This window comes from Haliotis cracherodii, unplaced genomic scaffold (assembly GCF_022045235.1).
Source record: "Haliotis cracherodii isolate W230 unplaced genomic scaffold, xgHalCrac1.p SCAF_1, whole genome shotgun sequence".
In the NCBI taxonomy this organism is placed as follows: Eukaryota; Metazoa; Mollusca; class Gastropoda; order Lepetellida; family Haliotidae; genus Haliotis; species Haliotis cracherodii.
In genome coordinates, this window is record NW_027266264.1 from 69,922,477 (window position 1) to 70,066,655 (window position 144,179).

The 144,179-nt window shown below is 42.6% G+C and overlaps 3 protein-coding genes across 4 annotated transcripts; 2 read left to right on the plus strand and 1 right to left on the minus strand.

The window, feature by feature from the left end:
• Window positions 1-5,432: 5,432 nt before the first annotated feature.
• On the minus strand, window positions 5,433-62,655 carry LOC139468048 (uncharacterized). The gene is made up of 2 exons (XM_071249745.1): window positions 62,541-62,655; window positions 5,433-6,087 (listed from the first exon to the last, which is right to left on the minus strand). Exon 2 carries the CDS (start codon window positions 6,078-6,080, stop codon window positions 5,487-5,489), a length of 594 nt encoding a protein of 197 aa, XP_071105846.1. The 5' UTR covers window positions 6,081-6,087; window positions 62,541-62,655; the 3' UTR covers window positions 5,433-5,486.
• LOC139468033 (protein odd-skipped-related 1-like) lies at window positions 40,874-68,906 on the plus strand. Of its 2 annotated transcripts, none has more exons than XM_071249723.1 (7): window positions 40,874-40,999; window positions 62,851-63,258; window positions 64,600-64,768; window positions 65,053-65,142; window positions 66,838-66,993; window positions 67,389-67,488; window positions 67,987-68,906. In XM_071249723.1, the coding sequence occupies exons 1-7, from the start codon at window positions 40,927-40,929 to the stop codon at window positions 67,990-67,992; spliced, it is 1,002 nt and encodes a 333-aa protein (XP_071105824.1). In that variant the 5' UTR covers window positions 40,874-40,926; the 3' UTR covers window positions 67,993-68,906. The 2 variants fall into 2 exon arrangements, with proteins under 2 accessions (XP_071105824.1, XP_071105834.1); XM_071249733.1 differs by lacking the exon at window positions 40,874-40,999 and adding an exon at window positions 62,098-62,186.
• A 14,829-nt stretch (window positions 68,907-83,735) lies between these two features.
• On the plus strand, window positions 83,736-93,110 carry LOC139468055 (U11/U12 small nuclear ribonucleoprotein 25 kDa protein-like). The gene is made up of 6 exons (XM_071249758.1): window positions 83,736-83,847; window positions 85,246-85,422; window positions 86,683-86,806; window positions 89,627-89,732; window positions 92,018-92,092; window positions 92,884-93,110. Exons 1-6 carry the CDS (start codon window positions 83,761-83,763, stop codon window positions 92,939-92,941), a joined length of 627 nt encoding a protein of 208 aa, XP_071105859.1. The 5' UTR covers window positions 83,736-83,760; the 3' UTR covers window positions 92,942-93,110.
• The last annotated feature ends 51,069 nt before the right edge of the window (window positions 93,111-144,179 follow it).

Here is a 144,179-nt window from a genome sequence, read left to right on the forward strand (position 1 = left end):
TGTGTGTTGTTGTCCCCTCCCTCTTGTGTGTTGTTGCTCCCCCCCCCCTCCCTCTTGTGTGTTGTTCCCCCCCCCCCCCCCTCTTGTGTGTTGTTGTCCCCTCCCTCTTGTGTGTTGTTGTCCCCTCCCCTCTCTCTTGTGTGTTGTTGTCCCCTCTCTCTTGTGTATTGTTGTCCCCTCCCTATTGTGTATTGTTGTCCCCTCCCTCTTGTGTATTGTTGTCCCCTCCCTCTTGTGTGTTGTTGTCCCTTCCCTCTTGTGTGTTGTTGTCCCCTCTCTCTTGTGTGTTGTTGTCCCCTCCCTCTTGTGTGTTGTTGTCCCTTCCCTCTTGTGTATTGTTGTCCCCTCCCTCTTGTGTGTTGTTGTCCCCTCCCTCTTGTGTGTTGTTGTCCCTTCCCTCTTGTGTATTGTTGTCCCCTCCCTCTTGTGTGTTGTTGTCCCCTCCCTCTTGTGTATTGTTGTCCCCTCCCTCTTGTGTGTTGTTGTCCCTTCCCTCTTGTGTATTGTTGTCCCCTCCCTCTTGTGTGTTGTTGTCCCCTCCCTCTTGTGTGTTGTTGCCCCCCTCCCTCTTGTGTATTGTTGTCCCCTCCCTCTTGTGTGTTGTTGTCCCCTCCCTCTTGTGTGTTGCCCCCCCCCCTTCCCTCTTGCGTATTGTTGTTCCCCCCTCCCCTCCCTCTTGTGTGTTGTTGTTCCCCCCCTCCCTCTTGTGTGTTGTTCCCCCCCCTCCCTCTTGTGTGTTGTTCCCCCCCCCCTCCCTCTTGTGCGTTGTTGTCCCCTCCCTCTTGTGTATTCTTGTCCCCTCCCTCTTGTGTATTGTTGTCCCCTCCCTCTTGTGTGTTGCCCCCCTCCCTCTTGTGTGTTGTTGTCCCCTCCCTCTTGTGTGTTGTTGTCCCCTCCTTCTTGTGTGTTGTTGTCCCCTCCCTCTTGTGTGTTGTTGTCCCCTCCCCTTCCTCTTGTGTGATGTTGTCCCCTCCCTCTTGTGTGTTGTTGTCCCCTCCCTCTTGTGTATTGTTGTCCCCTCCCTCTTGTGTGTTGTTGTCCCCTCCCTCTTGTGTGTTGTTGCCCCCCTCCCTCTTGTGTATTGTTGTCCCCTCCCTCTTGTGTATTGTTGTCCCCTCCCTCTTGTGTGTTGCCCCCCTCCCTCTTGTGTGTTGTTGTCCCCTCCCTCTTGTGTGTTGTTGTCCCCTCCCTCTTGTGTGTTGTTGTTCCCCTCTCTCTTGTGTGTTGTTGTCCCCTCCCTCTTGTGTGTTGTTGTCCCCTCCCTCTTGTGTGTTGTTGTCCCCTCCCTCTTGTGTGTTGTTGTCCCCTCCCTCTTGTGTGTTGTTGTCCCCTCCCTCTTGTGTGTTGTTGTCCCCTCCCCTCCCTCTTGTGTGATGTTGTCCCCTCCCTCTTGTGTGTTGTTGTCCCTTCCCCTCCCTCTTGTGTGTTGTTGTCCCCTCTCTCTTGTGTATTGTTGTCCCCTGCCTCTTGTGTATTGTTGTTCCCTCCCTCTTGTGTGTTGTTGTCCCTTCCCCTCCCTCTTGTGTGTTGTTGTCCCCTCTCTCTTGTGTATTGTTGTCCCCTCCCTCTTGTGTGTTGTTGTTCCCTCCCTCTTGTGTGTTGTTGTCCCCTCTCCCTCTTGTGTGTTGTTGTCCCCTGCCTCTTGTGTGTTGTTGTCCCCTCCCTCTTGTGTGTTGTTGTCCCTCCCTCTTGTGTATTGTTGTCCCCTCCCTCTTGTGTGTTGCCCCCCTCCCTCTTGTGTGTTGTTGTCCCCTCCCTCTTGTGTGTTGTTGTCCCTCCCTCTTGTGTGTTGTTGTTCCCTCCCTCTTGTGTGTTGTTGTCCCCTCCCTCTTGTGTGTTGTTGTCCCCTCCCTCTTGTGTGTTGTTGTCCTCTCCCTCTTGTGTGTTGTTGTCCCCTCCCTCTTGTGTGTTGTTGTCCCCTCCCTCTTGTGTGTTGTTGTTCCCCTCCATGAGTTGCTGAAGACCTATTCCTCCACGGATCTTTGCGGGTCCAATTAAATGTAGTGATGCTTACATATAATGGTTATGTTTATTATTACAACTATAAACTTTCCATGTTGGGCAACCACACTTTGGATGGCTCCTGGGTGGGACAGAAAGAGTTTATTTCAATTCCGTTCCCCCTTTTTAAGTTTTACCGTGACAACATCACGCACTGACTTAACCCACTCTGAAAGACATTGAACAGGTTAATACTAGGCACACTCACTAAATCATAAATATTTAACCTTTTCGCTAATTTATGCACATTTGTTCCCACGGGTGGCCTCTAGGACAAGACCAAGAATGAATACAGTTGGGGAGTCTGTGTCGTGGCACAGTTCTTAAACGTTGGAAACATCTGAAGACTTCGAGTCTTTGTTTTGTCACACTGGATCTAAATTATTAAATGGTTTCCCTCTATCTCTCTAAATTGTAAAGAACTTGTATACATTTCCCATTACAGACTCCATAACGTGTACCATGGTTAAGTGTAATGTAACATGCATCGTGGGAGAAATGTTAACAAAACAAACGCATCGTCATTTTGTCATTTTAGAAGATGCACATCTAGAATTTTCTCAAAATGATTTTTGTGTGTGGATTAGATGTTTTATGAAGACTACATTATTATCATTATAACGGAGTCACGTGCGATACTTCTATAGTCCGTTTCAGACTGCCATCATTGGACTTAAATAAATGTAGACTTCCTGTTTTCTTTCGAATTTGTCTCCTGTAAACTTGTCGATAGGACTCCTTGTGACTGAAATACTTCAAACCACAGGTGGGTCGATCGGTAGTTACTCGATATTTAAATAACAACAGTCTGTGAAAAAATATATCCCTTTTTAACAGGCAAAAAACATTTTTCTAGCATTTCCGACAGTACTTTATTGCTACTATTTTGCACACAAGAGGTAGTCTCAATATCCCCCTTTCCTATTGAACTGTGGTCAGTTTTCAGCTAAATAAATAGGAGAAACACAAGCCATAGCATCTTTGACAGTGCATGTAGCAGAATTTTCAAAACCATCAATCAGCTGTGGCCAGTTGCTTGTATCTGGTTTCCACTCATTGACATTGTGCTAAAAGTCCCTGTCAGATTTAGACACGGGTTACCTCTCTTATTACACAATGTCCATACATGTATTAATACTGATGTCCACAGCACTGGCTCTGCCTGATGGCACACGAACAGTTTGTTGAAGAAACCCTGATTTCAGATCTTTTGTCTGAAACATCTGAAAATACAATGAAGTTGTAAAGAATTACATATGATATATCAATTGTATGAATGCAATTTAAAGTGATCTGCTATTAACCACTTGAAAACATTGTGCCCATGCACTTTGATTTCATTTAAAATAAATACCTTTTATATAATTCACATTAGCAGGATCAACTGCATGGTCAGTTGCCCAGAATTATTGTTGCAGTTTAATGCAACTTTCATGCCCATTGATTTAAATTAATGTGACTAATTTAACATCCATACGAAATGTTTCTTACATAGACTGCCTCCGTGGTCTAGTGGTAGAGCGTCCGCCCGGAGAGCAGAAGGTCCGGGGTTCGATCCCCGGCCGCGTCATACCAAAAGACGTGAAAAGATTATACTTGTTGTTACCCTGTCTGGCGCTCGGCATTAACGGGCTAAAACAAGGACTGGTCGGCTCGGAGTCAGTATACTGTGTCTGAGTGGGGTATTCATGTTTAACTGCGGCATGGTATCTTAGTGAGCTAGCACTATAAATCGGCATCAGTCCGGACTAGTACAAGCAGCCACACAAACACACACACGTACATGCACGTCGCTATATAAGTGCAATAATATTAGACGCAACGTTAAATCCCATTTCACCTCTCCTCACCTCTTTCATAGTCCCAGCCTCTGAGTTATGTGGGGTTTCATTCTTCCCACACAGAAACCTTTCGCACAATGCTGGAAATATAATTATTTCCATATACACATTTAACTGTGATATTAAACTGAATTGGTGTTTCATGAAAGGTTTGCACATGATGATGGTTTATATATATATATAAACAGTCTTTTTGTTTTGCTTATTTAAATATAAATTGTTTATATATATATTTAAATAAGCAAAACAAAAAGACTGAAACCCAAATAATCATATTCAACTTTTGACTTCTGTAATATCCCCCAAAACACTAAAAGTAAAGGAAATAAAACATAGGTCCTTCACATATTTGATAGACTGAATCTCAGTCATTATGTCTGTCTTAGCCAAGTCATGTAAATCGAAATCATTTTGGGTGATGCCCAAACAGCATGACATGAAAGGTGACCTTTCAAACTGGTCATTGTTATTGAGTGTAAAATCACAACATACCTATTTTAAGACTGTTGATGAACCCATGCTGTTGTACTGGAATCCCTTGTTCAACTGGGAACTCTCCGCGCTCTTAGAGTCACTTTGAACAAAATCCTTGACATACAAGACGAGCGATAAATCACTTCCGGGTCTTTCTTTGCCACCATGCGGGTGAGACCTTGTTTGTTGCTTCCTTGTCTCTGCCTAGGTTCCGTCATGAGTGTCTTCAATCGTGGCCACCCGATTATGTTTCTAGGTTTGTCAGCACCATACCCGTGCTCGTGGGTTTCACCAAAGTGATAACGTCAGACACCTGCAGCACTTCGGGCTTACCTCCCACATTAAGCTGCTGACACGCCATGATATAGCTAGAATACTGTTCAAAGCGGCGTTAAACCCCACTCACTCACTCATTCGTAGCCAGCCCGTGTCATTCCTGGATAAGCCGAATAGCAGTTACGGAGTGAGGTCAGTGGTAGCAAAAGGCGTATCTTAAGAAGCGGGGGCGGTCGGGTAGCCTAGTGGTTAAAGCGTTCGCTCGTCACGCCGAAGACCCGGGTTCGATTCCCGACATGGGTACAATGTGTGAAGCCCATTTCTGGTGTCCCCCGCCGTGATATTGCTGGAATATTGCTAAACGCGTCGTAAAACCATACTCACTCAATCACTTAAGAAGCGATAAAATCGGAGCAGGTGGCCAGGCTCGGTGACAACAAAAATAAATATCAGCAGAATGCCTGTCTGGCCAATTTTCCGTTACACTAAGTACCAGTACTTTCGGGATGTACATGCAATTAGTTGTGCAGAGTTGCGTCCCTTTCTCGTGCCAGGATCCACTGGTCTTAGGTTCGAATCACAGATCCGCTCCCCTAATCAAGTTAGTTGGTTAACCCCAGACCCTCGTGATATAACACGCTATGTCAGTACTCTGTGCTGCTGTTAAGAGCAAACCATTGACATTGCTCCATTCTACCAGCATCCATTACTAGCTGCTAATCAATTACACTTTCACTATATATTATTTGGACATAAATAAAACAAATAAAGGTGCAGAACATCAAAAGCCTAGTTGTTATGTTTTTATTCATACAGTTGTAAAAGATTGCCTTTGGTCCACAGCAATTAAAATCAGATAGACAAATATCGACTCCGCCAACAGCTTCCTCTCCGTTAATCTGACTCGGTCCCCCTGCTTTCTCTTGGACTGTTGTACTGCGCATGCGTTGGTGCTGCCTTGAGAGGCGGAAGTGGATGTGGAATGTAGCTATACATATCCTCCACCTGACCGGAAGTAGACAGCGGAGGGTATTCGGGCTCAGTCGGCACCTGCAAGGTGTGTGTGACGGTGTTTAGGTACCTGGGCACTGGGACGGGGACGGCAATGGTGTTGGGATGTCCCGTGACAGTCAGATCAGAAACATTTCCGAGAGTACCACGAGGTTCAACTGCCTCATCTACAACAAACACAGGTGATTCGTCCGTGACCTGTTCAACATGGTCAGAAACATCGTTGTTGTCATTGTTGTTGCCATTGTTGTTTTTGTTGTTGTTTGGGGTCGTTTTTGTTTCACCAAAGGGGTTGAAGTACCGGTGAGAGAAAGCCCGACCTATCATGCGAGAATTCCGTCTTTGCTGTCGTCTGCTTGTGGCCAGCTTGACTTCTGCTTGCGCCTTAGACTGCTGGCATATCACCACTACCATGACGACAGCGAGTACGACGACCGCAACAACAATAACGACTGCAATAGTTGTATTGTCATCCATTTTCTATCTGAAATGAGACACCACCGTGTCATACATGTACAACTCTACAGTCACATCGGTTAAAAATTAAAAAAACGATTACAACTAATTCGTACATAACATCTTAGCAACAACATCGATCTCTCCTGGTATTGAATAATTCATCCATACAATACTCATTCAGACAATGTATTCACAGTAATACGACTGTGAAAACACTGAACCCCTTTGTAAGTACCGGGGGCACGGGTGGCCCAGTCGTAGGCGATGGGTTGTGTCAAGCTACCTTCCGGGACGCATGCCAGTAGATTATGATCGTGGGTTCGAATCACAAAAATCGCCCTGATTACGTTTCAAAGTTCGTCACCGAGGTTTCCCCAATTAGGTGGTCTACGTGTACGAACTGCATCACTTCGGGCGTTCCTCCCACATCTGGATGATACGCCGTGATATAACTTAAATACAGTCAAGTCCCATTAATCCGACACTGTTGGTTGCATATGATTATGTCGGATTAACGAGTATGTCGGATAAACGAAATTAGATATTATCAACGTTCGTGATCGAAAATTGGACAACTACACGATAGATAACGATTAAAAAATGTTGTAATAAAAAAAGGAAAAAGGAAATATTCATATTGTTGTGTTACATTGTTCGCGGAATATGTTTTCTAATCATGCAACCTCTAAAGTTTAACACAAAACACAAAGTTTATCTCTGCAGCCGTTTAAATATGCAGCTACTCGCCGACTGGTCTCGCATCAAAACACGGGGCTGTGTACTCGCGGGCAGATGACCATGGAGTACGCTGATCACCGTGTCGGATTAACGAGACTGATTAATGAGTGATTTCAGCAAATCGTTGCAATTTAGGTGTGTCGGAGTCGGAGTGCGAGACTGTCGGATTAACGGGTCTAAACAGCACTGATTTAATCGGTTCCCATCATTTGTGTCGGATAAAGCCGATTGTCGGATTAACGAGTGTCGGATAAATGAGACTTGACTGTACTGTTCAATCGGCGTTAGACCAGACTCGTTCACTCACTTTGAAATGATCGCCTATCAGTGCTTCGTGCTCGTTGAGGAACTACGCCATTTCATATATACGTAGTCAATGACGAAGGTGGTCTTCAAGGCTTATACTGTGTGCACTGAGAGAACTCGGATCTGACGGATTATCAGTTAACAAGTTTGATACCCGGAAATCAATGAATTATTTACCCCAGTATTTTGTCAGTAGACCTCTCATGAAAGGTTTCTGATCCTTATACCAATTGATTATGCTAATCCCCTAGCTATTTTCATTATAGTAGAATGTGTTTGGCTAAAGAACAATCAATCAATCAAGTTTATTTCGTAATTCGGGCCACATTTTAGGTCACGTGTCCAGAGTATTACATCTCTGTCGATCTTTGAATAATTTACATAAATATAAAGCTATCAAGCGTACTACACTAATATCTCATGATTTAAATAAATTTGCAAAAGTAATATTACCTTTATAATATTTCTGTAATGATGTAAAAAATGTATTTCTCAAGTGAATATATTTCTTACATACAAAAAAAGACACGGTTTTCATTCTCTACTAGATGAAGGTCACATTCTTTACATATAGATTCAACAGTTCGTGTGTGAACAGATATTATGGTTTTGCTACAACATTTATAAAGGTAAGCTCATTGGAACATTCCGCCGTAATTTGTACATGATGTACAATTGGCCTGTATCACACTGTGTCACTCTGGTTAAGATAGTAGTTAATGTTTACCCTAACAAAACAATCACAACGGTTTGATCTAAACTACCTGGCAAAAGAAAGTATAAACTTAAAATTGGATTTTACCAAAACACTGGATTTTACAAACGTTATAAATATGTCACAAGGCTGAAGCCTGTCGCCGAAACACTGCAAACTTGAAGTCAAAAACACAACTTTGATACCCATATCAAATACATCACTATCGAATAACCTTTCCTTGTTTCATTTTTAACAACCATCAAACATGGGCGTATTCCTTATATTGCATGACTGAAAGTTGACTCTTAATGGAACAGGTATCTTCTTAGCACAGACCATCCAGTCTCATTGTCTTGTATTACTGGTATCCTATATACAGAGATGAACAGACAAAAGAAACACTGACTAACAACACTGTGTACCTACCTACCCGTGGTGCAACCTTTACCCGACTGGGCAGTAGACTGACCTTGAGCGGTAGCGACCGTTCGACATCCAGCCACGTAATCCTTCACTGTGGCCAACAGGGTTTATCCTGTTACTACTTAGTTCCTAAGCATTGTTCCTCTACAAAGAGGTATAATCTTTTTTTCCGCTCTGTGTAACTAGGAACTACCAACCTCAGGGCATTGAATCTGTACAGCTAACATGTTTTCTTACTTTCAAGGCGCGGTGGGGTAGCCTAGTGGTAAAAGCGTTCGCTGGTGACGCCGATGGCCCGGGTTTGAATCTCCACATGGGTACAATGTGTGAAGCCCTTATCTGAGTGTCCAACGCCGTGCTATTGATGGGATGTTGCAGGAATATCGCTGGAATATTGCTAAAGGCGGCGTAAAACCATACTCACACTCAACTGACTCACTCACTTGAGACTCACATGATGATGATTCGCGTTTTAATCAACATTCGTCATCATTAATGTGTCGGTTAGGCGGAGGTAAGTCGAAATGAAACAAGAAAAATAGTTCCTTAATGTTTCCGTATTGAAGAAAGAAAGTCCGTCCGTTAATGGTATTTTCAACTCTGAATTTTGAAGATGACACACTACTACTACTACTACTACTACTACTACTACTTCTACTACTACTAGTAGTACTACAAATGCTACTGCTATTGCTGCTACCACTGCTACTACTTCTGCTACTGCTGCTGCTACTGCTACTGCTGCTACTACTACTGCTAATACTGCTACTGCTGCTGCTGCTACTTCTACCGCTTCTACCACTGCTACTATTACTACTTCTACTTCTGCTACTGCTCCTACTACTGCTACTACCACTGCTACTACTACTATTACTACTACTGCTACTGCTGCTACTGCTACTGCAAATGCTACTACTGCTGCTGCTACTGCTACTGCTTCTGCTCCTACTACTACTACTGCTATTACTACCACTACTGCTACTGATAATACTACTGCTACTACTACTGCTACTGCTACTACTACTGCTACTGCTAATACTACGGCTACTACTACTCCTGCTACTACTATTACTACTACTACTACTGCCACTACTACTATTACTACCTCTACTACTACTACAACCACTACTTCTTCCACAACAACAACAACTACTACTACTACTACTACTAGTACTACTACTACTGCTGCTGTCATGTGTGTCATGCTGAGCTCCCTGTGGAAAAGACAACTGAAGCTTCCTTTTAGACTCCGGAAAGTGGCACATGGTATTTCATTAATTATAAGGTTGTTTAAAAAAGAAGAAATGTCGGCAAATCATTTCAAATCAAATCCATTCCTATGTTTACTCTTCACGTTAGTCCATGTCACTGAAGGTCGGTTGAGGAGCATCGACAATGTCTGCAGGCCGAAAACAACTTGGGTGACATGTAAGCAACACGTATTAGTTAAAGCTTTCTAAACCGATTATTTCGTCAATGAAAGCTTTACGTGTCCAGCCATTGCGTACAGACACGACACCATATACCCAACACAGTAAGTACGTTTGACTAAATGAGGGAAGCGGCAGTAAAATGACTATGCAAGTGGGTATTGGTTTCAACAAGGCAGTAACGCGTGTAAGGGGAGATCACCGTAGCTTCGTGGTTTCTTATGTCTGCAGTGAGCGGATTTTGACCTCCGTCTACATTATCCCAGTTCTGCGTTTAATTGTATTCAGTGCCGTAGCCAGGCCCACGCGCGCGCGCGCGCGCGTGTGTGTGTGTGTGTGTGTGTGTGTGTGTGTGCGTGCGTGCGTGCGTGCGTGCGTGCGTGCGTGTTATAGAAAATAGTTTTATTTGAATCAAGTTGGGGACAAGTGATACCTGTACAAAGACTTGGATTCTCAACATGACTACAATATGTTGAATCCCCCATGGCGCCCGTCTACAATGACGACGTTGTATTCCATTTGGTTCCTTATGCTTGTCATGTCTATTTCCTTAATTATATACTATACTGAGGCAAGGAAACTTGACTTTTACAGTCAGTCAACTACCTTGTCTCGGGAAGATCGGCAAAAGAAAGTATACACCCATGTTTAAAGGTGGCTAAAAATTAAACAAACAAGAAATGGCTATTCGATGGTGATGTATTTGATTGTTGAGTTTTGGGCGACTGTTCAGCCTAGTAACGTTTTAATAACTATCGTAATGTTTTGGTCGAATCTTGTTTTCAAGTGTATACTGTCGTTTGCAGTGTATAGGCTTGTTAATGATGCTAACAAATATATAAGTGGTGTTCACACAGCGATTGGCAAGTTTCTTCTTTTATTCTTGTAACGTTTGTTTTTAGAAAACAACCAATACATGTGAGCTTGTGTGTGGGTACACTGCAGTAACTGCAGAAACGTTTCCACAGATTGATTATACAAGATATGTGTGGGAAAAACACTTTCCTCATGTGTTCGTTCAAGATGCTCCCCCTCTACATGTACATGTATATGAAAATATTATAATTTTGTTATGCCTACCTGTTTCCACAGACAATATAAAGTTACATCTGAATTTAGCAATTACATATTTTAAGACAGTGGAATATGTGATGAAAGGTATCTTTCACCATCAATAATGATTTAATTGGTGCATTATTTTAACATTTTGAGACCCGTGAAGATCCGGGGTAGAATAGGTCTTCAGCAAACCATGCTTGCCGTAAAAGGCGATTATGCTTGAAGTGAAAGTGGATTCACGGGATCGGGTGGGCAGGCTCGCTGACTTGGTTGATGCATGTCATCATATCCCAATTGCGTGGATCGATGCTCATGATGTCAATCATTTGATTGTCTGTTCCCGACTCGATTATTTACAGAGCGCCGTCATTCCTAGGTGCGGCTTTAAACAACAAACAAACAAACACACAAACAAACAAAATAACATTTTGAAGATATGAAATGTTACAATGCCAATCCTTGCTGAAGCAGTCATAAAATCACTATTTAATGGGAGAAATGAACACGTCCACATCACCAACGGCCTGACTTATGGTGTGTGAGTGAGTATGGTTTTACGCCGCTTTTAACAATATCCCAGCAATATCACGGCGGGGGACACCAGAAATGGGCTTTACACATTGTACCCATGTGGGGAGTCGAATCCAAAACCTTCGGTGTGACGAGCGAACACTTTAACCACTAGGCTACCCCACCGTCCCTGATGTTACAGAAACAAAGTTAACTCTGACCATCTTAATTACACATCACAGGACACGGCTTGGTGAACACCCTTGTATTCTAGGTCCTAAAGTTCCGAAGTCCCGTAACCAATTTGGTCAAAAGAAGATTAAAAAGGATACTTCCACAAAGTGAAAACATGTATCGTGTTATATGCCCATTTCCCCCGTTTTATCATGTATTGTTACGTATATACTTCAACAAAGTGAAAACATGTAGCGTGTTATATGCCCATTTCCCCCGTTTTATCATGTATTGTTACGTATATACTTCAACAAAGTGAAAACATGTATCGTAATATATACCCATTTCCCCCGTTTTATCATGTATTGTAACGTATATACTTCAACAAAGTAAAAAAAAAACATGTATCGTGTTATATGCCGTTTTCCCCCGTTTTATCATGTATTGTTACGTATATACTTCAACAAAGTGAAAACATGTATCGTGTTATATGCCGTTTTCCCCCATTTTATCATGTATTGTTACGTATATACTTCAACAAAGTGAAAACATGTATCGTGTTTATATTCATATGAATGAAATACTGGAATTTATCAGAGACGATAGATCAAGTTATCAGTCACTAGTGACTGATATAAAAAAATTTGATATAACTGATATAAACAAGGTGACGGAACTACTTTCTCCTGAATCAAAACATTACGTTTACGTCAGATGCCGACTGTCTAAACCGCAGGTGCATAGCTTCTCTTCAACTGACCACAGGAGCTTTTTGATGAGTCTGATGTCTGGAAATAACATCTATGGCAATGTTAATATCACTCTTGCGCCGGCTATGCTTCGCCAGACACTAGGCACAACTGGCAACAGCGAGACGTACCGCCGAGGCGAGAAGCGCCCGCTTGAATTTTCCGAGAATTGAATTTTCCTAATTTAATTCATGACAGCAAGCAACAATGTTTCAGTTAAAATGTTCGGGGTTCTATAAATGTGTTTATGTCAACTTTCATACTTATCTGTGAGAAAATGTGATCAAATTTGGCGGATTTTGTAAGCCTGGAGAGCGCTCAGCTGATCGTTCGACATGGTCACAGTACTAACTGTTTATGTATTCCTACGCCAATAACATAATCGCTGTTTGAAAATGATTTCTGTTTTCATTTTAACAGGAATGTTTAATTATGACAAACAAAAATGTCCACGCAACTTAATACTCGATATGAAATAATATATTTCGCATAACATATATTAACAGCTAGGGCTAGTTTTATTCACGAACTATATTCTTTTCGAAAACCCCCTTTATACGGCGGTGGTTAAGGTGCGACAGGGAGAACTTAGTAATTTATCAGACACTGTTTTCGAAAAAATATAAATTGCAAGTAATAAAAATAAAACATGTATATAATAAATAGAAATTTCGTGAAGTGGGGACAGTCTAATATTTTCACTCGTGACTGCGTCACTCGTGAAAATATTAGACTCTCCTCACTTCACTCGATGAGATAAAAGTGGTATTTGAGAAAACACATTAAATATCCTCTATATATTCCCATTTCCTCCGTTTTATCATGTATTGTTACGTATATTCTTCAACAAAGTGAAAACATGTAGCGTGTTATATGCCAATTTCCCCCGTTTTATAATGTATTGTTACGTATATATTTCAACAAAGTGAAAACATGAAGCTTGTTATATGACCATTTCCCCCGTTTTATCATGTATTGTAACGTATATACTTCAAAAAAGTGAAAACTTGTATCGTGTTATATATGCCCATTTCCCCCGTTTTATCATGTATTGTTACGTATAGTCAAATTATTCACATGCTAGTTTTTCACAGAAATTTGTATTGATTTAGTTTTTTAATTTCCTTTATCAACAGGTAGTGTATAGTTTAAATGTATATATTATAATTTTTTAACTTGTACTAATCACTGTATGACTGAAATACTGTCAGAGTGACTTTAAATGTTAACTCACTGTGATATGTTATGGAAGGATTCGTTCACGATGGACTGTGAAATAGATGATACACATCATTCATGAAAGGCGCATTTGCGTGCGTGCGTGTGCGTGTGTGTTTGTGCGCGCGTGTTAATGTGTGTAGGTTGGGATAGGGACACATGCATGCTAAATGTGTTGCACTGTGTTAAAGTGTTTTTGAATTTTCCACTTCAGGGGGATTGTAAAAAAATGGCCAAAATTAAGACAAACAATTATTAGACGAGTAGTAGGCGAAACAGTACTTGTCTTATAATGATGTGTTAATAACCTTTAGGGGGATAGATAACTAACTGTTCGCCTGCTACATATACTCAAGGAGTTCAGACATACAATGCATCTATGTTTCCTATAGTTCTATAATGATCTGACAAAAGATAAACCGATTACATTGTGTACAATTTCCCGTCGAAACGGAAAGTAGTGAAAAATGTTTCTTGCGTGACCGCGGGTGTGAAAGTATAATGGATGCTTCCGTCCTTGAAGTCTGTCGCTCACGTACATCGCTGTGTCCACAGCGGGATCTCGCCATTCTTGGCGCAGACATATTGCATCGAGTCGAGACGTAGTTAATAATCGAAATACAGACAGTTTAGAAGTTTGGTGAAGACATAGATTGCGAAATTCTACACTCATTATGAATATACATTACAATCGGGGAGCCAAAATTTTATACCCTGGACGAAGGGTGCTGATACTTTGTGCTCGGTGCATATTGCATATAGCCAGGCTAGGATTCTGACAGCATATACTCAAGGAGCATATTGCATATACCCAGGCTAGGATTCTGACAGCATACACTCAAGGTGCATATTGCATATACCCAGGCTAGGATTCTGACAGCATATACTCAAGGAGCATATTGCATATACCCAGGCTAGGATTCTGACAGCATATACTCAAGGTGCATATTGCATATACCCAGGCTAGGATTCTGACAGCATATACTCAAGGTGCATATTGCATATACCCAGGCTAGGATTCTGACAGCATATACTCAAGGTGCATATTGCATATACCCAGGCTAGGATTCTGACAGCATATACTCAAGAGGCATATTGCATATACCCAGGCTAGGATTCTGACAGCATATACTCAAGGAGCATATTGCATATACCCAGGCTAGGATTTTGACAGCATATACCCAAGAGGCATATTGCATATACCCAGGCTACAATGCTGACAGCATATACTCAGGTGCATATTGCATATACCCAGGCTAGGATTCTGACAGCATATACTCAAGAGGCATATTGCATATACCCAGGCTACAATGCTGACAGCATATACTCGTGATGTATATTTTATTTATTCAGGCTAAAATAATGATAGCATATACTCGAGATGTATATTTTATATATCAAGGCGAAGTTATTCATCCAAGTTTAGAAGTATGTTGTTTGTTGTTTAACGCCGCACTCAGCAATATTACAGTTATATGAAGGCAGTCTGGTCCAGACAATCCGGTGATTGACATCATGAGCATCGATTCACGCAACTGGAATACGATGACATGCATCAACCAAGTCAGCGAGCCTGACAAACCGATCCCGTCAGTCGCCTCTTACGACAAGCACAGTCGCCTCTTACGGCAAGCATTGGTTGCTGGAGACCTATTCCGACCCGGATCTTCAGAAGTATATGATCTTGTTAACTTAATATTTGCATCGCCATTTGATGACAGTTCTACTTCTGTCGGAGGCACGACTGTCAGTATAAGTAAAGAGTATGCAAAGTGATATCTGAATAAGATTGAATGGCCTGCCAATAGACAATCATCCGTATGAAGCCCATGCAATGTCTGTACATTATGATAGCATGAGTGAAAGATCAACAAACGTCCATCTGGTCAAGGTTGCTAGTTGCCCCCCTTCCACACCGTCCTGCCTGCTGTTTACGGGTGGTAATTGCCATATTTAAACTTCCCCCACACTCACGAGCCCTTCTCCCCACCCCTCCCACTCGGTTACCCGACGTCCCCATGCCCGTATTACCTGGGCGTCTCCCGGTGACGCGATGTGATGCGGGGTGTTTGTTTACCCGTCATCTAAACAACGGTGTACAGAGTGTCAAGTGAGTGTGAGATCTCCGCCCTGGCTACTAATAGCCGCTAATAACGCCACTTAAACAACCGGACACTCGGACGTGAGGAGACAAGTGGCCAGCTGAGAGGGGATGAATGCATGTTGGTCAGCGTCGATGGCTTTCTGAGTGGGATAACGTGGTTATGCGAGGGGGCATTGTGTGGACCACCAAATCAATGTCTTGGTGCGTTTTCACGGGTAGCGTGCAGTTTCGATATCAAGAGGCACCTGTGTCCACAGTAGGCAGCAAGTGCCCCCTTACACAATGAAACCTCGTTGGTAGGGACCCTGGTATAGTGGAAGCATACTTTCTGACTGATTCCCGTACTAACACCGCCTCCGTGGTCTAGTGGTAGAGCGTCCACCCGGAGTGCGGAAGGTACGGGGTTCGATCCCCGGCCGCGTCATACTAAAAGACGTTAAAAGATGGTACTTGTTGTTGCCCTGTCTAGCGCTCGGCATTAAGGGGCTAAAACAAGGACTGGTCGGCTCGGAGTCAGTATACTGTGTCTGAGTGGGGTATTCATGTTAAACTGTGGCATGGTATCTCAGTGAGCTAGCACTATAAATCGGCATCAGTCCGGACTAGTACAAGCAGCCACACAAACACACACACGTGCATGCACGTCGCTATGTAAGTGCAATAATCTTGGACGCGACGTTAAACCCAATTTCACCTCACCTCACCGTTGGTAACGTGTACATATATACAAAGGGACATTACTCCGTACCAATGATACCGTTTATCCAGACATTTGTTTATCCGGTCGGAATATAAGCAATCGACACCGACCGGATAATCGGGTTTCATTGCGATTGATAAGTTAATGGTTTGGGTCATCATTTGAAAGGCGTTGTGTGTAACCATATATAAAGGGAATATATTTTAAGGTGTAGGCCACAGGATATGTGACTTTCTCATTGAACGAGAGGTCGGTCACGTGACCGTGAAACTGTCGCTGATCGTGTGAAATTCGTATAATCGTGTGACGTTTCTCACGAGACTGTATTTTGGAAATGACTAAACTCTACCGGAGTACTTCCACATTCCTGGTAATCCATAAAAAGTCCCTTGCGCGACAAAATACATTGTCATTGTCAATGGTCGGTTTGACCCTATAATCTTGCATGCATAGGCAACAGTCGTTGATGCGATCAATCGTTGTGATCTAAATGAAAGAATGCGCACTGCAACGACGAATTTGTGCGGGGACGCACACATTCAGTCCACAGTAATTGTGCAGTGATCTATGAATTTAACACAACATTTAACCGAGACAGCTGTATAAGCATCTTAAATTGATTACTGACTAATTAACGATGTAAAATCCGCTTGCAACGCGTAGGAAACCTCTCTTGTGTGCATCATATCCGTCATTTTGACATGTGCACTTACACAAATGGACGACCACACTCTGTAGCCCTCTTGTTAATCCTCACGCAGTCGTGTGATACTAGTTTACAAACTACAAGATGCCAAGGTAGGCTATTGTAAGCACACCTATCTGACATGCACCTCTCTGTGGCTGATATGTTGTATATTTTCTACTGCGACACAGTTGATTGTTTTGTGACTGCCTCCGCGATACAGCTAATTGTTTAGTTCTCTCTCCGCGACACAGCTGAGTGTTTAGTGACTCTCTCCGCGATACAGCTGAGTGTTTAGTGACTCTCTCCGCGATACAGCTGAGTGTTTAGTAATTCTCTCCGCGATACAACTGATTGTTTAGTGACTCTCTCCGTGACACAGCTGATTGTTTAGTTCTCCCTCCGCGATACAGCTGATTGTTTAGTTCTCGCTCCACGATACAGCTGAGTGTTTAGTAATTCTCTCGACGATACCGCTGATGGTTAAGTTCTCTCTCCGCGACACAGCTGATTGTTTGGTGACTCTATCCGCGATACAGCTGATTGTTTAGTTCTCTCTCCACGATACAGCTGAGTGATTAGTAATTCTCTCCACGATACCGCTGATTGTTTAGTGACTCTCTCCGTGACACAGCTGACTGTATAGTTCTCCCTCCGCGATACAGCTGATTGTTTAGTTCTCTCTATACGATACAGCTGATTGTTTAGTGACTCTCTCCGTGACAGCCGATTGTATAGTTCTCCCTCCGTGATACAGCTAATTATTTTGTGATCGCCTCCCCTATACAGCTGATTGTTTAGTTCTCCCTCCGCGATACAGCTGATTGTTTAGTTCTCCCTCCACGATACAGCTGATTGTTTAGTTCTCCCTCCACGATACATCTGATTGTTTAGTTCTCTCTCCACGATACAGCTGAGTGTTTAGTTCTCTCCGCGATACCGCTGATTGTTTAGTAATTCTCTCCATGATACCACTGAGTGTTTGGTGACTCTATCCGCGATACAGCTAATTGTTTAGTGACTCTCTCCGCGATACAGCTGATTGTTCAGTTCTCTCTCCACGATACAGCTGATTGTTTAGTGACTCTCTCCATTGTACAGCTGATCGTTTAGTGACTCTCTCCAAGATACAGGTGAATGTTAAGTGACTCTCTCCATGGCACTGTTGATTGTTTAGTGACTCTCTCCGCGATGCAGCTGATTGGTAAGTGACTCTCTCGGCGATACAGCTGATTGTTTAGTGACTCTCTCCGTTGTACAACTGATTGTTTAGTGATTCTCTCTGCGAAACAGCTGATTGTTTAATGATTATCTCCACGATACAGCTGATTGTTAAGTAACTCTCTCCGCAATACAGCTGAATGTTAAGTGACTCTCTCAGCGGTACAGCTGAATGTTAAGTGACTCTCTCCACGACACTGTTGATTGTTTAGTGTCTCTCTCTCCGCGATACAGCAGATTGTTTAGTGATTCTCTCCGCGATACAGCTGATTGTTTAATGATTCCCTCCACGATACCGCTGATCGCTTTTTGATTCTCTCGGCGATACAGCTGATCGTTTAGTGACTCTCAACACGATACAGCTGATTGTTTAGTTCTCTATCCGTGATACCGCTGATTGTATAGGGACTCTCTCCATTGTACAGCTAATTTTGTTTAGTGACTCTCCTCGACACAGCTGAATTGTTTAGTGACTCTCCACATGATACAGCTAATTGTTTAGTTCTCTCTCCGCGATACAGCTGATTGTTTAGGTCTCTCTCCGTTGTACAGCTGATTAATTAGTGATTCTCCCCGCGACACAGCTGATTATTTAGCGATTATCTCCACGATACAGCTGTTTGTTAAGTAACTCTCTCCGTGATACAGCTGATTGTAATGACTCTTCGCGACACAGCTGATTGTTTAGTTGTTCTCCCCGTGGTACATCTGTTTTTGTGATGTGAAAAAGTGACTCTCTCCAGGATGTAACTGATGGTATTATAGCTCTCATCCTACACTCTGAGGTTACATGTATCGACTGAAACAGTGTGAAGATCCAATGACATGGCATGTAGTTCCATGAATAACGTTCCACGTTCACTTTATGAACGTTCAGACAACGAGAGAGGACACAGCTTGGAAAAGTAGTGGCGCATTATAGGATCATATCTTAACAAAGATGTATTTTGGTAAAAGCCAATAGTCCGCGTTTTGCAGGCGTTTTAATTTTGTGAGACAATGAGTATGACCATATGTACAGGACTCCGATAGCTTTCCATCCACTGTAAGGCATCAAGAATAACCATATGTACAGGACTCCGGTAGCTTTCCATCCACTGTAAGGCATCAAGTATGACCATGTGTACAGGACTCAGGGTAGCTTTCCATCCACTGTAAGGCATCAAGTATGACCATATGTACAGGACTCAGGGTAGCTTTCCATCTCCTGTAAGGCATCAAGTATGACCATATGTACAGGACTCAGGGAAGCTTTCCATCTCCTGTAGGGCATCAAGTATGACCATATGCACAGGAATCAGGGTAGCTTTCCATCCACTGTAAGGCATCGTGTATGACCATATGTACAGGACACAGGGTAGCTTTCCATCCACTGTAAGGCATCAAGTATGACCATATGTACAGGACTCAAGGAAGCTTTCCATCCACTGTAAGGCATCGTGTATGACCATATGTACAGGACACAGGGTAGCTTTCCATCTCCTGTAGGGCATCGTGTATGACCATATGTACAGGACTCAAGGTAGCTTTCCATCCACTGTAAGGCATCAAGTATGACCATATGTACAGGACTCAAGGAAGCTTTCCATCTCCTGTAAGGCATCAAGTATGACCATATGTACAGGACTCAAGGTAGCTTTCCATCCACTGTAAGGCATCAAGTATGACCATATGTACAGGACTCAAGGAAGCTTTCCATCTCCTGTAAGGCATCAAGTATGACCATATGTACAGGACTCAATGAAGCTTTCCATCTCCTGTAAGGCATCAAGTAAGACCATATGTACAGGACACAGGGTAGCTTTCCATCCACTGTAAGGCATCGTGTATGACTATATGTACAGGACTCAGGGTAGCTTTCCATCTCCTGTAAGGCATCGTGTATGACCATATGTACAGGACTCAAGGTAGCTTTCTATCTCCTGTAAGGCATCAAGTATGACCATATGTACAGGACTCAATGAAGCTTTCCATCTCCTGTAAGGCGTCAAGTATGACCATATGTACAGGACTCAGGGTAGCTTTCCCTCTCCTGTAAGGCATCAAATATGACCATATGTACAGGACTCAAGGAAGCTTTCCATCTCCTGTAAGGCATCGTGTATGACCATATGTACAGGACACAGGGTAGCTTTCCATCTCCTGTAAGGCATCGTGTATGACCATATGTACAGGACTCAAGGTAGCTTTCCATCTCCTGTAGGGCATCAAGTATGACCATATGTACAGGACTCAGGGTAGCTTTCCATCTCCTGTAAGGTATCGTGTAGGACCATATGTACAGGACTCAGGGTAGCTTTCTATCTCCTGTAAGGCATCAAGAATGACCATATGTACAGGACTCAGGGTAGCCTTCCATCTCCTGTAAGGCATCAAATATGTACAGGACTCAAGGAAGCTTTCCATCTCCTGTAAGGCATCAAGCATGACCATATGCACAGGCATCAGCGTAGCTTTCCATCCACTGTAAGGCATCAAGTATGACCATATGTACAGGACTCCGATAGCTTTCCATCCACTGTAAGGCATCAAGTAAGACCATATGTACAGGACACAGGGTAGCTTTCCATCTCCTGTAAGGCATCAAATATGACCATATGTACAGGACTCAAGGTAGCTTTCCATCCACTGTAAGGCATCGTGTATGACCATATGTACAGGACTCAGGGTAGCTTTCCATCCACTGTAAGGCACCAAGTATGACCATATGTACAGGACTCAAGGAAGCTTTCCATCTCCTGTAGGGCATCAAGTATGACCATATGTACAGGACTCAGGGTAGCTTTCCATCCACTGTAAGGCATCAAGTATGACCATATGTACAGGACTCAAGGAAGCTTTCCATCTCCTGTAGGGCATCAAGTATGACCATATGTACAGGACACAGGGTAGCTTTCCATCTCCTATAAGGCATCAAATATGACCATATGTACAGGACACAGGGTAGCTTTCCATCTCCTATAAGGCATCAAGTACGACAATATGTACAGGACACAGGGTAGCTTTCCATCTCCTGTAAGGCATGAAATATGACCATATGTACAGGACTCAAGGAAGCTTTCCATCTCCTGTAAGGCATCAAGTATGACCATATGAACAGGACACAGGGTAGCTTTCCATCCGCTGTAAGGCATCAAGTAAGACCATATGTACAGGACTCAAGGAAGCTTTCTATCTCCTGTAAGGCATCAAGTATGACCATATGAACAGGACACAGGGTAGCTTTCCATCCACTGTAAGGCATCAAGTAAGACCATATGTACAGGACTCAGGGTAGCTTTCTATCTCCTGTAAGGCATCAAGTATGACCATATGTACAGGACTCAGGGTAGCTTTCCATCTCCTGTAAGGCATCAAGTATGACTATATGTACAGGACTCAGGGTAGCTTTCCATCCACTGTAAGGCATCAAGTAAGACCATATGTACAGGACTCTGGGTAGCTTTCTATCTCCTGTAGGGCATCGTGTAGGACCATGTACATTATGAAAAAGTAATAATCGACATAACTTATTCAGTTATTGGAGATAATTAGATCATTACGTTTTGCCAGTCATTAAAGAGCGAATAAAGAATAATACGGTGCTCGAAGATTCCGTCATATTTTGGTGTGACTAGTTTGGGCATTGTAGTGAGGGGGTGCTGCAATGGCCCCCATCGACGTGGAGAGAGTGTCAGGGCAGAGAGCTGGACATACATTACTTGTAATACGATCTGGAAAATGATACCCAGAATAGTATTACTGGGAACGGCTGTTGATAGATCGGCGTTGCTTCAGCTGATAACAAACGCTACGTTCTCCTCGGTTCCTGAAACTTACTTACATCTGTGGGGACTGTCGAATCGACATCTCTCTCGATCTGCAACTCATTGTAAATTCAACGATGGGATCGTTGTTTGTTTTCAATATTGCCACTGACCTTGACTTGACCCACATTGACCTCTCATTTCCTCGTCACGTGATGTCCACAAGTCATTTTGTAGGAGAGCAGAAGAATAGAGATAGGACACGTTAACCTTCACGAGAGAGTGATTATCACACGATGTCGGCTCCAGCGATGCCCATTACAAGAAATATGCAGTACAAGATAACATGAGAAGTGATGTTTGACGATACTTTTATCAACAGTGAACATAAACTCCGACAAACACGATGCATGTGATTGGGTTCGAACCCCGGGTATAAATTCGACGTGGTGAGCAAACCACTGCGCTACTCAACTGAAGTCAAATGAGATGAGATGAGCCAGGTGAGATGGGGTTTAACGTCGCGTTCAAGATTATTCCATTTAAGCACGTGTGTGTGTTTGTGTGCCACTTGTGTTTGTGTGCGTGAATGTTCATTCGTGTGTGTTAGTTAGTGTGCGTGTGTGTGCATTTACGTGTTTGTGTGCGTGCGTGTGCATTCACGTGTGTGTATGTGTGTGCGTTTGCATGTGCGTGAGATTGCTTTTACTAGTTCGCACTAATGCCGATTTTTATAATGCCAGCTAGCAAACTGAGATACCGTTCCGCAGACTAACATTGATGCCCCAATCAGGTGCAGCTGGTACACCAACTCCGTGTCGACCAGTCCTTGTTTTATCCCCTTAATGCCGAGTGCCAGGAAGGACGCCATCTTTAAACGTATGTTGGTATGACGCAGCAGGGGGATGGAACCACCGACCTTCCGCTCTCCCCATGTGAACAAAATTGATTTGAAAACGGAAGAAAAAATAACAAAACAGCTGTGCTACGAGTAATTACGGATTGTCTGGTGCTCACTACTACATATTTCCCATGTTTAAATAAAGAAACTTATAAACAATGCCGATTAAAAAAGAAGAGCCTAAGGTCCAACTATTGTTGACGTCACATAAAATATTCTATGACGTCATAAACAAGTTTTTCAATTTTTTGCGACAAAGCGCTGAAATAATATCACGTAGCTTGTGGCTTTTCATAAACAATTAAAACAATATGCGTGAACGAGACACTCTTACAGTAACTGATAGCCCCAGTGAAACTAAAACATGATAATAATATGCGTGCCCCCATTGGCAATACAATAGAGAGCCTGTGGGGTACCATGTATATTATTTGTCCAGATTGTAGTAATTAAGTCCCGAACCTGAGTGACCTTTCTTTCAGTGTTATTTCAAGAGGGGCAGATAATCCACAATTCCGAATACATATTCTGTATATTACCAATGATATTACCTGGCCATCTTCAATTATTTGCGACATGGTGTTGACATGATGTCACGTTGCTGTCGACCGCTTCTCGGAAAAATAGCGTCCGCTTACCAATCAGCAAAAATGTAATTCTCTGTGAGAAGTACTCCACAAAAAATCGCCCTTTGCCCTTAATACCAGATTAAATACAACAGATTTACAATTAATAACATGTATAAATAAAACTCTTTGTTTTGTTTCACCAGTTTCTATGAGAATCTTTTTACTCCCATCTGATGTTGGCTTGATAAATTCGCATCAGTTTGACAGCTTAATATTTATTTAAATATCATTACTTTATCGCGAACTTAAACACAAATTGTTCCCAGTTCAGTGAAAGGGGTGTACATAGTCGAGAAATGCGATCCCATATATAGATACAAATAGAAATGTTTAGACGTAAGGGCCACGATAGAATCTCGGCGACCCCAGACAGTGTTAAATGTTTGATGTCTGGTGTATAGTAGGATAATTTGTCAGTCGCTTCATTGCGAATACAAACACACTTTCAGAAGATAAAGCGGTTGTGAAGTCGTGGAATCTGGGGCATGTCGGTGTTCAACACTTCACTAATGTTTTCACAACAGAAAGGATTGAGAAAAAAACCATTTCAAAGTACTTGTGGACTGATGTCAAAGGCATCTACAATGATATTGTCGGAAGATATCACAAGCTATTTTCATACTGGACTTTGATGTGGCGGAGGCTGTATGAATGTATGTCACCGGTTGTACGACGCCGACGTTTTTCATCAGAGAGAGGAAACAGAGCCTCGGGAATAGTTCCTTATACCCAACGAACAGCATCACCACGTACATCCAACACGGGTGGGCGGCTTGTTTGCGAAGGCGTCAAATCTTGCTGAGCAGAGGTTCAAACTTAGAAACGACGGAAGTTGGTTCGAATCCCAGATCCAACATATAATAGTTCTCAGTTAGTGAATATCTACGACCTGTATCATTTCGGGCTTTCATGCCACATCAAGCTGACATCAAGATATGCTAAGATAATATTTATTGCAGGAAACATTCCTTTACGGAATAGATGCAATATTTAGATGACAAAACAGTGAAAGAAGAACTGTTACAACGAAAGACTCATGTTCAAATGTGTCCGGTCAGAGTCCGCAGCATGCCTCTGATTCAAGTCGAGACACAAAAGTAAAATACCATTCATATTATTAAATCTAAACACACACAGACACACACACAGACACACACACAGACACACACACACACACACAGACACACACACACACACACACACACACACACACACACACACACACACACATACAGAGCTTAGTCTCTGGTGAAGTTGGGTGGGTGGCTGTATAATTTTTTCCAGATTCTGTCGTTAATTTATGGTAACTTAGTCTTAGTTATGAAAAGTGCACTCCTTATTCCTTATTTCACAGTGTGTGAGGGTTGTAATTATATTTCATTTTTACCTATCCTGTATGACCTAAGCTTGTTCCCTGTGCCTTTAGCTGCATTACCATCTGGGAGAGATTCCATGACGAGGGAGCCATCCAGATTCTCGGGGATGAATGAGTTGTTCAGCACGATTGATTCTATTCCCCAGATTTCACTGTATGATTTTATGTATGATTACAGACTCGGTTAATGTTTCGAATAATTTGCAAGCAAGAGGTACAGGTAAATCGTGGTTAATGTGGTAGAATGGAGCTTGTGGTGGACCTCTAGTCCCTTTTTCAAGTGCGGTCAATAGTAACTTAGTCATCGGTAAACAACAAAAGACAAATGTTTAAACCATTAACTATTACATTATTACTATCAGATTTGATATAATGTTGAAGACCATTGGGGAATATATTGAATAATGCGGGAGACAAAATGCATCCTTGTCTTACCCCGACGTTGGATTTTGGGGATTGTGAAATTCACTGATTATATTATTTTCACTACATTTCCTGAGATTGTATTTGATTATAGCTTTGTTAGAGTAGTGATCTGTCAACTGAATCGAAAGCCTTTTGAAAGTCTACAAAACAAGCGCATACTTTTTTTCTGATTGGAATGACCGTACTGTTTGTATAACGCGGTCAGGAGAGCAGTACGAAAAAACTCTTCAAATCATTCCACTTATAAATCATTCAAAAGGTAAAAAGAGCCGTCCAATAAAATCCCTGTCATACGAGAGCGATGTTCCGTGGAAAGTTAGAGCCAGGAGAGATGGAGAATTGCGGCATAAGGAAGATGTGCTGGCGTTCCAGGATATTTATCATAATCCAATGGAGAAATAATATACCCTGGATAATGGAACATGACCCCAAAGGATTTCTTCGTGACATTCATCGCTTGGCCATTTGAATCACATGCCTTTTATTGTATCTATATTTTCCTCTCTGTTTTTTTTTTGGTAAGTCTGAACATCGTAATCCTTACCTTGTATCTTTACACTGTCAATATTTGGTTTTGTCCCAGTTTGACTTTTGAAAAGATACCTGCATCTACACTAAAAAGCGTGTTAACACCAAACGCTTTAAGAGATGCTGAGTTCAGCAAGACAAACTTCAGCGTCATATATATTTTGCAAATCATTAATTCTTAAACGACAGTTAACAAATCTATATCAGTTCCTGGTGTAAATAAAAAAAATCGGTTTAAAATCAAGTGGTCAGCTATAAAAGCCATCTGTGTCAAATAAATCAAACATCTGGGTTGTCAGCTTTACAGAGAGACATCCATCCACGCTCTTTGCCAATCTGGCATGTTATCAGATATCGCTGGAACAGATCGTCAGGAATCAGTCCGATTAGCAACATTTATGGATATGTCCACAACCCGTCGATAACCTGACAATTCACAACCATCCATGAGTGTTTATGCCATTACAGTAGATGAGTATCACCTCAAGAAGACTCACGATTTGTTTGAAATGATAACCCGGGCGCTGACCCATGGGAGACCCACGCCCCAGCAACTCATGTTCAGTGACGGGTCCGGCAGGTATAAAAACAACAAACTGTGTTTACATCAACCGATCATATCTTGGGTATGCTTATATTTTTCAAAGGCAAACTTCTCCCCCAAATATAGAGATATAAATCAAACGAACATACATCATGGGCGACTGTGGCCTGCCCGTGTGTGTTACATGGTGGAGGATGACGTTCTCCCTGCAGGTGGTCAACCCATCCAGCGGAGTATTTCAGACTGTTTTTTTTTGCTTGTGTTATAAATCACTGAGGTGTAGGAGAGGAGAAGCAGTGAAAGAAGAGTGAGTGAGTGAGTGAATTTGGTTTTACGCCGCTTTTAGCAATATTCCAGCAATATCACGGCGGGGGACACCAGAAATGGGCTTCACACATTGTACCCATGTCGGGATTCGAACCCGGGTCTTCGGCGTGACGAGCGAACGCTTTAACCACTAGGCTACCCGACCGCCCCAGTGAAAGAAGAACTGTTACAACGAAAGACTCATGTTCAAATGTGTCCGGTCAGAGTCCACAGCTTGCCTCTGATTCAAGTCGAGACACACAAGTAAAATACCATTCATATTATTAAATCTAAACACACACAGACACACACAGATAGACAGACACACACACACACACACACAGAGACAAACACACAGACAGACATACACACACACAAAAAAAACAACAACAAAAAAACCAAACAAACACAAAAACACACAAAAAACAAAACAAAACAAAAACACATCAGATACTCATTTAAGTCAGCTCTCACGACAAGCATGATGTGATGGGTACAATGCTGCCGCGGAATCCCTACAGGGTCGTGCTACAGGAACCTAAAGACTGACATATAGATGGAACATTGCTGAGTGCGGCGTTAAACAACCAACCAACCAACCAACATGCTGCTCATGCATGTCGAGCCATCTAGGTCGGCGTCACCCCGAGCTTGCCCATAAAGTGAATGATGGAGTAAGTGAATCGAGTTTTACGCCGCGTTTAGCACTATCCTATGTTGGTCTGACTGTAAGTATGCGTGTGTGTTCACACTATCGACTATTGCCAAGTTTGGTTCGAATTAACTTTAAAAGCCGACATAGACCGGTGATATTGTTCGATCAAAATTAAGTTTTTATGTTTCATTAATTACGAACAATTTTTTTTCAGCGACCATTAGTGACATACATATGTCATTCATGATCAAAATAAATAAATTATTCAAAATACTAAACTACCGAGCAAAAGAAAGTAAATGTATACACCCATGTTTGATGGTGGCTAAAAACGAAACAAACAATAAACGGTTATTCCATTGTGATGTATTTGATACGGGTATCATTATGATGTTTTGGACCTTAAGTTTGCAGTATTTCGGGAACTGTTTTCAGTCTACTAACGTTTCGGTCAAATCTTTTTTTCAAGTGTATGCTTTCTTTTGTCCGGCATTTTATATTAATTATCACAGCGATGGTGTTCTTGTTACAGGACATGCCGGTGGAATTAAGATAATTCAGCCAAGAAGTGATATTTGAGCTAGCTCACTCCGCTGATAGATGATAACATATTCCAACCAATATAGTGTGTTCCCTCAGTGAATAACAATGACCTTGACCCATGGACTGCGGTGCATCAGTCCACACAGTGACTGTATTACACTGATAAGGAAACCACACTGCCTTGAAATAGCGACATTAAAATACTCCCAGAACAGTCGAATTAACGTCTTTCGCGGAATCAAGTGAACCAAGTTAAAATAAGTGGCAGCGTTCCGACTGAAATCGTTTGCTTATAAATTTTCGGAAACTCATTGTTTACAAGTGTAAGCGTTTCTTACAGACACGACTACTTCAGGACTAGCGGAGTAAACAGGTGCCATGACACATCATAATTAGTCAGTAAAAGAGTTTCCCTGGTATTCCTTTATCTCCGCATCGAATTGGCAAGATCGCAGTTTGTTGGAACACGCGTATGTTCTATTTCGGCGCATGATTGAAGCTGACGAGTGTGTAGGTACTTGAGTCATCCGCCGTAAACAGGAGGCCGTTTTATATGTCCGTCCCGTGACAAATTCACAATTATATCGCTATTCTTTTAAATCTCAAATTTTAATTTACAATTTGGATTATAACTTTAACGTATCAACACATTTCAGATACGTGTAATATAAAACTAGAGTTTACTTTAAGAAAAGACAATACGTAGTAGGTAGGGAAAACTATCAACTTGGGATTACCGAGCATGTATGTACATTATGCAAATGTGGTTTTCCCAAATTCATATGACATACGGGGAAATGACAGGGCTGGTCTGGAGGTTCTAAACTGTTCGCCACACCATGCACCTACTTGGAAAGTCCGTGGTTTGATTACAAGTAAAACCGGAAGCTGTCATTAAATGTCGCGTGTGTGTCCCATGACGAGTCTCATGACAACTATTTCTTCCGTTATTCTCGTCTTACGTGAGATTCCCGCAGCTTGGCGAACAGTGATCCGCGAAGCATACAGGGCCCCACTACTGAATCGCCTCCGTCAGCGTTAGCCTGCGACTGAATGGGACACTTATAAAGGAAGACACACTAACAATGGCAGGTCAAAGGTCGCCATGGGCACCTGTTAAGCAATGGGGTGTCACTGGACTCTAAAGTGGAAGATTTAATGAAAACAACTTGACAACTCTTCCTGAACGGAAATGGCATACTGTCAATAAACCTGATGTTGCACATTTTTCCAAATCGTTTATTTTACTGTATCTCTTTATGATTCACAGCTAGGTCTTCATGACAATGAGCTGCATCAGAAATATACAGATATGGAGACGAAAACATGTTTGCATCACGATAAAAAAGTCTAACATAAACAAATATTTCAGCTGAAGTAAACGGAAAGATAACAGCTATTTCAGTTGGTTGGTTGAGAACGGAGTTGGTTGTATCGTCTTGCTGGATCGTGACCCAAGACAGCAGGATCCGCTAGTTATGGGTTCGATTCCAAGATTCTGATCAGCGCCGGTTTATCAAAGATGTAAACTTCTGTAGACCTCGCAACTTGACATAGAATCACGTAATATTTGGATTAATATTTAAGAAGATCGCTGTCTGTGTGTTGATCTTTATAAAGTGAAAATAAGCAATTTCGGCGATAAGGAATATTGCATACAATAATGACAAAAAATGCAAACCACATTTAGTGGTTACATTTCGAACAAGGTCCAGAAAGCTTCTAATACAACATCTGCACTTTTTGTTTCTTTCAAGATCATTTCGAGTTGGGTACCTAGCTACTGCACACGTTACTTAATATATCTGCTCTCAGTCCTTACCTGGATTGTTACCATGTGATCGACATACAATCATGATGCATTTCCCTAGCAAAATAGACGTCTTGATAAGCGCTCTTTTCAATGTTTGTCATGACTGTATGCAAAATTCCTTATCACCGGAATGCATTGTTTTCACTTTTTACGTACCAGCACCTATCTTCGTTAATAATTAATCATGATACTTCGTGATTCTAGCGAGGACTATACGACCTTACGCCCCTTTGAGTGTTTTACCCACTTGGAAACTGACCCACATGTGGTGAAATTGCGTTGAGGGTGCACGTTTGAAAACATGTGTCAAGAGCACCCCAACCGGCACTGAAACAGAATAGAACCTGGGAAGCCAGCTCGAAGCTGACAAACAAGCTATCACCATTGACCTCATCACGTGATTAGGTCGTCTCCAGCTGCGTGACCGGCCACTGTGCGGTGGCGCATCCGCCTTGCCACAGCGTTCTCGATTGTCTGTTTTTAATAATGACATATATATATATATATATATATATATATATATATATATATAGAGAGAGAGAGAGAGAGAGAGAGAGAGAACTGACTTTTCTTTCGACGTTATGTGTCGATGGATAACTCTAGATAAATAATAAAAATATGAGTTGCCAAAGTATAATGACAGTCCACTATAATTTGAGAGACCGAGGAGGAACGTTGACAGTGAGAGCATATTTACAGTCCAACACTTGATCTCTGAACTTGTTCACTAACAACTCACTCAAGTGATTCGACATTCAGTGGGCGACAAATGCTTCAGTGTTTGGTTGCATGTACCCACTAATGACAGCGAAGCTTTTCAGATGAATTACACGCGAGGCTAACACTTGCTGGGGAAACATTCAGGAAGTATAAAAAGTTTTAAAATTTAATGAGATAAATTATCGATCCTGTTTGATATAGAGCAATAAAACATTATTATAAGGATCACAACTTATATTGTTATATGATAGTCGACCCGTGAGGATCCGGGGTAGAATAGATCTTCAGCAACCCATGTTTGCCGTAAAATGCGACTATGCTTAATTGCTTATCGTAAGAGGCGACTAACGGGATCGGGTTGTCAGGCTCGCTGACTTGGTTGGTGCATGTCATCGTATGCCAAGTGCATAGCTCGATGCTCATGATGTCAATATCTGGATTGTCTGGTCAAGACTCGATGATCTACAGACCGACGTTATACAGCTGGAATACTGATGGTATTATGCAGGTGACGGAACACGCCGAGTGGACCTGTATTATGATCTTACACACCATGTTCAATCAGTAGTGTACCAATATTCGTTCTGTTGTCAACTTGTGTTCATCCGATCCAATGTCTTAACCTGGTGGCTTCGTGGATCCAGGGGCCTATGATATGGTCTCTGGCGGATCATACACACATGAGTCAGTGTCGCCCCCCCCACCCACCCACCCCACCCACACACACATGGGTCAGTGTCGACCCACACACACCCCACACCCCCACCCATCCCCCAGCCCTCTTCCCAGTTTACATGGATATACATTCGTCGTCTATACGCGACTGGCTATCCCGGCAGTATACATCGGGTGAAACACAGGAACACGGAGTCATGAGTTTGTTTGTTTGTTCCGAGATGTCCGTCAGTGGGACATGCTCTAATCCTCAGTGAATCCACTCAAGCCGTGGGTGTCCGCAGCGCTGTGTCCACTGTTCGTGTCACATTCCACGTGGCGGAGACGGTGCCCTGGCAGCACGTGGCCACCGGTTGGCAAGACAATAACGGGGTAGAAGTGGACTGGTCATAGCTGGCCGGGTATACACTGGGAGTAATCACCCCCCATGTCACATCAGACCACCTGTCCATACATCAGGCGATGTTAAGCAACGTTGGTCTCAGTGTGTTGCTGACCGTGTTTGTTAGGGGTACCCTTTAGGATGAGTAGGTTGAATGTAAAACCTTCCAGCGCCTCACAGGTAGTTGTATAATTCCCAGGGAGCTGAGAATGAAAATCGTGTGCACACTGATCCATTGACCGAGGTAATACTGGTTTCGCTAGCACCTAAAAATTCACTTGGTGATGGAATCATATTAAATGAAGGAAGCGCTGCCTCGTCAAAAACATCTAGTACTTTCCGGAGAATGTGAAGACTCCCCAACACTGCAGCCTTCTGCATTACTCAGATTGTAGGAAGGTCTGTATTCCTGGTAGCAAATCCGGGGACTGTCTCATTATCTTATCGCTTATTATTATTAAGAGGTGACTAAAGGGAACGAATTGCGTGGATCGATAATCATGATGTCAGACCGCCATCATAGAGCTGAAATATTGCTGGGTGCGGCGTCAGACAACATGAAACAAAGGGCTAAGCGTCCCACAATACACCTGTGACGTCAGAGAACAGAATACAAATATATACGAATATATATACACGCGACACACTTTCACGGGATATTCTTTAAGCCAGTTTCAATATAACTGGACGAATAACGATTTATAAGGACATGGTGTAGTATGCTATGGGCGGCAGGTATCGCCTGCTCTTCCCCAAACCGGGCTAAAATTGTCCATCCTTGGGTTGTCGATATTGAACACGATAAAACAGAACTGACGAAATAAATCGCCAATCGGTGACTTTGAACTACACCGTATAAAGCTGCCCCTCTCTCCACCCGACAAAATGAAATTCCAACAGGTGACATTTTACATCAATTACCACATCGGTAGATTCCTCATACCTATAAACATAAAAACAAGCTAATATTCCCCCGTGTTATCGGCAACTGTGTCTCCACAAACAGCATGACAAGCATATTGTGTAGTCTGTCCCCAACAAATGCTTTCATCTTACCACCCTCGTCATTACAGATTAGCAAATCTAATTCAAACGCTCTGTAAACTTTGAACAAGGATAAGATATCATAGTTTGAACGTGCCGCTTAAAACTTGATTGCTTTGCCTCCATGAGTTATATCCCTTTGAAAAGCGAAGACGCTACAATAAGAGACGGTGTTTCGACGGAAACATCTTCGGGCCACATTTAGCGCGTTCTATGATACTTCGCTGACGGAGTAACGCATTAGCAATGATCGATGCTTCGCCAACTAATTCTGGTAGCCAATTCGGAAGGGCGGTCAACAGAAATGAAGGAAAATATGAGGTAAAGGGTTAATTTATGTCCCCCAGATGTCATAATGCCCAGTAGGAAGAGACTCTCAAAGATTCGACGCTTGTTGTTTCTTTAACTCACGTTTAACTATCAAAGACATGGCATAGCGCAACAGTATCATCCTACTGACTGGCTTTGATCCTGTGTGTAGATGAAGAAGATTTGAACAGACAAATACCATTAAAACAACCAAATGGTAACTGTGGGGTGAAATATGTTCAAATGTTGAAGGTGGTGTGGTGAGTTGAAATGGGGTTTAACGCCCATTAAAAATTATTGCACTTCTGTAGAGAAACTAAGTCGTTTTCGAGGCCACCCGTATTTTATGCACATCGGAGATATTATCAATAGTGTTTGTTATTCAATTAACTTTATCTGTGTCCGGATGATAGAACATTGGCAGGCTTTTTATTGTAAAAGTTCAAATGTCAGGAAAAGTGTACTCAAAGATCATATTTAATAATTTCACAACTGTGGCAATTAGGTTAAGCAATTTTCGTAATATCTTACTGAAAACATGTCTCAGTAAATTTATAACTAAACATATATTGGTTAAAGGATTTCTTAATCGCGAGCAACATACCTTTGAGATTCACATTCCTCACTCAATGAGTGAGTGAGTGAGTATGGTTTTACGCCGCTTTTAGCAATATTCCAGCAATATCACGGCGGGGGACACCAGAAATGGGCTTCACACATTGTACCCATGTCGGGAATCGAACCCGGGTCTTCGGCGTGACGAGCGAACGCTTGAACCACTAGGCTACCCGACCGCCCCCCTCACTCAATGAAATGACTGGGGACGATCGAGTAACCAAGTGGTTAAAGCGTTCGCTCGTCACGCCGAAGACTCTGGTTCGATTCCCGACATGGGTGCAATGTGTGAAGCCCATTTCTGGTGTCCACCGCCGTGATATTGCTATAATTTTGCTAAAAGCGGCGTAAAACAATACTCACTCACACTGACTCAGGGAAATATATGTCTCATGATTAAGTTCATGTTACAAACATAAATGCACGCTTCAGACAACAATGGCGAATACTCTGTCAAACCTTAGAACATGAGAAATTTTACATACATATTTGATAATGATACTGTCGTAGGTTTCTCCAATGTTATTTCCGAACAAACGTCTCTCGTCATCCTTTAAAGAAAGGCAGGACTGACTTGTGGATTTCTGTCGATGAGATGTCCTCACAAAATATCCTTTAGAAGTTGTTAAATCATTGAAGACATAGTTGGCCTTCGGTGAGACGTTTCAGCCCCTGATCATGCTCGTTGCCTGGTTGAACTGTAAGACCTGCATTACCTTGGACTTTCAACACACGTTGAAATTCTGTATTCAACCCATCTCACTCACTAACTATGAACTAAACGTTGTTAGCGGCCCATGTCTAGTGGCGTAAGGTGCAAACTCTGCCTCTAGGCTAACATTTAGTCCCAGAAATAAAGCTATCTTATTTAAAAATATATGTCCTCAAAATAAAAATTCAAATGGAGCCCGGAACAATGCTTCATTTCTAGACTTGAGTTGGATTCATACTTAATGTATTCTCAAGGGTCTGGGACACAGACTAATTTCCCTCTTAGGTCGTTCTCTAGAAGGATCAGAACAGATCATCGTTGGAATTTTGTTTGAGAAAATACGTATTTGTTCATTTTGAGCCAAACAAGTTTCTTTGACTCCAGAGTACAACAAAGATGATGTTTGTAAAACCTGCGGCAAGGTTACTTATGTTCAGTAGTTTCTGGAACAAGTTATTTCTTTACAAAGCTCCCACGCCCCACACAAATATCAAATGTTCGATCCCCATGTAATCTTTCTCGAACAGACCCCACAGCATATATCTAAAAAAAACCACCATTCTCATTACATTCTCATAATCCCCTTCTCAGCTCTAGCTGCCTATACTCACCCCCTTATCAGCTCTAGCTGCCTATATCCATCCCCTTCTCAGCTCTAGCTGCCTATACCCATCCCATTCTCAGCTCTAGCTGCCTATACCCATCCTATTCTCAGCTCTAGCTGCCTATACCCATCCCATTCTCAGCTCTAGCTGCCTATACCCATCCCATTCTCAGCTCTAGCTGCCTATACCCATCCCATTCTCAGCTCTAACAGTCTATACTCATCCCATTCTCAGCTCTAGCTGCCTATACCCATCCCATTCTCAGCTCTAGCTGCCTATACCCATCCCATTCTCAGCTCTAGCTGCCTATACCCATCCCATTCTCAGCTCTAGCTGCCTATACCCATCCCATTCTCAGCTCTAACAGTCTATACTCATCCCATTCTCAGCTCTAGCTGCCTATACTCACCCCCTTCTCAGCTCTAGCTGCCTATATCCATCCCCTTCTCAGCTCTAGCTGCCTATACCCATCCCATTCTCAGCTCTAGCTGCCTATACCCATCCCATTCTCAGCTCTAGCTGCCTATACCCATCCCATTCTCAGCTCTAGCTGCCTATACCCATCCCATTCTCAGTTCTAGCTGCCTATACCCATCCCATTCTCAGCTCTAGCTGCCTATACCCATCCCATTCTCAGCTCTAGCTGCCTATACCCATCCCATTCTCAGCTCTAACAGTCTATACTCATCCCATTCTCAGCTCTAGATGCCTATACCCATCCCCTTCTCAGCTCTAGCTGCCTATACTCATCCCATTCTCAGCCCTAGCTGCCTATACCAATCCCATTCTCAGCTCTAGCTGCCTATACCCATCCCATTCTCAGCTCTAGCTGCCTATACCCATCCCCTTCTCAGCTCTAACAGTCTATACCCACCCCTTCTCAGCTCTAGCTGCCTATACCAATCCCCTTCTCAGCTCTAACAGTCTATACCCACCCCTTCTCAGCTCTAGCTGCCTATACCCATCCCATTCTAGCTCTAGCTGCCTATACCATCCCATTCTCAGCTCTAGCTGCCTATACCCACCCCCTTCTCAGTTCTAGCAGTCTATACCAATCCCATTCTAGCTCTAGCTGCCTATACTCATCCCATTCTCAGCTCTAACAGTCTATACCAATCCCATTCTCAGCTCTAGCTGCCTATACCATCCCATTCTCAGCTCTAGCTGCCTATACCCACCCCCTTCTCAGTTCTAGCAGTCTATACCCATCCCATTCTCAGCTCTAGCTGCCTATACTCATCCCAGTCTCAGCTCTAACAGTCTATACCCATCCCATTCTCAGCTCTAACAGTCTATACCCATCCCATTCTCAGCTCTAGCTATCTATACCATCCCATTCTCAGCTCTAACAGTCTATACTCATCACAATTCTCAGCTCTAACAGTCTATACTCATCACAATTCTCAGCTCTAACAGCCTATACCCATCCCATTCTCAGCTCTAGCTATCTATACCATCCCATTCTCAGCTCTAACAGTCTATACTCATCACAATTCTCAGCTCTAACAGTCTATACTCATCACAATTCTCAGCTCTTACAGTCTATACTCATCACAATTCTCAGCTCTAACAGCCTATACTCATCACAATTCTCAGCTCTTACAGTCTTTACTCATCACAATTCTCAGCTCTAACAGTCTATACTCATCACAATTCTCAGCTCTTACAGTCTATAACCATTACCTTTGCAGCTTTTGAAATTGGCACACTTGAGGTTACATAATACCCGATGGTTTTCTGAAGGAATTATTTTCATTTAACTTTATAGAAAACTTTATTTCGAGGACTATATGTCAGTCTAGGTCCCTGGGTAGTCATATTGACAGTGACAGTGACAAGACTTTATCACCCGCAAGGGAATTCTGTTTACAAGTAAAAGTGCATAAGTAAATATATATAAGATATATTATATATTAAGATACACCTAAAAACACATGCAGAGGTACATACAATACACACAGAAACAACACTGATAACAACAAAATTATAAAATATTAAATGAAAAAGTATTTCAGCAACCATTTAAAAGCCGAATACTTGTGCGGATACAAAACTTTTTTTTCAAATCTGATTGTTCTGATAAGATGTGGCATGAGATATCGCCTCCCGGAAGATAAAAGAAAATACTATTCACAGCCACTGTAAGCCTTCATTGTCTCTGGGATGATTCTCATGACAGCTGAAAAGATATTTCACATTGAAAAATGGTCAATAATCACAACTACGTTCCCATCACAACATTCGCAAATCATAAATCATTGTGAAGCCTTGTGACCAAAGTGGTCGCCGTCACACCAAAAGCCCGGCTCGATTCCATATGGGTACTCCTCTCTGACATCGTTTGGTTTTTGCCAAAATGGCGTAAAACCCACTCACTCATGGTTCATTGAAGTAAATATTCACCGCATATCCAGTTTGTATTTCTATGGCTAATCCAGCCTAGGACATCTGGTATTCTTTTGCATATAAACAATATTGGATCCCTGCTCATATGCAACCCAACAAAATGTTTTGCCGGGCAAAATGAAGTATACTTTTGCAAATTGAATTTGACCAAACAGTTACAAACGATATCAATTCGTAACTAGGAGGGTAAAAACAGTAGCCGAAACGCTGTATATTTAAGGTCCAAAAACGTAACTATGATACCCGCATGAAATAAATCACCAATCAAATAACCATTTATCTTGTTTTGGCTTGATTTGTTGCCATCATCAAACATGGGTGTACACGTTCTTCTTTCCGGACGTGTATTACGGTAATACTAAATGGCTCTATCTGTATGAACCAGGAACCAAAAAGCATTTTAATTTATTTAGTCATTAACCAGGAATTGTGGTCATGAGGGATATCCTGAATTTGCAATATAAAGAAATAAAAAGAAATAACGAAAATAATTCATCATCCATCACATGTCTACTTCCATAGGAAGCGTGCAGCCGGAACTTTGTCGCATTTGTCTGTGACCAAATGTGCGTGAGGGAAACTGCAGTCTGTGAGTCTGGCAGTATGATGGGATGCGATGACACATCAGCGAGCCTGACAACCAGATCCCGTTAGTCGCCTCTTACCACAAGCATAGTCGCCTTTTACGGCAAGCATAGATTGCAGGAGACCTATTCTACCCCGAAATCTTCACAGGTCCCATCAAGGCAGACAGTGACTGAAGAATGGGTCTGTGAAGGCAGACAGTGACTGAAGAATGGGTCTGTGAAGGCAGACAGTGACTGAAGAATGGGTCTGTGAAGGCAGACAGTGACTGAAGAATGGGTCTGTGAAGGCAGACAGTGACTGAAGAATGGGTCTGTGAAGGCAGACAGTGACTGCAGAATGGGTCTGTGAAGACAGACAGTGACTGAAGAATGGGTCTGTGAAGGCAGACAGTGACTGAAGAATGGGTCCGCGAAGGCAGACAGTGATTGAAGAATGGGTCTGTGAAGGCAGACAGTAACTGAAGAATGGGGGGGGGGGGGGGATGCTATAAATCTGATTATAGAAAAATACTGGAAACTAATGTTAACTGTTCACGACAAGGAACATGGGTCATAGGTCATGTCATAGTCAGCCAGGGATGTGCCCTCGTCGTTAGCTAACGTTTGGCAACCTATCCTCTCAAGTGTCTCCCGAAATACGAAAAGTGGCGAATTCCGTTTTGATTTCAAAGCAATTATGTACGGATTTCAGTAACGGTACTTTAGAATTTTGAAGAAACAAAAGCATGGAACAGGTAATGGAAAATATGTGGAAAGAATGCAATCATCGAGAACTGATAACAAATAGGGAGATTGACAGATTTAATGAAAACAATTAACCCCGTAAACGCTACACCCTTCACACATGGTACACGTGTACAGAAATGGGACATCATGAAAACATCGCCATGGATAAGATTTCTATGACTGTAAACAGGACATGTCGTAGATAGTAATGGGTGGTGAGGACATTTGTAGCCGATCACCAGGCTATCTTGCACTATCATCAAGCCATTATACTGTCGTTTCACACCGACACAGCCCCCGACATGTGGTGACGAAGGAGTGACGCCGAGAGACGCGCAAGTGGTTGGATCGGAGCTGTAGTTGGGAGAGGGGCGCGTGTGGGGGTGGGTGAGGGGGGGGGGGGGGGGGGGGGGGGGGGCGTGGTGGTAGTAAATTACAGCTGTTGATCTATCCCATGTGTTCTCGTTAGTAAGGCGTAAGCCTAAATAACTGACTTTTAACATCAATAATATTTTAATTGATGTGTGTGGAGTTATCATCATGATTATCCTATTTTTCTTTTCGAGATTAACGATTGAACAATGTTTCTATTCTTCGAAAGTCCGGAAGTCCGGAAACAGCACTTACATAAACACACGTTCCATACCAGGATATAAGAGATTTGTTGGGACATGGAACATTACAAACGCAGCCCTTTCACTGAGTAGATTACGTAAATGGTTTCATTTTTTAGTGGATGGGAGGGCGTGCCACCACCGGACCACTTGTTTCCCGGGGCAATTTTAACCCTTTATTCTACTATTTACGCAAAGATAAACCCACTTCTACCTGACGTTACATTCTACCCGTTGCTTATAATATCGATCACTACTTGTCCAGACGTGAGTATACACAGGTCCCCGACATACAGTTGGACCTGGACTGAGCGCGGCGTTATACCAACAAGAAACAAGCGGTGGTCCTACCCGGCGATTACCCCACCACATTACGCTACCCGAAGATAAACGTCACTCTATCCGGTATCCGGGAAAGCCATGTCTTCTACCCGGCGACAAAACCTCCAATCTTCATGACCACGACCACTATCACCTCCACTGACCAATCTATACAAGACTCCAAGAAGCCACTTAGAAGTGCCCTGTGGAGATCACAGGGCGTAATTTGTCTCAAGTGCGTTCTTGTTGTCTCTCTATGTGACGATACATAGCCGTACTATCGATTACCAGTTTGAGTGCAGGGTAAGTGGGATAACTGTATTACCCGTTTGTAGGCAGGGTTAGTGGGATAACTGTATTACCCGTTTGTAGGCAGGGTAAGTGGGATAACTGTATTACCCCTTTGGGTGCAGGGTTAGTGAGATAACTGTATTACTCGTTTGTAGGCAGGGTTAGTGGGATAACTGTATTACCCGTTTGTAGGTAGGGTAAGTGGGATAACTGTATTACCTGTTTGTAGGCAGGGTTAGTGGGATAACTGTATTACCTGTTTGTAGGCAGGGTAAGTGGGATAACTGTATTACCCCTTTGGGTGCAGGGTTAGTGAGATAACTGTATTACTCGTTTGTAGGCAGGGTTAGTGGGATAACTGTATTACCCGTTTGTAGGCAGGGTTAGTGGGATAACTGTATTACCCGTTTGTAGGCAGGGTTAGTGGAATAACTGTATTACCCCTTTGGGTGCAGGGTTAGTGAGATAACTGTATTACTCGTTTGTATGCAGGGTAAGTGGGATAACTGTATTGCCCGTTTGTATGCAGGGTTATTGGGATAACTGTATTACCCGTTTGTATGCAGGGTAAGTGGGATAACTGTATTACTCGTTTGTATGCAGGGTTAGTGGGATAACTGTATTACCTGTTTGTATGCAGGGTTAGTGGGATAACTGTATTACCCGTTTGTATGCAGGGTTAGTGGGATAACTATTACCCGTTTGTATGCAGGGTTAGTGGGATAACTGTATTACTCGTTTGTATGCAGGGTTAGTGGGATAACTGTATTACCCGTTTGTATGCAGGGTTAGTGGGATAACTGTATTACCCGTTTGTATGCAGGGTTAGTGGGATAACTGTATTACTCGTTTGTATGCAGGGTAAGTGGGATAACTCACTCATTCTTCATACGCCACGGTCACGAAATATATTTATAATCCTCTCAGCGTAGGTGTAACATGATTATATTTAAAGTTGCCATACATATACGTCGTAAACACACACAATTTACATGTGGCATCTTATCGTTAAATTTATATTTTCCGCTCAAGAAATTATGTGTACTAAAAGTCAATACCTGTCACTATTTACACGACCTACTATCTTGTTAAGGGATAACCGCATATTTTTAACAAACATTTAATCGGGTCATTGTCTTTACGAGCCGTTCGTGCCAAGTGGCCCAAACTATAAAAATAACTGTCCTACCCATGGATGGTGTTTACAACTTTGATGCGTCGCTGTTTTGACTCGATCAAATCTGGCGACATGTGCGCATGCGCTGGTGTGAGTATATCCCAGACGAAGGCCTGAAGTGTTATCATTATCGAAAGTGATATTTCATTTTGCACGTGTCTTCTCGAGTGACACGCGACATAACAACTCTCGCCGTCAGTATGCCCAGATCTTTCCTAATCCGAAACGCAACCCGCAGTTATTGCAGCGACAATTCTGCTTTGACCCCAATCGGTGAGTACATGATTTATTTGCCCATAGAATACTTTATTGTTTTTAAAAATAATTCATAAACTATTGAGATATTCCACATCAAGACCCGGACGCCGGATTGCGCTGTGCGATATTTATATCAGGGCACAAATAGGTGAATATACTCCTTGATAAATATTTATATACTTATATTTTATTGTGCTTTTTTCTATATTATAAAATATACTGACACGTCCAACGTTATCCATTTTCTTATGTTTGCAGCGATCATTCCTTTGTTGAATTCCGTATTTTAACAGCTTTCTCCAACCAGTATTTAGTCCACGTCAGTTTTAATATTACGAATAACTTGTGTTTCATCTAATTGTAAATTCGTGCGTTTATTAACAGAGGTGAATTAATAGCTAGAGCAAGATTTCAGAGAGTAGGTTTGTCTTGACTAAATATAGCTCACGTGGAGATGGCGTTGTTTGCTAATTATATAGACAGCCTAAAGCATGAGTTGGACGCGAAACCAGGAAGATCCCGATATACAATATAAAGATGATGCATAAGTTGGGTTAATTAATTAGATAATGCTACTGAATTCATCACATTCCTACCCACACTTTTTCTTGAAATGCATGATTGTTCCTTAGAATTAGAACATTATTTCACACGTAAAATCGTGCGTAGGCCTTCCAGCTAAGGGCCTTTATCACAGTGAGTAAAATATAAATGACATATTTAAGTTTGACTCCACAAAAAATTTCGAGTTTTTTTAGTTAGGTTAAAAACTCCCCTAAATAAGACAGATTGATGAAATCACATGATAGAACTATAACCACCGTCATGACAGATACAGGAATAAGTTTATGAATACTTCCTTCCTAAAATACTTCACACATAATGCAGAGAAGCATTATGTGTAAAAATACTGGTTTTCAGAGTTTGACAAAATCTGTCATTTTAGTAATTCTTAGAATGAAACCGGATGCTGCATATACATGAAGATCCACACATTACATACAGCACGCCCCCGGCCTCAACTGATGGACACATCGAGATCACATACACACCCCAACACCCTCCCTCCCGTCCAACACATTTATTTCGCAATGCTGGCCCTCCGATTTCCCAATCTCCTGTTAAATCGTTTCAGTCTCACATGTTCTCCACACTAACTTCCACATGCTATCTACTGATTCAGCCTTGCGTGTTCTACACCATATCGGTGGTAGAGCGTCCGACGGAGAGCGGAAGGTCGGGGTTCGACTCCCGGCCGCGTTTCCAAAAGACGTTAAAAGATGGTACTTGGTATTACCCTGTCTGGCGCTCGTCCGTAACGGGATAAAACGAGGACTGGTCGGCTCGGAGTCTGTATACTGTGTCTGAATAGGGTATTCATGTTAAACTGCGGCGTGGTATCTCAGTGGGCTAGCACTATAAAATCGGCATTAGTCACACACAGACACATACATGCGCGACGTTAATCCCCATTTCACCTCGCCTACTCCCTATCTCCGACATGCTATCTACTTGTTCACGCTCACATGTTCTACACCCTATCTCCGACATGCTGTCTACAGGTTCAGTCTCACATGTTCTACTCCCTATCTCCGACATGCTATCTACAGGTTCAGTCTCACATGTTCTACTCCCTATCTCCGACATGCTGTCTACAGGTTCAGTCTCACATGTTCTACTCCCTATCTCCGACATGCTATCTACAGGTTCACTCTCACATGTTCTACTCCCTATCTCCGACATGCTATCTACAGGTTCAGTCTCACATGTTCTACTCCCTATCTCCGACATTCTATCTACAGGTTCAGTCTCACATGTTCTACACCCTATCTCCGACATGCTATCTACAGGTTCAGTCTCACATGTTCTACTCCCTATCTCCGACATTCTATCTACAGGTTCAGTCTCACATGTTCTACACCCTATTTCCGACATGCTATCTACAGGTTCACTCTCACATGTTCTACTCCCTATCTCCGACATGCTATCTACAGGTTCACTCTCACATGTTCTACACCCTATCTCCGACATGCTATCTACAGGTTTACTCTCACATGTTCTACACCCTATCTCCGACATGCTATCTACAGGTTCACTCTCACGTGTTCTACACCCTATCTCCGACATGCTATCTACAGGTTCAGTCTCACATGTTCTACACCCTATCTCCGACATGCTATCTACTTGTTCACGCTCACGTGTTCTACACCCTGTCTCCGACATGCTATCTACAGGTTCAGTCTCACATGTTCTACTCCCTATCTCCGACATGCTATCTACAGGTTCAGTCTCACATGTTCTACTCCCTATCTCCGACATGCTATCTACTGATTCAGTCTAACATTCACATATTACATCGGCATTCACGTATTGTTTCGGTATTCACAAATATAGGCATTCACGCACTGTATTATCAATTACGTAGTACATCGGTATTGACATTTTGTATATGTATTCACGCCTTGTATCGGTGTTCACATATTTCATCGGCATTCCCTTATCTTATTGGTATTCACATGCAAACAACACATTGGCATTCACGTACTGAATCGTCATCATAAAGATATATACAGCCAAATAAGTAATTGGATCAATGATGGTTTCGAGGAAATCGTATCGCGACTGTAGCCACAGTCTGTGGGTTACGTTGTGGTTAGGGAGAATGATGTAGCGGTATTAGGAGTGGGAAGCAGGTCGTATCGCTTCATCAACTGGTCTTACATCAACTGTTCGTTCATCGGATCTTTCCCCCAAAGTCTGGATACGGGGAGCATACATGTTCCATTACAGAGTACATTGTTCCAGATTATTGTGATTTTGAGATTTATTTTAAATTTGTAGCGCATTAATTCTTGCTTTTCAGTCATGCACGGAGTTAACAGATAGCCGGTTCATTTGAGCAATATTCATAGTTTGAACATGGAGTTTTTGAGAAAACAAAATATGTTAACGATCACAAAAGTTGAACGGGTTTCCGTCTTGTGGTTCGTACAAAGAACGCTTATAATATATAATTGAATATATGTCCTCTATTAGTGCAATGACTGACTCTAAGAGCCTGAAATCGATTGTGTAATTCACTATCTTTCAAACATGATGACCAGTGATCAAGTTTATAATCTCAACCGATTCTGGACACAGACATTGACAATGAAATACATCTAGGACTGAATAGTGAGTGAGTTTGGTTTTACGCCGCTTTTAGCAATATTCCAGCAATATCACGGCGGGGGGCACCAGAAATGGGCTTCACATATTGTACCCATGTCGGGATTCGAACCCGGGTCTTCGGCGTGACGAGCGAACGCTTTAACCACTAGGCTACCCGACCGCCCCTCTAGTGTTATGATAGATAGATCAAGTAAAGAGGAAGTGAAGTGGAGACTCTAAAAATAAAGCGCACTATCCATGCTGCAATATTTGCAATACGCCTTTCAGCTCCATGAGTTTTAAGGTCATTGCATCCACTTATTAAACGAGCTTGAACATTTTGACAATATAGAATGCCGTAAAGTCAAAAGCTATGCAGAAACATCTTTTCCGGTTTGTATTATTCTTACCATTGAGTCATTTATTAACACCAAGTGCAATTGCCCCATGTTTAGGAATGCGACGCAAGTTCTTTCTCGATATGGCGTTGCGAAGGTGTAACAAAGTATTCTTTAAACGTTGCGTATTTCGCTTTTTGTAATTATTAAAGCGGAATCATTTTTGTTCAATTCGCTTTATCCAGTTACTGGAAGGGAATATTTTCTTACTGATGTTTGCGTGCCATATGTTGAATTTATACACGATTAGTACTTCATTCATTAACTAGTTTTAAGTTTTAACCAATCCCGGACGTGAAGGCCTCTTTGGACGCTTATGTAATTATCCATATTATGTTTCAATTAAGGATTACATAGAATTGAGGGGTGGGTTAGTTAGCCTAGTGGTTAACGCGTTCGATCGTCACGCTGAATACCCGGGTTCGGTTCCCCACAAGGGTACAATGTGTGAAATCCATATATGGTGTCCCCCGCTGTGATATTATGGGAATATTGCTCAAAGCGGCGTAAAACCATACTCACTCACATAGAATTCCCTCACAGGGATAGCAATAAATCTCATACAGTCCCATGCATATAATTGATCAAACACTCCATTCCAATCACACACCCTCCTCAGTCCTCTAGAAGTCTGAACTCCCCAGCCCCACCCCCCACCCCCCACCATCACCCCCACCCCACCACCACCATTTCAACTCTAGAAATCAAGAGACATTATGATTCATCAGTACTCGAGGGTCCCGTCATGAAATTATTTTTAATTTCACCTTATACAGAAGTTAATTCGGTGAGTATATGTTAGTCTACACTAACTTGAGCTTTTGGCGAAGGCCGTCTTGAACTCTGCTCGTTTGTACTTGCCAACTCCCCGCTGACTGGCGGAAAGAAGGCGGCCTCTACTGGTACTGGTGCTGGAACGATGAGCGGCACCCAGGGACACTATCAGAGCTAGCACGGACCCCCTGGCCCGAGTACAAGCTAAAGTTTCCAGCTATTAAACGCATGGCTTGCGAGCAAGATAACCCCCTAAACGCTTTCTCATTGTCATTTGTTTCAAATAGATATTATCTCGTGTTGAACATCTGGGAAAAGTTATAGAAAATATATTTATGTCTTGTTTATAATAGTATCATTTAAAATGGACTGTGTGAAAAACATTATGTAATACTAGAACTGAACGCATTTCATTGATTATTAATAAGGGAAATTAAATCTTTTTTCTAAACAAAGATAACCGTCAGTTGTTAAGTGCGGGCTATCTCGCTGACTTCGCGTGTACAAAATACCGAGATATTGTGGAAACTAAGGAGATGGTGTAAGACGCTTAGCATACTCATCAAATACACAGTACTGAAAAATAATAGAATAATACACGAGATCATTTAAGTATATAAGAAACTAGTTACTTTCATAAAAAACTCAGACTGCTAATATTTACCAATTTTCATATTTTGAGTGAGTGTGTTTTAAGTCGTCTATCAAATTCAAAGTCAAACAGGCAAAACGGTATTGAGTACATTTCGGTTACTACATTCAAAACATACACACATTATCACCGGATCCACCATGCACAGTAATTTCAGAAATACGAATTTAAAAATAGAAATTAAGAAGAATGTTGTCATTATAGAAAAAAAACATACACCACTTAAATATATTTAATTTAGCTGTGTCAGTATTATTGTTTATAACTTCATGACACATATTTCGTGATTCGATTCTGTCTCATGCGAATCTTCAGCGGACCATTCCTTTTCAGCTTTACAAACTAAATCAGGGTAAAACATTATCATGATTATTCTTTACTGGACATGGTAAATATAGGTTTCTTTGCATTGTTTATAAAAAAATATGATCCGCCAGACATGGTTAACCGAACCACTGTTTGCAATACACGAATAAAACTTATGTTACGTTTAACCAATTTGCGTTCATTAACAGGTATTTAATAACAGTGATTGCTGGAGATTTAACGCGCGCTTTCGGTGCAACCGATTTCGCTCTCGGTAAATATAAGAAGCAAAATGCAACTTTTTACGCAACAGGTGTCTGCAACATCTAAGACAGCGCTATGGCATCCTGCGCTTGAATGTCAGGAGAATGGTGACAATACACACGATCTATGAGCGAGCGCGCAGAACGAGCCGATGCACTTGCCGCTCGAGCGTGTCACCGTGTCAACACACCCGTACCCGTGTCAAACCCGATGTTTATTGTAACCATCCCCCCATTCAGCATGAATTATTCATAGGTGGTGTGTATATAGCACATAACGTATGTAGTGTGTACTGACACAACATCAATAACCCACGACGAGGTAAGAGAACGGTCATCTGAAATTGCTGAAGTTCTCTTCTGGACAGTTGACAATCCACACCACCTCGGCGTTATTGGAGGTAAGATTCCGTGGTGTAGTTACCGATATATTATGCAAGAAGTTTTTCGAATACTTAGTATTAGATTGATTAGAAAAATAATATTTTCGATTTGAAAATTAATGTAAAAAGTTATGATACATATGTGTCCCATCCGGGTATTCCATGTTTTCCAATAACCCTAAGCCCCAAACTGACCCCAAAACACCGATGCAATAATAAGACGCGGTACAGGATAATAACGTGGGAGAATTCACTTTTTACCTTCCCATTTTGAACCGATTCCATATATGATAACGTATTGTGTTGAAAAGAATGATTAACACAAAGCACCCTTTGCAAGAACCACGAGGGGAATAATGACAGTGTTTTAAAACTGTGATATATTGCTCAAAAGAAGTTGAACACTCGATTCATTCATATTATCATAGCTATTTTGTTAACAATGGGAATATATGAAAGAATTGGATGTTCTTTAACTTCTTTCAAGTAGTATATTTGACAGTCGTTATTCATTTAAGTTGGAATTTTACGCTCTTAAACATGGACGCAACCCTTAAGAGACCTGAATGCGGGATCCCCAGGGATGCAAACATTTAGGAAAGAATTGTCCATAAACATAACCCCTCAAGATTGTGCTGCTGCTAGTACCAACCCAGAAATTAGAGAGAAAAAGGGGGGTCGGTCAGCCAAGTGGTTAAAGCGTTCGCTCGTCACGCCGAAGACCCGGATTCGATTTCCGTCATAAGTGCAATGTGTGAAGCCCATTTCTGGTGTCCGCTGCCGTGATATTGCTGGAATATTGCTAAAAACAGCGTAAAACCACACTCACTCACTAGAGAGAAAAAACGCAGGCTTGCGTGCGCGTTCGCGAATGTTTATGTGTCCAGCGGCATGCTTTTGGATCTACTGGCTTTTCTCTACGTCATTGGTCAGATTTCTCAGATTTAAGGGAGCTAGGCAGAATAATATTTTCTTTTATTATTGATAAGGACTAAAACAACTGCATTCTTCATCCCACTTGTCTCAAGAGCTACCCAAAACCCCGTGCTTCACACTCCCGTGGAGAGATCCACCACTTCACTCGTCGGGAAATGAAATCTCAAAACAGCGTCTACAGTTCTGCAACCCCAGACAAGCACTCAAATGATGAGGAGCACACACTAGACCCATCTTCAAAACCACAGGACAGTTCCTGTCTCACACCTACCTTTCCACACTATTTCGTATATTTGTCACTGACGAATGAGCGAATATTGTTTTTCGTTTATTATTGTTCCAGCAATATCTGGGCTAGCATATCTTTCAAATATACTCTTAACAAGAAAGTATACACTTGAAAACTGGTTTTGATAAATAAAATTACGCTTAAACGTTACTAGGCTGAAAACAGTCGCCTAAACACTGCAAACTTCAGGTCCAAAACACAACTATAATACACGTATCAAATACATCACCATAGAAAAACATTTCGTGTTTGTTTAATTTTTAGCCACCATCAAACATAAGTCACAATGTATACCTTCTATTGACCGGCAGTTTGACCAGTTTTTTTTCATTTTTGATGGGGTGAAAGGTGGGTTGGTTTGAGTTCGGCATCAGTATTGTTTGTTAATATTTAGGTGCTCAATTATTTTTCAAAACATAAGCTGATGCTCAACTATTTTTTTTATAATGGAAACAACCGAGTTTTATGTACAATGGGAGGCATCTGTAAAACATTTCAGTAAATCAGGGTTTCTTTATATTGTTTATTAGAAACAATCCCTGCCTCATCAAATTATTGCTCCTAACTACTATTAACCCTGCCTGAAAGAAATACATCTATGATGTAGTTGTGTACATCAGTTAAACAGTTCATGTATAGTTTGTATACTGTGCATCCCAGGCTCGAGCATAAACCATGGATATTCATATAGTAGTTTACGGCATCTGTGGTAGATTGTGTGTACAGCTCACATAACTAGTTGACTTGTTATTGAGATAAATAGAACATATATTGGTCCAACATGGCTTCGTTTTTGCATCAAGGCTTGAAATATTTATATGCCTGATTAAAAGTTGCTAAAAGACGCGTACATTAGAAACGATTGCTTTCTTGCCATATGAAAGATACTCCACAAGTATAAATATACACGTCTTGGAATTATGTGCGGTATGAAGAATTTATAAACATAGGAAATTATTATGTGGAACCGTTTACAATGGGAAATATATTTTTTATGACCACATTGACCTGCCGTAGCAAGTGTGAACTTGTCGGGTTAAATTGTAAGGTCTCGATAGTGGTGCCAAACTGATACATTGTAGAGGTCTATTATTAACGTGTTCCGTTATTGGATAACATATTTAACTTATTATTAGTCTGTCTTTTTGTAGTTACCAGTGTTCAGTCCTTGTTAATGTCGAGCGGGGAATATATGAAGTTACTTGCATTGTTTATGGTTATGATGATATATATATATATGGCAATATGGACGTTAAACATGTTATAATTACCATTTTTTCAAGTACGCGTTTATAGTTTGCTCTTTCCGATTGAAACGCATTAAATGGTAATATTCAGTATTCATTAACACGACACTATGTAAATTAATAATGCTGCTTCGTGGAACGTGAGAGGAAGAAAGTTTTCGGATGGGTCCGGTGTAGACTAACATACAGTCTGTAAAATATTTTATTTCACAATACATTTCTCTTTTATACATTTTCTACTGCGGTGGAATATAACTGAATTTGCCTATTTCTTAAGCATTTAGAATTATTTTTATTTAATTAAATGCAGATAGTCCGCAGTCATCGAGGTCAGATAAGCTTAGAGTGAACTCGGGGTATTCGGTAGATGTAGTCGCGTCACAGCAGCATGATCATGTGACATATATTTATTTATGTGAACAAACACACAGTGTGCATTCCAATAAACCAATCTGTATAGGAAATTTTATGGTAGAAACATAAAAAGGATTTGCCGAATGGTTTGATGTCAGTTTCGTTTTCAAGTCAAATGTTGAGACATGTTTTCCGTCCGTCTTCTTTATTCCGTAAAAGCTAATGGGGAGAATACGCTATAAACACACATTCGAAACGATGTTGGCTTTGTTCGTAGACAGTCTATTTGTAAATTAAGCCATTTGTGTGAAGCCTTCGGGTCGTATTTCATATTGTAACAGTGTGAAAATTTCAAACAAAAAATACGTCTGAGCAAGGAGGTCACTGACTCTGTAACCATGGTAACTCGATACTCCTTGTGTATATATTTGCGAGACGTAATCAATTCGATTTCTCAGCGATAATTTATCGCCCTAATATCACCAGATTTAATTAGGCTCTCGGATGGAAGATAGACTGAGGGTATTTAATACGTGAGAAAAAAAGGAGAAAACTTTGTCGAGAACAAAAGCGATTTTGTAACTGCAAACGCACGATAGGTTCATAAGCCATCTGGTTGACGCTGGGATGATGTAGGTCGTCATTCGCGGTCACGACCCGACTACGCGCTTCAACCATTACGGAAAAATGTTAAAGTTAAGAAGACGGCCAAAAAGTGCATAATTATCCATTGAATTGTGGATGACCAGTTTAAACAATATCATGGCTTGCCCATGGGATATCGTTACAGGCGCACTAGGTGTCTGCCCATACGTACGGAGCAATAGTTGTAACACGATATGTTTTTTTATTACCAGTGTTAAATGGATAAAATCAACAATTTATTTAGCGATAGACTCGTAGCACACAAGGTTTTCACAAAAGGGTGTAAGTATCACCACGTGCATGTAGTTGAAATTGAATACTCAAAGCATAATTCATTTTTTTTCGTAACCTTAATCACTAACCCAGCTGTTTGTCGTTGTATGAGAAAAGACACATCTGCTATGTCATTGAAGAAAGAGCACTCCATGTAGTACAAAAATAAACTTTGTCAATATACCACCTGTTGCGAATGTGCACATTCTTCGCTGTGCATCATCTATGTACGGTGCACTATTTTATATGTTACATGATATCCATAGTATCTGGTGATGATCAAGTAAGTTGCACGTGCAAACAGTGCTAGTTGTTTTGGTGAGGGTGTTGTCAATTACAGCTGATTTGTATTGTAATTGTATCATTACCCGATTTAATTCAAGGAGACAGCACTATTGTATTTTTTGTTTGGCAAGATGATGGGTTATATGAACAAATAGACAAAGCAAGGGTTCAGATAGTTTCAGGTGTACGAGTACATCTATGGGTATGTCTAGCTATTAACAATATCAACTTAAAGGTAAATTTCCTCTCAAACGGTATAAAAAATCTGTCATTGCCATGGTAATTGGAAGTATTGCAGATTTGTTTGTCTGTGGGTTAATTTTGTTTCATTTTTCAATGTAAACTACAGTAAAAGTACAATGTGAAACATATACAACTTAAAACAGCATTGCAGTGACGCTGACTATTATTGAATAACTACTGAGTATAATACTGAGGACACACGACCTAACAGATGGACACACAAACTAGTTTTAAATAATATAAATAATAGTAGCATGTTTAATAATGAAAAGTTTAATAATAACATTTCCTAGAAATCACTTACGCGATATGAGTGAACTTTGCAGTTAGACTAGAATTACAGACTCTGTCAGATGGTCGACATTTATAAATACACTGGCAGATCTATTTAAAGATTATAAATATAAACTGTTCGTATGTATATAATAAAAAATGTAAATCTTACATCCAGTAAATATAAACCCGATAAAGAAAAAAACTCGACTTTGAGCGCCATATGCCTTGTGTTGTATGTTAATACTGACTGCGCTGGCTTAAGCGCCAAGGGCAGGTAACTCTAATGTATCAAGACTTAGACATATTTATTCGGTAAGCACCCGTCAAGTAGCATAAAGTGTTATAGAAATTGGTTTAATTGTGTCGTTTGCAATGTCGTGACTTGTCAAAAATCAATCTGGTCGACTCAACTTGAGCGGTATATTGATAAGAAGGCCTTTTGCCCCAGGAATTTACAACCCCATTTCGCGTTCTTTTAATAACTATTCATTGTGGCCCGTCACAAGTTTCCAATCGAGCAGCAAAAGTGCTTGTATCCTTAAAAATGCGTATCTAAGCTGTTATTTTCTATAGTAAAAATGCCTAACATTTGCATTATGTCACATCTAATCGGTTTTTGTAATCGGGTTATTAACATCAACGTGAACTTTCACTTTCCTGGGCATAAATTCGCGCTATTTGCAGATGTAGTAACTTGATTTGGTTTTCGAAACAATGACATTTATTCACACCAGGAAAAAGATGTATAAACTGGCTTGGTGTTATCAAGAACACCTTATGAAGATAAGAAGAATAGTTCCAGCTATCTCCCTGCATCAGGGTACGTTGTCAAGTTGCGTACACCACTCCATTTCGTCGACACTGTGTTATTTATTGCCAGTTGACGACTTTTGACTTTAGCCTACCTCTACAAATTAATTTTTCCCCTGAATGGACATTTTTAGTGAGAATGTTTATAAGATTAAATATATATGTCACAGTGAAATCAAGATTTAACAGAGCCAAGACCTCCCATGTCCTCAAATCTCTTCCCCATGATGCGTTACGACGCCAGATTTCGGGTTCCCTATCGTATTCTGCAAACCTTTCGTCTTCTATTTATTAATTTATTCTTATTTCTTTTGCAAACACGTATGGCATGATAAATGGAAAAACAACTGCAAATAGATTTTGTTTATGGCTATTTCTTGAACTGTTATTAGGGAAAATGACTTTCTCATGAGACTTTGATCTAACGTCGGCAGAATTATGTCTGAGTTCCCGTTGCCACGTAACATACAAGACAAACAATCGTCCTTGTTGAAATATCACGAAACAGCCACATGTGGTTTGTGTATGCAATTCTGTTTGTTTTACTTTGTCTTAAGCAAGATAAGTCTGACGTTAAACCACTTTCAACCGACTCATGCCGGCCGTAAACCCTAATTTCTTTTTGAAACAAGTCGAGTTTTGCCGGGTTCAAATTCTACGCAAATGTCCAATCATGAAATAATCAAGTTGGAAAAAAAGAACTTTCTCACAAATATTTGGCAAACAAATGTGTTTTCACTTGTCAAACTTCGCGCATTAATCACGTTATCAGATTCTGTTCTTTTTTACAAATACACTAGACATGTTCAAATGAGAGTATTTTTTCATTATTCTACAAAATACACAAATTTTCTGTCGATAACCATGACCTTTGGACTCTTTGAAACATTGAGCTTATATCGTGACTGTTTTTGCAGGATTAGACCTCTGTGTTCCCACGTTCTCTGATTAAAACTAATTTCCCAAGACTCCCACATACCCATATGCTTTTAAATCTGACACTGGGTTCCCTTAAAAACGTTTGAACTTCACCTATAGGATGTATGTTTTCTTTTACTGGCTCACATAAGCTGCAGAAACACTACCTTGAAGTTCTCATATGACTTCTCAAAGCCTGTTTATGGAATATATGTCCCTGATATACATGCGTAACCCCTCCAACCAACCCAAATATTGCGCACTTATACAGATGTGTGAACGACAGTGTACGTCCGGGACATAGGATCTGGTGCCACCCACCTAAAGTAATGCTCTACCGTGTCACGAGACTAATGTATGGGGCATTTTTTAAATTAAAAGTGAAATATAACTTATGAGAAATGAGAAATGTCCCACGTAATACATCGCCGAGTTTAAAACGTCTGCCGGGTAAACTCCACGATGGCATGACCTCGTTCCTGAGCCGTAGTTGGCTGTTCAAGGGCCGCCTTGCGGACAGCGGTACACACGTTCTACACACCCAAACCTCGAACCTCTACCCACTCATTCCTGTCGGGGAACGCACACCGTAACGCATGCTTCTGTGGAAATACAATGGTCTATAACATATGTAATCAAGTATTTAACACTTGCATATTCAATTTCTTTGCAATGCGCTTGGTTCCATGTATAAAATGATAACAACTTTTCGGCTACTGTAACAACGCGAGTCGGGCTATCGGAATGTCTCCCCACGCGTATTCATGCAGGTTGGCCCGTTGCTCGCGGGTAACGTTGCAATATTAAGACATCGTTTGCGCTTGGATTCTACAATGAAAGCGATGCAATCGCTTGTTAACACCTAATTATAAGCACTTCTCAGCCTCGTGGATTGTTCATGAATATTCATTAGGTTGTTGTGTACATGAATATTCATCATGTTATTGTGTGTATGAATATTCATGTCGCAGATAGTTTGGCGACTTCTTGTGAGCTATGTGCGTGAATCATATGTCGACATGTCGTCAGCAATCGTCTCAATGCGACTGCCTCTCTCCGACACCACTTGTCCCTAGATACCTCTTCAGGTAAGAACCTGTAAGTCATCTCTAACTGAAATTGTAGCGCCTACTCCGATAAAGGACCAAGTCGTATTCTCAATGTGGAAGGATAGACATGCCGTTTTTTGATAAACAACATATTTTAGCGTCGTTAAAACAAAGTATAAATTCCATACTGTTTCAAATAAAAAATGACCACGAACCATGTTTAGTATCGCATAAGAATCTTTCATTTTTACTAACTCAATAATTTAACAAATATTGTCATCACAGATATAAGTTGGGTATTTGTGAAAAAAAGTCTGTCATAATTTAGACTCCTTGTTGCTTTCACTTATATACAAAATGTTAATAAGAAAATACTAACTTTCCCGAAATTATTGTGGGAGAAGACGAATTAAGAAGACACTGCTATTGTCCCAAATGCACGTCTGTGTCAGGAAGCCATGTTAGAGAGTAGTGTACCCCACCCCGGCGTTTAGTGTGCAGTTGGAGTAACGTCGGGAGCACCATGTTTTCCCTATGTCGGAGGAGGCCCCAGTTTATGATAGTGGAGATATATCGTGATATATCACAAGACAATTACTGTAGCGCTTATCTCACCGACTGAACACAACCTATCTCGCATGTCGGCATCAACTTTCAGTTATGACCAACCAATAAACTCCTAATAAAATACCATATCAAATTGGTCAGGCAATAGAGGCTTCAAAGCAGAGTTTCATGTCTTATCGGAATTGTTTACGGGAGACAATTATGCAAATTAATCACAAGACAAGGGAATATATCTCTGTATTGAGGCTCGTGGCCGCACGGATGGGGCGACCTGTTGCCAATTAAAAGTCGGAGAAGATTAAAGCAACTCCGTTACATTGATTACAAACAACGGTTTCACCTTCTCGACCCACAATAACAACAGCAGGGGGCGCGAGGCGGGGCTTTTGATGTAATTAGCACCACTGATTGGCTCACAATTGATGACAAAGGCTTGAGTGGGATTAATTAGTCAGGTGTGAGCTTGTTCTAAAGTGTTGCTAAATACACAGCGCGAGACGTATCAAATCACAGTCAATCGATGCCAATCAGTTGTGTATATTCGGCAATACCTGAATCACTCACACTTGAACACGTGCGCTCTCAAGTTTCCTCTCCAACTGTGATTAAACATTTCTATCTCTGGACGCCTCACGCTGTAATCCAAAATAAAATCGTAAAACTAATTCTTCATTTACTATATATTATATAATGTACATATATTATATTGCTATCATATTCTGTACAATTGTGTTTTATATAATGACAAAAGTAACCAATTGCTTCACGAAATTGTTACAGCATTGCTTCTCCGTGTACTTTATCTCAACCAGAACTAATTATACAATTTGCTAAATTTCTAATGTATGTATTCAAAATGAGAGAGTAATTTAAATGTGTACAACTCAATAATAATGTATTGGAGACTTTATGTACTGTCGGTCTTTGACCTTTACTGCAATAATGTTTTTATTGTTATTTCTATTTCGCATATGGAACTTAATTACTTACTAAAGGATGGACCTAATATTTAGGTAGTAACGCGTGGGGGAGTGCATCATACGGTGTACAGACTAACAATATATATTAATTTCCCAACTCCCCTTACAAACTATTTGATATCTTTGAATGTTTAAACTAGTGTGTTTTTCTTTATTTTATGCAGTTGCGTCTTTAATAAAACTTTTTTAAATGTGTATCTAACATGCAAAGTGTTATACACACAATGAAGTGTAATATAGGCATATGCAAAGTGTTATACAGTATATGTCCTTCCTCAAGGCACCACGTGCAGCCTTATGCAAAACTTCAAAGAAAGTCCTTTTCATGACATGAGGATATTTTCTGGGCTACTGAAAAGACAATGGAACAAAACAGAAACTTTCAAAATATTTCATTTCGCAGACTAAATGGTAGCCTTGGCCACGTACTATATATGACCAACAACCTCAGACATACCTAAGCTCTACAAACAGATCATAGTCATTTAATAACGCGAAGCAATTTAAACACAAACACACACAACAATATGACATTAAAGTTCACGGCATGTCACCTCTTAAAGAAGCAGCAGATATCGATCTGCTGTGATAAGTCTTTATGACTTTATCTCCAGTATCTGTTAACATCTTATGTACAGCGGACATACGGACATACGGCAACTCTCCAGCCAGACATTGTCCTAAACACTCAGACATCTCGCTTGACATGTATGTCTAAAGTGGCCTCTTAAAGAAAGGACATCCAGTTGATTTCTTAACTAAAATGAAAATGTTTAAGATAAATAACTTTGTGAGGGGCACTGCCACATGTATTTGTGTTTGGACGTCATATCTTCATCAAAGTCGTGCAATTAGGTATTTTCTCTCGGTTAACAAATTGCATTGTTTAATAGAACATAATACTTAACAGCTCTGCGTTATTTAAAAAAAATTCTTTAAAAAAACAATTGCAGCAGTAAAAACGTCATAGAACTATGTGCGGTTTGACGACAGTAATCTACAGGGAGCGGAATACTGGTACCCCCACCGTTCTATTGCTAAGTGTATGTTAATGAAGTGCTGGGCGGGTCTGCACGGAGGGGAGTCCCCTGTGGATACCCGTAGTGACGTGTGTCAACAACCCGACATCTCCCTGTCTTGTCTAAATGTGGCGCGAAATCTCACGCGGGGTTGTCTATTGCAGGGTAATTTGAAGTAAGATATGATACAGTCGTGTTTATTGCACTCTCTTCTCGGTCGTGTCACGATGACTCTAATTATTCTGTTTGTGTTTATTTAACAAATTAAACGAGATGAGACTGATTGTGCGTTTCGGAACCAATTCTGTCGTGATGAACGCGACTTTAAGTATTTCTGTTTGAGCATCTGACCCACAGTAATTTCTACATGGGAAGAAAATGGGAGCACGAATTACACGATTAACAGCGAATTGATGACATTTTTATCAACCGACTGCTACAGCATTATATCTTCATAACAATGCTATACCCAAATTTAAACTTCTCCATCAATTCCGGTACAAAAGAGTATATGACCATTACATATTCTACTCAAAAGAAGTCTAGGACCACCCGATTCTTTCATAGTACTGTAGGTAATTTGTCATGGCATGACTGATTGTCACAGTAATATGAATGAATCAGGCTGTCCTTAACTTCTTTTTGGGTTGTATACATTTGCAAGTTGATGATGATAGAGGCATGCTATCTATTGAATAAACATGTTATCTGTTGAATATATAAGTTCGTTCTTTCACTCGTACACAAACAGATTAAATGCGTGTATCTTCTAGTTCATTTAGTATATTCTACGGATATACTCATGTCTCACTTGTGATAATGCCTCACATCTGAGGGTTAAGAGTTTTATACATGAGATTTATACACTTGTTGGGGGGAAACACAGTGTTTAAGTCCATTGTTCAAATAATTGAACATATTTGTGAGAAACACGTTTTATATAAGTTCATCTGTAGACAAAATAATGCCAGATCCTCATTAATATACTATTCTGTGATAGAACTTCCAAAACAATCCATAGTTGTCTGTACGCCCGCAGGTTTCAATGGCGTCTCATTATGTTCCCCTAGGACCCGTTCCACATAGCAATTTTAACTCTACGACCGTGTGAGTATGGGAGTAAGATCGTCTTAGCGCTAAGATCGCCTAGACACATGAAGATGACGACCACTTATTATATCTTAGAATGACCAGGCTACGACATCTTACAGGTTTCCATACATATAATTATATCTTGGAACAACATAAATATATTTTACATTACATTGGGTCTTGCTGGAAGAAACGAAATTCGGAAAATCGAACAGTTTCCCGAAAATGATGTAATAGCCGTACTGTCAAGTTGGGTGGAGTTTCACGGATGCACGTAGACATATATTTCCTTACAATTAGAGGGCTGTTCACATAGGCAGCCAGGTGACATATAGAGAGACAGATGTTTATTTAGTATAAGATGTCTAAAGGCCTAATTGATAAACGTAGCTCAGTCACTTGAGGTTAAGACATAGCTAGTTTACTTGTGTGCAGGAGGAACACGGTATTTAGAAACTTCGTTACACGGCGACCATTTTCAGTATATATTGACTGTTTTCATTTAACCACATTGACAATTTGTTCTTAAACCGGAGCGCCTTTCACACACACAATACATGGAACTCATCTTTAATTGCATTAGATATGCAAGGACAGAAGTGGCAATAATAGGGTTAATATCTTTAGGTTTAAGAATATAAACATTGAAAACTATGAAGTGATATCCTGAAATGGTATCCAGATGCCTGTTCATCGATCATATGGAAATAAAAATAATATTGACCCATGCCTTTACGACACATGAAACCTGGCGTTCATGACTAACTAAACGAATATTTAGTCCCTCGAGAACTCCGGTAACTAAGACGGCACAGACATATAATTAAAAAAGAAGATGGCAATCTTTCAGTCCTCTTAGTGTCAGTACATGGTAGACATCAACAGAGAATGTGAGTGATAATTACACGACCCCCTCCCCTAAGTGTACACCCCCCTTCCTCCCGGGAGAGTATACCCCCTCCTCTCCCACGAGTGCAATCCCCTCCGCCGAGAATATCGCAGGCGGATGCCACTCTTATCTCTCGAGGATATGCACTTTACAGAGCATATTATGAGCTATCACATTATGCACGTTTGTAGTGTCATTGCGTATGTCAAATATAGCATGTTTAGACATGTTTACAATACACCTAAACACTGTACTGTAAACGCTATCTTCTTTTAAAACGCTGCCGGTCTTTATTGTATAGACGGACAGATCTCTATTATAATCTGTTATGTTGTGTATTTGTCAACATACTGTATACGCGTACTCAATATTCACCTAGTTAAGTAACTCTGAAACTCTGCAGAGGATAAACTAAGTTGTCATCCATACAAAAATGTCATGTATTCATGTTATTCCAACTTGCAAATGCCTACCAAAGACTTAAGCTTCGTGTTGAATCTTGACTATAGAAAAAAAAATCAAGGCTTATTAGTGATATCCTAAAACCTAAAAAATATAGAAGGGGTTCACACAACTAGTGGTTAACTCCTTACTTTATGATTCTTTTTTTAGAAAACGACCAATACACGTAAGAGTTTATTGTATAATCAAGTATTTATGTAGTTTTAACCATCAAAATATTATAATTCAGAACGATTATGTATATTGTTACCCTTTCTTTATCATAATATTATGAATGTTTTGTGAATTGTGTCCCCCGAATTGGTCTAATTAATTTAAAGTTATATCTGCATTGCCTTTAACGTAACATTGAAACTGAGACAAGAAAATAAGACATAACCCTTTTTCTCTACAAATATTTCAGAAAAATCTTTTGAAGTGGAAAATATGACATTATATACAATATACTTGCCTTTTGTAGTGTCGTGTTAGGAAAATATGGTGGACTTCGGTGTTACTAGGAATCGATAACGGTTATTCCACATTTTCTTAAACAATAGTTTATGTCGCATTCAACAAGTGGATTGTTATTCTGCCTGTAAATAAGAAATAAGGATTTGCATAAAAAAAATTCTCCAGCAATCACAAGTTTCGCGAACCACTGACAATGTCGATTCTGCGTATTAGGATTTTTGTTCCCATTTCCCTGTAAACAAGGCGTTAAACCTCAATGTGTCGGACTTGAAAATGATTCATCTCCCAATCAACAATGTATTTAATTCCCGGTAAGTACGGTCTCGTACTCCTAAAACAATGCAGGTATATTTGTGGGTGCGCGTTGGTTTGCGGGTACATCAAAGAGTGCCTACTTTCTCAGGTCGGTGTTCCGTGTGAGCGGGTCGTGGATAAGCACTACTGTAAACAGATTACGCCAAGTAACGAGCGGTCAGCTTTGTTGTCCTAGTGCTCATACTTCACAGATGGAATTTGTAGCAAATAATCAAATAAATTCTCACATGTCTGTTTGCGGCTGTTCTGGGTTTGTGTTCTTATTGAAGGCGTTGATGCAAGTGTGAACACCACTTAACGAACATCGAAACATCTGTAATGCTTATTACGGCATTTTTCTTGATTTTGTTGGAAATTCTAAATAATTAATTCCCATTTCATTTGAAACTGACAAACTAATATTGAAGACATTATATGCTATAAAAAAAAACCCTGGCGAGCCGTTAAATATTTATAAAATATATTCGTTGACAAACATCATGTCAGGCTGGATACACAATGCACATATACGGAGAAGCAAGACAATGAACTGTTATATATTAATCAAGATTCATCAAAATGTGTTTTCAATATATTCAAGACTGTGTTTTAGTAGTTCGATGTCTTGTATTCATAAAACATCGTTAGTTGTACTACAGTATTTTATCTAGGTTATTCCACAGTAATTATTTTTATATGTTATTCCACAGTAATTATTTTTATATTTTATTCCACAGTATTTTTTAAAATATGTCATTACACAGTAATTATTTTTATATGTTATTACACAGTAATTATTTTTATATGTGCTAAGTTTAGTTCTGATAATTAACATATTTATGAACGGTTTGCAAAACAATATGTTTGATCGGATCCAACACAATGTGCATCATTTATATTCATGTTCCAGAGTGATAACATGTATTAAGAAGAATATACGGCTTATTATAAGAAAGTATATTGACATACGTTTTTCTAAAAATGGTAAAACAGTTATTTATATTTATTGTCCTCTAATTTCTACATAAACACTTTATGACCCTCTACTACCTTTAAGAGTTGCCTCCGTGTGTTCATGTCACCTTGTGTTCAAGTTCCCATTTGGCTTTGATAACTTAAGTCACTAATGTTATATTGGGCTACATATGACCTCCACAGGATTTCACAGTAATATCAGGTTCAAACTTCGTTGTGTTCTGGTGAATTATCTTGTATGTTTGTCTCGCCCATTATGGATTTACATCAATCTTAAACATCAAGAAAGAGAATCGGAGTGTTGCTTTCTTCTTGATCCCAAATCACAACTAGAGGGCATCAAACCTCCCTGTTTTTTTCTAACTGCACAAATGTTTTTTTGTGTGTACACAGCTAAAACATGCATGTGTTAAGCCATAGTCGATATCACCATTTAAATATGCTCAATTTTCAGTTTTCCAAAAAAAAACTATATAAATTGCAGTTAATGCCTTGATATATGTGAACCTCATAAATGACCACTATTGAGTGTATACAAGGATATGTGTATTGACATTTTGTAAACTCTTTAAAAAACAGTTGTTCCACTTAATTTAAATATATTGAATTGCAATTTAAGGAATCGTGTAACATTTGTAATATTGAATTAACAGCAGAGACAACAACCACACACATTTATAAAGTTCTCGGAAATCAGCGTTTGTTTAGCAGTATTACATATGAATGTGATCAGGCACACACAATCCAAATACTCAGGAATACTACATAATACCCTACTACGCTCATCAACACATGACACTTTCAATGTATATTCTGCAATCTCTCTGCGGAACAACACCAGAGATCCCCACTGCTACACCTGCCTTCTACGATCCGTTTGTGTTCCAATCAAAGCTTGTATCAACTGTAATTGTTTGTGAGGACTTACTAATGTGATCCAAACTAGATGTGATAAGAACCCCCTCCCCCATGTTTTCAAACCCCGCCTCGCGGTGAGCAGTGTCTCGACGGGCCGAGTCCTCTCCGCTGTTGTCCTAGCGGTGTCGATCTCGAGCAGTCACCAATCAAAATGTGTCACGTCACAGCGATATAGTCACGTGACCTGGAGGAGCCACATGAGCCTCCGTGATTCTTTATGGAATATGTAAATGTATATATAAGTTTCGAGTAGCACGACCTCTATCACACTGGTGAACAGGGGACTTGACGCGCTGCTGCAGGTAAGACCTTATACCCAAAACGACTTCCTTAAGTTAATGTATATCTTGTAGATTTTAATTAAATGTACATATCATGTGCACATAAAAACATTATAGCAGCGTACGTGACGCCGAATGTAAACAGTGCAAATTCATTGGTTTATATGTACTTATTATGTACACTGGATATGATAAATTTAAAACAAATAATTGTTTGTATGTGGGTGATATTTGTTTGCGATAAGACAATGAGTGAGAAAAAAAGGAATATGGTACAATAACTGATTTGCATAATGGATCATGTGACCGACTCTAAATACTCTACTCTACTTCTGGCACTACAGTTTGCGTCAGCATATTCAAACAATGGTTTACCTAGTTTCATCGCAGTGTAGTGAATTCTTCCTTGTCGACAAGGACTTTCGTGACTTCGGAAATCTGAACTTTCGCTTCATTGAGAATCTTGCACCTAGTTAATAAGCTGCAGCCGTTTGCTGTACCCGACTTTCCTGTTTCAATTATAAAATTATAAAAAAGAAATTCAATGCGATTAACTGAAAAATTAATAACCGAGAACATTATGTCTTTAAAAAAAAAATCATACACGTACACACATAACATGTTAAATGTGTTTCGTTTTACAATACCAATTACCGATTTCTTCATGAGGAATCTTATTTTTCAGATTACTCCAAGACAGGCTCCTTCTATTCTTCACCATCCAACCGGCCTGGTAACAATATGGCGTCCTCCACGGCAATCCAACCTCAGCCCATCTTCAGCTACCCCACCCTGTCTTCACTCGGTAGCCCATCCCTAGGAATGTACCCGCCCGTCCCCCGGGCGTCGCTCAGCGCCCACAGCGGGCTGTCCCTATACCCTCTCCCAGCCTATGTGGCCTTCAACTCTTACCACATGAACTCTTGGACGTGTTCTCCGTACCCAGACTGCCGGTGTGAGGGTGACGGGACTCCCGTCACCCCCGTCATGGGCCTTCCCCTGGAGGCTTACCGTGGAATGACGACACCCAGCACCCCCGAGAAAGACAGCAGTCCAGGATATGACGTCGCCAGGGAACTCGTGTATAGTGACGGTGAGTACTCGAATGTATGACTGCCTAACCTAGGGACAATATTTCTGAGATGGTATATTATTATTGCTGCGTGTAGATTCAGAGAAGTTGTTATATTTTTTTGTTATTAATTAATATTTTTGTGGTCATTTAATGTTAAAAATGTTCGCCTAGTTGGCTTATTAGCATATACATCAAGGAATAATTGTCACATGAATAAAAATCTTTTGTTAAGTTTGACAATGCCATGCTTCATAACTGATATCATTAGACTGTGTAAATACTTATAATTGTGAAATCAGCACATTCTACTTCAACATTGTTTCTCAAAAATACTATTTTCGTAATATTGCATGTGTTATTCTGATAAAGTGACATTCCAATGTGTATAAATCATGCACGTAGTTAGTTGTTACATTGAATGAGGATGCGGTGTATCTCCGCATCTAATTATGGCTAATAGGATATGAAACGGAGGAGCCTTGGAGAAGCGGATCATAATCTCTCTCTCTCTCTCTCTCTCCCCCCCCCCCCCCTCATTGCTAACGGTCACCACTAATAATTTAATGCCATTGGCGCTGACATAGTATCCTATATCAAACACAACAGATACAAACGGTTTGTTTACAGATACAATCTTCAACGAAATCTGTATATTCAACAGCGACTCATGTTTAGATCTGGAGCGGTAGCCCTTGCAAAGACTTGTCTTTTAAAGATATAATAATTCATGTAAAATGCATATTGTCTCAACTGATGAGTGGGTATAGCGGTCGGGTTTGGAGGGTCACGGGAAATAGCCCAACCGATGATAAACGGTACCAAACCTTTTTTCCGCTGGAATGCTATTTTTTCAATTACTTTTGTCACAATAATAAGTAAGGATTACAAACGTTGCTTGTTGATATGTTTTCGCCGACCTTGTGTGAACTGTAGTCGGATATACAGATGCTGCAAAGGAAGTGATAAGGCACAAACTCAGTAGTTCATATTGTTTTAACGAAAGCGGTAGTGTGACAGACATTTTTTTCAGTGTTAGTGATGCTCCTACAAGCATCTAACTTCCGGCGATATCTCTCTGTGCAAAGGGCGAATGACATGACTTCCGGCTAGATGAATGGTAGCCATTTGTTACAATTATATATACGCAATAATTTATGCACTTGCTTATTTTGATCCAATATGTATTTCCAAATTTATTTGAATAAATTTACATATTTCCAAGCTGCTAGGGATCGCTGGATGTCTCTTTTTCTCTCTCTAGAGAATAGAAAAACCCCTGATAATTACAAAGTCACTATTTTCTTCTATCAACTGTATTCATTCTGCGACAATGATTGGTTAATTTTAAAATATTTTCAGCCGATAGCCCTGATGAGAAACCACGGTTAAAGCCTCGCTTCGACTTTTCCCGTCTTGCCGAATCAGCCACGCGAGACTTGAAGAAAAACGATGGGGAGGCGACGCGATCTGGTAGCGCAGATGCGAAAGTCTACAGTCACGCTCTAGCCCTGTTGCAAGACAGTTTGAGGTAAGTTAAAACGAATACGTTTAGTCCTAACTTGACAAATGTACTTCATGCTGAACAATTCACTTGTTGATCTCAACAAACGGTTTCAACTTGTGCGAAAAAGCATATATTAAGTTAAAAACGGATGATATACTTCGCCTTGCCTCTTTTGTAAATCATACAACTTTATGATTATATTCTGTAAATCTACAAGAATACATTCAGCTGGTCCCGAAATGACACGAGTTGTCACGAAAGGGAATAGACCTTTTTTTGCATTGTTCTGATTGGATGATTATTTGCAGGTACAGCCAATTACTGAGCGGCATCAGACTTCCGGTGTTGCAGAGGGCGCCTTCAGACACGGAGAAACCAATTAGCAAAAGACCAAGAAGGTGACTAGAAATACCCGACCTCATAAAAATATATATATGTACACTAAGACACTAACCAAAGAGGTTATAAGTTTACCCGAACCTCGTTCTACATATTAATAGTAGCGTTGCCACAATCGAAGCGCTGATATCCTTTTCTGAAACGGAGCATTGGAACTAAACTAGAAGTTCCAATAAGAGCGTTAGACAGACAATCGTCATTTCAGTTGGTTGGTATTGTACTGATGTAAACACGAACTAAGCGGAGGTTTGGCTTTGAAATACATATATAAAACATTATTTATATAATATAAATACAATATCAGATGGTCTTAATATTAAATATGATGTAATTTAGTTTCCTATAATGGAATATAGATTCTACAATATAGAATTAGTGAATGTAGTTTTACGCCGCTTTAAGCATTATTCCACCAATATCACGACGAGGGACACCAGAAATGTACATAACATTTAGCTTTCAAAGGTAGCAGCTCGTCTTGATATTAAAGGGGCGGCCGGGTAGCCTAGTGGTTAAAGCGTTTGCTCGTCACGCCGAAGACCCGGGTTCGATTCCCGACATGGGTACAATGTGTGAAGCCCATTTCTGGTGTCCCCCGCCGTGATATTGCTGGAATATTGCTAAAAGCGGCGTAAAACCATAGTCAGTCAGTCTTGATATTAAATATAATTATCTGATACAATGCAGTTTTCAATAGTTAACTCTTGTTAGAATTGATATTACATATACAGAGATTTACATACAAATAAGTTATGTGAGGTTGAAGATTACGGTAGGGTCTTAGAGCTTCTACATTCCTCTAATATTTAAAGAAACATACTAGCTACGGCCAGTGGATTGGTGTTGATTGCATACGTCGAAATATTTAGATGTAAACACAGCACCATAAAAGTCATAAGCCATATCAAGAGATACGTTTATAGATCTTACGTTTCGTGCCAATGGTTCACGTACTTACATTGCATATTCACATATTTTTCATTAAGTAATGAGATCTAAAGGTAACGGCCGCGAAAAGTTGCAAGACTGCTGGTGCGTCTTTTAGCAATGCTGCTCTCTCATTCTAATATTATATGCTGGAGTCTAGGTGGTGTATCACATCGCCATGGTCTGTACACGTGATACACGTAATCTGTTGTGACATATATCACTGTGTGACCAGGAAGAATTATATACACACACTTGAAGCAGGAGTAAGTTGCTTCATTTGGCTTCCACTCAGCCTCCGGATCTGATATCGGAAGACCAGTAGTCTAAGCGAAACCCCCGACAGATCGACTTTCCTGAATAAAAATTGTCATCATATTGACTCATCGTGAAACTGACGCATCACGTGAAGTAACGCGCACCCCCGTGGTCTCACGTTCCAAGAAAACGAGATGTTACGAGGTCGTTAATCACCTTGACATGCATGAGTTAGGACATAGGTCAGATATACTCTCTAAACCGGACGTTACTTTCACAAGGGTGAGTAGGCTGGGTTTTGCCGCGCCTTTTCAATACTCCCACCACATCACTGTAATCTAGAATAGAATAAACTGCGATCATTGTATCCACGGGGAAATCCATTCATTAACCACGTATAGACATGTAGTTTGGCTGCTATATGGATGCTCAAATGAAACGATGTTTGTATATATATATATATATATATATATAGGTATTAAAATCACACATGTATTACTTTTTTCCAGAGCTAAGAAAGAGTTCATTTGCAAGTACTGCGGGCGTCACTTCTCCAAGTCCTACAACCTGCTGATCCACGAGAGAACCCACACGGACGAGAGGCCCTTTCCATGCGAGATCTGCGGCAAGGCGTTCAGGCGACAAGACCATCTCCGCGACCACAGGTAAGACCCTTTCTCACTGCCAAAACCTCCAGCCTGTAGTATCACCTGTCTCACTAGTAAAGCGTCAAGCTGATACTTTATCTACTACATCCGCCGATTCTCACAAGTTATACCAGAAGCTATTTGCTTTACCTGTCTCACCAGTGAAATGTGAAGGTCATTGTATACCTGCCTCACCAGTAAAATGTGAAGTTCATTGTATGCATGTCTCACCAGTTAAATGTGAAGTTCATTGTATGCCTATCTCACCGGTAAAATGTGAAGTTCATTGTAAGCCTGTCTCTCCGGTAAAATGTGAAGTTCATTGTATGCCTGTCTCACAAGTAAAATGTGAAGTTCATTGTATGCCTGTCTCACCAGTAAAGCATGAACCTAGACTCATCTGTCTCCTTCAGGTACATACACTCTAAGGAGAAGCCTTTCAAGTGCGAGACATGTGGCAAAGGTTTCTGTCAGAGTCGAACCCTGGCTGTCCACAGGGCAACTCACATTCAGGTAAGTTATCCTAACAGTGCAACAAAACCCGTCTCGGAGACAAATAAAAACCAAGATTGGCATTTACTAGGAGGACGTGACAGGGGAATGTTATTTTACACCACAGACAGTAATATTCCATCCATATCACGACTACCTATGAATACTCGAATCTGGACCAAGCAGACCAGTGACTGAAAACATGGGAAACGATACCTCGCATCACCCTTACAGCTCCCTATCCTAAGGTGGCGGTCGGGTAGCCTAGTGGTTAAAGCCTTCGCTCGTCACATGGAAGACCCGGGTTTGATTCCCCACATAGGTACAATGTGTGAAGCCCATTTCTGGTGTCCCCTCTCCGTGATATTGCTGGAATATTGCTAAAAGCGGCGTAAAACCATACCCACTTACCCTACCCTAAGCATTGACGTAATTGTTGTTACTTGTGCTTTATATTAAGATCTTTGGTAGACGTGGAATATTTTGACAGTTCTTGATGGCCTATATTTTCCCTTCCAGCCTTAACCTCTAACCAGTGAGGTTTGCAGTGATACTGTTACGAAGGCCGGAAAGTGCTATTGATTGACTCATGTCATCACAAGTGGCGAAGAGACACATTTGTGTAGTTTCAGCCGTGCGATACTTCAAGTGGACATCGACGATAGATTCACACAGTGTTCTCCAACAAACTGTCTATGGACCAACTTCGGAAGGCAGTTGTTGCAGAGCCTACATTGCACGTGCTATTCAGCCTACTCATCCTAGTCTTCAGAAGGCAGTTGTTGCAGTGCCTACATTGCACGTGCTTCACAGCCTACATTGTTCTCAGTAAAATGCCAAGTTCTCCTGCTTGACGGGACTCCCTGGCGTCATGTTGCCATTTTGTTATCCTTGTTTGTTTTGTTTATATTTTCATATTTACTTTGTTAGTGATGAGATACTTAATAATATATAAGTATCAGTATCCTAGAACGAGTATGGTGACCTGATGTGTGTAGCTAGTCGGCGCTTCATTTTTCTACTTGATGCCCAACTTACACCTTAGTATATACATGTATGACTAAATGTACATAGGTTTATCATTTTGACAAAGACATCATGTATATACATACCTTACATTACAGAACCAATTGTGCCAAGTATTTCTCATGCAAATTGCGTCCATTAAATCTACCTGAGTGCCAGCGACGGGGCGTCGTGCGCGTCTCGCTAACCCAGTGCCAAACCCAATACAGTATTACATATGTGATAAGTGCGAGGCTGCCCACTGCTAGCGTGTGGGGCAGTGTAGTCGTAGTGGTAGATCTGTAGGTAGGGTCGTAGACTTAGTGACGGTCTCAGCGTGTCTGAGATTCATCGTAACTACTGCCACCATTCCTTCAATGTACATACAAACTAGGCATAGACATGCGAAACCTGCTGATGCAAATAAAATGTTTATGAACGGTAATTATCTGTGTTGTTATTTGTGTTTTTCCAGTCGCCTCTAACTTTGGCGTGTGTGTGCGTGCGTGCGTGCGTGCCTGCGTGCGTGTGTGAGTGCGTATGTGTCTGCGTGCGTGTAGGGTGAAGTATACCTCGGTGCAGGTGTATATGAGCGCGTTGGGTGATGTGTCCCTTGGTGCAGGTGTATCTGGGCGTGTAGGGTGATGTGTCCCTTGGTGCAGGTGTATCTGGGTGTGTAGGGTGATGTGTCCCTTGGTGGAGGTGAATATGGGCGTGTAGGGTGACATATACTTCGGTGCAGGTATATCTGGGCGTGTAGGTTGACGTATACCTCAGTGCAGGTATATCTGGGCGTGTAGGGTGATGTGTCCCTTGGTGCAGGTGTATATGGGCGTGTAGGGTGACATATACTTCGGTGCAGGTATATTTGGGCGTGTAGGGTGACGTATACCTCGGTGCAGGTGTATCTGGGCGTGTAGGGTGATGTGTCCCTTGGTGGAGGTGAATATGGGCGTGTAGGGTGACATATACTTCGGTGCAGGTATATCTGGGCGTGTAGGTTGACGTATACCTCAGTGCAGGTGTATCTGGGCGTGTAGGGTGATGTGTCCCTTGGTGCAGGTGTATTTGGGCGTGTAGGGTGACGTATACTTCGGTGCAGGTGTATCTGGGTGTGTAGGGTGATGTGTTCCTTGGTGCAGGTGTATTTGGGCGTGTAGGGTGACGTATACTTCGGTGCAGGTGTATCTGGGCGTGTAGGGTGATGTGTCCCTTGGTGCAGGTGTATCTGGGTGTGTAGGGTGACGTATACCCCGGTGAAGGTGTATCTGGGTGTGTAGGGTGACGTATACCCCGGTGCAGGTATATTTGGGCGTGTAGGGTGAAGTATACCTCGGTGCAGGTGTATCTGGGCGTGTAGGGTGATGTGTCCCTTGGTGCAGGTGTCTATGGGCGTGTAGGGTGACATATACGTCGGTGCAGGTATATCTGGGCGTGTAGGTTGACGTATACCTCGGTGCAGGTGTATATGGGCGTGTAGGGTGATGTGTCCCTTGGTGCAGGTGTATATGGGCGTGTAGGGTGATGTGTCCCTTGGTGCAGGTGTATCTGGGCGTGTTGGGTGAAGTGTGCCTTGGTGCAGGTATATATGGGTGTGTAGGGTGATGTGTCCCTTGGTGCTGGTGTATTTGGGCGTGTAGGGTGACGTATACTTCGGTGCAGGTGTATCTGGGCGTGTAAATTGACATACCTCGGTGCAGGTGTATCTGGGTGTGTAGGGTGACGTATACCCCGGTGCAGGTGTATCTGGGCGTGTAGGGTGACGTATACTTCGGTGCAGGTGTATCTGGGCGTGTAGGGTGATGTGTCCCTTGGTGCAGGTGTATCTGGGCGTGTAAATTGACATACCTCGGTGCAGGTGTATCTGGGCGTGTAGGGTGACGTATACCCCGGTGCAGGTGTATTTGGGTGTGTAGGGTGATGTTCCCTTGGTGCAGGTGTATATGGGCGTGTAGGGTGATGTGTCCCTCGGTGCAGGTGTATATGGGCGTGTAGGGCGACGTATACCTCAGTGCAGGTGTATCTGGGCGTGTAGGGTGACGTATACCTCGGTGCAGGTGTATCTGGGCGTGTAGGGTGATGTGTCCCTTGGTGCAGGTGTATCTGGGCGTGTAGGGTGATGTGTCCCTTGGTGCAGGTGTATATGGGCGTGTAGGGTGATGTGTCCCTCGGTGCAGGTGTATATGGGCGTGTAGGGCGACGTATACCTCAGTGCAGGTGTATTTGGGCGTGTAGGGTGACGTATACCTCGGTGCAGGTGTATCTGGGCGTGTAGGGTGAAGTATACCTCGGTGCAGTTGAATATGGGCGTGTAGGGTGACATATACCTCGGTGCAGGTGAATATGGGCTCGTAGGGCGATGTGTCCCTTGGTGCAGGTGTATATGGGCGTGTAGGGTGACGTATACCTCCGTGCAGGTATATCTGGGCGTGAAGGGTGACGTGTACCTCGGTGCAGGTGTATCTGGGCGTGTAGGTTGACGTACACCCTGGTGCAGGTGTATCTGGGCGTGTAGGTTGACGTATACCTCGGTGCAGGTGTATCTGGGCGTGTAGGGTGACATATACCTCGGTGCAGGTGTATCTGGGCGTGTAGGGTGACGTATACTTCGGTGCAGGTGTACCTGGGCGTGTAGGTTGACATATACCTCGGTGCAGGTATATCTGGGCGTGTAGGGTGAAGTATACCTCCATGCAGGTGTATCTGGGCGTGTAAGTTGACATACCTCGGTGCAGGTATATCCGGGCGTGTAGGGTGACGAATACCTCGGTGCAGGTGTATCTGGGCGTGAAGGGTAAAGTATGCCTCCGTGCAGGTACATCTGGGCGTGTGAGTTGACATACCTCGGTGAAGGTATATCTGGGCGTGTAGGGTGACGTATACCTTGGTGCAGGTGTATCTGGGCGTGAAGGGTAAAGTATGCCTCCGTGCAGGTACATCTGGGCGTGTAAGGTGACATACCTCGGTGCAGGTATATCTGGGCGTGTAGGATGAAGTATACCTCCGTGCAGGTATATCTGGGCGTGTAGGCTGACGTATACCTTGGGGTGCAGGTGTATCTGGGCGTGTAGGGTAAAGTATGCCTCCGTGCAGGTACATCTGGGCGTGTAAGTTGACATACCCCGGTGCAGGTATATCTGGGCGTGTAGGGTGAAGTATACCTCCGTGCAGGTATATCCGGGTGTGTAGCGTGAAGTATACCTCCGTGCATGTGTACCTGGGCGTGTAGGGTAAAGTATGCCTCCGTGCAGGTACATCTGGGCGTGTAAGTTGACATACCCCGGTGCAGGTATATCTGGGCGTGTAGGGTGAAGTATACCTCCGTGCAGGTATATCCGGGTGTGTAGGGTGAAGTATACCTCCGTGCAGGTGTACCTGGGCGTGTAGGGCGAATTGTACTTAGGTGCAGGTTTATACGGGCGAGTAGGACGAAGCGTACGTTGGTGCAGGTTTATACGGGCGTGTAGGACAAAGGGGTTCGTGGGTGCAGGTGTATCTAGGCATGTTGACGATGAGGGCGAAGTGTACGTAGGTGCAAGTATATCTGTGTTGGTCCGACGAAATGTACCTTGTGCAGGTGTATCCAGGCAGGTAGGACGAAGTGTGCCTGGGTGCAGGTGTATCCGGGTGGGTAGGACGAAGTGTACCTTGTGCAGGTGTATCCTGGCGTGTAGGACGAAATGTACCTTGGTGCAGGTGTATCCGGGCGTGTAGGACGAAATGTACCTTGGTGCATGTGTATCCGGGAGGGTAGGACGAAGTGTACCTTGGTGCAGGTGTATCCGGGAGGGTAGGACGAAGTGTATCTTGGTGCAGGTGTATCCGGGCGTGTAGGACGAAGTGTACCTTGGTGCAGGTGTATCCGGGAGGGTAGGACGAAGTCTATCTTGGTGCAGGTGTATCTGGGCGGGTAGGACGAAAAGTAGTTAGGTGCAGGTGTATCCGGGAGGGTAGGACGAAGTTCACCTTGGTGCAGGTGTATCCGTGAGGGTAGGACGAAGTGTACCTAGGTGCAGGTGTATCCGGGAGGGTAGGACGAAGTGTACCTTGGTGCAGGTGTATCCGGGAGGGTAGGACGAAGTGTATCTAGGTGCAGATGTATCTGGGCGGGTAGGACGAAAAGTACTTAGGTGCAGGTGTATCCGGGAGGGTAGGACGAAGTTCACCTTGGTGCAGGTGTATCCAGGCAGGTAGGACGAAGTGAGCCTGGGTGCAGGTGTATCCGGGTGGGTAGGACGAAGTGTACCTTGTGCAGGTGTATCCTGGCGTGTAGGACGAAATGTACCTTGGTGCAGGTGTATCCGGGAGGGTAGGACGAAGTGTACATTGGTGCAGGTGTATCCGGGAGGGTAGGACGAAGTGTATCTTGGTGCAGGTGTATCCGGGCGTGTAGGACGAAGTGTACCTTGATGCAGGTGTATCCGGGAGGGTAGGACGAAGTGTACCTAGGTGCAGGTGTATCCGGGCGTGTAGGACGAAATGTACCTTGGTGCAGGTGTATCCGGGTGGGTAGGACGAAGTGTACCTAGGTGCAGGTGTATCCGGGCGTGTAGGACGAAATGTACCTTGGTGCAGGTGTATCCGGGCGTGTAGGACGAATTGTACCTAGGTGCAGGTGTATCCGGGCGTGTAGGACGAATTGTACCTAGGTGCATGTTTATCCGGGAGGGTAGGACGAATTGTACCTAGGTGCAGGTGTATCCGGGAGGGTAGGACGAAGTGTATCTAGGTGCAGGTGTATCTGGGCGGGTAGGACGAAAAGTACTTTGGTGCAGGTGTATCCGGGAGGGTAGGACGAAGTGTACCTTATGCATGTGTATCTGGGCATGTTGACGATGTATCTTGGCGTGTAGGGCGATGTGTATACCGATGGAAGTGTTTCCGGGCGTGTTAGGTGAAGTGTACGTAGGTGCAGGTGTATCTGGGGGTTTCGGGTGAAGTGTACCTAGGCACAGGTATATCTCGGCGTGTTGGGTGAAGTGTACCTTGGTGCAGGTGTTTCCGGGCGTGTTGAGTGAAGTGTACCTAGGTACAGGTGTATCTGGACATGTTGACGATGTATCTGGGCGTGTTGGGTGAAGTGTACCTTGGTGCAGGTGTTTCCGGGCGTGTTGGGTGAAGTGTACCGTGGTGCAGGTGTATCTGGATATGTTGACGATGAATCGGGGCGTGTTGGGTGAAGTGTACCTTGTTGCAGGTGTATCTGGGCGTGTTGGGTGAAGTTTACCTTGGTGCAGGTATATCTGGGCGTGTTGGGTGAAGTGTACCTTGGTGCAGGTATATCTGGGCGTGTTGGGTGAAGTGTACCTTGGTGCAGGTGTATCTGGGCGTGTTGGGTGAAGTGTACCTTGGTGCAGGTATATCTGGACGTGTTGGGTGAAGTGAATCTTGGTGCAGGTATATCTGGGCGTGTTGGGTGAAGTGTACCTTGGTGCAGGTATATCTGGGCGTGTTGGGTGAAGTGTACCGTGGTGCAGGTGTATCTGGACTTGTTGACGATGAATCTGGGCGTGTTGGGTGAAGTGTACCTTGTTGCAGGTGTATCTGGGCGTGTTGGGTGAAGTGTACCTTGGTGCAGGTATATCTGGGCGTGTTGGGTGAAGTGTACCTTGGTACATGTATATCTGGGCGTGTTGGGTGAAGTGTACCTTGGTGCAGGTATATCTGGGCGTGTTGGGTGAAGTGTACCTAGGTACAGGTATATCTGGGCGTGTTGGGTGAAGTGTACCTAGGTACAGGTATATCTGGGCGTGTTGGATGAAGTGTACCTAGGTACAGGTATATATGGGCGTGTTGGATGAAGTGTACCTTGGTGCAGGTGTAACGTGTGAAGTAATGACTGGGTGAAGGTGTAATGCACATAGATTCCGGTTTACTAGATTCCCGTTATATCACGGCACTGCAGCCTTATGTGGGATTCAGGTCGTTGACGTTTTCCACTTTGGTGAAATGCATGAGGAGCGGTGTGGTGCAGACAAACCACGTATCATACCACAACAGTACATCTCAGGGATTTGAACCCTCAATCAGCGGAACAGGACAGTACTTAGGGACTTCAGAAATGTTTTAAGACTAAAGTTTGATATCGGACACAATCATACTTCACAACAAAGAACAATCCAAACTGATACCTATTGTATTGCTTATGTCCAGTGACATTTAATTATAAAACGTCAATGCCAGGGGATAGCCCTTCTCGATTATCAGATTCCATTTGGAATAAAAGGCAAAATTGCGGTGAAAATTATATGAATGGATCACTGAAAACCAGAGATGACATCAGGTGTTTGCGAAAAGGGTCAGTGTGTCCTGTTTAAAAAATCACAGATGTAAAATTGTTTTCACAGATATTGACGAATGACAAAATAATCAAAACAAATTTAGCACAACAACTTTTTTATCATACTGTAATAGCATAGATCCTTACACCGTTGTCAAGCAGGAATAAATAATGAACATGGCACAGGACTACATGACGTAGGTGTAGGGTTAACAGTAATAACAATCATCATACGTGAAATGGATTAACATGATTAGGTTAACTGATAATATTTTTTTAATTTGAAGTTTACACGTTAAACGGCTTTTAAATTGGACGGGAAGTCGGTCACTTGACCGCGAAATAGACGTTTATTAAAGAATTGACTCTCACTTTGTGTGAGTTCATTGGAGTATGAACCTTCAAAGAGTGAGGACCAAACACTGTATGAACGTCGGAGCTCAGAGAAAATGAAAGTAAATTCTTAAACACCAGATCCCAATGCCTCGTCACTCGTCCTTCATTAATAAGCGTGATTACAGATGCAAGGGCATGGCCCCGTTCCACAAAGCCATCTTAGCACTAAAGTGTTCGTAACTCCCATACTTTAACACTGGCTTACGATAGTCGTAGCGCTAAGATCACTTTTGTGGAACGGTGTCCAGGACACAGCCAGACAGGAGTCCGCTTTACCGTACTGAATGACCCCCCCTGCCCGGTTGTACAGATAGCCTTGTCCAGTGACACCCACCTCCTTGCTATCTGCATGGTCACGCCTGATGATGGCCGGTCCGTTTCATCATATCTCCACCGCCATACAACTGATGAAGTCCGGCTAATTTGCCACATCCCCGTCTTTGATTAGTGTAGTAATAATCGCTTCGTCTCGGTGTAGACTTCATGCATATCATGTTTACTGTAACATAACCTTGTAAATGCTGTGGGCATCCTGGAACGCCTCAATAGATCACATTACTTAGCTTGTTGGAATTACCCCTAAATATGTCTATGCAACAGTACATAAGATAAGAGACATGACTGGCTTTGATGGAGTTTGTCTGTGTCGAATGGGATTTCAGCTTGCTGGTGTTCAACAAGGATGCTTCTCCCGCCCGCTTAGTCTGTCTTACAGACCCTGATACAAATATATATCTAATACAGCCCATGCAAGTCTATAATGTTTGGCAAGTCTAGATCACTACGGCTCCTTTTTATTATATTTTTATTAAGATAACTGAACAACTGTTTTTTTTATGTACGATATGTTCATTTCAGAGACTAGATTTTAGTCTACCGCCCGCTTTATAACTGGCATTGTCCACACTGGACAGCACTGACATTGGACTCTTGTGATTGTGTACGTGTATATAGTTTCGTTGTTATCAGTACTTCTCTCACATTACTGTAGATGTGGGAGGAACGTGATAGGTCGTTCACGTAAACATTCAACTGGAAAGCAAGGAATGTAGTATCCTGGATGCTTGGAGACTCAACGGGATGTGTCACCTAAGGCAACTGGACTTCCCTCCTCTTCTTCATGAGGATGCACCCCCTTCTCCCCTGAAGTCTTTGTGGCAAGGGATACATCACAAAGTAATACAATCAATCTATGCGTGCTGCTGAACAGTATCTAAATCCTGCGGACAACATGGTGGTGGATGAGGATAACTCAATCTCAATTTCGAAATTCAAATACCCCCCCCACCCCCACCCCCACGCGCACACACACACACACACACACATCACCACCGCAGGCCCAGCAATATTACCCAAGCAAATCTTCCCACAATCCACAATCTCGGCGTGAAAGTTTAAGGTTTTAATGTCATCGCTGGGTGACAACGCTGAGCATTGTACAACCAAAACTGACAGTACAATGTCGCCATATTTACAACCGTCTGGACTACTTCAAAACTGTGATGATCATTCTATCATCACACGTCGATTACGACTTGAGATAAACTCAACTACTGATACTATAAATTGGTGTTGTCAGCAGAGGCGGTGGAGCTGCGCGAACTACTGGCTTCGCTCCCAGGAACAACCCAGTTGTCTCCCTTTACTGTTTTGAACTACTGACACGCATTCGGGAGGCGTAATGGCAACTTGCTGCAACAAATTGTTATGGCCTGTTGACAAGGTGTGAATTATGGCTTAAAGAAACACTCGCTTGTTGATAGGAAGCACCAAGGTAAACGATAATTAAACTGTAAAGTACTACTGTTGTATAAATCACGTCCCAGACGAGGAGGCGAAGTGTCCGATTCTATCATATGGCGTGTCGGTTTGAGACAGATATAAACGACATGTGTGTTAATACACTTTACCTTTGATCTCAGCACCACCAGGCCTGTCTTAAAACCGGATCGAGCACAGAAACACATTACAGGATGTCACAGGAGGAAATGTGTTTCCATCACTGAAAAGGCAACAGCATGGTTAGAGTGTGAGTGCATGTGTGTGTGTGTGTGTGTGTGTGTGAGAGAGAGAGGGAGAGAGAGAGAGTATAAACGTGTGTAAGTATGTGTGTGTGGCATATCGCTAATCCACTACAGACCACCACACACACGTCACATAGATAGACAGATCACTACACACCGACAGATCACTACACACACGTCACAAACAGTGATCACTACAAACACGCCACACAGACAGATCACTACAAACACGTCACACAGATAGACAGATCACTAAACACACGTCACACAGACAGATCACTACACACAAGTCACATCACAGAGACAGACAAATCACTACACACTCATCACTACACACCGACAGACAGATCACTACAAACACGTCACACAGACAGACCACTACACACACGTAGATCACTACAAACACGTCACAAAGACAGATCACTACACACACGTCACATCACAGAGACAGATCACTACAAACACGTCACACAGACAGATCACTACACACACGTCACATCACAGAGACAGATCACTACAAACACGTCACACAGACAGATCACTACACACACGTCACATCACAGAGACAGATCACTTTACACACGTCACACAGACAGATCACTACAAACACGTCACACAGATAGACAGATCCCTTTACACACGTCCCACAGACAGATCACTACAAACACGTCACACAGATAGACAGATCACTATACACACGTCCCACAGACAGATCACTACACACAAGTTACACAGACAGATCACTACACGCACGTGACATCACACAGACAGATCACTTCATACACATCACTCAGACAGATCACTACACACGCGTCACATCACAGAGACAGACAAATCACTACACACACATCACACCACACCGACAGACAGACCACTACAAACACGTCACACAGACAGATCACTACACACGCGTCACAGAGACAGACATGCAGATCACTCCAAACACGTCACACAGACAGATATGCAGATCACTCCACACACGTCACAGACAGATCACTACACACACGTCACACAGGCAGATCACTCCACACACGTCACACAGACAGACATACAGACCACTCCACACAAGTCACACAGACAGATCACTCCAAACACGTCACACAGACAGATCACTCCACACACGTCACACAGACAGACATGCAGACCACTCTTCACACGTCACACAGACAGACATGCAGATCACTCCAAACACGTCACACAGAGAGATCACTCCAAACACGTCACACAGGCAGATCACGCCACACACGTCACACAGACAGACATGCAGACCACTCCACACAAGTCACACAGACAGATCAGTCCAAACACGTCACACAGACACACAGACAGATCGCTCCACACGTCACACAGACAGACGTGCAGATCACTCCACACACGTCACACAGACAGACATGCAGATGACTCCACACACGTCACACAGACAGACCACGCCACAAACGTCACACAGACAGACACACAGACAGATCGCTCCACACGTCACACAGACAGACGTGCAGATCACTCCACACACGTCACACAGACAGATCACTTCACACAAGTCACACAGACAGATCACTCCACACACGTCACACAGACACACAGACAGATCGCTCCACACGTCACACAGACAGACGTGCAGATCACTCCACACACGTCACACAGACAGATCACTCCACACAAGTCACACAGACAGATCACTCCACACACGTCACACAGACAGACATTCAGATCACTCCACGCACGTCACACAGACAGACATGCAGATCACTCCACACACGTCACACAGACAGACATGCAGATCACTCCACACACGTCACACAGACATGCAGATCACTCCACAAACGTCACACAGACAGACGATCTGACATGCTTCTTAGTTCTGAACGGATTTATTTAATACACAAACCAAAAAGGCCGATAAAACACAGGATGACTTCAAAATCAGAAGTATGCATTGGCTCCTTTAAAATCGCAAAACGCTGTAAATGAGGCTGAACGGGCCATGCCCCCAAACATTCCACTTTCTTTCGTATCTCCTCGATGTATCAAGCTGTCATATGTTGGAGAATATCATGTGATATATAAGCGGGGACAATACAACCAGGCTTCCAGTTACCTAGTGCACACATTGTTGATGTAAACCCATGCCCCTTCTGGCTGGGCGTGTCCCCTCACTGATGGGGGAAAGTGTCCTTCTGCGTCTGACGGCTCGCACTGGGTGTACCAGGGTATATTTTGGGGCCCCATATCGATACTAAACAGCGATTGTAACGTATATATCATACAGACGGGACACAGGTCATCGTCCCAGAGACCCCGGCAGGTCAGCGCGTGCCAAGAATGTGCCATTTGTGCGCCACTGTCCGCCGAGGATGATAAAGGGAGACAACTAATGCCACCTGCTGCAGCCAACTTCTGCTAGCTCGGGTCAGGAATTAATTGGCAATTACGCAGATAGGCGAGACTGCTGGCAGGCCAGGAGCCTTCATACTACCATGAAAAGAAATGGTCAGACTCTTTTGCTACCCATAGCAGTATAAACGCACACAACAATAACATTAGTCCTGCACCATAACTATGGAATATATTTATTTTATGAAAACAAAACCAATCTAGAAAAGTATACAAAAGCAAGTTTAGCCAGCTCCATCTAGCTCTATTCTACATATGAAATCAGCATCTGCAAATTTAAAAAAAAAAAAAATTTAGAGTCAAGATCCGTTTTTTTCTTAGGTGGTACATGAAAGAGTGCATGATTTAGCGGGTGTTGGGGTCGGTCGTATCCGGATTTTTCTTTGGGGGTACATAAAAGAGTGCATGATTTAGCGGTGTTGGGGGCGGTCGTATCCGGTAATTCTTACTGGGTACTTGGATGAGTGCATGAGTTATCAGGCTTTGGGGTATGTCTGTCCGGTAATTCTTACGGGTACTTGAATGAGAACATGAGTTAGCCGGTGTTGGGGTCGGTCGTATCCGGTAATTCTTACCGGGTAATTGGATGAGTGTATGAGTTATCAGGTGTTGGGGTATGTCGTATTCGGTGATTCTTACTGGGGACTTGAATGGGAACATGAGTTAACAGGTGTTGGGGTATGTCGTATTCGGTGATTCTTACTGGGGACTTGGATGAGAACATGAGTTAACAGGTGGTGGGGTATGTCATATTCGGTGATTCTTACTGGGTCCTGAATGGGAACATGAGTTAACAGGTGGTGGGGTATGTCGTATTCGGTGATTCTTACTAGGTACTTGAATGGGAACATGAGTTAACAGGTGTTGGGGTATGTCGTATTCGGTGATTCTTACTGGGTACTTGAATGGAACATGAGTTAACAGGTGTTGGGGTATGTCGTATTCGTTGATTCTTACTGGCTACTTGAATGGGAACATGAGTTAACAGGTGTTGGGGTATGTCGTATTCGGTAATTCTCACTGGGGACTTGGATGAGAACATGAGTTAACAGGTGTTGGGGTATGTCGTATTCGGTGATTCTTACTGGGTACTTGAATGAGAACATAAGATAGCAAGTGTCGGGTATGTCGTATTCGGTAATTCTTACTGGGTACTTGAATGAGAACATGAGATAGCAGGTGTTTGGGTATGTCGTATTCGGTGATTCTTACTGGGTACTTGAATGAGAACATGAGTTAACGGTGTTGGGGTGTGTCGTATTCGGTTATTCTTACTGGGTACTTGAATGAGAACATGAGTTAACAGGTGTTTGGGTGTGTCGTATTCGGTTATTCTTACTGGGTACTTGAATGAGAACATGAGATAGCAGGTGTTTGGGTATGTCGTATTCGGTGATTCTTACTGGGAACTTGAATGAGAACATGAGATAGCAGGTGTCGGGTATGTCGTATTCGGTAATTCTTACTGGGTACTTGAATGAGAACATGAGATAGCAGGTGTTTGGGTATGTCGTATTCGGTGATTCTTACTGGGAACTTGAATGAGAACATGAGATAGCAGGTGTCGGGTATGTCTTATTCGGTAATTCTTACTGGGTACTTGAATGAGAACATGAGATAGCAGGTGTTTGGGTATGTCGTATTCGGTGATTCTTACTGGGTACTTGAATGAGAACATGAGTTAACAGTGTTGGGGTGTGTCGTATTCGGTTATTCTTACTGGGTACTTGAATGAGAACATGAGTTAACAGGTGTTTGGGTGTGTCGTATTCGGTTATTCTTACTGGGTACTTGAATGAGAACATGAGTTAACAGGTGTTGGGGTATGTCGTATCTGGTTATTCTTACTGGGTACTTGGATGAGAACATGAGATAGCAAGTGTTCGGTATATCGTATTCGGTAATTCTTACTGGGTACTTGGATGAGTGCATGAGTTGGGGTCTGTTGTTCTTTGAATACTCACTGTGTACATGAATGAGTTTGCAATTAAATGATGAGGCCTGAAAACTTTAATATATACTGGCCAGGATATTAAGTAAAATTATAGTGACAGAATTTCAGCACGATTAGATACCGTTTTATGCATTTAAGCACATTCATTTACAAACATTTGATATAGCTATTTGGAAATGTTTGATGAAAATATATGTCAACGTTGAAGACTGAGTCACATATCCAGTTCCGGTAAACTTCGCAAACAGCAAATAATCATCTGTGGGAATATAACTTGCTGAAATGAAGAATTATAATGTAATTAGTGCAAAAACTCCTCCAATGGGAAGAGGGTGAGTTTTTATGAAACTTATATGGACACTGTGTTGTTGATGTGTGTTCTGGTATAACACTCTGGGTAATGGAGCTTGTGATACACTTCAACGTCTACGTTCACCACACGTCAATGGCTCTGGAATATATATTCAAAGGCTGTGACCATGCATGTTCCTACTTTATCACAATGTGATTGTTTTACAAGCACCTAACTCCTCTTTGTCTTGGAGTGAGTGAGTGAGTTTGGTTTAACGCCGCTTTTAACAGTATTCCAGTTATATCACTGGAGGAAAGCCCGAAGTGATGCGGGTCTCAGACGTTTACCACTTCGGTGAAACCCACGAGCATGGATATGGTGCTGACAAACCTAGAAACATAATTCGGGCGAAACGGGATTCGAACTGGCAATCATAGTTTTCTGGCGTGCCCAAGGGTCGCAACTCTGCACAGCGAATCGTGGCGCCTTAGACGACTGGGCCACCCGTGCCCCCTTCTTTTTCTTGGAAGATTTAGTTTTAAGGAAGACCCTCTTAGGCTTTCTAAACATTATTAATTTATTTTCACTAATTAAATTCTGACTCATTTTTGTGTTCTTGTGAAATTCAGTGTGTTATTCAACAAACTATACTTGCCGTATAAGGCGACTATGCTTGTCGTTAAGGCAGCTAAAGGGATCGGGTGGTCAGATTCGCTGACTTGGTTGATGCATGTTATCGATCCCCATTGCGTGGATCGATGCTCATGATATCAATCACTGGGTTGTCTGGTTCAGACTCGATTATTTACAGACCGCCGTCATATAGCTGGGTTATTGCTGAGTGCGGCGTTTAACAACAACCAAACCAAACCAAACCGAATCCCGCGTACCAACAGGGGGTGGCAGCCTTATATATAGTCAGAATCATTTATGATCGCAGATGTTTCCGTGCATATAATTCTAATGAACGAAATACGACAATTTCTCGCTCCAAGTTTCGTAGGGTGTTGCTTTCTTTGAACCAAGATTCATGTTTTGTTTTTTCACCCTGCCTCACGACTGCAGTCGGTCTGACATGTTCCATAGTAGGGTCGTGCGTTACCAGTTGTGGTGTGCATTCCACGTGTGTCTCCTGTCATTGGGTGTATACATTTAAATGTATGTTGTGAGCGTTAAAACGACATCCTGGAACAGATAGCATCTCATTCGTGACCAACTCGTGATATTCCGGGGAAAACCGAATAGCGACTCGTGCCCCTCTCATGGCCATTTTTGCGACCGGGTTCCTCTCTTACCTAAAACAATTGAAAACTCGTTGCGTAATGGTTCACATATATTTCCCCATATATTATATATATTTCAAATGAAATTTAAAGCACATCGGGACATGCAGAATTATACAGTATGATTGAACACATTTAACTGTGTCTTGGGAATATTTTTAGATGCAAGACATATGTAAAACAAAAAATTATTTCTGAGGGCTTCTTTGACGAAGAACTTGAAATCATACGCGCATTCTGATTGGTTTGTCGTATTTTCGCGCATAACATTCATCGATAGGGGGACGAGTCTTCTTGCAGGTTACGAAAATGGGGGAGTGGTGACGAATGATATCATCTGCCTCTTTGTCAAACGAGGATGGAACTTTCATCTCACGCACATATCCTTTGACAACCCTGAACTGCGACCATATGTCGTTATTTTATGTCCGTTTCAAGCATCATATCATTCAAGATGCGGAAAAAAACGAAATGAGATTTTCGCAGAACAAATATATGTGCTGTTTTAACATACCCTTCTTCAAATTCGTATGTAAGAAATAAAGCTGATATGATAATTATTTTTAGGTGTTTTTTTTCATTTAAGTAAAAAGATTTCGTTCGATTTAAGCTAGGTTTGTGTTTTGTAAAGTCACATGATCCAAAATGGCTGCGCCCATCGTCTCTGAATGTGTTTAACGAACAAAATCTTGACACTACCTAACGCGTCGAGGCAACATAATAGTGCACAACATTTGGCCCAACATTTTTCACAGGTAAACAGGCTGGTATGATCTGATGAGTAAATGTCAGGTATTTCATACTTGTCTGAACCATAAAAGATGTACATTCCTCATTTTATCACCTATTTTCGTGCTACTGTTGTTGTTTTAACGAGAAGTTTCAGATATGAAAATTGACCTTACAGTCACATTATAGTCCAACAATTCAGATTCCTCTAATTTAGTAGATACATGTTTATCTGATAAATATGTTTACATTTTATCCATAACTAATAAATAATTTAAAAGAAATCCCTGGGAGGAATCAAGGTTGAAAGGCCCCCAGCAGCTTATGATGATCGTGGGAGGTGACCAAATGAATATGAGGGTCAGGTTCCGTGACTTGGTTGATTCCCTGTCATCTTGCTCACAATGTCAACCACTGGTTCGTTAGGTTCAGATTATTGGCAGACTGTTCATATCGTCGTGTTATGAATTTCTCATTACTTGTCTACTTGTCTACGTTACGTTACCTTTGAGAACATTTATTTCTGTTAATACTTGGATGGTCAAATGACCATGTCATGTTAATTTTACAGCGATAATGCCCCACTAAGTGGGACAAGTCGATCAGATGCCATCTTGTTACTGTCTATGATTTAGAACCCCTCCATAACACTAACAGTCAAGTTAAAAATAGATGCACAACATGGTCAGTCACTTGATATAACAGACAGGTAGTTTATAAGCATCAGTTGATATATAATCGGTGCATGTTCTGATTCAAAATTATCATCAGATCAAGTTTGATTAAAATGTGTATCAGTAAAAAAGTAGGTTTTGAGGTATGTTTTTGTTACTTATTGAATATCTTTCCTTGTGTAGCTTAATCTGCAACATAACTTTGTTGACAAGTGGCAAACACTTTGATGTCATAGTGGGCTTTGAAACATCATTAAGCGCATGGTCTCATTTTAGTTAAGAGGATTGACAAAAGGTGGGCTCGAAAACGTGAGATATATCTAGAGTACTGCTGAGTATGGTGTTAAGGAGTTATCAAATAATCATATAAGAAAACAAAACTAATGTTTGTCATGTTTCCACAATTCAGATACATTTGTGAATCTATATTTTTTACATTAAATAATTTCGTAGTTGTACAAAAATAGTAAAATACAATAGAATTTTTAATTACCCCAGATGTGCAGTATCATGTGACCTCTATTGGCCACATACCCAGCGTTCATGTTGTGTGAGCTGACTATTATAAGTATAATGTTGCCACAGTGTTGTGTGGTATCATACTCTATGGTTTGGATATTACGTGGTGCCATATTATAGTTGAAATATTGCTGACCCTGGTATAAACTTTCACTCTCAACAAAGTGGCACTGGCAACACAAGGACTGCCATCTTCCGAAACAAGTCTTTTTCCATGTTTCCTTGTTTAAGATGGAGACGACTGTACAGGTGAAGACGGAGCCACTGGACATTCCAGAGGATAGGGGTCAGCCGTGTGTGGACACCGAGGGGGAGGAGGGGGAGATAGAGGAGACGGGGGTTGATGATGGCCTTCCCCATCAAGAGGCCATGGCCAGAGTTAACAGCACCATAGCTGAACTCATTGAAGTGAGCTTAACCTATATGGTTTAATTTCAGATACAACAAATTGTATGACTGTTTCATTACATTTCACAAAGATGGTAACCACCTTGAGATTACTGTTGTTCCTAGAACCAATAGGTTGTCATGCAAGGCGATTGGGGATTGAGTGGTTACACTGAGTTTACAGTGGGTGTCATCCATCATACCTCAGTCACGGGAATGCCTGGTTTAGGACTTGATTATTTATTGACAACCATGATAAACTACTCAAAAGAAGTTAAAGAAGACCCACTCCTTTCATATTACTATGGTTAATCAGTCATGCCATGACAGATTATCTATACAGTAAACTACGGTTATAACGAACACGCTTATAACGAACTGACGGATATAACGAACTTACTTTTTGGTCCCGACTGCTTGCTGTAGTCATGCTGTATATGTACTTATAACGAACTCAGGTTATAACGAACTAAAATTAGTAGTCCCTTTGAGTTCGTTATAAACATAGTTTACTGTAGTTTGTTGTTTAAGGCAACACGCTAATTGAACATGGAGCTGGCCTCCCAATACAGGTCCACTCAGCTTATTCCATTACCTGCATAATACCATCACTATTCCTGCTATATGACAGTTGTCTATAAATAATTAAGTCTGGACCAGACATTCCAGTGATTGCCATCATGAGCATCAATCTACGATGTTGTGATACAGTGGCATGAATCAAACAAGTCAGTCATGTTAGACCCCTCTTACATGGGTTGCTGAAGACCTATTCTAACTGGGAACTTCATGGTTAGATAGTATAACTATGGTGATCTGAATATGTTTTTCACTTAAAACATCTTTTATCACTCACTGAATAGACCCGTGGAGATCCAGGGTAGAATAGGTCTTCAGAAACCCATGCCTGCCGTAAAAGGGGACAATGCTTGCCGTAAGAGGTGACTAACGGGATTGGGTGGTCAGGCTCGCTGACTTTGTTGATGCATGTCATCGTATCCCAATTGCGTGGATCGATGCTCATGATGACAATCACTGGATTGTCTGGTCCAGACTCGATTATTCACAGACCGCCATCATGTAGCTGGAATATTGCTGAGTGCAATCTGTAATGCAATCTCATTTACATCAGATCTGTTACTCCTATCAAATCAAAGAAAAAGACCTGACCTAATAAAATTGCTCCAAGTGAGCTTGTGGCGCAATGTGTACGTAAATATGGAAAACTTGTTCCCTGCGATGTATGAATGTGTGTCAGCATTGACCATTATGTGTTGCCAGTCAGACCCACTGCTGAAGGACCTTCCTGGTGAGGTGACATTAGAAGAGGTGAACTCGGCCATTGCAGTGGAGTACGGCCAGGCCATGGTGGTAGACGTGATGCGGGCAGATGGGGAAGTACTCAGTAAGTCATGTGACTCTAACTGGATCCTGGCTATGTCTTGCTCCTAAACCATTGTAGTGTTTTCACTGAATCCTTCCAAATGTGTTTCCATTTTAAATTTGGTTTGATAATTTAAAAAGCTTAACTCCTCGTTATTATCCCCCGCCTCGAAGTGGAAGGGTATATAGGAATGGGTGCCGTCTGTCCGACAGATCTTGAAAACCGTACCATATTTCTTCACCAAATTTGGCACATAGATGGGTCTAGTGGTGAACTGGTGCCTTTTGATAGTTTGGGATTTAAAAAAAATAGTTTTTGAGTTTCCATGACAACGACTTTGACTTAGACTGAAAATCGCGGTAGTCCTCGTTTCCGGAGCAGATCTTGAAAACCGTACCATATTTCTTTACCAAACTTGGCACATAGATAGGTCTAGTGGTGAACTGGTGCCTTTTGAAAGTTTGGGATTTTAAAAAAAAGTTATTTTTCGAGTTTTCATGGCAACGACTTTGATTTAAACTGAAAATGGTGGTAGTCCTCGTTTCCGGAGCAGATCTTGAAAACCAGACCATATTTCTTCACCAAACTTGGCACATAAAGTGCAGATGGCAAAACAACACCAGTAATAACTTTTTTTATTGCTGCAATTAGGCCATTTACAAAAAGCTAATGCATTGCACACAACCGGACATGTCATATTGGCGGGGGATATGAGTATTTCATGCTTGCTTGTAAGACGTGACAGCATGCGTTACTGAAATATGTGAAATACTTGGCTATCACAAATATGTGTTGTACATGTATCTAGCATTTGCACACTCTGGGTCATGTTCCCTAGTAACCTTTCAGCTTCTAAATCGTGGGTAATATGTTTTTTTACTTTATCATTACAAAGTCAAACATTATCTGACTGATGAGATGCCAAGGTTATGTCATAATTATGTGCATATTTATAATTCACCAAATCCACACAGTAAAGCGTGCTCATAGCGCTACATTATTACCCCAGTCAATGGATCAGCGTGCACTCGATTTTCATTCTCAGCTCCTTGGGGAGTATACATTGCCAGCTGCCTGCATCTTTCCGAGGCAAGGGAGTTAACTGACTATGAAAGTCCAGTTTCCACCCTTGCCGAATTAGGCTGGTATTATGGAGTTACATTTTAGCTGGACTAACGAGTCTATGCATAGTCAAATCAAAATCGCGCACCGAAATCGAAATCAGGTTCATAAACTGTTGTGCAGATTTCGGTCGATTGCAGAATTTGCAAATCATGTGCACCACCAACTTGCTGTCAGCAGATATTTTCAAAATCTTTTCATGTTTTTAATCAAGGTGCTCACATGATTTGATGCATTTCGCGATGTAAGACCGGATTTATCACAATATAGATCTTGATTATCGATCAGATCGTCCTGACTGGGCGCCACCATTTTGTATGAAGCAAAATCAAGTGATACGAGAGGCGGAATTTGATTGTTCCATAGGAGAGGTATAGGAGGGACATAACTGGTAATAGCAACTGGCGCTACGATCGAGCCCAGTAATTCCTGCCTAGTTCGGCAAGGGTGGAAACTGGACTTTTAATGTCAGTTAACTCTCTTGCCTCGGGAAGATGGCTGCCTGTGAGGCGCTTTAAGGTTAACAGTCACATTACCTTCTCATCCTACCGGGAAGTCACAATATGGCTGAAATACTGTCGATGTGACTTTAGATTTTAACTCATTCACTCATCCTACTGGTTACCCCTGCTTAACACCTCTGGCTAGTCCTGCACCATGACTGTGGAATATTTTTATTTTATGAAAAAAAACACAATCTAGAAACATATACAAAAGCAAGTCTAGCCAGCTCTAGCTAGCTCTATTCCACATATGAAATCAGCATCGGCAAAATTTTTGTATTTAATTTTAGAGTCAAGAAGGGTATTGTGTAATATAAGATTTCATGGACTACATGTTAGTCTAACCTCTGGTGGACAGATGCACATTTCGGACAAAGTCACCTGCCTAAGGAAACACCATATGTGAAACATGTGCTCGAGTCTATTTTCGGTAACCTTTTGACTTAACTTCAAAGAGTTCAAAACTGTGCTGCCAGGCTTGTTACAAAATCCAAAAAGTTTGACCATATCACACCGATTCTACGTAACCTCCACTGGCTTAAAATCAATGAGAGAATCCAGTATAGAGTGATGCTGATTGTGTTCAATGCGAGACACAATCAAAAACCAACTTATATCAGCGAGCTTCTTGAAGAAGAGTACGTGCCTGGGAGATCTCTCAGATCAAGCTGCCAGTCCCTACTCTCTGTGCCTAGGGTTAGAACGGCGTCTTTTGGAGGTCGGAGTTTCGCCAAAGTTGCCCCTGAGCTATGGAATAGGCTGCCATTGGATATCAGGAACATTGACAGTCCAACTTTGTTCCGATCAAGACTCAAAATCTATCTTTTCACCAAATCTTTCTTGGAGTATTGAGGCTTTGTGTTTTCCTAGCTGTGTAATGTCTCTTTTTGTGTAGACTCAAATGAAGCGCTTTTGAGCAGTTCTTCAAACTGGATACCAGCGCTATATAAATCTGTAGTTATTATATTATTATTATTAATTAGGTTTAAAGTGTCATAAAAACATATTTATTACTAAGTTTTTTAAAGAATTTGCATCAAATGATACTGATCCTGCATACAAAATTACACACTGAAAATGAAAATAGTGTTAATTTATGCAACTAGACAATATCCTTAAAATCAGATCATAGTGCTTGCTACTGCTGCACATTGTGTTTAGTTATTTGATAGGCTCGATGCAACACTGTGTAATCCTGCATGTGATGTGGTTTCAGAGATTGTGGTTGTGCAGGATGCCAGTGTTCTTGATCTGAAACATGCTATCAGAAGACATGTCACTCTGCGTCAGTCCAGGAGAGGCGGGACAACCATCATCAGCTGGTATGTTATCACAGGACTTGGTGGAGGGCACACATATACATATTACATATAGCATTATTTTGAGGCTCTTTAGTTTTTCTGATATTTTTCAGGCAGAGAAATATAGGAAATATGTACAGCTTTTACAGTGTTTAGAAAGAATGTGCTGTGAGCTGGTGGCTAAAAATGAAAATAGATGGTGCCATAATATCCATAATTAATGAGCCAAACAGCACAGCCATGCTCACTAAAAGGCTTTTCGATTTTATGTTTATGATCATTGATAAGCTTTGAGAAAATTTATCAATGTTTAGCCATATTTGCCAGAATCCCATCCTCATAGATTATCAATGATTACATTGTGTGGTGGCCTCCCTTGTTTCTAAACTTCTCCTTGGTCTAGCAGGTTCATCCTTCTATTAGCATAGATGTAACACTCCATCTTTATGGGACCGCCTCCGTGTCTAGTGGTAGAGCGTCCGCCCGGAGAGCGGAAGGTCCGGGGTTCAATCCCAGGCTGCGTCATACCAAAGACGTTAAAAGATGTCCTTGTTGTTATCCTGTCTGGCGCTCGGCATGAAGGGGCTAAAACAAGGACTGTTTGGCTCGCAGTCAGTATACTGTGTCTGAGTGGGGTATTCATGTTAAACTGCGGCATGGTATCTCAGTGAGCTAGCACTATAAATCGGCATCGGTCCGGACTAGTACAAGCAGCCACACACACACACACGTACATGCACGTCGCTATATAAGTGCAATAATCTTGCACACGACCTTAAACCCCATTTCACCTCACCTCACCTCACCTCACCTCACCATCGTTACGGTTAGCTGGCAACAGTGTACACATCAGTACGACAAACAGTCTACAGCTAACCAGGAGCTGGATGTGTCTGTCAGATTTATGCATCTGTACATACTGTGCATTGAAGAACTGGAACACTTGGATAACCCTTGCAGTTCATGAGGCCTTCAAACAAGTGACAATGAACACATCAACAGTACATTCATTCATAAAACACTTCCCTGTGTAATACTGATGGCAATCACTGCACACTTCATAGTCTAGCCAAAACTCAAGAAGGGAGAAGAAGAAGTTGGCCAAAAGCTTTAGCTAATGACAGCAACATACTTTGAGCTATTTTGAAGATATGCCAATCTACAGCATGTAAACAAAAGAAATCTGAAATTTGATCACTGTAATATTATATTTGGCCTAAAGTCTTTTGGGCCAGGTCGGATACTTTTTGGTTTTGTTTTGTAATCCGTTAAAAATAGCGCAGACAATAAATGTGAGCCACCAGGAGAATCGGGACCTTATTGGTGCTAGGATCCAATTGTGCTTTGGTGTGCTTAAGACGTTTGATGTCAACTTACTTCAGTGAAGATCGCCATGTGTGATGTCATGTATCTCTGTAATAAATGTGAATTGAAGCTTGTGAATTGTATTTTTCTGTTCTGAATATGGTGTAGTTTTAAAATATAGTGAGAAGTCACAATATGATTTTTCACCCATAAGGTTGGTTGGTTGGTTGGTCACAAATGTTCATTAATACTATTTTTAATAGATCACAGTTTGTGTCTTTTTGCTGTTGTTAGTCAATAGGGGAAGCAACTAAATGCACAATTAAGAATAAGGATTGGTTTATGAAATTGGATCACATGGTTTTCAGGCAGGGCTGTATGTATGCAGTGGTGTTAGGGGCGGTCGGGTAGCATAGTGGTTTAAGCGTTCGCTCGTCACACTGAGGACCCGGGTTCGATTCTCGACAAGGGTACAATGTGTGAAGCCCATTTCTGGTGTCCCCCACCGTGATATTGCTGGAATATTGCTAAAAGTGGCGTAAAACCATACTCACTCACTCAGTGGTGTTAACAGATGAATGAGTCGTACTTGTCGGCTTGTATAGGCTTAAGGACTTAAATTAGGCAGTGGGCTTAAGATTAGATCTGTGTTGAACGGGTTTAAACGTTCAATAAATGCCTTGAAGTTGCTAGCCATAGTTAACTGCCGTTACATAGATATATTACAATATGTTTTTCTCTTCTTGTTAGATATTAATTATAACACCATGTCGCAAAAGACATGTTCAGCACTTCTCAACAACTAATATTGAAACACTGATGTGTGAATTTGCATATTGAAATTGTGTACTGGTTGTGTTGGATACAAATAAGGCCATTGTGACAATGAAATAAAGTAAGAATGTCCAAATGAATCAGAAAAAGGCCTTGAATTTGGTGTTTCGAGTATTGTGAGAACCAGGACTACGTTTCATGAGGCGGTGTGTGTTGTCTGTCACCAGGAGGTACATCTGGAGGAGCTACTGGCTTTATTTCGATGGGCAGAAACTCAGCGACGACAGGAGGACCCTAAAATCGTATGTTATTGGTTCTGTTTTCACTTACTCTCATATTACAAAATTAACAGCATGGATTTAAAGTGCATCATTTTCTCAAAGTACCGGTAAATGTACAAGTGATTTCTAATATCTTCAAAATCTTGTGTGCATGGTGATATATGAGAAATGCAGCTCAATGGTGACAACACTGAAATCCATGTAGTCCAGCTAATGTTGACAAACAGATATGGGTTATCTCCCTTTGACATATAAACGTTGTGACGTTTGTGATAATCTTGTATTTGGTGTTTGTTTATTTGTTGTTTAACGCCGCACTCAGCAATATTCCAGCTATGTGATGGCAGTCTGTAAATAATCGAGTCTGGACCAGACAATCCAGTGATTGACATCATGAGCATCGATCCACGCAATTCGGGTTCGATGACATGTATGAACCATGTCAGCGAGCCTGACCACCAGATCCTGTTTGTCGCCTCTTACGTCAAGTATAGTCGCCTTTTACAGCAAGCATGGGTTGCAGAAAACCTGATCTGCACGGGTCTGTATTTGGCGTAGAAATGTCCTTGGTTGTCAGTCTGAACATATCTTAGCAGCTATGCTACTGACACTGGTTTTAAGAAGTTTATCATCCAGGTTGTATCAGCTCCTTTGGAAATAATGAGGATCAGATGGATGCAGTGTGTGATAGAATTGATTCAGACAATGAACCACTTTCTTTTCTCTTATTCATTGAACACACATTCCACACTTCATATATTGTGGTGTATTATATGTTGATTCAAATGAAGACATTGATAATTTCATTTCAGTTATGGAATTCGAAATCGAGATGAGATCATGTTCATCCACAAACTTAGGAAAACATGAACATAAAGGAGTGACATGTTGGATTTACAAAAAGCAGAGCCATCAATGTGATTTTGGAAAACTTGAATCATCTAGATGGACAGGAAAAGGTGAGTCATTTTTGTGGCTCTGGAAAATGTGAGTCATCTTTGTGGTTCAGAAAAACGTGAGTCATCTAGGTGGACAGGAAAATGTGAATTCTAATGGGATCAAATGACAAAATGTGAATCACCTGAGTGGGACAGGAAAGTGTGAATCATCTTGATGGGACTGAAGACTGGAATCATTGAGGTGGGACGAAAAAGCCGAATTCGAAATCGAGATGAGATCATGTTCATCCACAAACTTAGGAAAACATGAACATAAAGGAGTGACATGTTGGATTTACAAAAAGCAGAGCCATCAATGTGATTTTGGAAAACTTGAATCATCTAGATGGACAGGAAAATGTGAGTCATCTTTGTGGTTCAGGAAAATGTGAGTCATCTAGTTGGTTCAGGAAAAGGTGAGTCATTTTTGTGGCTCTGGAAAATGTGAGTCATCTTTGTGGTTCAGAAAAACGTGAGTCATCTAGGTGGACAGGAAAATGTGAGTCATCTTTGTGGCTCTGGAAAATGTGAGTCATCTAGGTGGACAGCAAACTGAGTCGTCTTTGTGGTTCAGGAACATGTGAGTCATCTAGGTGGACAGGAAACTGTGAGTCATCTTTGTGGCTCTAGAAAATGTGAGTCAACTTCATGTAACAGGAAGATGTGAGCCATCTAGGTGGAACAGGAAAATGTGAATTCTAATGGGATCAAATGACAAAATGTGAATCACCTGAGTGGGACAGGAAAGTGTGAATCATCTTGATGGGACTGAAGACTGGAATCATTGAGGTGGGACGAAAAAGCCGAATTCGAAATCGAGATGAGATCATGTTCATCCACAAACTTAGGAAAACATGAACATAAAGGAGTGACATGTTGGATTTACAAAAAGCAGAGCCATCAATGTGATTTTGGAAAACTTGAATCATCTAGATGGACAGGAAAATGTGAGTCATCTTTGTGGTTCAGGAAAATGTGAGTCATCTAGTTGGTTCAGGAAAAGGTGAGTCATTTTTGTGGCTCTGGAAAATGTGAGTCATCTTTGTGGTTCAGAAAAACGTGAGTCATCTAGGTGGACAGGAAAATGTGAGTCATCTTTGTGGCTCTGGAAAATGTGAGTCATCTAGGTGGACAGCAAACTGAGTCGTCTTTGTGGTTCAGGAACATGTGAGTCATCTAGGTGGACAGGAAACTGTGAGTCATCTTTGTGGCTCTAGAAAATGTGAGTCAACTTCATGTAACAGGAAGATGTGAGCCATTTAGGTGGGACAGGAAAATGTGAATTCTAATGGGATCAAATGACAAAATGTGAATCACCTGAGTGGGACAGGAAAGTGTGAATCATCTTGATGGGACTGAAGACTGGAATCATTGAGGTGGGACGAAAAAGCCAGACATGACACTGAGGAGAAAGAAGGAAACGTGATTCTTCAAGACTGGACTGTGGAAAAAATGAATCGTCTGTGAGTGAATCATTTGACTGACAGTGATGTGAAACAGTTCCTACCCCTGATGTCATATTCTTCTGGAGGACTAGTGATGTGAATGAGTCTCTACCCCTGATTTGCCATTTGTCATTAGTAGGACTAGTGAGTAAAATGAGTTTCTACCACTGATGTGCCCCGATTATGATTCTTGGTTTCTCAGCACTGTCTGTCTGCTTGTGGCTTTCACCAATGTAGTAGGCATATACAAGGGGTGAAACTGCTTTGCTTCCCTCCTAGCTTACTGCTATACAGCTGAAATACTGGTACTGGTACTGTACAGACGTTGAAGTGACAGAGAGTAAGTGTTCTTCTGTGGACAAGTACTGTGTGCCAACCACCCACCCAGACAATCTCTATTTTCATGATGAGATATCTTTACAATCTGCACACACTGACACATGTTTTCTGTTTAAGGTATTTGAACATGGTAATTATCAATCAAACATTGATGTTCACTTAAACTCACTCAGTGAAAAGTATTTGAGGTGAGCACGGTGAGGTGAAATGGGGTTTAACGTTGCGTCCATGATTATTGCGTTTATATAGCGACATGCATGAACGTGTGTGTGTGTGTGTGTGTGTGTGTGGCTACTTGTACTAGTCAGGACTGATGCCGATTTGTTGTGCTAGCTCACTGACATACCATGCCGTAGTTTAACATGAATACCCCATTCAGACCCAGTATACGAACTCCGAGCCGACCAGTCCTTGTTTTAGCCACTTACTGCCGAGCGCCAGACAGGATAACAACAAGTACCATCATTTAACGTCTTTTGGTATGCCGCGGTCGGGGATAGAACCCCGGACCCTCCGCTCTCCGGGCGGATGCTCTAGCTCTAGACCATGGAGGCGGTCTTTTCAGTGATTGACTGCCTCCCCCGACAGACTGTCTTCCAAGGAGAGCGCAAGGTCTGTGGTTCAATCCCCTGCTGGCATCTTACCCAAAGATGTTAAAAGATGGAACCCTTTGTTACACTGCTTGGTGCTTGGCATTAAGTGAAATGCATAGACTGTTTTGGCTCTGAGTGGGTATAATGTGTCTGAGTAGGTTTTCCGTGTTAAAAGTGTGGCATAGTATCTCAGTGGGCTAGCACTATAAAACCTTCACAAGTTCAGACTAATACAAGCAGCCATGCACACTTGTGCATACATGTTGCTCAACCTGTGAAGACCCGGGGTAGAATTGGCCGTCAGCAGCCCATACTTGCTGTAAAAGGCGACTATGCTTGTCATAAGAGGCGACTAACGGGATTGGGTGGTCAGACTCACTGACTTGGTTCATGCATGTCATCGTCTCCCAATTGCATTGATTGATGCTCATGGTGTCAATCACTGGGTTGTCTGGTCCAGACTCGATTATTTACAGACCACCGTCATATAGCTGGAATATTGCTAAGTGCGGCGTTAAACAACAAATAAACAAATAAACAACTTAAACCCAAATTCTCTTCTTGTATGTCTGTGATACTTGATGCAAGTGACACACAAATGAGTTGCTTGAACTACACAGGTTCCCTGTACAGTGATCACCATTTGTAGATCTTGGCTGTTCTTTCCATCAATGGACCCGTGAAGATCCAGGTTAGAATAAGTCTCCAGCAACCCATGCTTGCGATAAAAGGCGACTATGCTTGTCCTTGGGTGGTCAGGCTCGCTAAATTGGTTGATGAATGTCATCAATGCCAATTGTGTGGATCGATGCTCATGATGTCAATCACTGGATCGTCTGGTCCAGATTCGATTATTTACAGGCCGCCGTCCTACAGCTTTAACATTGCTGAGTGCGGCGTTAAACAACAAACACGCAATTAAACAAACAAACAAACAAGCAAACAAAACGTTCCATCAATGCATATTATGGCAAGTTCTTGTTTGTTGTTAAGGCCATACTTAGGAGATAAACGTACTGTGTTTGAAAATTAGATTAATGCTAGGCCGAATTGATAGTCCCAAATTTCATTTGAAACCGAAACTGTACGTTTATCTCCTTCTACCATGACCGCTTTAAAATCGAACTCCTTCGCTCAGCGTAAGATGGTGTGTGATCCGTCATGGCACGAGAGTCGAATTGAACTCGTCTGTGAAAGGGGTGGTAGGTGTCTTTGGTTGTTGTTTTTTTTAACATTGTAACGTAACGATTGACTGTCGAATCTGAACCCTGCTCAATCGAAGAATTGTACTATTTCTGATCGGCCGGCGAGTCAGTGTTGTAGCACAATCAAGGACTGTTGATTATAAAGACCAGTGAGGTTGATGATTTCACGTGCCTCTACACCCGCGGAGAGTGGCTCTAACTCAATGATTTGTGTTAATGTGTTAACTTGGGATTCCTTTGAAATTGTTTTCATCGTTAGGACAGAGGATTATAGCCACGCGGTTTTAAAGTGTACCAACATGGATCGTCGACAGGTTTGCAGGGAAGCTGGTAGAAGGCAGGATTCTGGTGGTTCAATTTTGACATGTATTTTTTTAATGATGCAGCTGGGCACGAGGGAGGATGAATTGCCCAAATTCAGGGTTTTGCCTGACCCTTATCTTGCAAGTCCCTTGGGTGATTTTTGATGGATTCCTAATGGGTCATTGTGATAATCTCTATCCCAACATCGTCGATTCGACGACAAATTATTTGTATATGTGCCCAATGAAGCGGTCATAAAATCAGACGCATGTTTTTCAATCCAAATTGATTATGTCAAATTTTATTGGCTGACAAATCAAATTCGAGTATTTCAAGTAGTCATGGTAGAATGAGCAATATTCCAGCTATTTGATGGCGATCTGTAAACAAATTAGCCGGGACCAGACAATCCAGGGATTGACATCATAAGCATCTATCTACGCAATTGTGATATGATGACATGCATGAACCAAGTTTGAGCCTGACCACCTGATCCCGTTAGTCCATTTCTAACCCTGATCGTCACGGTGATTATACAAAATGTAACACAGAGAAGGTAATGTAGATTGCTGATTTAAAGGCACAAGTAGATCAGAGGAAATACCATATTCGACGCAATAAGCGCCCCGCTCTATTAAGCGCCCACGGCGATATTTGCGAATATATTGGCTAGTGAACACTTTCAATAAGCACCCCTTCCGATTGATTAATGTACACAAGACTTATTTATTCGTGTATAATACGCACTCGTGTGTTATATGCACCCTTAATTATGGGCAACTAAATCCTGGAAAAATATATATGTTGTATATAAACATTTCAGGCTGTAAGCATAAACCACGAAATTTACGATCTTTCAACTCTGTTTTATTTTTCACCAAAATATTATTGTAATAAAAGCCCCCTATTTCTTAATTTGAGAGCGACCTGGGCGCTTATTACGTCAAATACGGTAATCTCAGTTTTTAGCATTAGAAATGTCTCGCATTAAAGCTTAATTTTCCTTTCATCTGTAAATTCGGTATTCTGCTACCGGTCAACTCCCCTGGACAGCCTGGAGGTCTTCGGGTACCAGCCGGTGTCGCAGCCGGTCAAGATGCAGCAATAGGAACAGGTGAAGCATGGGTAGAAATCTTCCACGTTCAGGTTGACACACACCTCTTTGTCTGATGATGACAGCCACCACATGCTCTCACACTCCTCCTCACTGCCACACCTATAGGTACAGACAGACAGTGTCAGAAAGTACTCGGCACTGCCACACCAAGATATAGACAGACAGTGTCAGAAAGTACTCGGCACTGCCACGCCTATAGGCACAGACAGACAGTGTCAGAAAGTACTCGGCACAGCCACACCAAGATACAGACAGACAGTGTCAGAAAGTACTCGGCACTGCCACACCAAGATACAGACAGACAGTGTCAGAAAGTACTCGGCACTGCCACACCTATAGGCACAGACACACAGTGTCAGAAAGTACTCGGCACTGTCACACCTATAGGTACAGACACACAGTGTCAGAAAGTACTCGGCACTGCCACACCTAGGTACAGACAGACCGTGTCAGAAAGTACTCGGCACTGCCACACCTAGGTACGTACAGACAGTGTCAAAAAGTACTCGGCACTGTCACACCAAGGTACAGACAGACACACAGTGTCAGAAAGTACTCGGCACTGCCACACCAAGGTACAGACAGACACAGTGTCAGAAAGTACTCGGCACTGCCACATCAAGGTACAGATAGACACACAGTGTCAGAAAGTACTCGGCACTGTCACATCAAGGTACAGATAGACACACAGTGTCAGAAAGTACTCGGTACTGTCACACCAAGGTACAGACAGACACACAGTGTCAGAAAGTACTCGGCATTGCCACATCAAGGTACAAACAGACACACAGTGTCAGAAAGTGGTCTGCACTGCGACGCCTAGGTTTGTTTGTTTGTTTGCTGTTTAACGCCGCACTCATCAATATTCCAGCTATATGGTGTAAATAATCGAGTCTGAACCAGACAGTCCAGTGATTGACATCATGAGCATCGATCCAGGCAATTGGGATAGGATGACATGCATTAACCCAGTCAGCAAGCCTGACCACCCGATCCCGTTAGTCGCCTCTTACGACAAGCATAGTCGCCTTTTACGGCAGCAAGCATGGGCTGCTGAAGATCTATTCTACCCCGGATCTTCACGGGTGTACAGTAATTGTGGTAAGGTGGGGTATTTCGATTACACTCAGTTAATCCCACCCCTCACTTGAAAATATGACAAACTCCATAATACTAGAGACAAAAAGCTCAGCTACCCCTTCTCGTAAGTAGTCCCTCATATCCCGGACGGGACTCAACCCCCAAAAGTACTAGAATCTGTACTTGATCCCGTTAGTCTCTCTAAGGACAGGCATTGTCGCATTTTACGGCAAGAATGGGTTGCTGAAGACCAATTCTAACATGGATCTTCACGGGCACCTGGGTACAGACAGACACACAGTGTCAGAAAGTACTCGACACTGCCACACCAAGGTACAGACAGACACACAGTGTCAGAAAGTGGTCTGCACTGCGACACCTGGGTACAGACAGACAGTGTCAGAAAGTCCTGATTGTGTCACTGCCGCCTGCAAAGTGTCGGATATAATGTAACAAAATACCACACACAATCGTATCTTGGCATAGAGATTTCATGGATTATTGATGTACATGGCACACAGCACGGTCGATCGGTCCCTACATTGCTGTTGAGTCACACGGAATTGGTGCGGCTGAGGTGTAAATCAGTTACCCTGAGTATCTTATTTCCAAAACTTCCTTTCTTTTATTGCGGAGGTTACAGAAGACGATTTATTCACGATGAGGGCACACGTACAAATCACGTGCCCTCGAGTCGTGCTCTCGATCGGGAAATACCGTAAACATGTATGACATGAACACTCGTATAATATCCTCTATTTATTACCCATAGGGTTAGAAGTAACCGAGTTCATTATTAATCGAATGTGCACTGGTGCTAGTATCACTTCACTCGCCTTAGCGTACATATTTTACGTGTTCCGGACAGCATTGTTGACGTCATTCGAATCTTATTGTGACGTTACGACGTCATTACTGAAGATAGTTGAACAGAGCGATAGCATGATGCAACATTGCTCTGTCTCATCGCAATATCTGAGGGGCGACTAACGGTATCGGGTGGTCAGGCTCGCTGACATGGTTGATGCATGGCATCGTATCCCAACTGCGTGGATCGATACTCATCACTGGATTGTGTGGTCCAGACTCGATTATTTACAGATCGCCGTCATATAGCTGGAATGTTGCTGAGAGCGGCGTTAAACAACAAACAAACATACTCGCACTATCACCGTTTCGTCGCAATATCCGTGTTCCATCGTAATATCATCGCACTATCTTTGTTTCCATCGCAATATCGCCGTCTTATTGCAATATCTCTGTACCATCTCAATATCTCTGTACCATCTGAATATATCTGTACCACCTCAATATCTCTGTGCCATCGCACTATCTTTGTTCCCTCGCACTATCGCCGTCTGGCATCGCAATACTAGTATATCTGTACCATCGCTAGGCACCTCGCACTATCGCATTTTCGCATCGCACTACCAATGTGTCACATGGCACTATCACTCTGATACATCGCATCGCTTTGTCGCATAGATCCAACATTGTGCGGTATTGAGGTTTTGCTCTTTATCGATATTGCTCGGTTAGGTTGGGCAAGAAACAATGGTAGTTCTCGGTCATCATACATGCAGCATTTCGCCCAAGACACAGCAGTAGACGCAGGTGATACTGAAGGGAGGGACACCGACCGTGTTGTGACCAACACACACCTTTCTTCCGGATGAGTGAGTGTGAGTGAGTGAGTTTGGTTTTACGCCGCTTTTAGCGATATTCCAGCAATATCACGGCGGGGGACACCACAAATGGGCTTCCCGTGTCGGGAATCGAACCCGGGTCTTCGGTGTGACGAGCTAAGGCTTTAACCACTAGGCTACCCGTCTCTCTTTATTACAGTTGTAAGAGAGTGCGACGTGTGCCATTTTCCAATAATTTCGACTCAGGACACATTGAAATGAAGATTTACTTTATTTAATGTTTAGATAGTACCTCAATTAATAGAAAGCCAAACAAATCAGTCATTATTAATTGAGGCAGAGATTATATATAACTGACCCGGAACTCATGTCGATTACTCGAATATATATTGTTTTAAAGTCGATATTTCGAGAGTAGATGATACTTTCTTGTACGTAGATTATAATATCATATACGTAGATCAAAGTATCGACTACGTAGATGTGGGTATTACCTACGTAGATGAAAGTATCAACGACGTAGATAACACATCTTTAAACCGTGGCACTTATACGCCCCCATACCAAAATAGCAAAAAGCAAGTAAAAACAAATGAAAAGAAAAACATTTGAAAAGATAGGGGAGATCCAAGAGATCAATTTCTTGTGGCCTCACCTACAGGAACGTGTTACCTTGAGGGGCGTCTGCAGAGGTTCAGTGGTAGCACCCGGCTTTCCCAGTCGGGGTCGTGGAGCAGCGAAGTGGCTGAAGCGCTCATTCAACCCACTGAATCGATTTCTAACCAGTAAAGTTTGTGACCCGAATTTCTGGTGTCCGCCACATGAATATGACTGAAACATTGCCTCTGGCCCACGAATTCTTACTTGAGATGTTGAGACATTCTTTATTTCCTCAACTGTGACATGATTAAAGAAGCGTCCGTAAAAGACTCGGTGTGTTGTAGTATCCTCTTGGTGCTGTTCTCATTGCAATACGACCCGTGAAGATCCGGCTTAGAGTTAGTCTTCAGCAACCCATGCTTGTCGGAAGAGGCGACTATCCTTGTCGCAAGAGGTGACTAACGGGATCGGGTGGTCAACAGGTGACTAACGGGATCGGGTGGTCAGGTTCGCTGACGTAATGATTTTGTGCATGTCATCGTGCCACAATTGCGTGGATTGGTGCTCATGATATCAATCACTGGATTGTCCGGTCTAGATTCGATTGTTTACTGACCTCCGTCATATATTCGGAATGTTGCTGAGTGCGGTGTTAAACAAAAAAAAATTCATTGTTCTACGCAAGGCGTAAAACTCGGGAGTAAAACACACAGAAAAATATTTACTCGCCACCCCATGGATCTGGATGGTGTGGCGGTTTTAGGTGATGTTGTAGGAGTAGATGGCGTTGAATTGGTCGCAGAAGGATGTGAACAGAAGAAACTTCATCAGCGACAGATGAGGGTACAGCTGTTTATACACAGTTCCCACTCTTTTAAAAGCATACAGGGTAAAGAAACCCAGATAATTCCCCCCCCCCCCCCCCCCACGCCTTTAGATCACGACCCATTAAGATAATCTGACACACGTTCGTATGAACACACGTGACACATCTTCACAAAACACAACTTCACATAATCAATATTACATATAATTTGACCCAGTACAACTGACAATGAATTCCTACGAAAATGGCATTGTAGAAGACCCTCTATCGCATGAGTTGGCTAAAATTAGGATAATGTGCTCACAATGTCTGACATGTTTAGTGTCATTGTGACCCAGCGGGAAGACTGTTTGCAGGTCGTGTCATATATATATATATATATATATATATATATATATATATATATATATATATATATATATATATATATTGCTGACTTAGGTCTTAAACAACACTCACTCAACCACCCACCCACCCACTCACTCAGTCTAGTGATGAGAGAGTGACCCACCTCGAGAGCCCTGCAGTCAGCGTTGGCGTCATTCTGCTTCAACCTCTGCAGGAAACACACCTACACACATGGAACCACGATGTGGTGATTACAAGCAGGGCCTGGCGCTGTGTTTCTAACCTGGACGACCGTGGGTATTTAGGGCACAGGGTCAGGTTGAAAAACATGATCAGTGACTGCTGGAGCCTGGGACATCCGTATGAAATCACGCTTGAAATGCCGAACAAAGATAGCATAGCGCAAAGGCAATGGTGGTAAATGTCTACAAAAAAACGCGATGAGAACAAATCACTCATCTGTGAACCTCCAGCACTGAGTTTCTAATTACAAATGCAATTGTTCACCTGCTGACATGTCGGCGTTGTACGGTTGTGGGCCCACTTGCACAAAGCGATCTTAGCGCTACGACTATTTTAAGCCTATGTTAAAGTATGGGAGTTACGATCATCTTAGTGCTAAGATCGCTTTGTGCAAGTGGGCCCTGGAGTGGGTCATTAGAGACAGGTGACCCACCTCGGTGCCGGGTTATCTAGAACGTGTCCGATAATTTCTTCATACTCGTACGTTCATGTGGAGTGGGGAGTTTAACACCGTTTAACACCATTAGTTAAAATGGTAAGCATTACCTAGATAACACCGTATCAGGACATGCCCATTACGAAAACGCGTTGCCCCGTCACTCCTGCATTAAACAGCAGCACCTTCTCATAAGTGAGTGAGTATGGTTTTATGCCGCTTTTAGCAATATTACAGCAATATCACCGCTGGGAAGACCCGAAATTGGCCTAACACGTTGTATCCATGTGGGGAATCGAACCCGGGTCTTCGGCGTGACGAGCGAACTATAGGCTACCCTACCGTCCCACTCCCACACATGACTGAGAGAGACAGGTGGCCGTGCTACTATCACTACTGCTGGTATCCTCCCATTAGTATCGTCCCATGTGTAACCCACCTCAATACAGCAAAGGTCATGGCTGAAGGCACTGACTGGTCTACCGTATGTTACCTGAGTATAATTAGTGAGTGAGTGAGTGAGTTGGGTTTAACGCCGCTTTTAACAGTATTCCAGTTATATCACGGCGTGTCAGCTTAATGTGGGAGGAAAGCCCGAAGTGATGCAGGTCTCAGACGTTTACCACTTCGGTGAAACCCACGAGCACGGGTATGGTGCTGACAAACCTAGAAACATAATCGGGGCGAACCGGGATTCGAACCCACAATCATAGGTTTCTGGCGTGCCCAAGGGACGCAACTCTGCACAGCGAATTGCGACGCCTTAGACGACTGGGCCACACGTGCCCCCTACCTGAGTATAAGAATGGAGTCATACAAGAAAGGTGGGGCGGACGGGTAGCCTGGTGGTTAAAGCGTTCGCTCGTCACGCCGAAGACCCGGGTTCAGTTCTCAACATGGGTACAATTTGAAAAGTCCTTTTCTGGCGTCCCCCGCCATGATATTGCTGGAATATTGCCAAAAGCGGTGTAAAATCAAACTCACTCATTCCAAGAAAAGTAGAAAACTAATCTTGTACTTGATGTTCTTTTTGTACTTATATAAAGATATATATTTATATATGTTTATATATAAGTAGCAGCCCTTCACTTCAACTCCGATTGAACAGCGCGAATTGCAGCTCTTTCAAAGTCGGTCTGGACTCGTTGTTCTCGCTGGACTCTCTTTAGAGTGTCCCGAGTGTCTTTAGCTGTTATGTTATTGTTTCATATATATTGTTGTAAGACAGATTAACCATACATTCAATGCAGATTAGTTGCCTTTTAGTTATATAATAACATTTCACACTAACATTTGTGCTAAAACTCCAGCTTGGCAATCAGTATGTATACGTTGGTCTTTGTGGTAATCGTATGTACTCCAGCTAGGACCGGTCCATTACTCAGTAGGTGTTGTTAGGACTGGTCCATTACTCAGTAGGTGTTGTCTTAATTAATCCCCTCCTGGCCTCCTCCCAGGCTGTGTAACAACTGGGGATATAGAGGTGTGTGACAAATGGGACGTGTGTCTAATTGAAGATAACTCTGGTGTTAGTATCCATAGTAATTACTATTTAGTAGCTGACCGATATTTTGGCACTTGTGGCGCTGTCTGCCTGTGTTATTGCTGTTGATGTTGTTGTTGTTGATACAGACCTCGTCGTCTTTACAGGCATCCACGTCATTGCAGAGAGGCGGCGACTCCGCCATGTTACAGCTGTAGCAGGTCCTGGAGCCCCGGTCGTGTACGGTAGACTGTTGGTGCCACGTAGTGTAGGCAGGAGCCAATGCGAGGATGCACGCGAAAGGAAGTTGGATGAACAACCGTTTTAAAGTTACGAGCATATATTATAAGCTATGAAAGTTATGGGAAGCAATTGAATTTAAATCTATTGCTAGTATTGAACAAAAGTTTGGCTAAAGGTTTGAAGAAGAGTAAACATGCAGATTTCGGTCGATTGCGGGATTGGCACAGCATCTGCACCGCCACCTCGTTGTCAAAAGATATTTTCCAAATCTTTTCAAGTTTTCAATCAAGGTGGTCACGTGATTTGATGCACTTCGCGATGTAAGACCCGTTTTATCACAATATTGATCTTGATTATCGATCAGATCGTCTTGACCGCGCGCCGCCATTTTGTTTGAAACAAATGCAAGTGATACGAGAGGTGGAATTTGATTGGTCCATAGGAGAGGCAGAGAAGGGACATAACTCGTAATAGCCACTGGTGGCGCTACGATCGAGCCCAGGAATTCCAGCCTAGTTCGGCAAGGGTGGAAACTGGACTTTTAAAGTGAGTTAACTCACTTGCCTCGGGAAGAGGGCCATTGAAACACCCTAGCCATGTATGTATTAATGTTTTCTTTAATTTTTACTAACCTGGTAGGTTTAAACGGAACTTTATCAAATGCCTCGTCCTTGGTGTTTGGAGATTTTAGTGGTAATAATTGTCCTGGGTGTTTGTATAATCTGTTGGTAATAATTATACACACAACACTATGCTGCATATATGTATCATATATCGATACATCTTAAACGTGACAGATCAAACAAAGCCACTTGTTAAGGAGACGGCACATGTTTTCTAGACTGTGATTCAGAGTCAGGTGCTTCTACCCGTCCAACTACTCTCCGCCGCCAGCGTCACTTAAGTTCTGTCACATAATGACTATATGAGAACCAGTATTCCAACAGAGTGGCATGTCCTTGGTAATAGGGAATGTTCTGAACCTTTTCAACACTTTTATACGGAGCTGTGGAGTTTCGGGTATTGATGCACATCTTTCGCACGAATAACCATTATCAAATCGCAACAAAAAAGTACTTGAAATCATATGTCGTGTAATTACTTAACTTAACCCCAGTCATTAATAGACACGTTCGAGGGAACCGAAAGTACAGGATGCAATGTTTTCCACGAAACATGATATTTAAAGAGTAGTGTTTCATTTATGTATTAACCTTTGTTTTTTACAGCTTAACAATATCAACACATTTACAATGTCACTCTGAGATTTGAGTGTTGGGGTGTGTGAAGTTAAATCTGGTGATTTTTATCTATCGGGTTGATATATACTCCTAACCATTATAAATGCCTACGTAAACCCAAAATGTCCTCGCATCCTCGCATCCTGACCTGTGTTCAGTGGGTCGTGGACACAACAGTCTCGTCTCCGGACCAACAACCAAATGCATATGTGTTTAGTCCCTTCCCACAGTAATGGCACGGAAGGCAAAACGTCCTGTTAACGAGGTGCCGATGAAAGGCGGGTCACTGTACTCAGAGCTAACATGGCCCGCATTGGGATAATTAGTATGTTTTTTATTTTGATTTGGGAAAATAATGGAAACATACCGGAAATTAGTCACTATACTGTCTTATCAACGCCTTTGATTTATGAAACTTGGTACGTGAATCGATCTTGTTCAACTCACAGTAAATATATTCCAAGCGTCAACATCAGAGCATATCAGTCTCGATTATCTCCCGAAACAGATTTAATTGGGCGTCAAGGGGCTCGGGTGGCCCAGTCGTCTAAGGCGCCGCAATTCGCTGTGCAGAGTTGCGTCCCTTGGGCACTCCAGAAACCTATGATTGTGGGTTCGAATCCCGATTATGTTTCTAGGTTTGTCAGCACCATACCCGTGCTCGTGGGTTTCACCGAAGTGGTAAAGCCTGAGACCTGCATTACCTCGGGATTTCCTCCCACATTAAGCTAACACGCCGCGATATAACTGGAATACTGTTAAAAGCGGCGTTAAACACAACTCACTCACTCACTATTGGTCATCAAGGCAAAATAGTGATCATACAGATATGATATGAAATGATCACTGAAACTCATTTGTGACCTCATGTCGTATCAACATGAGCTGTCTGTATCTCGCAAAGCAAAACTACACACGTCTAACGCCATAGCCACGATAAGACCTGGAACAGAAATAGATGATTTATAACACATGTCGATATCTGGCTATAGTGGCCGTGTTAGTTGATGAGTATGACCGGAGAAGCGACTGGCGGCCATGTACCTCCATCGCCTACTGGCATGAAACAACACAACTGATGTAAAACTGACGTCCAACCTGTGGTGGTCAGAATGTCCGATGCCATGACCCCTGGCCGAAATGTTGGCGTGACCGGAAGGAGTGTTCCCTGTCTGGAGGACGCTGATAACGGGTCTGTCAATGAAAAGGTGTAATATTATAATCTGCACCCGAGATGACCAAAGTCGAAAAATGCTTTCCGAGTGCTTGGTCTCTCTTAATAGATGCAGACCTTTTCTACCCCTGATCTTCACGGGGATAATAATAATGATAATAGTCCGCAATGTATGCTCGAAGCGCTGCATGATTATTATTATTATCCCGGTTAATGAAACAATGTGCAATCAAGTTTTCATTCCCAGCTCCCTGGGGAGTGTTCAACCACAGCTGCCTGAAGGTTAACAGTCACATTACCATGTATCTCATTCTACCGGGTACCCATTCACTGTTGGGCGAACCTCTAGAGGCATATTACGAACAAAGTAACCTGCCTCAGGAGACACCAAATATGCAACAGGTGCTTCAGTGTGTTGCAAGACCGAGGCCCTGCTAACTCTCAGGAGCCAAGCTGCCGAAATGTGGTCACCCATTCAAGGGCTTTTTTGTGTGCGAGGTGGTGGTATAATTCATCCAAATGGTTAAAATACAAATCAAGGTTTTAATTGGTCAAACTCGATGAGAATCAGTCACTGTCAGAGAGACATCAAACGGCGTGCATGTATTTATCGCATTATCACCACAATAGACCTACTGATCAGCGATCCAAAATTGCTACGGAACAAATGTCACCAGCCCCAAGAGTTCGTTATCACCATGTTTTACTGTATCTCTGCATTGTACATTGGTAGGCTTCTGATAGGACAGCGAGCACGAGTGATCGATTCAGTTGAAAACAAGCCGTACAAACCAGCAGGTGTCTATGTTAGTACAGCACAGAAAAAAATGAATTCATAATTTTATTATTGAACCAGTATTGATGACAATTGTCATGGAAATAACGTAAACGTCCTGGAAAATATGCATAATTTCCAATATCATGTTGATAGCAATGGTGGAACATTCTAAACAGATGCCACTCGCAAAGCGCTCATACGTCTGTTTTCTTTTTATTATCTCACGGCGAGGTGCACAACTATTTAATTACGCCACAAAAGGTTGCTGTAATTAAAACCAATAACTGAGTCTTATAACAAATCGATAAATACATGAAGCTGATTTAATGCTCTGTGTTGTGGCCACATTTATGCATAGCTATCATCACAGAATGATGTGGGGTGTCGTGGTTAGCTGACACACGGTCAGTACATGGTGATATGTGTTTACAGTATACTAATCAAGAGAACTGTCCAAGCTGTAAAATGTGGGCTGGTTATGGACAGGGTGTTTTGAACGATTCACCGAAGTATTAATGTATCGGTGGAGCCTCCTTTCCACTACAGTCAGTTCCGACTACAGTAATTGTTTGTTTGTTTGTTGTTTTACGCCGCGCTCAGCAATATTCCAGCTATATGACGGCGGTCTGTAAATAATCGAGTCTGGACCAGACATTTCAGTCACTGACATCAAGAACATCGATCTCCTCAATTGGGATACGATGACACGCGTCAACCAAGTCAGCGAGCCTGACCACCCGATCCCGTTAGTTGCCTCTTACGACAAGCATAGTCAGCCTTCTACGGCAAGCATGGGTTGCTGAAGACCTATTCTACTCCGGATCTTCACGGGTGTACAGTACTGTGGTAAGGTGGGGTATTTCGACTACACTCAGTTTATCCCATCCCTCACTTGAACATATGACAAACTCCATAATACTAGAGACAAAAATCTCAGCTACCCCTTCTCGTAAGTAGTCACTCATATCCCGGACGGGACTCAACCCCCAAAGGTACCAGAATCTGTACTTTAACAAGAAAGTGCTATCCCAAATATAACATTTGTTACATTCGACCACTTTCTAAATAACATTGTGTGTTCACAGTCCCTCATATGTCTTTCAGTTATTTCAGTATAAAAAAACAACAACACAAAACATTAAACCGCTGATCATACTGGAAACATGGCTCACTAATAACAGAAATAAGACTATTTATTCACACTCATAGGAGTTCATATCCAAGGATTAACAATTAGTTAATCGCAATACCCTGTGACACGATGTAGGTATTTGGCGCGAGACCATATATCGACATGAACGATATATACTCAGAAACACCTAGAAGTTACTGACATACATATATGAGAGACATTAGCACACATACGATATGTGAAGCAAGGGTCGAGGTGAGGGGTGAATGTGTGTGTGAAACAGAGTATATTTGCCAGAAGAACAATATATTGATGTCCGTGAAACATGAATTCATCATGACAGTGTGAACACATGTCGTCTGTCAACGTCATCTCAGGCTGAATGGGGCGTGGGGTCAAATGTCTGGTCACAAGCCAGTATCGGGTATGGCCATCATTAGCAGTGACACAAGCGTGACAACGGCGCCTCATTGACGCCACAGGGTAGTTGTGGAAAGCTTGAAGGATGTCATCCAAGATCTGGACCAAGTCCTGTCGAAACTGGACTGACGTCACCGGTTGCAGAACGTTGACCAACTCACGCGTCAGTGTAACATTCCATCCGACGACGATAAACAACCTGACGACAATCATTGCTGTGAAGATGAAATCAGGATGTATCTATAACGAGGACAAACCCCCAGTCGTGTATACTGAATGCAGATGTGGTCTTGACCATGCCAGGCGTACATACAGTTCGATGACGTGGCATCCAAATTAGACGCACAGCTGGACGTCGTGGTCGGATGTTATCCTCTCGTAAACGATTTCTTACAGTCCCTGCACTAATCGGTCGTCAGCCAGGGATGTTGCCGGCTGTCAAAGTTGAAGCCTGAAACCGATTTCGTAGGTGAACCAGACGGATATGATTATCTTGCCGCCGTGACGCTACTCGTGGACTTCCAGACCCAGAACGTGGTCGGTCCCTGGAATTGTCGACCACAGAGTGACTATATGGTGTTAGGATGAATACCGAACGCCTAACAACGTTTTCCGCATTCCCGTTTTAAGCATGCCAATTGTCCGCACCCGCTCAATTTCGGATAGGCGCAACGTAACATTTCCGAGGTCTGGCCGTCAAAAATTTGCTTTTCACACCTAAAAGACAAGTTACTCTGTGTATGAATTGACTAGATCCAACGTGTACAGTGAATGTGTTGGTCATGGAATTGTAGGCATGCAATGATATGGATGTGCGTGCAATTTCAGTGTTATTGTAGGTGATAATGTTTGTTTGTTTGTTGTTTGTTTGTTTGATTTTTAACGCCGCACTCAGCAATATTCCAGCTATATGACGGCGGTCTGTAAATATTTGATTCTGGACCAGACAATCCAGTGATTGACATCATGAGCATCGATCCAAGTCAGCGTGCCTGACCATCCAATCCCGTTAGTCGCCTTTTACGACAAGCGTAGTCGCCTTTTACTGAAAGCATGGGTTGCTGAAGACCTATTCTACCCCGGATATCTTCACGGGCTGTTAAGACATGTGATTATCATGCATGATTCTGAAAAATCCATGGTATTTTCTTCTATTTTAATGGTTTATTTTATCATGCACTGGAATGTTTTTTTTCACTTGTGTATATAAAACATTTGTAAACCATTCAGTGACCTTTTTTTCCACAAAATTAAACAATGGACTGTATTTTTTTCCAACAAACGCAAATTGTTTCCCGAATTTATTTCCAGTCATTTTGTGAGTATTTTAAGTACTTATTAACCCCCTTTTACGTAACGCTAGTGTAGTGCATACCCGACGTCGACACCGATAAGAAGGCATAATCCAAATATGGACTTTGTTTAACATTCATTTTCACCAGTGCACTTTACATCTTCAAAGAAAGGAGTTTTGATTTGCGTGTTTTTAGATATACAACAGCGTGATAAATAAGACTTCAGTAACTTTTTTCTTGAATATATAATTGTCATTTTCGCGACCTTATACGTTTGACCTTTATTTCAACCCAGCTTTAAACAACAAACACAACCATGTCTACATACAGCACTGTGTTTGTGTCGTATATGATTCGTCCAATAACTGCCTGGCGAAAGACTGTATTTGATAATAACTGTGTCACTACTGAAAAAAAAACCACTGGATGAGATAAACATGGTATTCGCTAAGGCAGCAAGACTGCCGTGTATTTATGTTGTCGGTATCATTCATGGAGTGATGTTGTATGGCACCGTTGTGGAAGAAGCAGTCAGCAGACAGTAAACGACCACAACCATCTTGACCACAAACAACACAGCCTACCTATGATTACCCCCTTGATGATCCCGGGATAGAATCGGTCTTCAGCAACTCATGGTTGTCGTTAAAGTAACAAACGGGACGGCTGACTTGGTTCATGCATGTCATTCTATTCTAGTTGTGTAGATCGATAGTCGTCCGTTATCCACCTGTAACCATGGTATCATGGGCCTATGGCCTACAATACATCTAAATAAAGTGTGTAAGCACTTCAAAAACCCCAAATAACCCCAAAACCAAGATCGATGCTCATGGTGTCAATCACTGGATTGTCTGGCGCAGAATCGATTATGTACAGACCGACGTCGTAGAGCTGGATTTTTTCTGAGCGTGGCGTTAAACGAAAAAACCCGACAACCCATAGTTGGAGAGGACATTGCCCTATCTGACTGGAATTTTGTGGTGTCAACCCAGTTTGGTTTTACTAGAAGGTAATGATTCAACTGTATGATCCAAACTAATCTTTTTTATTGGTATGGGCAATTGTTTGTTTGTTTGGTGGGTTGGTGCTAGATGTGTAGGGCGACCATATAAAAGGTCTCTTTGCACCTAAAACACATCAACTCTTTTACACAAGAACAACGAGATTCACGTAGACATGATGCTTAACCAACCTGCGTCTCGAATCAGTTAATAATGTATAACCGCAAGTAAACATGATATCATTTCTGGACACTACTCCTTCCATATAATAAAGATTCGACAAAACATGAAACTGTTAAGATGGTTTACAAGTCAGTTGCATACAGGAGAGACCTCTTTATCAATAATTCTGTGATGAGCGTTTTAACAGCATTGTCCAAGATGATTTTTTTTATTATAACTTTCTCGCCTTTTGCTATTTTGTGGTTGAAGAATTTGTTAAAATAAATTCAATATCTTTTGTTCTGGGATCGGAATCGGATGGAGTTAATGGAATATTTCGTGATACAGATTTTGCAAGTTGATCTGGCATTTCATTTTCATATGGTGCAGCACTTCGTGAGTTGTCTCCCTTTACCCAGATCTGGATGAAACGACATTCATGACAGCTGATCAGATTAAGTGACTGTACTTGTACAAGTACGTTCTTACACGCAAAGATCGTATTATCATTCCAGATGGTACTATACTCTTAAGGATATGCATATAATTGAGTTTGGACATGTGTTATGCTTGTATAATATCAGTATTATCAAAGGCAGTTTGAGGTATGGCGCCTAGAAAAGAACTATGAGTGTTAAATGTTGTATCAGATGGTACGCCCAGGACGTGTTATACTTTGTATTAGATGGTACGCCCAGGACGTGTTATACTTTTTATCACATATAACCTCTAATGACGGACCGCCTCCGTGGTCTAGTGGTAGAGCGTCCGCCCGGAGAGCGGAAGGTCCGGGGTTCGATCCCCGACCGCGTCATACCAAAAGACGTTAAAAGATGGTCCTTGTTGTTATCCTGTCTGGCGCTCGGCATAAAGGGGCTAAAACAAGGACAGGTCGGCTTGGAGGCAGTATACTGTGTCTGAGTGGGGTATTCATATTAAACTGTGGCATGGCATCTCAGTGAGCTAGCACTATAAATCGGCATCAGTCCGGACTAGTACCAGCAGCCACACAAACACACACACGTACATGCACGTCGCTATATAAGTGCAATAATCTTGGACGCGACCTTAAACCCCATTTCCCCTCACCTATATTTTTTATCAGATGTAACGCCCAGTTACATGTTCTACTTTGTATCAGATGTAAAGCTGTATGACGTACACTGTAAAATGTGTTTAGAATGTAAACTCATAGGCATGATTAGATCTAAGCATGTTTCAGGATGTGTTTAAATCACACCACCTCATCAAATCATCCCCATAAGCTAAACATGATCAGCATTTAACATGTTTAGTGTTTAAACAGGTTTATATAAAGTGGATGCCATTTTATGTAAAAAATGGATTATGTTGAATAAAACATATTGAATTTGGATGTGCAAATCAGATTCACGGGCACTGGCATAACGCAATTACCACCAGGCCTACTCTGCAAAAGAAAAGAAACGCAAAAGTGATTTTAGATGTATATTTTATACATCATATAAATATTCAACAGATGGTAATCGATTGTTCAAAATTGGCATACGCCATTGTCATTGACCCAGGTTCCATATGGCACACACGGAACATTAGATTCTCAGGTGAAGGTATTATTTTCTCAAAATATTGTATGGCTACCGTTAGAGTCGAAAAAATGACTGTTATCGTCGTCCCATGGAAGGAATAAGATCTAAAACTGTGACCTTGGGAATTTTCACCCACTTCCCCTGCACTGCTTGTGCCAACTGTGGGATGTTCAGACGTCCTCGCAGACGTTGATTCAACGCATCCCATAAATGTACGATTGGATTCAAATCTGGAGACCTGGAGGGCATGTCCTGGATGTTGAGATTCCTGAAAAGGGCAGGTGTCAGTCTTTCTGTGTGAGGTCGGGCGTTGTCTTGTTGGAAAATGACGTTCGCTTGTTGCATTATGGGAAGGGCGTGTGGCAGGGGAATCTCATCGTGTAACGTTGTGCCCTTAAACGTCCCCAGAACTTGCACCAAGTCTCTTCGACCAAAGTAGGAGATAGCCGCCCACATCATTACACCACCACCACCAAATCTGTCCACTTCCTGTATGTAGTTTTGTGCATAACATTCCCCACGACGCCTGTAAACACGACGTCTACTATTCGCACTGGGAATTATAAAACGCAACTCGTCACTAAATCAGACTTGTCTCCATCGCAGTTGTGGTCATACTCTGTGACCCTGACACCATTGAAGTCGCCGTAGTTGTAGAGGTGGCTGTGGTGGTGTTTTCACTTCAGTGACGTTGCCGTATAAATCGGTCCAGTACTTTAGTAATGATACGTGGTTGACTGGATCTGGGAAGGTCACGTATTGCCCCGTGTGTCCGATAACGGTTCCACAGTCTTGTAACGGTGCTTGGTGCTACATGGAAATACCTGGCTACAGCTGAAGATGATTTTCCTGTTTGCAGCCGGACGATGGCGTTGTTACGTTGGCCTTCCGTCAGTCGTGGCATGTTTTCGCTGTTCACTTGCTGTAAGATTGCAATGGCATGCAAATGAAAACCCATCGTTTTTATAGCCCAACAAGTGAAATATCACGTGCATGTCATGTTTGTGTGTTTCGGCGCCAGGCTCTCACGTGGTTGTATTCCTGCCATTTTTCCACCTTTTCGCCAAATTTTTTCAGTACCTCATTCTTTCCACAAACAACAATCTCAATCCATGCAGAATCATCCAATTCATTTTTGGTATTAAGCTGGTATGGATGTTGACAACACGGTAAGACATTTACAATTTTACTACTTTTGCGTTTCTTATATTTTTGCAGAGTATATAAATGTACAAATAAAGCACGCTTAGTCAATGACGACTAGGTTAATTGACATTCGTGACGACAAAAGTCTCCGTAGCACAGGTGGTGGAATGAAGGACAACAAATAAAGAGATTGCAGGTTCGAATCCTGCCGAGTTTTCAGTAGTGATCTGTTCCCATTAAAGGCTGAGAAAAAAACAGTAGAAAAGACCTGTGAATATCCGGGTAGAGAATAGGTCTTCAGCAACCCATGCTTGTCGTAAGAGGCGTCTAACGGGATCGGGTGTTCAGGCTGGTTAATTTGGTTGATGCATGTCATCGTATCCCAATTGCGTGGATCGATGCCCATGATGTCCGTCACTGAGATATCAGGTCCAGACTCGATTATTTAAAGATCTCCGTCATAGAGGTGTAATATTGCTGAGTGCGCCGTTAAACAACAACAACAACAACAATCAAAACCACAATGAATTTCAAGGAGAATATAAAGGTCTTTCCCTCAATTAGAACCTAAACACGTTTAGTTGTCTAACATAGTTCTACACATGTTCAGATATAAACACATACATGTTGATGCAACACAAGTCACATCGTCCTGATTAGAACGTCACATCGTCCTGGTTAGAACGTCACATCGTGCTGGTTAGAACGTCACATCGTGTTGATTAGAACGTCCCATCGTGCTGGTTAGAACGTCACATCGAGCTGTTTAGAACGTCACATCGAGCTGTTTAGAACGTCACATCGTGCTGGTTAGAACGTCACATCGAGCTGTTTAGAACGTCACATCCTGCCGGTTAGAACGTCCCATCGTGCTGGTTGGAAGGCCACATCGTGCTGGTTAGAACGTCCCATCGTGCTGCTTAGAACGTCACATCGTGCTGGTTAGAACGTCACATCGTGCATAGTTCGATCAAAGATTACATAATGGGACTGAGACACAGAGGTAGTAGGTTCAGACTGTGTTATAGTTAACTCACACAGCCGATCTATAGCAGCTATGGCAGTGTTGTGACAAGTATGGCGGCGGATACCGTATCCCACTGCGACCTCCGGAATGAATTTCGCCTTACGTGGCAACTATACTTTTGTTTTATCAATATTTCAGCCTTTGCCTTCCCAGGGGACAATTCCTTTTGAAATATTCCTTCAAGAGGTGATTTCCCCATCCGCTGTTTCCCCATGGTGCCTACCGTGTGCCAGTGGCATTTCCGACCACGTGTTATTGCCTTTGAACTTCACCCCATCACAGATGACTCAGTGATATACCTGCTAATTTGACCCCATAACTCGCGACGAAAATGTCATCCCTTCCTAGTGTTGACTACGATAATCGTAGAATCTTACTTCAGGCAAAATCTGCTCTCTACCTGGTGTCATTATTATCCTTGAACAGTGATTAGTCGCTGGAAGGTCTTCAATAAATATCTCTCTGATTTATGAGATGTATGGCAGTGTCCCATGAACCTATATAGATCAAGCTTTGTTGGGTACGCCACCTTGTTTCATGTGTAAGTCAGTATACGGTCCAGTGCTTTCCTTAAGGTGTACGGTTGTGTCAGATAGTGCCATGTATAAGGTGTAAGGCAGTTTAGGTTTGAGTGCTTTTCATTAGATGTAAGGCAGTGTGAGATAAACTACTTTGTGTGAGGTGTGAGGGAGTATGACTAGGAAGACGATGGGCAGGAACCCTTAGTCTTTAGTCTAATACTACGGAGGCGACGCACAGGAACCCGTAGAGTCTTCAGTCTAATACTAGGGAGACGATGTGCAGGAACCCGTAGAGACTTCAGTCTAATACGAGGGAGACGATACACAGGAACCCACTGAGTCTTCAGTCTAATACGAGGGAGACGATGCACAGGAACCCACTGAGTCTTCAGTCTAATACCAGGGAGACGATGCACAGGAACCCACTGAGTCTTCAGTCTAATACTAGGGAGACAATGCACAGGAACTCACTAAGTCTTCAGTCTAATACCAGGGAGACGATGCACAGGAACCCACTGAGTCTTCAGTCTAATACGAGGGAGACGACGCGAAGGAACACGTAGAGTCTTCAGTCTAATAGTAGGGAGACAATGCACAGGAACCCACTGAGTCTTCAGTCTAATACCAGGGAGACGACGCACAGGAACCCGTGGAGTACTTCAGTCTAATACTAGGGAGACGATGCACAGGAACTCACTAAGTCTTCAGTCTAATACCAGGGAGACGATGCACAGGAACCCACTGAGTCTTCAGTCTAATACGAGGGAGACGACGCGAAGGAACACGTAGAGTCTTCAGTCTAATAGTAGGGAGACAATGCACAGGAACCCACTGAGTCTTCAGTCTAATACGAAGGAGACGATGCACAGGAACCCGTGGAGTCTTCAGTCTAATACCAGGGAGACGATGCACAGGAACCCACTGAGTCTTCAGTCTAATACGAGGGAGACGATGCACAGGAACACGCAGAGTCTTCAGTCTAATACGAGGGAGACAATGCACAGGAACCCGTGGAGTCTTCAGTCTAATACCAGGGAGACGATGCACAGGAACCCACTGAGTCTTCAGTCTAATGCTGGGGAGACAATGCACAGGAACACGTAGAGTCTTCAGTCTAATACTAGGGAGACAATGCACAGGAACCCACTGAGTCTTCAGTCTAATACGAAGGAGACGATGCACAGGAACCCGTGGAGTCTTCAGTCTAATACTAGGGAGACGATGCACAGGCACCCGTGGAGTCTTCAATCTTATACTCGGGAGACGACGCGAAGGAACACGTAGAGTCTTCAGTCTAATACTAGGGAGACGATACACAGGAACCCGTGGAGTCTTCAATCTTATACGAGGGAGACGACGCGAAGGAACACGTAGAGTCTTTAGTCTTATACTGGGGAGACGATGTGCAGCAATCTGTAGAGCCTTCAGCTCAATTCACGTGTCATCTGAATCTGATAGTCACAGGGGTCTTTGCTCGGAACACTTGGCAAATCAACTATATTGCAACGCGTCATTCATTTATAAGCGTTAAATAATGTCTGATAATTTAATATAATTTTAATATATAATTTTAACATAATTTACACATTGACAGTGTCTCAACTTAACATACATACTATTTACGAGGTCTATACCTTGCTATGAAAATAGCTACCAGAATACAGTACATCTTTAACAATAGTCTTAGAATGGGCGCTGTTTACATGCCTGTGCCATTGTCGGAAGGTTCAAGACTCCGAATCGAGGAAAGGCATGCCCTTCAGTCTCCGTCACGATGTGCACGATGGTTTCATCCGAACACGTACGTGACAACAACCGGATATACTCCATGTTGGATTCGTGGATTGGACTTGCATCCGCGGATTAAACGGAATAAATCGGTCGCGTGACCCAAACTGCCACCTGTGAAATGTGATCTTCCTAACTTCGTGTTGACGTGTTAACCTGGAGGACTGCGAGTGATTGTTCATGTCGGAATGGTGAAGTAGTCATATATGTATGTGACAACATTCGATCGAAGCCTGTATCTAAATAGTATCAAGAAAATGATACATACGTTCTCAATCGATGAGAGTAAGCGACATTTTTAGACAAGATCGACAAATGCCTCCCCGCGTCTCATGTCTCTCAGGGGAACCATTGCCCGACTATTGTGTGTAGAAATAGTGTATTATGCAGGGTGCAGTAATTTGATAAAGTCCTCCTATCTCCAGAATGCCACAGCGGATCAATACGTGCTGAACAAGAGTTGAAAGTTGATACAAGAAAACTGGTAATGTATGTGAAGGCTCGGACAAAGTCGGTCTGAGGAGGAGCACATGGCCATTTTGTTTCAATGCATGTCTATTACATGTCGAATTGGAACCATTTACAATTTCATCTTGTCCAAGTTTGAAACAGATCTCCTGTGATGAATTGCCATTGACACGTTGTACAAGGCAGCCTGTGCGCTGGAACTGCTATCATAGAATAAAGTCAGCAGACTTAATGAATAAATTTCCATTTACTGATATGAGATGGCTGGTGCAATTTAATAACGTAAATTGAAATTGTACAGAATTTCATTTGATCCTTATCCTCTTGGCGGTGAGTTGTATGGATGTGTGTGGCGCGAGAACCGATGGCAGTTTGGCAGGGATATCTATATTAACTTGCTTCATACTATGCATACAGCATCTGAACCTCATCAGGTCATACTTGTCACATATATACACTTTCATCTCATCTTCTTACAACTCTCTTGACCCCTCATTCATTATTGTACCCTCTTAACTATTCGTCAGCAAACCTCAACCAGCTCCTCAGGCCATCCATATTTTATGTGTTTCCTATCTCTAACCCCAACCAGCAAGAGAAATATGTGTAACATAGTGCATGAAATTTTAAAGTTTAGAACATTTCGTACCAGTCTTTAAAATAATTTTTGCCGTAGATTGAGTCGCTTTGCTTTGGGAAAGGCCGTGGGTTTTTATGACTGTGCATTGGTGGGAATATCTTTTTTTTATCACATCGGGGCATACATTCCACAGTGGCAAGGAACATTGAGATAAGAAAACTATTTATTATTTCACGTCGGAATGAAAATTCAGTCCGGAGATGGGAACACAGAAAAAAATACAGATAAGCTTATCTTCGTCTTTTATCCACTTTCTTCAGCACACTCGTCGGTTATCCGAATCCTCCGTGAACTCGCCTGCCGCACATTCGTTCAACACGTCATTCCAAATTGAATATAACTCCTAAAATCGTAGGGAATTGATGTAATCGGGCCCCGGGAATAACCATTCTGTACACACCAATCGCCAAATATTTGATTATAAAACAATTACCGAGTGCGATATACATGACCACACACATGAGCAGGACAGTGAGTGAGCTGGGACGTCACTTGGAACAGAGTTCCAGTTTATCCTCGGCGTGTCAGAGTAATGTGGGAGGACAGCCCGAAGAGATGCAGGTCTCAGACGTTTACCACTTCGGTGAAACCCACGAGCACGGGTATGGTGCTGACAAACCTAGAAACATAATCGGGGCCAACCGGAATTCGAACCCACAATCATAGGTTTCTGGCGTGCCCAACGAAGGCAACTCTGCATTAGGAATTGCGGCGCCTTTGACGACTGGGCCACCTTGGCGGAACTCAAATTGACAAATCAAAAATCATAATGAGGGCGAAACTGGAATTCGAACCAACAATCACAGGGTCCTGGCACACCTAAGGGACGCAATTGGTCGGCTTTAGACGACTAGGCCGGACATACCCCTTATGAACTTAACAAGGAAGGACACTGAGCTGTATAAACGTAGCATATAGCTGCCTATCTAGTATTGCTATGAGACGGAGCTCCCCTCCATCCAACCATTGTATGAACAATACACAATTTACTACACTGTCATCCCACTTGCCAAACACTGGTGCTTAGACTCCCTATACCGTGTACCGAATACATCACTGCATGATACATCTCCCCGCCTGCATCCCCCGTGTACCAAAGACATCACTGCATGATACATCTCCCCGCCTGCATCCCCCGTGTACCGAATACATCACTGCATGATACATCTCCCCGCCAGCATCCCCCGTGTACCGAATACATCACTGCATGATACATCTATCCGCCGTGTACCGAATACATCACTGCATGATACATCTCCCCGCCTGCATCCCCCGTGTACCGAATACATCACTGCATGATACATCTCCCCGCCTGCATCCCCCGTGTACCGAATACATCACTGCATGATACATCTCCCCGCCTGCATCCCCCGTGTACCGAATACATCACTGCATGATACATATCCCCGCCTGCATCCCCCGTGTACCGAATACATCACTGCATGATACATCTCCCCGCCTGCATCCCCCGTGTACCGAATACATCACTGCATGATACATCTCTCCGCCTGCATCCCCCGTGTACCGAATACATCACTGCATGATACATCTCCCCGCCTACATCCCCCGTGTACCGAATACATCACTGCATGATACATCTCCCCGCCTGCATCTCCCGTGAGGATAACACATTCTGTCATCACTCATCATTCTGTCATTCTACATCACTTGAGGATAACACATTCTGTCTCATCTACACCATGTCACCCAATGTTTGTCAGAGACAGTCGGTCAATCCTGCGTATGGTCGCCGGCGTTTCGGCCTTGGTCGTGATAGGTATGTATTCTTGATCTAGTTTAATAATATCTTGTGTTCTTTGTTAAATATACGTAATGATGAACATACATCATGCTTGGACTTGTCTGGACCTCTTGCCATGGATCTTGTCTGACAGTCCCTCGAGCCTGAAGCCTGTCTCGACTCCTTTTTGACATGGATCTTGTCTAGATGTCCTCCAGCCTGGGGTCTGTCTCGACTCCTTTTTGACATGGATCTTGTCTAGATGTCCTCCAGCCTGGGGTCTGTCTCGACTCCTTTTTGACATGGATCTTGTCTAGATGTCCCCCAGCCCGGGGTCTGTCTGGGCTCCCTTGGACATGGATCTTGTCTAGATGTCCTCCAGCCTGGAGTCTGTCTGGGCTCCCTAGGACATGGATCTTGTCTAGATGTCCTCCAGCCTGGGGTCTGTCTCGACTCCTTTTTGATATGGATCTTGTCTAGATGTCCTCCAGCCTGGAGTCTGTCTGGGCTCCCTTGGACATGGACCTTGTCTAGATGTCCTCCAGCCTGGGGTCTGTCTGGGCTCCCTAGGACATGGATCTTGTCCAGATGTCCTCCAGCCTGGGGCCTGTCTTGACTCCCTTAACATGAATCTTGTCTGTACTTCCTCGAGCTTGTAGTCTGTCTGCCTGGACTCTCATGGCACAGATCTTGTCTTGACTCCCTCGAGCATGAAGCCTGTCTTTACTCCCTTTAACTTGGATCCTGTCTGGACTTCCTTGAGCATGCAGCTTCTTATCTTACTCATCGCCAACATACCTATGACCGTAGGATCAATATTTTCTCAGACTGAATCAAAGGATTTCGTCGCAAGCAAATTTGACATATGTCAGGGTATGAAAAGGAGACACGAGAATTTATCCATCAATCGTAATCCTTTCCTAGACAGTTGGCAGGTCTTGAGTAACAGTCAGCGTTCTGGAGGCAGAGATAACAACTTACAATAATAACACGACATACACTGATCTGCGCGGATGTCAAAGAAAACCAGTCATCTCTGTTGGGAAATCGCGCGGACGTGAAAGGCGACACCCCTTCTCCTCCAATCAGATCGCTCAGTTTGCTCTGTTGTCCGTTAAGTAGATCAATAGCCCAGATATAGAAGCCGGAAATGATCCTTATCACAACAACGAGGGCGATAGACCAATTTAAAGGTTACGTAGAGGGGCTCGCGTTTCTATGTCAGCGGTTTCTCCTCCTATGTAACACATAACAAACAATAGAAATGTCACTTATAACACCCCTTCCTTGCTGCCGTCATCTTGCGTCTTCAGTTCTGTCAAAGCCTCCTGTGCATACCACACGCAGCATAGATACACTTCATTTGAACTCATCTAAGAGCAAGACATATCCAGCCGGGTGGCTTTTCTCCCAGCAAGGCTGTGCAAGCCATTGAGAGGTGATCATTTAGTTCGAATGATAGACTTGGTATTCAATAACGTTGTAGCTTCAGTAAGTAGCATTTGGTTTATGAATTACTGGTAATCAGCGAAATTACCTTTCACACTTACTAAAGTCAAAGTACCAGTAAAAATATACTCTTCAATGAAAAAGGGCATATTCGAAAAACAGGATGATGATTATAAAATTAGGTATCGAGTGATAGTAATGGATGGATAAGAAAAAAGGACTAGGTGTAGCATTACAATCAACAAAACATGTATTGTAAGGTTGAAAACAACGAAGAAAGACGACAGGGGTGTACTAGCAAAAAATGAACGTTTGCGATGACTTGATCAATAATGGGTAATGCTTTCACGATCGGTCAAACATTCGTTTCTACGGTCCTAATCAATCTTCCATTGGCAATTTGAGGGAGTCTTGTAGCTCATTGTCCAGTTCGGCTAACGAAGCGCATGGCCTTTGACTACAATGTACACGTCCCTCCATCATGTTCTCGATGTACTCTATAGGGGCAAGGACAGGACTTAGGACAGGTCATTGTATTCTGATGAGGTTTTTGTGCAGGAGGTAGTCAGTTACATCGGTGCACGGTAGGCACGAGCGCCGTCGTCTTGAAAGACAAAACTTGGACCAGCATGGCGCGCAAACGGCTCAACTATTGGCGCCAGTAAGTTGTCTCGGTCGTACCGTTCAGTGATCCTGCCATGGACCATATGCAGTGGCGTTCTGGCCGTCATAGTGATCTCACCCCATATCAGTACAGACCCTGCCTAAATCTGTGATGGCTTACGTTCACGTTCGAATGACGGGTGTCACGATGCCTCTAGACACGTCCACGCCTATCCAGAAAGTCAAGAGTGTATATGGACCCATCTGAAAGTTTACCGAGGCCATGTCTTCAGTTTCAACGACCTAAGCACTATTGGCGTCTGGCTAGAAGAAAATGCCGGTGGCACAACACCACTCTGCTCTGGTCGCAGAGCATGCAGATGCTTCCTAATTGCCTGGTCAGTAATTAGAACTCTCTTAAAGCCTGGTTACTGGCTAATCGATCATGGACATGTGTTTTTGACCTTTTGGCCGATCATTGACATTATTTTTCTGCAGAAACCAGTTCCAAAATCTGCAAATAACAGACTGAGATACATTGATCATTATTGGTACCTCTTGATGAGTTCTAGCAGTTTGAAGCATGCCAATAGTCCTTAGGCGTTCATCGCGTCATAGGTGACGCATTCCCATTCTGATCACACATACTTCAGAAATCCAAGAGTAGAGAGCTTACGAGGATAGTGAAAACTAACAATACTAATGACTCAGGACGACTTGACGACCTTTCAATAACCTAGTGTCAAAATCAAGAAAAAACACCTACCCAAATGCACGGAGGAATTGCTTAATCCACGTGCAATGTTTTGTGCAACAGTAGGTTTACGTTCTACGTCTGGCAGTCATTTTTCAAAGCTGACCCTTCTTCTGTTGACTTCTTCTTTTTGTTTGAGGGGCGGGCGGATAGCCTAGTGGTTAAAGCGTTCGCTCGTCACGCCGAAGACCCGGTTTCGATTCCCGACATGGGTACAATGTGTGAAGCCTATTTCAGGCGTCCGCCGCCGTGATATTGCTGGAATATTGCTAAAAGCGGCGTAAAACCATACACACTCACTCTTTGTTTGAAGATTAAAGTACATTTGTGATAATTAAGGATGGACACGGACCCTGTGCATGTTTTGATAAAATGTCTGGTTATATCACCCCCCCCTCCCCCGACTACCCCCCCCCCCCCCCCCCCCACACACACACACATACACACACAGACACAGACACACCCCGTCCCTGCTGTGCTGTTAAAACATGTTTTTTAAGTGTTCCTCTTGACCCGTAAGCAGGTCTCTGCACTTGAACGAAGAAATTGACGTTTTTATTCATTTTCAACAAAATCAGTTAACCTCTATCGAGTCACAGGATTGTCGGGTTCATCACTGGATTATCTGGTTAAGACTCGGATGTTTACCGGCCACTATCACATGGAAGGAATGCTACTGTGGGGCGTTAGGCAACACACAAACACTTGTAATTTTATGCAAATTGTGCGAGTGATTTTCAGCGATCCATTCATATAGTGTTCATCACTATTTTCCCTTTGCCTTTTACGCCCAATGGAATCTGTTTGGGCAGACAATCAAGACTGATTATTCTCTAGCGTTGACGTTTTACATTTAAAGGAGTAAACATTGGTTTATGCATTAAAACGACATCAAGCCTTGACTGCGGTTTGTTGTGAAACGAAATATTCCATTTCAGAATCACACAATATCCACTTATGAATAGATTTACAGTTATTTTTTATCCCAGTTATTGTTGCCTTTGAGTATACAACGTCTATTCTATACAGGAGTCAATCAATCAAAATAAGAGACCTGTAAACACAAGACCAGATTAACGGGTAGAAGTCAGTCTCTCCGTCAGCAGCTGATTGATAATTCAATCACCGATATTCACTTAGCTTTCGTTATCTCAGCGGATCACATCATCATGCATGGAAGTTACATTTGGCCCGCTCTGCAAGCGGAGTTCACTGATAAGTACCTTGGCCTGCACTAGACGGTCATCTCATTGATTAGTTCGCCGTCTGCTTAAAAGCTTATGGACAGTGAGAGGTTTTCATAGCAATTTCCCAGGGGCAACTGTCGGTAATGGTGGCGTGTGTTGCGTGAATATTATCGAAAAACAGAAATATATGAAGGTTGTTCCTGAAACGTGGGGGAAGTTCAAAGCAGGTGCCTTATACCCACAGTACAAACAAGGTATCTATACCCACACACTACAAACCAGGTACCTATACCCACCTAGTACAAACCAGGTACCTATATCCACACAGTACAAACCAGGTACCTATACCCACCCAGTACAAACCAGGTACCTATACCCACCCAGTACAAACCAGGTACCTATATCCACACAGTACAAACCAGGTACCTATATCCACACAGTACAAACCAGGTACCTATATCCATACAGTACAAACCAGGTACCTATACCCACCCAGTACAAACCAGGTACCTATATCCACACAATACAAACCAGGTACCTATATCCATACAAACCAGGTACCTATACCCACACAGTACAAACCAGGTACCTATACCCACCCAGTACAAACCAGGTACCTATACCCACCCAGTACAAACCTATATCCACACAGTACAAACCAGGTACCTTTATCCACCCAGTACAAACCAGGTACCTATATCCATACAGTACAAACAAGGTACCTATATCCACCCAGTACAAACCAGGTACCTATATCCACACAGTACAAACCAGGTACCTATATCCATACAGTACAAACCAGGTACCTATATCCATACAGTACAAACCAGGTACCTATATCCATACAGTACAAACCAGGTACCTATATCCATACAGTACAAACCAGGCACCTATATCCATACAGTACAAACCAGGTACCTATATCCACACAATACAAACCAGGTACCTATATCCACACAGTACAAACCAGGTACCTATATCCATACAGTACAAACCAGGTACCTATACCCACACAGTACAAACCAGGTACCTATATCCATACAGTACAAACCAGGTACCTATATCCACACAGTACAAACCAGGTACCTATATCCATACAGTACAAACCAGGTACCTATATCCATACAGTACAAACCAGGTACCTATATCCATACAGTACAAACCAGGTACCTATATCCACCCAGTACAAACCAGGTACCTATATCCACACACTACAAACCAGGTACCTATATCCATACAGTACAAACCAGGTACCTATATCCACACAGTACAAACCAGGTACCTATATCCATACAGTACAAACCAGGTACCTATATCCACACAGTACAAACCAGGTACCTATACCCCTACAGTACAAACCAGGTACCTATATCCCTACAGTACAAACCAGGTACCTATATCCATACAGTACAAACCAGGTACCTATATCCATACAGTACAAACCAGGTACTTATATCCATACTGTACAAACCAGGTACTTATATCCACACAGTACAAACCAGGTACCTATATCCATACAGTACAAACCAGGTACCTATATCCACCCAGTACAAACCAGGTACCTATACCCACACAGTACAAACCAGGTACCTATACCCTTCCAGTACAAACCAGGTACCTATATCCATACAGTACAAACCAGGTACCTTTATTCACCCAGTACAAACCAGGTACCTATACCCACACAGTACAAACCAGGTACCTATACCCACCCAGTACAAACCAGGTACCTATATCCATACAGTACAAACCAGGTACCTATATCCATACAGTACAAACCAGGTACCTATATCCACACAGTACAAACCAGGTACCTATATCCATACAGTACAAACCAGGTACCTATATCCATACAGTAAAAACCAGGTACCTATATCCATACAGTACAAACCAGGTACCTATATCCATACAGTACAAACCAGGTACCTATATCCATACTGTACAAACCAGGTACCTATATCCATACAGTACAAACCAGGTACCTATATCCATACAGTACAAACCAGGTACCTATATCCATACAGTAAAAACCAGGTACCTATATCCATACAGTACAAACCAGGTACCTATATCCATACAGTACAAACCAGGCACCTATATCCATACAGTACAAACCAGGTACCTATACCCACCCAGTACAAACCAGGTACCTATATCCACACAGTACAAACCAGGTACCTATACCCACCCAGTACAAACCAGGTACCTATATCCATACAGTACAAACCAGGTACCTATATCCACACAGTACAAACCAGGTACCTATACCCACACAGTACAAACCAGGTACCTATACCCACACAGTACAAACAAGGTACCTATATCCCCACAGTAAAAATGGGTACCAACTACCCAACAGTACAAACCAGGTACCTATAACCCCACTATACAAATAAACAACTGCAACAACACAAATGATGATGATGATGATGGTGATTACCTTCTCATCCTACCGGGTACCCATTCGCTGCTTGTGATAAACGTTCAGTCATCCATATTTTGGTGACAAATAGTGAGCTCATTTTCCGTCACCAAAGGCATAGAAGATCCACATATCATAGAAAAAAGCGATGTATCTTTTAAATGGTAACATGACAAAAAGCGATTCATGAACAATAATGCATCCTGACAAACCACTGATCTATGATTTGTAGCTTGCCACTCGCCATCAGCCCAAAGGTCGCCACCAGTAACGCAGGGTTAACTCCAGTCTTTCAATTAACAGATGCTGGGCCCACTGGTTCATCGGAGTGAATGGAACACCCGAAGCGTTAGGGGAGAATTGATTCTGTGCCCAGACGCTCTCACGAAGCGATTCACGAAGCAGAATGTAGCCATTTCCTCGACCTGAGCGGCACAAAACTGCATATTTACATTGATGTGATGTCGTGGGTTTGGGGCTCATTTCGGCGTGCTGCAGTCGATCAGCCTCATCATGTACATCGCAAATAGCTTCCCCGGTGTCGGCGTGGTGGGTGGCGCTCGGTTAAAAGATGAGGTGAGATGAAATGGGGTTAACGTGCGTTCTGATTGTACTAGTCCGGCCTAATGCAGTGTTATAGTGCTAGCCCACTGAGATACCATTCTGCAGTTTAACATGGATACCACTCTCAGACACATAATACAGACTTCGAGCCGACCAGTCACTTGTTATATCCCCTAAAACCCAAGCGGCAGGCAGTACCATATTTTAAAATCTGTTGGTATTATGCAGTCAGGGGTCGAACCACCGAGCTTCCTCTCTCAGGGCTCTAACCACTCGATCAAGAGGCGGTCAGTCACTGAAATACATTTTACTCAGTGATTTTAAGGGACCATCTTAAAGGGCAGACGCTCCACAAGACCAGCTGGGTTTCGAAGGCTGAATGGCCTCTCATCTTGGTGACGCTGGGATGGATGTGTGGGGTGTGATAGGGATGGCAGTGGTGCAGGGTGGCAGTGACGGACAAAGTATTGTTATGTACCATGTATTGTCCGTAGAATTATTGCAATACAAACTACAAAACGAACTCGATAATCGTAAGAAATGTGTTGTACAATTGTGACTAAATCATAGACTTGTGTTTATGAATCACTATAAATAAGAGATGATATCAGGTGTTCGGGGAACTTATCCCACGCCACTCATGACACCCGTCACAAACACACGCAAAGGAAAGTCAATTGTTCACCTTGACAAATATGTCTACCATAAAACGTTTTGACGCTTTACTTAGGCCTTGAATGCTGCAACCATGTTCAAGAAGCGTTTAAGTGAGAACCTTTTTACGCTCTTTCGAAATCGAAAAAATAGAAGGCTCGATTTTACCTCAAATGTTGCGAAATGTAGCCACCAGAGGCTGGAGCTGATTGAATATAACTCGACATAAAAGGAAAGGTGACTGTTGGAAAGTTGAAGTCATCCCACTTATCATGCAGTATTGTGGAGAGTTTGTTTGTCACTCTGAATCTAAATATTAAATAGATGATCCACAGATCTCTTTTATTGCTAGTTCAGGTAGGTAAATCAGGGGAAGGGAATTGGAATTTTTGACCATTATTGAACCATATCAGGTTATCGGTATACCTCAAGCTTAAACTTGGCCAAATTCCCCTGTTTTGATTTCGCCAATCCAACAGAAATTCCGATTCTTATGCATAAGGATCTGATCAGGAAGAAGCACAACTGGTGTCCCCTGAGATGCCTACGTCGTGCCCTCATGGCCTATCCCCGAATTCCCAAAAGCTGGTGTGAATTGGAAATCATTTATGTCGTCGTTAGTTTAATGAGAGGCCACAGACAGAAACACATTATATATGCTCACAGGCCCCGACGAGACACACATATGTCGACAGGCCCCGAGAGGACAGTAATAGAATACAGATACAGCACATACGACGGGCGTTCAATTTGCATCTTCAATAAAGGACAAAGTCGCAGAATATCTTTTGCACTTTTATTTTTCACTATAATCTCCATTCACCTCAATACACTTATTCCATTTGTCCTTCAAGCTTTTAATACCACTTTTATAGAAATCCGCAGATTGATCCTCTAACCACGCCTCTGTGGCAGCCTTTGTGTCCTCGTCATCCTGGAAACGTCATCCACGTAGGCCAGATTTCATTTGCCGGAACAGGAAATGGTCACTGGGGGCTAAGCATTGGCTGTAGGGTGGGTGATTTAACTGTTCGAATCCACATTCACATATGGCGGCCTGTGCTATTCTCAACTTGTGAACCGGAGCGTTGTCATGCAAATGAAGAATACCACGTGTTAACATCCCACGGCGTTTCTGGCGAATAGATTTTCGCAATTCTTTCATTACATTAGCATAATACTGTCCACTGGCTTTAGTTTTTGGTTGCATGTAATCAATCAGTAATATGCCTGTTGCATCCCAAAATATGGTGGCCATTAACTTGCCGGCCGATGGTTGAGTGCGAAACTTCCTCGGAGGCGGAGAATTTGGGTGCTTCCATTGCATGTATTCCAATTAGTTTCTGGGCCCCAGGGGTGGATCCATGTTTCATCACCTGTCACTAGACGAGAAAGAAATCCGGCTTCATCAGCAGTATAGAGATCCAGGGGGTCTCGACAACTTTCAGTTCTCTGATAGCGACCTTGAGCTCTGAGGTTTCTAGGTACCCATCTTGCAGAGACCTTGGACATACCGAGATGCTCATGAGTAATGGTTCCAACAGTTCCAACTGATATTTGGAATTCCCTAGAAAGTTCAGATACTCTCACTCATCGGTCTTCTTTCTATAGAAGCAATGGTTTCCGGTTGGGTGGCATCTGAAGGCCTGCCTGACCTTGGGTCATCGTCTATGGACTCCCTACCCCTTTTAAACTATTGAGACCAACGACAAACTGCGGAACAGTCAGGAGCATCCTTACCCATCACTTTACACATGCGATCATAAATTTCTTTTGCTTTGCATCCATCCAGTGTCACAGCTGCCACAAGTTGACAGTGTTGTGTCCATCCATCTATCTATCTTAATTCGTTCTGATCTGAATACCTAATATGAAGGAATAATTTAAAAACACTACAAAGTCATCAAACGCCTCGCCCAGTACATTTATTTTCTGAGTCTCGAGTTATTTATTCAGACTGGATAGTAATAAATTAACAATAAATGCATTTTATTGGACATATATTACCGTCTTGCGATATGAATCCTCACTCACTGATTGCCGCGTAACGGCTTCAGCCAATACAGCTTTACAGCGCCCTTGGTGCGTGTCATACTCACATTCCATCCCTGTAAACAGCCCAACGTCTCCGCCCCGGCACACCCAAACCACCCCCATCATCACATACTTCAAGATGGAAATCACGATGCAGCGCTGTCTGGAAGCACCTAGACGTACGTTTCCTAATGACTTTTATAGCGGACCTCCTCGCAACACGCACGGGATCAGAATAGATGGTATTTTGCTGGTCCGACAACAGCAGCCAAGCCGATTCTTGAAGAAAATCAATATGTTTTATAGTATCACAACATTCAACTTGCGTGTCGGCCAGCGTTTTCCATGTATTCTGTGTTTACTCAATGCAAAGTCCATGTCAATCATAGATACTTCAGCATTGAGAAGCCATCATCCGGTTGAGGGTAGTTCATGATAGCCTGATTCTGAAGACCAAGTCCCAGGATACCTACAGTCTTACCAGAGGCAAAGCTAGTCTATCTAAAGCCCATTAAAAGGCTACCGATTAAAACAGTAGCGCTGTCAACAGCATGCCTCGTCGGAAGGGGGCCGTATCATGACCACATTGGTCTATTAAACACGTTGACATGAAACTGACGTCTTTATTAAGTTGGAGTAATGTTTTTTGAAAACTAAAACGTCTGTCTCCAAACGTCTGTGTAACATGAGAATCGTTGCATGTTGTCACGCCATGTCGTAGTATACCCTGTGTTTTACTGGTCCGTCGACGATATGCCACTCTATAAGTGAACATTGTCTCGACCACATAATCATTTACCTTTTGAGGCGAATTAGAAGGAGAAGCCAATAGGTAAACCAATGAATTGTACATCTGCACGTTTTAACAACTATAATATTTGGCAGATAATGCGTGGCGTGTAGTACAGTACCATGATCTATGCCAGTAGTAACTGTATCTGTACCATGGAGCTCTATGCCTGTAGTAACTGTATCTGTACCGTGGAGCTATATGTGTGTAGTAACTGTATCTGTACCATGGTGTTCTATGCCTGTAGTAAGTAACTGTATCTACACCATGGAGCTCTATGCCTGTAGTAACTGTATCTATACCATGGAGCTCTATGCCTGTAGTAACTGTATTTGTACCATGGAGCTCTATGCCTGTAGTAACTGTATCTGTACCATTGTGTTCTATGCCAGTAGTAAGTAACTGCATGTGTACCATGGAGCTCTATGTCTGTAGTAAGTAACTGTATCCGCACAATGAAGCTCTATGCCTGTAGTAACTGTATCTGTACCATGGAGCTCTATACCTGTAGTAAGTAACTGTATCTGTACCATAGAGCTATGTGCCTGTAGTAACTGTATCTGTACCATGGAGCTATGTGCCTGTAGTAACTGTATCTGTACCATGGAGCTCTATGCCTGTAGTAACTGTATCTGTACCATGGAGCCACATGTCTGTAGTAAGTAACTGTATCTGTACCATGGAGCTATGTGTATGTAGTAAATGTATCTGTACCATGGAGCCATATGTTTGTAGTAACTGTATCTGTACCATGGAGCTGTATGCTTGTAGTAACTGTATCTGTACCATGGAGCTCTATGCCTGTAGTATCTGTATCTGTACCATGGAGCTATGTGCCTGTAGTAACTGTATCTGTACCATGGAGCTATGTGCCTGTAGTAACTGTATCTGTACCATGGAGCTATATGTCTGTAGTAAATGTATCCGTACCATGGAGCTGTATGCCTGTAGTAACTGTATCTGTACCATGGAGCTCTATGCCTGTAGTAACTGTATCTGTACCATGGAGCTCTATGCCTGTAGTAACTGTATCTGTACCATGGAGCTCTATGCCTGAAGTAACTGTATCTGTACCATGGAGCCATATGTTTGTAGTAACTGTATCTGTACCATGGAGCTCTATGCCTGTAGTAACTGTATCTGTACCATGGAGCCACATGTCTCTAGTAAGTAACTGTATCTGTACCATGGAGCCACATGTCTGTACTAACTGTATCTGTACCATGGAGCCATATGTTTGTAGTAACTACTTATCTCTGGTTTGTCCAAGTATGTGTGCTCGACAATTCCTGTCAAGTTCCGACAAATCCGACTGGGTTACATAGGTTGTATTTGCCTAACCGCGAGGGATTTTTTAAGACCAAGGATCTAAAAAATCAATACTATGACGCACGAAAAGAAAACTGAGGTTGCTTTTCTACCAGTATGACTGTTCGTGTTGTGTTAATTAAACTCGCTTCATCTACACAGCAAACTCACCGTCCTGTAAGTAGGCAGCTGACTGACGCGAAACATTTGACTGAAGTAATCGATGAAAACTTGAGGGAGCTCCACTGTCAGACCAGGTCAGCACTAGTTATAGCGGTGGGCATCAGCCGAGATCGCTGTGTCGAGATTGCCAGTGGGACATGGTTGGGATCACCATGTTTAACCACAGTAACATTTGGTGGTCCGTTGTTGCTGTCGGATGGCTTGAAAGCCTCTCGTGCTGAAGGGCCACTGCTGTGCTTGTCAGTACTTGTATAGATGTATATACTGGAAAGACTCAAGTGGTTGAATACCGACTTGTATGTTGGGGCGGTGGGGTAGCCTAGTGGTTACATCGTCACGTCGAAGGCCCGGGTTTGATTTCCTACATGGGTAAAATGTGTGAAGCCAATGTCTGGTGTCCGCCGCCGTGATATTGGTGGACTATTGCTTAAAGCGGCGTAAAAAAATACTCACTACCTGTATGCATGACTTGGTTGAATGTATTTGAGTTTGACTGGAGTAGTATAGTGTCTATCGGTATGACTGGAGTGGTATAATGTCTATTGGTATGACTGGAGTGGTATAATGTCTATCGATATGACTGGAGAGGTATTATGTCTATTGGTATGACTGTGGTGGTATAGAGTCTATTTGTATGACTGGAGTGGTATAATATCTATTGGTATGACTGGAGTGGTATAATGTCTATCGGTATGACTGGAGTGGTATAATGTCTATCGATATGACTGGAGAGGTATTATGTCTATTGGTATGACTGTGGTGGTATAATGTCTATTTGTATGACTGGAGTGGTATAATATCTATTGGTATGACTGGAGTGGTATAATGTCTATCGGTATGACTGGAGTGGCATAATGTATATCGATATGACTGGAGTGGTAGAATGTCTATTGGTATGACTGTGGTGGTAAAATGTCTATTTGTATGACTGGAGTGGTATAATATCTATTGGTATGACTGGAGTGGTATAATGTCTATCGGTATGACTGGAGTCACTGTGGTATAATGTCTATTTGTATGACTGGAGTGGTATAATGTCTATCGGTATGACTGGAGTGGTATAATGCATATTGGTATGACTGGAGTGGTATAATGTCTATTGGTATGACTGGAGTGGTATAATGTCTATTGGTATGACTGGAGTGGTATAATGTCTATTGGTATGACTGGAATTGTATAATGTCTATTGGTATGACTGGAGTGGTATAATTTATATTAGTATGACTGGAGTCGTTAAATGTCTACTTGTATGACTGGAGTCGTTAAATGTCTATCATAATGACTGGAGCTGTTGAATCCTACTTGCACGACTGAAGTTGTTGAATATCTACTTGTATTACTGAACTTGTTGAATGCCGACTTGTTTTACTGAAGTTGTTGAATGCCTACTTGTATGACTGGAGTTGTTGAATGCCTACTTGTTTGACTGAAGTTGTTGAATGCCTACTTGTTTTACTGAAGTTGTTGAATGCCTACTTGTTTTACTGAAGTTGTTGAATGCCTACTTTTATGACTGGAGTTGTTGAATGCCTACTTGTATGACTGAAGTTGTTGAATGCCTACCTGTTTTACTGAAGTTGTTGAATGCCTACTTGTTTTACCGAAGTTGTTGATTGCCTACTTGTGTGTCTGTAATGGTCGAATACCTACTCTTATGTCTTTACTTGTCCAGTATGGAGTGCTTGAGTGTCTATAAGGATCAGTTTATTTCCTATAAGTAGGACTGGAGAAGTGATCGAATATAGCTAGTGCAGTAAGTAACAATGGGTCAAATGGCTAATGCTGCCCTCATATGTTTTTCTACCATATTTCCCCCAACAAAACACCTCCTCCTACCCCTGTCTTCCTCTATCACTCCACTAACCCCCTTTGTCACACGGACGCGAGTACGCACGCACCAAGGCAGCCAAAGACATGCATGCACGTCAACTGCACCGCCAAACATGTATTCTTGGGCAGCTCCATAACGTCATCCCGCGAACAGTTCCAGCCAAAGACTTACAAGTCAATGGCAAGCTATATATCTCGCTAACTCTAAGAAGACACCAACCTTCCGACATTCCATCAATGTAACTATGCACGGCTGCACGGGTCAAGGGAAGGACTGTAGCCAGCCTCGACAATCGTTCGTTCAGGGATTCAGAATCAATTCTCTCCCAAAGCTTTGGTTGTTCCATGGACTTGCTACACTCCTGGTCTCGCATCTGTTAATTGAAAGCATTGGGTTAACCTCGTGTATCTGCAGTAACCCTAAAAACTGCCGAGGAGTGATTGATTACCCATCACAGACCGCGGTTTGTGCAACTACAGTTGGCGGGGCGCTGATTTGTCATGATCACGTTTGTCTTCCCCATAAAAGAACTTACAGGATTGTTCTGGTAACTGTGCATGGTCACTGAATTGTCTTGTTAACGTACGGAGCAAGAATCGTTGGTTTGTACTGTTAATTATCAATTAGGCTTTAATAATGTAGTACTTGACGCCAATAGAACGAGATGGTAGCTAAATAACGGGTCAGCTTACTGGTGTTATTTTCACCACAAAGCACGAGGCAACGTCTGCTGGTCAGTACTTCAAATGGTTTCAGTTCGATGACAGAATCTTTCCTGTATGTACAGGTGATCCAAAATAGTTCTCAGAGAAGATCCTTTAATGAGGTGAGGTGAAATGGGGTTTGACATCGCGTCCAAGATTATTGCACTGATATGGCGACGTGCACGTGTGTGTGTGGATGCTTGTACTAGTCCGGACTGATGCCGATTTATAGTGCTAGCTCATTGACATACCATGCCGCAGTTTAACATGGATACCCCATTCAGACACAGTATACTGACTCCGAGCCAACCAGTCTTTGTTTTAGCCCCTTAATGCCGAGGGATGCCGTCTTCCTTAATGAGCAAAGCGACTGCTCTGGTTCTTACTGATCCAGACCGAGGTGGCGGTTAGTTTGGTGATCATATTTCGGCAGTCACTAAGTGACCGTTGAGTGGCAACAATCAGCATATTTTCACATCGACGGAATCTGGATCGGGCGTACATATGGTTGACAGTATGAGCAACGACCTACGTCGTTGAAATACGACGACACATAATTAACAGGTCAAACATGACCGTCCGATCCTCACAAGGGGACACCACTGACACTCGCGAGGACCTCAAAGATGTGTGGAATACTTATTAAATGCGCAAAACAATACCAATTCACCGTATTGTATATATTGAACACAACGAGAACGTGTGGTTAATGGGTTATACGTCACGAACACTAATAAATCTTAGCCTCTATTCCCTTATCTGATCCACCATCTGACATAACGGACAGTTTGCAATCCAGTATCTGACATGACGGACACGCTGTGATCCATCTTCTGACGTGACGGACGCGCTGTGATCCATCATCTGACGTGACGGACACGTTGTGATCCATCTTCTGACGTGACGGACACGCTGTGATCCATCTTCTGACATGACGGACGCGCTGTGATCCATCATCTGACGTGACTGACACGCTGTGATCCATCATCTGACGTGACGGACACGACGTGATCCATCTTCTGACGTGACGGACACGCTGTGATCCATAATCTGACGTGACGGACACGCTGTGATCCATCATCTGACGTGACTGACACGTTGTAATCCATCATCGGACGTGACAGACACGGTGTGATCCATCATCTGACGTGACGGGCACGTTGTGGTCAATCATCTGACGTGACGGGTACGTTATGATCCATTACATGACGTGACGGACACGTTGTCGTCCATCATCTGACGTGACAGACACGTTGTGATCCATCATCTGACGTGACGGGCACGTTATGATCCATTACATGACGTGACAGACACGTTGTAATCCATCTTCTGCCGTGACGGACACGTTGTGGTCAATCATCTGACGTGACGGGTACGTTATGATCCATTACATGACGTGACGGACACGTTGTCGTCCATCATCTGACGTGACAGACACGTTGTGATCCATCATCTGACGTGACGGGCACGTTGTGAGCCATTACATGATGTGACGGACACGTTGTGATCCATCATCTGGCGTCTCGGGCACGTTGTGATCCATTATCTGACGTGATTAATCATTTGATGTTACAAACACGTTGTGGGCCTGAGTTTGACGTGAAATCCTTGATAATATTCCTTTTGGGGCGTGATACATCCCGATGTTGCATCTGACCTGTCAGACAGGATTGGGGCCAATGAACAACCCGAGACCTTTGCAGGCATTTAGAAGTTGACCTAAGCGCTACAACGTTTAATCAACGTGTACCTGCTATGCAATGATGTCTGAAATAACACGGTAACACTGCTCTGCCCATTTTGTCTGATAACGTTTGGTAAAAGGATGAGGCTGTTGAATATGGCCAATTTGTCAAAGAAGAAAGTGGGTCCACACAGCTACTCGCACTTCTTGCTTGCGGTGAGTGAGTGAACTACATAGCGGAACTTGTTTCTGGGTGAGTGAATGTGTTTTTACGCCACCACAATAATTGGACGGAAGAAACCAATACCGAGCTCGATTAGTATCAGGAAGATAATCTAATGTAATATTTTGCTGTAACCAGCTAACGCACAAAAAAACTGCCTAATCGCCCCAACGTACTTAGACTACAAGTCGCAATTGATGCATGGAAAATTTAGGCTACGCCCTCTAACAAACTATTGTTTCTTTATTGGCTGGTAATAGAATGTTGCATTATTGCGCTGAACGGTATCTCTGATTTCGTATATTGTCTACAGTTTTTGTGTGTTAATACTTAAATAAGCAGTCTGTGAAGTTATTATTGTTGACGTATGTATTTATAAGAATTGACTTCAAGGTGTATTCGCGTTTATGGCGTTATAAACGAAAAACAATGTACACAGGTTTTTTTACGTTTATACTCACATAAACGCAAAACAAGTATTGTAGTCAATTTGTAACATTCAGAGGAGACAATCAGACATGGTGAGATTCCTGAGCAAGGCACATACGGTCATTCTTGTAGATTAACACTATGATATTAAAGCCGGTCGCATTCACTGAGCAAATACAGCTATTTACTCACAAAACAAAAGTGATAAGGGCGATATTGTCAAATACAATTTCAAATTGGGTCGATGCAAATCTTGTCCGTGTTCACATACTGGGCTTGGAAATAAACTGTCTCATCGATTGGTTATCTGCAACGATCTTGAGAAATCTATTGCAGCCAGTCCACAGACAGATTGATTTGGGTTTTGTGCGCAAGGTTTGTTAGCTATTACATATGACTGCTTATTGAATATATCCCATCAGTCCTCGGTAAAGTGCCAGTCTCCGTCTTAGCCCCGCCATGACTCTTGGGTATAAAAGGAATTGCTCGTTGCTAGAGACCGTCATCGGTGCTCTTTCTAATCTTACCCGCTTTCGTACAAAACGTCTGTTTGGTGAAGTCAAGCAAAGAAAGCCGCTTAGTTACATCGATATTTCACATTGGTGTGATATGTTTTCGTTGGAATTTGTAAATTAGGATTTGTGAAGCGTGAAGACTCCAATAAGATCCCAGGCTCTGAACATCGCCCTGCATAAAAACCTCCCAACCCCTTAACATGCCTCCACACATCGTGTGTTCATTGTGTCATGCATCCATTACTGCCTCTGTGTTAACATACAATGTCTCCAGTGTTACGTGAGTGACAGATTATATATCACGTGATGTGTGTAATACGTCACCACACACAGCCCTAGTGTCACGTGTATACAACACTCGCTTTCGTTATGTCTCGTATTATCATCCCCTCGAGTATCAAATGGTATCTGCTTATCATGGCAGAAGTGTTTTCATATGGCGAACATCCTTGCTCAGCTCGTGCATGAGATAACCCTTGCACCATCAACTCGTGCATGACATAACCCTTGCACCACCAACTCGTGTACGACATTATCCTTGCACCATCAACTCGTGCATGACATAACCCTTGCACCATCAACTCGTGCATGACATACACCTTGCACCATCAACTCGTGTATGACATTATCCTTGCACCATCAACTCGTCCATGACATACACCTAGGACCATCAGATCGTGCAAAGCATAGGGAACACATCATGCACTATCATGCACTCCCCATACTTGCTGCCTCTCATGCACTCCCCATACTTGCTGCCTCTCATGCACTCCCTATACTTGCAGCCTCTCATATACTCCCCATAATTGCAGCCTCTCATGCACTCCCCATACTTGCTGCCTCTCATGAACTCCCCATACTTGCTGCCTCTCATGCACTCCCCATACTTGCTGCCTCTCATGCACTCCCCATACTTGCTGCCTATCAAGCACTCCCCATACTTGCTGCCTATCAAGCACTCCCCATACTTGCAGCCTCTCATATACTCCCCATACTTGCAGCCTCTCATATACTCCCCATACTTGCAGCCTCTCATGCACTCCCCATACTTGCTGCCTCTCATGAACTCCCCATACTTGCTGCCTCTCATGCACTCCCCATACTTGCTGCCTCTCATGCACTCCCCATACTTGCTGCCTCTCATGCACTCCCCATACTTGCTGCCTCGCATGCACTCCCCATACTTGCAGCCTCTCATGCACTCCCCATACTTGCTGCCTCTCATGAACTCCCCATACTTGCTGCCTCTCATGAACTCCCCATACTTGCTGCCTCTCATATACTCCCCATACTTCAACCTTTCATGCACTCCCACACATGCAGCCTCTCATGCACTCCCATACTTGCTGCCTCTTTTGTTCGTCTCGTCCCATACATGCTGCCTCTTTTGTACGTTCCATACTTGCTGCCTCTTTTGTTCGTCCCATACTTGCAGAATTTCTGTAAGCAATAAAGTGAGGCGAAGGTTGAGAGCTGAGTCGAGGTTGTGTTCCAGATTATTGAACTTTATTGCGACGTGCATAAACGTGTGTGTGTGTGTGTATGCGTGTATGTGTGAGTATGCGCGTTTGTGTATGCATGTGTGTGTATGCGTGTGTGTGCGCGTGTGTGTATGTGTGTCTGCTTGTACTAGCCCCGAGGTTTTGCCGGTTTTTACCATGCCGCAGTATTACATGGGTAGCCTACTCAGACACAGTAAATCGACGCCGAGCCGACTAGTCCTTAAATTAATCCCCTCAAAGAAATGCGTCAAGCAGTGTAACAAGTACCATTTTTTAACGTGTTTTGGTAGAGCACGGCAAGGAGATCGAACCAGCGACGTTCCACCCATTTCACTTACTGTTTTAAGATCCGTGTTCACCCTAAAATGAGGAACAAACTTGAAGTACCAACCTTCATAACACGCACGGAGCCCCGTTCAACACACAGTCCACCGCTACAACTGTCGCTCGGCTACGTAACAGTTTGTGAGTTAAGACGGTATTAGCGCTAAGGTACCTTTGTGACCCTGACGCACAGTGTCGTGTGGAAGAGAACGTTATGCGAGTAAGTCGAGCAAGGGCATTGACTGTAACACAGTGAAGTCACCCCAACATGCCGTGATGAAGAGATTAGTGGAGCCCTGTATGTGTTACGGTATCGTACATGGACTTGGTGCAAAACATTAATGTAACATTATCCTTCCATAGATCTATACGACCCCGGGTCCAGCTGACATGATGTATTGGTGTCTTGTGTTGTTTAATCGTTCACTGCCCACATTAATCTTCTGATACAAACACGTCAGTGTGTTTTTCACTCGTTTTCAATTATTCCACTTTGATGGATCAGTATGACGTCATGTGATGAAGACAGGGGTACGGAATCTAGATTCCAGCCAAGGTGAAAGTTGAACCGAAATATATTCAGCCTTCTCTATGAAACAAAATAGGCTCGTCATCGTTATCCATAAAACGCATATTTTATGTAAATACTCAATGCATGCAAAGCGGGGGAACAAAAGAAGGCAGGATAAGTAGTGACAGTTTCATGTTGTTTGCTTTGTAGTTGGTAGCAAATGATGCCACGTGTTGTATTTAATGAAATATAAAGCGGGGAAGTAATCCCGTCTCGATGAACTGCGATAATGCACATCATCTTTGTCCCCAGCCAATAGGCCCTAGATTTATTGAGTTCTGCGTTGTATTAATTATATCTCGCTGTTACGATGCGTTATTATCGATTGGTATTAGCTAACATCCCGACACCACCAGGTAATACGCTGTGGTGTTTCCAATATTGCCTAGCAGATACAGTTTTACAATCGGGGTAAATTGATTTCAGTGTGGGTGTAGCCTGCCGTCAATCATAACAATGTATAGGAGGTATACACTGATCTCTATACTTATCACCAGTCTTGTTTATGATCGTGTATGCCCTTGATCACGTGATCATGTACGCTCGTCATCTCAATTCGTAAGTCCTGTGACAACGTTCTTATCAATCATATTGTGATTACTGAAAAAGAAGGAACACAGACTCCTTCTTTGAAGATTCAGAGAATGTTGACGCTTAATTGGACTAAATTGATCGACTTGACTTGATGTTTTTTAAATTAAAATTTAAAGAATTCAAAATTCAAATTCAACCGAGCTAATTTAGTGAAGTATCTGGCTATCCTCATGCCCAACGAGAGAAGAAAAGAGCGGTTTGAAGGGAATGCGCTGTGGTATTACTGAAATACTCTTCAAGGCTGCTTTAAACAAAACTCATCCACTCACTCCAAGGAGATGGGAGACATTTTGTTGTTTCATTGTTGTGGATTCCAAGAAGCCTGACAATACAAGCTACTCTCATTAATGATCAATTTGCAAAGTAATCTAATCATTATCATAAATACTTTCCATTTTCAGTAGTCAATGAATCCAAATACTCACAGTAACGTTTGGCTGTATACAACCCAACTAACAAAATTCCGTCTCGGATACTTGCGTGAGTAAAATATCTGCCACTCATCAGTCAAGTAGGATGATAAATAGATCATATGAAATCAGTTGATATGTTTTCACATTATGGTGTACGTCTGAAACCTATATAAGCCAGCATTCATTCCATGCAGTTGGCGTTCAATGCCTAACTTGCCACATCCACGATTCTTGTTTAAATCAGACCCGACATATCAGTCTGTCTCAACGCGTCAAACACGTCGATATTGGGGCTTCCACGGTGTTATAACTATCCCCGGCCGATCCTGAAAGGCAAATTGTCCAGCAATTCTGGTCCAAGTAGTTACAACAAAATTCAATAACTTTAATTGAGAAAAAATATGTTTTTATCCTGTGGTGATCGGTTTCCTGCCAACCCCCGTGCATTAAAGCCTTACTCGATCCGCGGTATGCACCAGGCTTTCTGGTGTGTCGATCAAAGCCCCCTTCTATAACGATCCACGGGAATGTTTAACGATTGTCTCTGTAGCAGGTTAGAGTAAACCTCTGGTCTCGGGTCTCACTGCCTACTCGGGTCTCGCTGCCACTCGGGTCTCACTGCCCTCTAAGATCTCACTGTCCACTCGGGTCTCACTGCCCACTAAGGTCTCACTGCCAACTAAGATATCACTGCCCACTCGGGTCTCACTGCCCACTGAGGTCTCACTGCCCACTAAGATCTCACTGCCCACTAGGATCTAACTGCCCTCTAAGATCTCACTGCCCACTCGGGTCTCACTGCCAACTCGGGTCTCCCTGCCCACTAAGGTCTCCCTGCTCACTAAGATCTCACTGTCCACTAGGGTCTCACTGCCCACTAAGATCTCACTGCCCACTATGATCTCACTGCCCACTAAGATCTCACTGCCCACTAAGATCTCACTGCCCACTAAGATCTCACTGCCCACTAAGATCTCATTGCCTACTTAGATCTCACTGCCCACTAAGATCTCATTGCCTACTCGGGTCTCACTGCCAACTAAGATCTCACTTCCCACTAAGGTCTCACTGCTCACTTAGATCTCACTGCCCACTAAGATCTCATTGCCCAGGAAGATATCACTGCCCACTAAGATCTCTCTGCCTGCTCGGATCTCACTGCCAACTGAGATCCAATCGCCCTCTCGGACACACTGCACACTCGGGTCTCACTGCCAACTAAGATCCCATTGCCAACTCGGACACACTGCACACTCGGGTCTCACTGCCAACTAAGGTCCCATTGCCCACTCGGATACACTGCACACTCGGGTCTCACTGCCAACTAAGGTGCCATTGCCCACTCGGACACACTGCACACTCGGGTCTCACTGCCAACTAAGATCTCATTGCCCACTCGGACACACTGAACACTCGGGTCTCACTGCCAACTAAGGTCCCATTGCCCACTCGGCCACACTGCACACTCGGGTCTCACTGCCAACTTCCGTCTCATTGCCCACTCAGGACTCGCTGTCCAGTCCAATATACAATAGAAGGCGAGTTGCGCCTTATCTGCGTCTCGTCTGTGATATTGCTCAATGGCTGACTGATGTGAAATCAGTGTTGTGGATCTGCTGACCCATTCATGGACAGTGTTTCGCATGAGTTGGGTTTAAGTTAGTTATTCACAAAGTATGTTTGTTGCTTCATGTTGATGAGGAGAATATGTATCCGTGGATATAAACTGAGGGCCAAAAGAAACGTTACCAACATTAACTAATGTGCCAATTTGAAACAAAGATGCCAACCTGTTCAAAAACAGTACAGAACACATCTCACGAATACAGCCTTCATGTTCTCTGTCGTTCTTTGCGCGTGCTTTGCGGATTTTGGGAGATATTGGTGGTTTTCAGCAATTTTTTAAAACATTCTTTCCCAAATTATCGTGCAATTTCCGGGTATAAATTACGCACGGATCTGTTCCCTATCATTGGTTGCGATGATTAACACCAACGAACATGCCAAGACTGACCGCTGTCCAGAGGGAGAGAGCCATAGGTATGCTGCAGATGGGAGCGACACAGAGAGAGGTTGCCATTAACATGAACTGCTCCAATGACCATTACCAGACTGGTTGCACGTCTCCGACAGACTGGCAGAACCGCAGACAGACCACGGAGTGGCAGACCAAAGGTCGCGACCCCGCAGGATGACCGCTTTTTACGGGTACTTCATCTGAGGAACAGATTTCTTACTGTGACGTCATCAGCTGCCAACAGCTTAGGACATCCCGTCAGCAGACAAACAGTGACCAGATGACTACGACATTATGGTCTCCGGGCTTATCGCCCTTTCAAGGGCATGACCTTGACCCGTCAACATCGACGTGCCAGATGGACGTGGTGCAGGCAAACTCAGCGATGGCAACAAAGGGAATG

What these genes read in the sequence shown, in the direction of transcription:
- LOC139468055 (XM_071249758.1), top strand. Translation starts at nt 83,761, where the DNA reads ATGTGTTTAACGAACAAAATCTTGACACTACCTAACGCGTCGAGGCAA. An exon ending in GGCAGATGGGGAAGTACTCA is followed by an intron (nt 86,807 to 89,626) that starts GTAAGTCATGTG and finishes ATGTGGTTTCAG; the next exon opens with AGATTGTGGTTGTGCAGGAT. An exon ending in GACAGGAGGACCCTAAAATC is followed by an intron (nt 92,093 to 92,883) that starts GTATGTTATTGG and finishes ATTTCATTTCAG; the next exon opens with TTATGGAATTCGAAATCGAG.
- LOC139468048 (XM_071249745.1), bottom strand. Translation starts at nt 6,080, where the DNA reads ATGGATGACAATACAACTATTGCAGTCGTTATTGTTGTTGCGGTCGTC.
- LOC139468033 (XM_071249723.1), top strand. Translation starts at nt 40,927, where the DNA reads ATGCCCAGATCTTTCCTAATCCGAAACGCAACCCGCAGTTATTGCAGC. An exon ending in TTCTGCTTTGACCCCAATCG is followed by an intron (nt 41,000 to 62,850) that starts GTGAGTACATGA and finishes CTTATTTTTCAG; the next exon opens with ATTACTCCAAGACAGGCTCC. An exon ending in ATTAGCAAAAGACCAAGAAG is followed by an intron (nt 65,143 to 66,837) that starts GTGACTAGAAAT and finishes ACTTTTTTCCAG; the next exon opens with AGCTAAGAAAGAGTTCATTT.